This window comes from Phocoena phocoena, chromosome 8 (assembly GCF_963924675.1).
Source record: "Phocoena phocoena chromosome 8, mPhoPho1.1, whole genome shotgun sequence".
Lineage (NCBI taxonomy): Eukaryota > Metazoa > Chordata > Mammalia > Artiodactyla > Phocoenidae > Phocoena > Phocoena phocoena.
In genome coordinates, this window is record NC_089226.1 from 99,617,254 (window position 1) to 99,736,807 (window position 119,554).

At 45.5% G+C, this 119,554-nt stretch overlaps 4 protein-coding genes and 1 pseudogene across 4 annotated transcripts; 4 read left to right on the plus strand and 1 right to left on the minus strand.

The window, feature by feature from the left end:
• The first annotated feature begins 7,087 nt into the window (after positions 1–7,087).
• LOC136127028 (membrane-spanning 4-domains subfamily A member 12-like) lies at positions 7,088–20,219 on the plus strand (annotated as a pseudogene).
• A 13,168-nt stretch (positions 20,220–33,387) lies between these two features.
• Positions 33,388–74,680, plus strand: MS4A13 (membrane spanning 4-domains A13). The gene is made up of 8 exons (XM_065882450.1): positions 33,388–33,438; positions 35,362–35,502; positions 39,033–39,089; positions 40,047–40,166; positions 48,201–48,296; positions 51,646–51,772; positions 73,119–73,257; positions 74,560–74,680. The coding sequence occupies exons 2-8, from the start codon at positions 35,374–35,376 to the stop codon at positions 74,678–74,680; spliced, it is 789 nt and encodes a 262-aa protein (XP_065738522.1). The 5' UTR covers positions 33,388–33,438; positions 35,362–35,373.
• Positions 74,681–78,157: 3,477 nt separating this feature from the next.
• CCDC86 (coiled-coil domain containing 86) lies at positions 78,158–84,855 on the plus strand. Its single transcript, XM_065883119.1, has 4 exons — positions 78,158–78,921; positions 82,554–82,683; positions 84,473–84,547; positions 84,736–84,855. Exons 1-4 carry the CDS (start codon positions 78,158–78,160, stop codon positions 84,853–84,855), a joined length of 1,089 nt encoding a protein of 362 aa, XP_065739191.1.
• Positions 84,856–87,039: 2,184 nt separating this feature from the next.
• Positions 87,040–88,518, minus strand: PTGDR2 (prostaglandin D2 receptor 2). The gene has a single exon (XM_065882451.1). The coding sequence runs from the start codon at positions 88,354–88,356 to the stop codon at positions 87,040–87,042; it is 1,317 nt and encodes a 438-aa protein (XP_065738523.1). The 5' UTR covers positions 88,357–88,518.
• A 13,041-nt stretch (positions 88,519–101,559) lies between these two features.
• Positions 101,560–106,248, plus strand: ZP1 (zona pellucida glycoprotein 1). Its single transcript, XM_065882452.1, is given in 9 exon segments — positions 101,560–101,620; positions 103,606–103,793; positions 103,866–103,936; positions 105,610–105,678; positions 105,680–105,747; positions 105,827–106,007; positions 106,067–106,083; positions 106,086–106,114; positions 106,117–106,248. Coding segments are annotated over 9 exon segments (816 nt in total).
• The last annotated feature ends 13,306 nt before the right edge of the window (positions 106,249–119,554 follow it).

Here is a 119,554-nt window from a genome sequence, read left to right on the forward strand (position 1 = left end):
ATATACATACAGTTCACGCAGCTCAATATCAAAAAAACAAACAACCCAATCTAAAAAGGGGCAGAAGACCTAAATAAACATTTCTCCAAAGATATATAGATTGCCAACAAACACATGAAAGGACGCTCAACATCATTAATCATTAGAGAAATGCAAATCAAAACTACAATGAGATATCACCTCACACCAATCAGAATGGCCATCATCAAACAATCTACAAACAGGGCTTCCCTGGTGGCGCAGTGGTTGAGAATCTGCCTGCTAATGCAGGGGACACGGGTTCGAGCCCTGGTCTGGGAAGATCCCACATGCCGCACAGCAACTAGGCCCGTGAGCCACAACTACTGAGCCTGGGCGTCTGGAGTCTGTGCTCCGCAACAAGAGAGGACACGATAGTGAGAGGCCCGCGCACTGCGATGAAGAGTGGCCCCCGCTCAACGCAACTAGAGAAAGCCCTCGCACAGAAACAAAGACCCAACACAGCCAAAAATAAATTAATTTATTAAAAAAAAATCTACAAACAATAAATGCTGGAGCAGGTGTGGAGAAAAGGGAACCCTCTTGCACTGTTGGTGGGAATGTAAATTGATACAGCCACTATGGAGAACAGTATGGAGGTTCCTTAAAAAACTAAAAATAGAACTACCATACGACCCAGCAATCCCACTACTGGGCATATACCCTGAGAAAACCATTATTCAAAAAGAGTCACGTACCACAATGTTCACTGCAGCTCTATTTACAATAGCCTGGACATGGAAGCAACCTAACTGTCCATCGACAGATGAATGGATAAAGAAAATGTGGCACATATATACAATGGAATATTACTCAGCCATAAAAAGAAACAAAATTGAGTTATTTGTAGTGAGGTGGATGGACCTAGAGTCTGTCATACAGAGGGAAGTTAGTCAGAAAGAGAAAAACAAATACTGTAGGCTAACACATATATATGGAATCTAAAAAAAAAAAAAAAATTATTCTGAAGAACCAAGGGGCAGGACAGGAATAAATATGCAGACGTAGAGAATGGACTTGAGGACACGGGGAGGGGGAAGGGTAAGCTGGGACGAAGTGACAGAGTGGCATGGACATATATACACTACCAGATGTAAAACAGATAGCTAGTGGGAAGCAGCCACATAGCACAGGGAGATCAGCTCGGTGCTCTGTGACCACCTAGAGGGGTGGGATAGGGAGGGTGGGAGGGAGACGCAAGAGGGAGGGGATATGGGGATATATGTATTGGTATAGCTGATTCACTTTGCTATACAACAGAAACTAACACAACAATGTAAAGTAATTATACTCCAGTAAAGATGTTAAATTAATTAATTAATTTAATTTAATGCAAAAAACAAAAAAACCACCATTCATTTTACCGTTCTCTTTCTGCTGCCTGGATAACGTGAATCACACAAATGATGAGTCACCATGATTCTGTGGTCTTTCTAAAACAAAGCTGAGTTCGTGTTCTCTAAATTACCTTCAGCCTTTGAGCAGTATTGTTGCCTGAAATTGTCACTTTCTAAAGCTCAAAGCATTAATAAATCTTCAGTATCTTTTTTGTCCATTTTACATAAGGGAAAAAAAAACATGGAAGAGGAATCTGTATTCACCATAACTTGTTCAACATACATGTAATGAGTTTACCACGTCTGAGACACTACAGAACACAGGGTGGGGGTGGGGACAGACATCGGCCCTGCCCCAAGGATCTCTGCCCGCAAGACATTTATTTGTATCTGTGAGACAGGACTGAAAATAAATAATTGGAATGTAACAGGACACTTCCGACAAATGGAATAGCACGCCACTGTTAAAAATGTAATGTACAAAAAAAAAAAAAAAATGTAATGTACAGCACAGGGAACACAGTCAATATTTTATAATAACTTTGTATGGAGTGAAATCTATACAAATATCAAATTACTATGTACACCTGAAACCAATATACTATTGTAAGTCAACTATACTTCAATTAAAAAAAGAATTACAGTAAATATTTGTTGACATGAAAAAGGTGTTCAGAAGACGTTAAGCTAAACAACATGATCCTAATTGGGTGATTTTCAAAATCATGTGTCTCTGTGTGAAATACCTATTGACATACAAGCATTTAAAAATCTAAATAAAACTATTACCATTGAGTTGTGGCATTATGGATGCTTTTTTTTCTTACTCTTGCTTTTTTACTATCTATATTTTCCAATTTTGTTTAGTTAACATATAGGGCATTAAAAGGCAATATGATTCTGCACTAATGAATATCAAAGAGTGCAAAGAGGTTGGAGAAAATGAGCACTTAAGGGTTTGGGGGTTTCAGAAAAGACTTCCCAGTACAAAGGAGAGGGAAGTTGAAAGCACAGCATGTTCCAAAGTTTACCAATGGGCCTATGTATCCACTTAGGGTAGAAGAGTCAATGGTAAAAGGACTTTGGAATTCAATAAAGGTAGGAGACAGGTTGGTTTGAAACAAGGAAGTTAAAAAGTACTAATAATATCCAAGTAAGTATCTCAGACCACGTCAGAGCTTGGAAAACGACAGAAAGCAGAGAGGTGCCAAAGGAACGGAGTGAGTCCACTGACACATCTTTACCTATTTCTTCACTCAAATCAATGGGCATCAACGGTGGGGCTGGTCTACCTGCGTGGGTTCTCTGCAGCGTTCCGTTTTCCAGGCTGGAGAAATGGTGCCAACTCTTGACTCTCTGTTGGGCGAGTAGATAAGAAACCATAAGAGGGATGAAGCAGGAAAGAAATGCGACAAGGGACGAAAGAAAACCAGGAGAGGAATGAAAGAGAACGGCAGTTACTATAAAACAGGTAAAAGATACTTCAAGAAAAAACAATCAAAAGTTAATGCTAAAAAAGGTGACAGGAGGTTCAAATGTATGCCATTCCATGAAGATTAATCAAGGAGGAAGCCGCTGTGAGCAAGTGACGATGGTGTGCAGATCACCCAACGACAGGACCAGCAGGAAAACCGCAGCACTTCGTTCTGTAATGCATTTTAATGAAGGGGCTTTTTTTAACGGCAAAAACAAAAACAGGTGGGGAAAATCACTCATTTTGACTAGGTCGGTATCGTTATTTGCAGATACACTGGGTGATACTGTGGAAATGATCTGGTGTTATGTTTCACTATATGCTACAATGTCTTCTCACAGACAGTAGTCAACTTCACCCCGTAATGTTAAAAGTGAAATTAGTGTGGAAGGGAGGTAGAAAGAAACTAGAAACAAGTAAATTTTTCCAATTTTTATTTGAAATTATCTAATCAGAGCAACTTGCTGAGCTTCCCTCTTATCGCTAACAGTCCTGCCTTTTTATCCCATTGGACCTTCTGTTTTTTGCTGTGTTCCTTGTGCTTAAAAATAAATACATTTGCTCTAATTTTTAGGTGGAAAAAAAGGCAACCAACAGTAAATATCTAACCAAAGGTCAAGAGAAAAATTGTACTAAGCCAGTAGGTGGAATCTAAGAAAAGAGCTTATTCATTGGTTTCCCTTTTCTTCTATCATTTACGGGATTATCCTCATTTCAACTGAATAACTGCTTAGTTATTCCCCCAAGCATTCTACCCTCCCTTTGTAACAAACTATAGAGCCATTAAGGCTGTTTACACCTTAAGTCACTTTGGCATAAACTGAAAGAATTGAGACTGGCTCAGCTCTTTAATCCTTTTTATAAAACCAGAATTTGAACCAGGAAAAAAATGCATCTGAGACCAGTGTAATCTTTATAAAACTATTAATAATTTGGGTTCTATATGGAACTAATAGGCCTTGGTCTAGGAACTAAACAGCAGATATGAAGTTTAAAAATGTTGATAAATAGATGACAAGTCTAGAGTTTTCTTGTCAAATTACTCGATGAGACAAAAAAAATTACAGTGATCAATAACCAAAAGAGGAGGTAATGAGATCACATACATGTAGAAATAGTTTGGTTTTTTTATTTTTTAATTTTTGGCCACACCACGTGGCTTGTGGGATCTTAGTGGAAGCGTGGAAGCGTGGAGTCATGACCACTACACCGCCAGGGAATTCCTGAAAGAGTTTGTTTTAATACTTTTTTAAAAACTCAAGAAAATTCTTGTTCTGGTTAATTATTGTACTGTGCGTCCCCATCTCCTATCTCCACTGACCTTCTGAAGTTCAGTTTCTATGATAAACTTTCCATATGGCACATCCATTGTTTAAACAGGGATAGAAGACTTTTGGCTCTAATAATAGAATGACAGTTACCTTTTCTCAAGCTCTTGCCGACAGTGCTGGGCACTATTCCAACAGCTTCCCAGGACTTAAGGACTTAGGATTATCTGATTTTCCCGCCAGCCCCTTTGAACGGCATCATTAGTCTCACTTTACAGCTGCGTCACAGGGACTAACAGGGATCTAGTTAAGAAAGTTAAGTTCCCACAGTTAGCGAAGTAGCAGATTGGGGATTAGTGAAGTAGCAGATTAGGAGAGTTTGAACACTAAGTGGCCACAGAAACCAGATCCATGGGATATAAAAACTTCATATTCTCAAATGTCATTTCAGAGCTATAGTGAGTCACTCCAAGAATCCTAGCTGTGGAACTGATTCTTTTTCCATGTTTCAATAACCATCTGTAGATTAAAATGTTTCCACTTTGAAAAAGTAGTCCCTTTGGCATCAGATGTTTCCAAAATGTGTTTTCTGCCGTTATAGTGAGTGTTCAACCTTTTGCAATTGTATCCAGCGTCTGAGCAGCTTAGGGTAAGGGTTATGAGTGTAGGTTCTGGATTTAATTATCTCACTGTGAAACGGGGATGATGTTATTAGTACCTACCTCATGGGTGTTTGTAAGAACTTAGAGAGATAATATATCTCACCTATTTAACACAGCAATAATAATATAGCCAACCCATGCAGTTGTAACAGGTCCAATTCTAAACACTTTACATGGAATAACTCTTTAACACTCTAAAGCGACCCTATAAGGAGTATATTCTTATTATCCTCATTGTACAGACAAGGAACTAAGGCAGAGAGTGGCTAACAAACCTGCCAAAGACAGAGCTGGTGTTGGAGCCAGAATGCTAACCCCAAGTTCATGCTCATAACCATGACACGAGACAGCCCCCACTGTACTTACGGTAAGCGCTTAATGAAATGCTAGCTCTCTGGACAGCTCACCCGAGGCTCGCTGGGCAGAGGCCTTGCTAACTTAATTACTGAATCACTGAGAAGTCAGTCTGGTTTATAAAGTCCTCCCCACAGCATCAGAAACCAGTAGTTTTGTTTGCTGGGTAGTTACAGGTGCAGCGTCAATCCCCCGTCACTCGGTGGCCTGGAAGGCAAGCTCTGTAAGCCTTCTGGGTGAGCAGAGTGGCTGGAGGGGGCCCCCCACCAGCACTCAAGAGCCCATATTGTAGTCCTGACTCCGCCACACGTGGCCTGTATAACCCTGACCCATGCATTTCACCTGTCATGGCTTCAGTGTTTCCTCTGTAAACCAAGGGGAATGGGATAGGGTAATTGGAAAGGCTCTTTCCTACCCTGAAATTTCAGGATTCTATGAGGACAAGGTCTTAATAAATGTTCCTGTTAAAACACCAGTGGTGCAAAGCTCCAGTAGGCTAATCACACTTCAAACCAGGGATGAGGGCATCCACAACGCCTACCTTCTTGAGATTCATGATGTACAAGAAAATGGTTTGAGGAGGAGGTCTCAAAAAAGGAATCTAAGGACAAAGAAGACAATTTTTTTGTGTCATGATTTTTTTTTCAAGGATTAATAATGATTGCTGTCCATATCTAATTGTGCTGATTTATTTCCGATAAAATTCCCACCAAGGACTTAAGATACTCTATGCTTCCAGAAGGACAAAAATGAATAGGGAATCTCAAGGGTACTTTTCTTAAAGAATGAGAGAATTAACTTAATTGGTCATAGGTGAATTATCTACCGGAAAAGTATTAACAAATCATTTTAAATCTTGGACTGCCTTTCATATTCCAATCATATTCTTGACCTCTATATTCATTTTCTATTTATTGATATGACAAATTACCAGAAACTTAGTGGCTTAAAACAACACAACTTCATCATCTGACAGTTCTGTAGGTCAGAAATCCAACAGCAGTTTCACTGACTAAGATCAAGGTGTCAGCAGAGCTGCATTCCTTTCTGACATCTCTAGGAAAGAATCTGTTTTCCTTGTTTTCTCTAGCTTCTAGAGGCCACCATATCCCTTGCCTCATGGCTCACTTCCTCCTCTTTAAAGCCCGCAGCACAGCATCTCTCTAACTCTACCTCCATCATCACATCTCTTTCTCTGACTCTCTTCTACCTCCCTCTTCCACTTTTAAGGACCCTTGTGATGGCACTGGGCCCACCCAAATAATCCAGGAAAATCTCCCTGTTTTAAAGTCAGCTGATTATCAATCTCAATGCCATCTGCAACCTTAAATACCTCTGCCATGTAACCTAACATATTCACAATTTCCTAGATTAGAATGTGGACATCTTTGGGGAAAAGAGAAGGGTGCATTATTCTGCCTACCACCATCTCTTCCCTCTTTCTGTTGTCCTTCAGATGCAATGAACTCACAGAAGATCAATATATATAAACACTTTACAAAATCAAATAGGAAGGGCTTCCCTGGTGGCGCAGTGGTTGAAGGTCCGCCTGCCGATGCAGGGGACGTGGGCTCGTGCCCCGGTCCGGGAAGGTCCCACATGCCGCGGAGCGGTTGGGCCCGTGAGCCATGGCCGCTGAGCCTGTGCGTCCGGAGCCTGTGCTCCGCGACGGGAGAGGCCACAACAGTGAGAGGCCCGCGTACCGCAAAAAAAAAAAAAAAAAAAAAAAAAAAATCAAATGGGAATTGGAAAGTAAATGTATCCTAATCTTCCCCTCCTTCCGTTCTTTAAAACTGTAGGATGTACAGGATTCCAAAGTCAAATAAGTATCACTCATATTGGTTGTCATTGCCCATTAACTGCTCACTTGCTTTCCTTCATTTGCATAGATAATGGACATTTGACAAGATTTTCTTTAGTTTCCTTTCTGGGTAAATTTATCATTTTGCTATGTTTTGTAATACTTAGGACATAATGATGTCATCCAAGCCAACAGCCTTCCCCAGAATGTGTGAAACCAAACCTAATCCCTACCCACCAAGCTACTCTACGGCTCCTGGGTCTCAACAACCTCTGAGTTTCATCAGCCTAGGAAACCAAGCGTAGAGTGGTCAGCCTCCCTTCATTACTTCTCCAGGAACCCTCACCAACAGTCGGCAGGCTCCAGGAAATATACAAATGGTAAATTAAGCTAGAGAAGCAGCTACAAGCTTTAAAGAAGAAGCAAAGGCACTAGGGGTAAGTCTACTTACTACTAGAATTTTTATTTTGCATTTGTAAGGTTTTATTGTGCTTATAAGCTATAGGTGGAGAGAAGTTTATGATCTCATGACATACGCCCAATCATTAGAAAGGCTGGAATGCTACCCTGAAAACAGTATCCCTTTTAGGTAGAAATAATTAGTCTGCATGTAGATTCATTTTACTTCGGATTCAAGCAAAAATCTAATGGGTGACAAAGGATTCTTCATAGCAGGATGATGCAGTAACACTGACATTCTGGAAATGCCACCACTTCTAGCTTGATCTCACTTTTGCAAAGGATATTCTGGGTACCCTCCATCCTGTCTCTGGATTAGTTTCAAGCCTGGTATTTGTATAGAGGCAAGCTCATATTGAGGGCTGCCTTAAAAACAGAAGGGACTACAAATGGGCTGTCTGGGGAAACTGGGTGTGAAAGAACTAGGGGCCATTCCATCTGCTCTCCCCTCACCCAGTGCCCATGGAGATGTTATGACTTAACTGCAGGTCAATTCCATACGGGGCACTTTGACCACTCCTAATCTAGTTCATAGAGGCACTGCAAATCAAATAAGCCCTATATGTACATGAAGACTCCACTGGCATAGGTGGCATTATTCGCTCCTTTGCTGTGCTTTTGAAGAACCTCTTTCACGCCACTAACACAACTCCTCCAAGTGGTACTGTCCCTCCCTGTGTGTAGCTCTAACTTCTCTGCTAGAGGCTTCCATAAATTATATTGAGTGCCCATTACATGCCAGAACTCTTCCAGCCATCACAGGAAAGTAAAACTGAGCGTCGGCCCCCCTGCAGCAGGCAGATGTAAGCTGGGAGGTGGCCTCTCAGATCCTCCTCCTGCCAGAGAGAGGAAGTTCCCTGCTCCCATTGGGCCACTGGCACAAACTAGCACACCACACAGCTGGCCCCATACAGGCGCTGGGACTACGGCAGAGAACAAATCAGGCATAACCTCTGCCCTCATGGAGCTCAGAACCTAGTGGGAGAATCAGACTACACACATAATAAAGAATTAAGGTACACAGTGTGCTGGAAGCTGATAAAATATATGGAAAGAATAAAGAAGTGTGAAAGGGATAAACAGTTCCAGGCAGTGAGGGGGTAGCAGTTTCAAGCTGGTCAGAGCAAGCTTTCCTTAGAAGATGACATGTGAGCAAAGACATGAAGTGAGGAGTAAGCCTTGTGGATGTCAGGCAAGAGGTTCCCGGTAAAGTCAGAAGGTCTTTCGAGGAAAATGTGGCATGTTTGAAGAACAGGGAGGAGGCAGATAAAGTAGAATAGAGGGCTTCCCTGGTGGCGCAGTGGTTGAGGGTCCGCCTGCCGATGCAGGGGACACGGGTTCGTGCCCCAGTCCGGGAGGATCCCACATGCCACGGATATGGATATGGAAGAACGGTTTTTTAGGGGAGAAGACTCACAGCTTTTATCAGAGTCTCAACTTCATTATTCAAAAAATATTAATCTCTTAGCATTGTTGAGGAAGCTGTGGGGTTCTTTTCTAATCCTGATTCAATTTAATTGCATTTGGTAGCTACTTGTTAAAGAAATAAACACAGCAATCACTGTATTTTCAGTATTCCTGGACAGATAAAATGTAAACTTTGAAAGAAACAATTAACGTCCAGTCCAATCTAGCAACAGTTATCTCTCACAAATCTGTTTATCAAGGATGAAAGAAGGTATACTAAGAGGTACTAAGATGTATCCACTGTCTGAGAATACATGATGGGCCAATAAGGAAATGTTTGCATACCTGCAATTTGAAAAAGAACAATATAAATGAGTACAAAACTAAGAAATAAGGTGTGTGATTTATATCACAAGATACAACAGAATTTAAAAAAGAAAAACAAGGTAGCTTAAATTCACTGGTACAATCAAGAAGAGCTCATGGAAGGAGTGAAGCTGAGCCTGAGGGGATAGTTAAGACATGGGCTCTGGAGTCAATTTGCTGCATTAAATTCCCAGGTCTGGGGCTTCCCTGGTGGCGCAGTGGTTGAGAGCCCGCCTGCCGATGCAGGGGACACGGGTTCGTGCCCCGGTCCGGGAAGATCCCACATGCCGCGGAGCGGCTGGGCCCGTGAGCCATGGCCGCTGAGCCTGCGTGTCTGGAGCCTGTGCTCTGCAACGGGAGAGGCCACAACAGTGAGAGGCCCACGTACCACAAAAAAAAAAAAAAAAAATTCTCAGGTCTGCCCCTCAGTAATTGTGTGACCTTGGGCACTGCTATGGTCTGAATGTTTCTGTCTCCCTCCAAAATTCATAAGTTGAAGTCCTAACTCTCAAAGATGATAGTATTAGGAGGTAGGCCTTTGGGAGGTGCTTATTAGGTCATGAGAGTGGAGTTCTCGTGAATGAGATTATTGCCTTATAAAAGAGACTCCTGAGAGATCACTCACCCTTTGCACCATGTGAAGACACAGAGGCACGGGCTGTGAACAGGAAGAGGGCCCTCACCACAAGGTGACTGTGCTGGAATCTTGAACTTGGACTTCCCAGCTTCCAGAACTGTGCACAATAAAATTCTGTTGTTTATAAACCACACAGTCTGTGGTATTTTGTTACAGCAGCCTGAACAGAGTAAGACAGATACCTAATTTCTTAAAGTCTCTGGGTCTCCATCCCATTGTTTGGGAGGATTACATGTACAATAAATGTAACGTGCTTAGAAATTATCAAGCATATTGTTAATGCCTAATAAATTGTTTTTTCTTCATTGATACTTTCCCCAGAACTCGGATTACCCAAGCAGAAAACTGGTCCATTTGCAAAACACAGTCATTGAAGTCACAGTTACACAATTTTTTCTAAGGTCTTGGAGGCTCTCAGGGGATGCTAATGCATGCCTATGCAGTAGTACTTTTTGAAGAATCCTTGGGCCACATGAACAAGCCTCCCCAAATACCTCAAACAAGGCTTTACTGAAAACATCCCTAATATGGGAAAGGAAAGAGTCAATCAAGTCCAGGAAGCACAGACAGTCCCAGACAGGATAAAACCAAGGAGAAACATGCCAAGCAAGACACATACTAATCAAAGTATCAAAAATTAAATACAAAGAAAAAATATTAAAAGCAGCAAGGGAAAAACAACAAATAACATACAAGGGAATCTCCATAAGGTTAACAGCTGATCTTTCAGCAGAAACTCTGCAAGCCAGAAGGGTGTGGTAGGACAAATATAAAGTGATGAAAGGGAAAAAACTACAACCAAGGTTACTCTACACAGCAAGGATCTCATTCAGATTTGACGGAGAAATTAAAACCTTTACGGACAAGCAAAAACTAAGAGAATTCAGCACCACCAACCCAGCTTTACAACAAATGCTAAAGGAACTTCTCTAGGCAGGAAACACAAGAGAAGTAAAAGACCTACAATAACAAACCCAAAACAATTAAGAAAATGGTCATAGGAACATACATATCGATAATTACCTTAAATGTAAACGCATTAAATGCTCCAACCAAAAGACACAGACTGGCTGAATGGATACAAAAACAAGATCTGTATATATGCTGTCGACAAGAGACCCACTTCAGACCTAGGGACACATACAAACTGAAAGTGAGGGGATGGAAAAAGATATTCCATGCGAATGAAAATCAAACGAAAGCTGGAGTTAGCAATACTCATATCAGACAAAATAGACTTTAAAATAAAGATTATTACAAGAGACAAAGAAGGACACAACATAATGATCAAGGGATCAAACCAAGAAGAAGATATAACAATTGTAAATATTTATGCACCCAACATAGGAGCACCACAATACATAAGGCGAATGCTAACAGCCATATAAGGGATATTGACAGTAACACACTCATCATAGGGGACTTTAACACCCCACTTTCACCAAAGGACAGATCATCCAAAATGAAAATAAAAAAGAAAACAAAAGCTTTAAATGATACATTAAAAAACATGGACTTAATTGACAGTTATAGGACATTCCATCCAAAAACAACAGAATACATTTTCTCCTCAAGTGCTCATGGAACATTCTCCAGGATAGATCATAACTTGACTCACAAATCAAGCCTTGGTAAATTTAAAAATATTGAAATCATATCAAGTATCTTTTCCAACCACAACGCTATGAGACTAGATATCAATGACAGGAAAAAATCTGTAAAAAATACAAACATATGGAGGCTAAACAATACATTGCTAGGTAACCAAGTGATCACTGAGGAAATCAAAGAGGAAATCAAAAAATACCTAGAAACAAATGACAAAGAAAACACAACAACCCAAAACCTATGGGATGCAGCAAAAGCATTTCTAAGAGGGAAGTTTATAGCAATACAATCCTACCTCAAGAAACAAGAAACATCTCAAATAAACAACCTAACCTTACACCTAAAGCAATTAGAGAAAGAAGAAGAACAACAACAAAAAAAGTTAGCAGAAGGAAAGAAATCATAAAGATCAGATCAGAAGTAAATGAAAAAGAAATGAAGGAAACAATAGCAAAGATCAATAAAACTAAAAGCTGGTTCTTTGAGAAGATAAACAAAATTGATAAACCATTAGCCAGATTCATCAAGAAAGAGGGAGAAGACTCAAATCAACAGAATTAGAAATGAAAAAGGAGAACTAACAATTGACACTGCAGAGGATCATGCAAAGGATCATGAGAGATTACTACAAGCAACTTTATGCCAATAAAATGGACAACCTCGAAGAAATGAACAAATTCTTAGAAAAGCACAACCTCCCGAGACTGAACCAGGAAGAAATAGAAAATATAAACAGACCAATCACAAGCACTGAAATTGACACTGTGATTAAAAATCTTCCAAAAAACAAAAGCCCAGGACCAGATGGCTTTACAGGCGAATTCTATCAAAAATGTGTAGAAAAGCTAACACCTGTCCTTCTCAAACTCTTCCAAAATATAGCAGAGGGAGGAACACCCCCAAACTCATTCTATGAAGCCACCATCACCATGATACCAAAACAAGACAAAGATGCCACAAAGAAAGAATACTACAGGCCAATATCACTGATCAACATAGATGCAAAACTCCTCAACAAAATACTAGCAAACAGAATCCAACAGCACATTAAAAGGATCATACATCCTGATCAAGTGGGGCTTATCCCAGGAATGCAAGGATTCTTCAATATACGCAAATCAATCAATGTGATAAACCATATTAACAAATTGAAGGGAAAAAAACATATGATCATCTCAACAGATGCAGAAAAAACTTGCGACAAAATTCAACACCCATTTATGATAAAAACCCTCCAGAAAGTAGGCACAGAGGGAACTTAGCTCAACATAATAAAGGCCATATATGACAAACCAACAGCCAACATCGTTTTCAATGGTGAACGGTGAAAAACTGAAACCATTTCCTCTAAGATCAGGAACAAGACAAGGATGTCCACTCTCACCACTATTATTCAACATAGTTTTGGAAGCCCTAGCCACGGCAATCAGAGAAGAAAAAGAAATAAAAGGAATACAAATTGGAAAAGAAGAAGTAAAGCTGTCACTGTCTGCAGATGACACAATACTATGCATAGAGAATCCTAAAGATGCTACCAGAAAACTACTAGAGCTAATCAATGGATTTGGTAAAGTAGCAGGTTACAAAATTAATGCACAGAAATCTCTTGCATTCCTATACACTAATGATGAAAAATCTGAAAGAGAAATTAAAGAAACATTCCCATTTACCACTGCAACAAAAAGAATAAAATACCTAGGAATAAACCTACCTAGGGAGACAAAAGACCTGTATGCAGAAGACTATAAGACACAGATGAAAGAAATTAAGGATGATACAAACAGATGGAGAGATATACCATATTGATACAAACAGATGGAGAGATATACCATATTCTTGGATTGGAAGAATCAACATTGTGAAAATGACTATACTACCCAAAGCAATCTACAGATTCAATGCAATCCCTATCAAACTACCAATGGCATTTTTCACAGAACTAGAACAAAAAATTTCACAATTTGTATGGAAACACAAAGGACCCCGAAAAGCCAAAGCAATCTTGAGAAAGAAAAACAGAGCTGGAGGAATCAGGCTCCCTGACTTCAGACTATACTACAAAGCTACAGTAATCAAGACAGTATGGTACTGGCACAGAAAGAGAAATATAGATCAGTGGAACAGGATAGAAAGCCCAGAGATAAACCCATGCACATATGGTCACCTTATCTTTGATACAGGAGGCAAGAATATACAATAGAGAAAAGACAGCCTCTTCAATAAGTGGTGCTGGGAAAACTGGACAGCTACATGTAAAAGAATGAAACTAGAACACTCCCTAACACCATACACAAAAATAAACTCAAAATGGATTAAAGACCTAAATGTAAGGCCAGACACTATAAAACTCTTAGAGGAAAACATAGGCCGAACACTCTTTGACATAAATCACAGCAAGATCTTTTTTGACCCACCTCCTAGAGTAATAGAAATAAAAACAAAAATAAACAAATGAGACCTAATGAACTTAAAACCTTTTGCACAGCAAAGGAAAACATAAACAAGATGAAAAGACAACCCTCAGAATGGGAGAAAATATTTTGCAAATGAAGCAACTGACAAAGGACTAATCTCCAAAATTTACAAGCAGCTCATGCAGCTCAATATCAAAAAAACAAACAACCCAATCCAAAAAGGAGCAGAAGACATAAATACACATTTCTCCAAAGAAGACATACAGATTGCCAACAAACACATGTAAGGATGCTCAACATCACTAATCATTAGAGAAATGCAAATCAAAACTACAATGAGGTATCACCTCACACTAGTCAGAATGGCCATCATCAAAAAATCTACAAACAATAAATGCTGGAGAAGTGGGAATGTAAATTGATACAGCCACTATGGAGAACAGTATGGAGGTTCCTTAAAAAACTAAAAATAGAACTACCATACGACCCAGCAATCCCACAACTGGGCATATACCCTGAGAAAACCATTATTCAAAAAGAGTCATGTACCACAGTGTTCATTGCCGTTCTATTTACAATAGCCTGGAGATGTAAGCAACCTAAGTGGCCTTTGACAGATGAATGGATAAAGATATGTGGCACATATATACAATGGAATATTAACTAGCCATAAAAAGAAACGAAATTGAGTTATTTGTAGTGAGGTGGATGGACCTAGAGTCTGTCATACAGAGTAAAGTAATTCAGAAAGAGAAAAACAAATACCGTATGCTAACACATACATATGGAATCTAAAATAAAAAAATAAAAAAAAGTTTTTGAAGAACCAAGGGGCAGGACAGGAATAAAGACGGAGACGTAGATAATGGACTTGAGGACACGGGGAGGGGGAAGGGTAAGCTGGGACGAAGTGAGAGAGTGGCATGGACATATATACACTAACAAATGTAAAACAGATAGCTAGTGGGAAGCAGCCGCATAGCATAGGGAGATCAGCCCGGTGCTTTTTGACCACCTAGAGGGGTGGGATAGGGACGGTGGGAGGGAGGGAGACACAAGAGGGAAAAGATATGGGAACATATGTATATGTATAGCTGATTCACTTTGTTATGAAGCAGAAACTAACACACCATTGTAAAGCAATTATACTCCAATAAAGATGTGAAGAAAAGAAAGAAAAAAACAAGGCTTTACGCTGAGGCCATGGCCCTAGCGTATGTCAAAGTCATAATGGCCCACCTCCTGTAGAGGTATAGCTAAATGACAGCATGGATCTTGACAGAGTTGACAATAAATGAGGAGCAGCAGCAATGATAGTGATGTCTCAGTGGTGCCTGAAGATGAGGAAGCAATTTTTAAATGTCCGTTTTCTTTTTTCAGGCAATCCAGATCATGACTGGATTGACACACAATTGACTTCGGAATTATTTGGGGTATAATGGCCTCTATTTATAACCAAGAGTTGGGTTTTGCTTCCTTGTCTTTTATTGACGGATATCCATTCTGGGGCGACCTCTCTGTGAGTAGCCTGCTGCAACAGCTGTCCTTCTCAGCTTATCAAGTATAGCTGTCCCCAGTCTATGTACAACTCATCTTTTAATAAGCCCTGCATCTGATCAGCTGGAGAATTTAGATACTAGATATTAATATTAGATATTAATTAGATAGAGAATTAAATAAAGAAGAGCTTTTGTTCTCCATTTTAACTTGCAGCCTAAACTCACACCCTAAAGTTTACACTAATCAAGTAACCAGCAAACCAAAGTTTTATTTCCCTATTACATTTTAGATGGAAATGTATGTGCTGGGTGGACAGTGGCAAAAAGAGGTGATCGGGAACATGATTAAAAATATGCAATTGATCATGAGAAGAGACTGAGCAGTGAGGTCAGAAGTCATCCGAACAAGGAAAACTTACAAGGGAATGAGGTCTTTTTATGAGAGAAACTAAGGAGAAAAAAGAAAAGGATGTCAAAAGGACATAGAAACCTCGAGAGTTACTCCAAAAAATTGAGAAGTACAAGAGGAATTTTTAAGAGGGAAATATAAATAGGTCAACCTTTCATCATATAAAGAGAAGTATTTCCCAGGAAAAATCAAAGGACCCATCATTTCACAAATAAATTTGTTTCTTTCTACAGTTCATTATTACTGGAGCACTCTCTATTTCGGCATCCAAGCAGTTTTCCCCTTGTCTGGTAAGTTAGAATGTTTCTACTTTTCAACCCCTTTAAAGATTAACTTATTTGGGTAAGAAAACTGAGAAGGCAGATTCAGCAAATAAGAAGGGGAGCATTTTTTTCCCAGAAGTATCTGTGGGTTGCCTCCATGGTACGTATGCCCTCACATGGTCTACACAATTTACCACTCAGAAATGGCAGAGCTCAACATCCCGACTCCTTAATTCACAAGAGTGGAAATTAGTAAAGATGGGGTTGTTTACTTCCAAGGCTCCCTGGTTCACTGGGGTCACACTGCATGGGGGAAACTCCAAACAGAAACAAAGAAGCCAGGGGACACCCTCTTGCCACTTCAGTATCAAAGACTCTACTATGCATTTGCTATTTCGCAGTTCTGCCTTGCCTTGTATTGTTATTTTTTCTTTGTGCATGTCTCCTAGTCTTATCCAGATTTGACTTTTGTTTTATAGTTCTTCAGATCATCATGAAAAACACCTAGCTCAGTACCTATGAAGAGTCCATAAATCCCTGGGACAGGCCTTTCAATTCTTTCTGTCACAGCACTCCACCTTTTGCAATCTCCTGGTCCACTTTTGAAACAGGAGAAAGAAAATGGTTTGCCAAGAACTAGAGACAACTAGAACGGAAGTGGTTTCAAGATTATATTTAATCCAGCACAAGAGGGAAGAACTGGAAAACAGGAACACAGAGTCATGTTACTCAGACTTTCCCAGACTAGAGTACACTTGACTAAAAATAAAATAAAATAAATCAGTCTAATCTTGACTACTCTTGTTGTAAACCAAAAACAAAATAAAATATCCTTTCACCGCATGATTTAGAGATCCTTCCCTCTAACTACGCTTGTCCAAGCATAGAATCTGTCCATTTGGAGAAGAGAGCTAAAATTATACCTAAAGCGATTCTTCTAGGAGCCCTTTAGAGGCCTTCAGAAGACTATCTAAGGCATGCTGAAGCAGTAGTACATTCCAAAGAACTCCTAACAAGTCAGCTGAGGACTTGGTTTCACAATTATTCTGCTGAATTTCAAAGCCTTCTTGTAGAAACTGGGGAACGTTTTATACTCTGCCCATTTACCCCTACCCTCAAAAGCCTAACAAGTTCCTCATTCTGTATCTATCTAGTCCTTAGAAAGACAAGGGTTTCATGAATTCCTAAATTTATCAACACAGATTTTTTTGTGTGTATATACTTTTCCATCTATAAAATTGGATGCTATATAGTACCACCTCATATAGTGGTTGTAAGAGTTCTACGAAATAACGCCTTTACATGATTCAGTGCAGTGACTGTCACAGAAAAAATGCTCGTTATAAGTTTGTCATTTTATCGTTTTAAAAAGGGAATATAATTGTTATTTTGCATGAGGCTTAGACAAATATAATAGATGAGCTTCTGCTTTGTATTATTTACATTTTTCTACAGATCTTAGAAATACCCTACATTTAGGTGGCATATAGAATAGTTTTCATGGTAACTATCCAGAAGGGAAGAGGAAAAAAATCATTTCAATTTTTTTTTCAAGATTTCAAAGATTAAGAACCGTTAGATTTAACTGCTTCTTATTTCATTTAATTTCACTCATCTTACATATGATTTACTTTGCCTGCCATCTCCCTCAGATAAAAGGCAGCCTAGGAATGAACATTGTTAATTCTGTCTTTGCCTTCATTGGGGTGATTCTGTTGCTGGTGGATGTGAGCATTAATGGGCTGCCTAATCAAGACTACTGGGCAGTGGTAAGTATCCCATCACCTACCATGTGCCTCCTCTCTTTCCACTCACTTAGAGTGGATCTATATTTTATTTCTTATTACTGTACAGCAGCTCTAGTAGTAAATCCCTTTTTCTATTCCAGCCCTACTCCTGGTCATGTGATCTCTAGGACTAGAGAATAAAGTGGGAGAGTCACCTCTGTAGATGGACTAGGGCAGAAAGGGCACCCCTTCGTGGTCCATCTCATGGGTAGTCACATAGGGAAGACTCCTAAAGGGTATACAGAAATACTGGGAAAAAAAGCTCCTGGAAATAAAAGAGTAACTGTATTTGCACACTGAATGAGAATAACCTATACTAGGAGAAAGAGATGCAAAATAAGTGAGATACAGATACAGATACATAGGTATCAATATTGATACTGATACATATTGAAATATATGTATCCTTGTTAAGGCATAAGGTATAGAAAAGGATTCTTTGAGGTTTTAGGCAGAAAAATCAAATTACTTACAAGCAGGAAAATAAATCAGCTTGACTCAGTCTCTACTACAACAACATTCAGTGAGGGAAAATCATGGAGCAATATCTATAGAGTTTTGATGAAAAGAAAATGTGACTCAAGAATAACAAGTCCAGGGACTTCCCTGGTGGTGCAGTGGTTAAGAATCCGCCTGCCAATGCAGGGGATATGGGTTCAAGCCCTAGTCCGGGAAGATCCCACATGCCACGGAGCAACTAAGCCCCGTGTGCCACAACTACTGAGCCTGCTAGCCACAACTGCTGAGCCCGCGAGCCACAACTACTGAAGTCCACACGCCTAGAGCCTGTGCTCCACAACAAGAGAAGCCACTGCAATGAGAAGCCCATTCACTGCAACCAAGAGTAGCCCCCGCTCCCCGCAGCTAGAGAAAGACCGCACGCAGCAACAAAGACCCAATGCAGCCAAAAATAAATAAATAAATTTTTTTAAAAATTTTAAAAAGAAAAAAAGAATAACACGTCCAATAAAATCCTTGTGAAAGTATAAAAGCAACAAGAAGATACTCTCAGTAAAACAACAATAACACACATGGGCACTGCTGCTAAAAAAAAAAGAATAGTAATATTCAACCATACACGAGGTAGATTAAATCAAGAATGTAGAAACGCAAGGAGAAGCTGTGTAAGGAGATTCATGAAAAGCACAAAAACTGGAAGGTGAAGAGAGAGGTGAAGAGAGAAGATGAGAGGTAAAACAAGCATGCTAATCTCTCATTTTTCATAATAAACAATCATCTAATAACTGCCTCAAACTGAAACTTGTAGGTTTAAAATGATGTCAACTTCTTCGTGGATTTCGTAAACTTGACTTCTTTTTGTTCTTTTAAAATCGGGTAATACTTTTATTTCAAAATAGGAAGTAAAAACGATTCCATTATTAAAAAACGGTGTTTCCCTCTATTGCTCTCTCATTCCCTCCCTTGCTTGTTCTCCTTTTTTCTCTCTCTTGCTGTCTCTCCATGCAACCACTTTTCTTTTTTTTTTTCTATTTTTTTGTCTGCCCTACACGGCATGCCAGATCTTAGTTCCCCGGCCAGGAATCGAAGCTGCGCCCCCTGCAGTGGAATCCGCACAGAGTCCCAACCACTGGACCGCCAGGGAAGTCCCTGCATCCGATTTTTCTATTTGCCTTTCGCCCATACATAGAGTTCTAGAATAACAGGTCTCAGATGTTCATTTAGCTCATTTCTGGGCAGTGGCATTTGGGATGATTGGTTGTGTTCTATGTAACTTGATTTATTTTTTTATTTTAATGAGCAAGTAAATTTTTATTATAAAAAAAGGCCACTGCAAAGAAAAAAACTCTACTTCCTTTCTAATGTTTCTAAATAAAACAGTCTACCGGCAAAAAGGGAAGTCTCCTGGCATTTTAAAGAAATTCCAGAGTGAATTTACATTCCCCTGAAATAAGCATGTGATGACAGAGAAATGATCCCAGAGCTAGGTGAGTACAGGCAATAGTACATGTGATGAGTCAGAACTTTTTGAAGCCTGGGTGAAGCCCTCCTGATTCAGTCAACATTTCAGTGTGTTTATTCCTGATTTCAGCTTGCTGGGAGAGGAATTTCAGCCATGCTGACCGTCTTCTCTCTTTAGGAGTTTTGCATAACTTGTGTCACAGTCCGTTTTGCCAGCCAAGCAAGCACCAACACCAATGGGGTGAGTTGGGCCTCTTCTCTGGAAGATGATCTCAGTATGTACTGAAGGAATACAGGCTTCAGGGTCAGCTGAGTCCCACTGCGGGCTTACCACAGCGCTCTCGGCCCTCTTCCCTGATGGGACCAGGGAGGTTACTGAACAGGATTATAGTGACAATACTGTTTGCTTGTTTCATTCTTTCCAGTCTGTCCTTGGTATTCCAATTGTGTATGCAAATAGTCCCTTGACAACAGGGTGGTCCTCAGTTCCTCCCAGAAACGATGGCCACCAAGCTCATACCACCTCATACCACTAGGTATTAAAAGAAAAAGGAGGCTCAGTGCAATCTCATGGGGTAAAACTACCCACAGAAACTTCTTAAGAAGCGGCCTCGACTCTCCACGATGATTGCGGACCTTTAAAGACTGTGTTTCAGATTTGTTCTTAGTTTATCACGAATGATAACTGCATGGATCTCCCCGCCACTGTTTCTTCCTACATATGCCACTACCGCTCGCTGGCAAAGGCGAAGGGCCAGAGGACCGGCAATGACTGCAGCTCTCTTGAAGTTAGAAAATTTCCTGTTAACGTTACCCTTTCCTCAATAAAATGTTACTAGGAACATAAGCCTTTTTTGGTATTTTTTCATTCATTTGGTTTGTTATTGGTTGTTAAGTAGGAGATCTGACGAAATGTTGCAAAGCAGACAGATAAAACTTCTTTGATGATGATTTACAGGGTGTCCAGGTAGAAGTGTGATATCTACCACAGAAGGTATATGCCTACTATTAATATGATGCTATTTAAAGCCCTTACGGTAGTTTCATTCTGGAATATCTAAAAACGTATTCATTAATTCATTCATTTGCTCAAAAAAGGTATTACGTTACTACTTTGTGACCAAACGCTGTGCTATTCAATTACATAAAATTAAGATTTTACGCACTTTTTACTTGGGGTAGTATAAAATGGGATACAGTGGGCTTTATTGAAATGCCAGTGTACACATGTTTTTTTTTTCAGGTACAAGTAACAAATGCTGGGTTTAAGTACAAAGACTTCACCCCAAAAATATAACTTAAACTGTATGAGAAAAACCAAAGTGCATCCTATATTTAGTCTCTTCATTCCTCAGAAGAATACAGGTTATTATTAGACCTCTAGGGTGTCTTCCAATTCTAAGGTTAATCATTCATCATGAAATACACGGGTTCAAGAATTATCTTTCCACGCTTGTACACTGTTGGTAGGAATGTAAATTGGTGCAGCCACTGTGGAAAACAGTATAGAGGTTTCTCAAAAAACTAAAAATAGAACTACCATATGACCCAGCAATTCCACTCCTGGGTATATACCCCCAAAAAAACCCCAAAACACTAAATCGAAAAGATACATGCACCCCAATGTTCACAGCAGCATTATTTGCAATTGCCAAGACATGGAAACAACCTAAGTGTCCATCAACAGATGAATGGATAAAGAAGATGTGGTACATATATACAGTGGAATAGTATTCAGCCATAAAAAAGAACAATATTTTGCCATTTGAAGCAACATGGCTGGACTTGGAGGCTATTATGCTAAGTGAAATAAGTCAGTGAAAGATAAATACTGTATGATATCACTTATATGTGGAATCTAAAAAAAAAACAAAACTAGTAAATATAACCAAAATAAAGCAAACACAGATATAGAGAACAAACTAGTGGTTACCAGTGGGGGGAGGGGGGTGTGCAATATGGGGGTGAGGGAGTGAGAGGTATAAACGATTGGGTGTAAGATAGGATCAAGGATGTATTGTGCAACATGAAGAATATAGCCAACAATTCTGTAATAACTGTAAATGGAAAATGACCTTTAAAAATGTATAAAAATTAAAACTTTAAAAAAATAATACTTAAGCCAGAAACCAAAAAAAAAAAAAAAAGAAAAAAGAAAAGAATTCTTTCCAAAATCCATAAATGTATCTTAGATACATACATATCATTGATTCACACCAGGCCTACACAACATTTCAGGAAGCTCTTTTTCCCAGAGCGTGTTTTGCGTTTGTCACATCCCTCTAAAAATCAATCAGTCACAATTGTCCCCTTCTCCCAAGGAGCTGGCCAAACCTATCCTGAATTTGGGTGATTGGGAGGGGGTGTGCAGGGAGTCCCTAGGCATCTATGTGCAGGAGTGATTTGAATCAGGGGAAAGATCTGGAGGAAGCTGTGAGTTCAGGTATGTGAAGCTTGAGCTGAAAGACCAGGAAGTGAGGTCCAGTTCCCAGCCTGGCCTCTGTGATGGGTTTGATCCCCCTGGAGAAAGGCGTATTCTCCTCATTTGTGCACGGACTATAACCAGGTTCCTGCTCTGTAAGGAGGACCGAAGAAAATGCAAGGCTGTCTGAACACCCCCAGGGCTCGGAGCTTGAGGTGAGCTGGGAGATAGCAGCTGGGGTCAAGCGGCCTTCTCCCAGAGAAGCAGCTGCAAAGCCCGAGAAGGCTAAGATGTAGAAGGAAACTGGGTGCCCCACACACGCGGCAGAGGCTCAGCAGAGGCCTGTGCTGCTAGAAAACAATGTGAAGATTCTGGGGACTCCCAGAAATACTTCGGAAGTGGGGATGGGCAGATAGTTGAGGTGTGCCTGGGCAGGTAGGGGTGCAAGCCAGGCAAGTGTGACCATATCGCCAGTGATTCCTCATTCCCACAGGCTGAAGAGGTCTCAGACAGCAGCATTTCCCTAAAACCGGCTGTTTCTGCCTTTCTCCCTTCATTTCGTAATGAAAACAAACAAAGCCTTTCTCTCTCCAAACTATTCTCTACAATTTATCACGTAGAAATGTTGTTCCTCTCCTCAAGCCCACCTCTCCTCCACGCCTCAGTACCCTGACTTCACTCTAAAAATGGGTAGCTGTTTACTCAATTCTACCAACTCAGCAGTACTCAGCCAGCTTCACTCAATCTCTCTCTCCACATGTGGTCTTCACCCAGTTTAAGCCTCACTCACAATTTTATTTTATTTTTCACAACTCCTCTCACTCCCCCAAACATTTAGCAACACTTTAAAATATGGTACGGGTGGGCTTCCCTGGTGGCGCAGTGGTTGAGAGTCCGCCTGCTGATGCAGGGGATGTGGGTTCGTGCCCCGGTCTGGGAAGATCCCACATGCCGCGGAGCGGCTGGGCCCGTGAGCCATGGCCGCTAAGCCTGCGTGTCTGGAGCCTGTGCTCCGCAGCGGGAGAAGCCACAACAGTGAGAGGCCTGCGTACTGCAAAAAAAAATAAAATAAAATATGGTACGGGGATCGCTCAAGATGGTGGAGTAAGAGAACACGGAAGTCGCCTCCCACCATAAACGCATCAAAAATACATCTACACGGGCTTCCCGGGTGGCGCAGTGGTTAAGAAACTGCCTGCCAATGTAGGGGACACGGGTTCGAGCCCTGGCCTGGGAAGATCCCACACGGTGTGGAGCAACTAAGCCCATGCGCCACAACTACTGAGCCTGTGCTCTAGAGCCTGCAAGCCATAACTACTGAGCCCACATGCCACAACTACTGAAGCCCGTGCGCCTAGAGCCCGTGCTCCACAACAAGAGAAGCCACAACAATGAGAAGCCGGCACACCGCAACGAAGAGTAGCCCCCGCTCATTGCAACTAAAGAAAGCCCTCGCACAGCAACGAAGACCCAATGCAGCCAAAAATAAATAAATAAATTTATTTATTTAAAAAGAAATACATCTACACGTGAAAAGATGCTCAACATCACTAATCATCAGGGATATACAAATCAAACCCCCAACGAGATTTTTTTGATCTGTCAGAATGGCTATGATCAAAAAGTCTACAAATAACAAATGTGGCTGAGGATGTGAAGAAAAGGGAACCCTTGTGCACTGTTGATGGGAATGTAAATTGGTGCAGACACTGGAAAACAGTATGGAGGTTTCTCAAAAAACTAAAAATAGAACTACCATATGATCCAGCAATTCCACTCCTGGGTATATATCTAGAAAAAAACAAAAACACTAATTTGAAAAGATATATGCACCCCAATGTTCACAGCAACATTATTTACTATTGCCAAGATATGGAAACAACCGAAGTGTCCATCAACAAATGGATGGATAAAGAAGATGTTGTATGTATACATACAATGGAATACTGCTCAGCCATAAAAAAGACTGAAATTTTGCAATTTGCAGCAACATGGATAGACTTGGAGGGCATAATGTTACGTGAAATGTCAGACAAAGATAAATACTGTTATGATATCACTTATATGTAGAATCTAAAGAATATAACAAACTAGTGAATATAACAAAAAAGCAGCAGACTCTCAGATATAGAGAACAAACTAGTGGTTACCAGTAGCGTGGGGAGGAGGGGTTATATAGAGGTAGAGGAATGGGAGGTACAAACTACTGGGTGTAAGACAGGCTCAAGGATGTACTACTGTACAACACGGGGAATACAGCCAATACTTTGTAATAACTGCAAATGGAAAGTAACCTTTAAAAATTGTACAAAAATTTTTTGAAAATCTACATGTGGAACAATCCTCACTGAAAACTAACTGGAAACTGGCAGAAGGACCCCTGTACAACCAAGCCTGTAAGACAGATACAATATGTAATCAGGTAAAGGAAGAGAAGTGATCAGATCAGGATCTGTGACCCCAGGAGGCAACTCAGGGGAAAAGGGAGATTACATGGGTGGACACCCACCCTAGGGAGTGAGGGTGTGAACCACTTACTGGGCACCACAGCCCAGAGGCCTGACGTGGGGAAGATGAGCCCTTGGCTGGTTGGAGAGCTTCTGGGACTGACAGGAAGGCTGTGGGAAGCCTGGACTCTGCCTGTGAGGAGCCCCAGAGCACTGGCTTGCCCCCAAGGACTGCTCTAGTGCATGTCCAGTGTCCCGCAACTGCCCCCCACCAGGCAACCCAGCATGAGCGCAGTGAACACTCCAGCCATTCTTACTCTACGTCACAGCTCTGCACTGGACCGAGGGCTGCCACTACCAAGGAGAGAGCTTGGTCTGGGACTCGGACCCGGGGCTGCACCTGAGCAGGGCGAGGGCAACAACTGCTGGCACCTGCAGAGGTGGCACATCGGAGGCAGCTGAGACCTCTGCCTGTGGCCGACCCTCCACAGCCCATACCCTGTCACGAGCAGAGAGCCTGCGTGTCCCCCTCTTGCTTCAGCACTGCTCCACCGTGGGGCAAGGGTCCCAGTGCTGGGAGAGAGAAAGCACACACCTAAAGAGAACAGAGCCGACCCTGGGCTCAGAGCTTCTGCCCCAGCAACTTGGTATCTGACCCCCTCACAAGGCATTGTCAGCCACTGAGTAGAGGGGAACCCCACCTCACACACGGCAATGGCTCTAGCCCCTCCATCTCCAGCGTGCCAAGGCTAAATCAGGAAGAAACAGACAATTTGAACAGACCAATCACTAGGAATGAAATTGAATCTGTAATTTTAAAAACTCCCAGCAAACAAAAGTCTAGAGCCAGATGGCTTTAAAGGAGAATTCTACCAAACATATTAAAAAGTGATAATAAACTATCCTTCTTGAACTGTTCCAAAAAACTGAAGAGGGTAAAACACTCCCAAATTCATTTCACAAGGCCACCATTACCCTGATACCAAAAACAAAGACACTATAAAAAAAAAAATTACAGGTCAGTATCTTTGATGAATATAGATTCGAAAATGCTCAATAAAATATTAGCAAACTGACCCCAACAATACATAAAAAAGGATCATACACCATGTTCAAGTGGGATGTATTCCAGGGACACAAGGATTATGGTTCGATATTCGCAAATCATCCAATGCGATACACCACATTAACAAAAGGAAGGATTAAAAGCACCTGATCAAAAAAAGAAGAAAAAATACATGATCATCTCAATAGATGCAGAAAAAAGCGTTTGACAAAATTCAACACCCAGTCATGCTAACAACTCTCATCAAGGTGGATATGGAGGGAACATATCTCAACATAACAAAGGCCGTTTATGACAGACTCACAGCTAACATCATACTCAACAGTGAAAAGCTGAAAGCCTTCCCTCTAAATTCAGGAACAAGACAAAGATGCCCACCCTCGCCACTTTATTCAACATAGTATCTGAAGTCCTAGCCACCCACAGCAATCAGACAAGAAAATGGAATAAAAGGCATCCAGGTTGGAAGGGAAGAGGTAAAACTGGCACTATTTGCAGATGACATGATACTATATATAGAAAACCCTAAAGTCTCCACCCAAAAACTCTTAGAACAAATAAATGAATTCAGCAAAGTTTCAGGACACAAGATTAATATACAGAAATCTGCTGCATTTCTTTACACTAACAATTAACTATCCTAAAGAAAAAGTAAAAAAAAAAAAAAAATCTCCTTCAAAAAGAATAAAATACCTAGAAATAAACTTAACCAAGGAGGTAAAAGACCTATATTTTGAAAACTATGAAACACTGATGAAGGAAATTGAAGATGATACAAAGAAATGAAAAGGTATCCCACCGTAGGGCTTCCCTGGTGGCGCAGTGGTTGAGAGTCTGCCTGCCGATGCAGGGGACACGGGTTCGTGCCCCAGTCCGGGAGGATCCCACATGCCGCGGAGCGGCTGAGCCCGTGAGCCATGGCCACTGAGCCTGTGCGTCCAGAGCCTGTGCTCCGCAACGGGAGAGGCCACAGCAGTGAGAGGCCCGCGTACCGCAAAAAAAAAAAAAAAAAAAAAGATGTCCTGCCGTGTTCTTGATTTGGAAGAATTAATATTGTTAAGATATGCATACTACCCACAGCAATCTACAGTCTTAATGCAATCCCTGTGATATTTTTCACAGAAATAGAACAAATAATTCTAAATTTTATATGGAACCATAAAAGCCCAGTATGTGCAATGCAGTACGTGCAGACTAGAGCTGAGAACCATCCCTAGACCTTGTGATTTTGCCAACAGAATTCTTCATGCATTCTCATGACAGTCCTGGGCAGAATTCTTCCTGAAGGAGGCCTAGAGAAAGCAAGTGAGGTGCAGATTCTGGAGCTAGACTGCTGGAGTTAGAATCACAACTCTCCAATTTATAAGCTGTGAACATGAACAAGACCCTTAACCTCCCCAAGCCTCAGTATTCTCAGCTGTTAAAACAATGACTAACAGGGAGCTCCCTGGTGGCCAAGTGGTTAGGATTCAGGGCTTTCACTGCTATGGCCCAGGTTCAATCCCTGGTGGGGGAACGGAGATCCCGCAGGCCGCACGGTTCAGCCAAACAATACATACCTAAATAAATTTTTAAAAATAATAATAATGATAACAATGGTATGTACATCATAGGCATATTGGAAAGTTTAAGTAAGATAAGCCAATGTGTTAAAGTAATTAAACAAGGAGCCCATTAGACTGGGGTGGCTTTGATGCCTTGGTAGCCTACGTCAGCAAACCGAAACCTAGACCAGAGTAAACGTGCTCGAAAACGAAACTTAAGAACAGCTAATCATAAACATCCAACTAGACTTTCCCAAATAAGGCAACCATTTAAACTATAGCCAATCAAATAATTTCCTTGTTTTGCTTCTGTGTCTCCTCTATAAAAACCTTTCCCCTAGCTCCTGTCGGCAGAGTGCTTCTATCCACTTTTGGTTTGGTGCTGTCAGCTTCGAATCAATGTTTGCTCAAACAAACTCTTCAAAATTTTAATGTATTTTAGCTTATCTTTAAACACCTGTTAGCCATATAACATTGCCTGGGCATAGTAAATGTGGGGAAAAAAAGAAAACTAATTTTTAAACTACAGTTGACCCCTGAACAACACGGTCTGAACTGCATGGGTCCATTTATACACAGATTTTTTTTTCCAATACATAAATACACAATCCAGCACTATACAGTCTGTGCTTGGTTGAATCCATGGATGCCAAACCATGGAAATGGGGGACTGACTACAACGTTATAGGTGGATTTTTGACTGCGTGGGGGTCCCTCACTTTGTTCAAGGGTGGAATATATAAAAACTGAAATCTACTACATAGGTATATATGTGCGTGTATGTGTATACATACACATATATTTAATTTATATAAATATTTATACATATTGCACTTCTACAATAAACTCAATTGCTTCGGTGCCCCAGCATTACAGAGATTTATTTCCATTTTTCTTACTAGAACAGTCTGATGTTTGCAGAGAGGAAGCATCTGTTTTCTCCTGAGTATAAGTAAAATGAAATTCGTGTAGCAATTTGGACAAGATATTTTATCAGGGCTTACAGAGTCCTTGCAATGATCCCCAACAATGGTTTTAACAGCATTATATCAGGCATGGTGGTCTCACCACATTTCCTCATAATGTCTTTTGTATCCTGAGAACCAATTCAAGGGAAATTAACAACATAATCTGCATGGAGAAAAATTTAAGACAACAAAGATTAAAAGTCAAATGGGATGTCAAACCATGACTATCTCTTCATTGTTGAAGGATGCAAAATTATTGAGGACCAAAGGATAAAAATTAAAAATAAATGAATTCTGAATTTCTAAATCCAGGTTACAGGGACAGAGAAAAGTAAGGTTGGCCTACCGATCTGTGATATTATCAGAGGAATTAAGTACCAAGGAACTTGGACTGTCTCGCAGTTTGACTCGCTCATCTCTTCTCACCTATGTTCGTACTGAATACATGTGAATGAATATGTATTCATAGTCACTGAATAAATATTAATATATATTTGAACCCCCATCCAAGAAAATCATCAAATCCAAGATAATTTCCAGAGACTGTTGGCTAAACCTTAAATAAAAGGAAAAGATACTTCACTTGTCTCACAATCAATCAATCAATCATGGCAGCAAGTTACAACAGGGCACCATCTCATCAGAACTGACTCTCGTTTCTACTAAATCCATAGTCCTGAGATTGAAGACACATTCAAGGGAGCTCTTCTTTCTTTAGCACACAGAATGCTTAATATTGTCAGAACCCTCTCTGCTCTTAGGCAGGTAACCCTCAGTGATATACTGACCAATACAAAATGTAAAGGTTTTAGGAGACCCTGGCATATACTTTTCTTGTAATTGAGGAGGCTTTAGAGTCACAAGGTAAGGAAGCTAGCCATGGGGCGAAAGATAAAGTTATTGAGTTTATAACTGATTTTCAGGCTATAAAATAATCATAAAAGATTTTGCAGCTTTAAGACATACCTGTAATTGTGCTTTGGCCAAGGGTATTAGTGGCACTTAGGCAACTTCTTTATAAAAGAAAAGTCAGTTTCTCTTTCTGGATGTTTTGATCACTGGCTATCTTTCACTAAATATTTACATCCCAAACCTGACTTTTAACTTCCAAAATGCCAAGATAAATGTTCCTGGAATAAATTACATTTCACAAGGTTCAGGAGCTGCAGGAACATGTGCTCTCCAGGTACTTTAATGCCGAAGTCATAATGGTTGCGTAACAGGGTGATCTCTACTTTCAGCCAATTCAAGATTACAACGTTGGCTTGAGTTCGCTGTTTTCCCACCTTCCCAGATCTGCCTCTTATCTATCTTCTAGCTGCTGCTACCCCTACTTCTTTACACATCTCTTCATAAACACTGTTTTAACTACTGTCCACATCCAATAGAAAGCTAATGCCAGGTATAACCTGAAAGCTAAACTCACCTCAGCAGGTAGATCAAAAGGTCATTCCGGTGTCTCGCTAAATAGTCTCTTCATTAATTTCCGTCTTTGACTACTTAACGTTTAAAAAGAGTCAATGACTCAGCTACTTGCCTTTTTCAATATGTAAACCTTCTAAAGTGCATTTGTGGCCACAATTTTTCTTGAGAACGGTGAAGGACTGACTTTTCATCAGAGACCCTGGTCGCTCTGCAGCAGATATATATATAAGAAACGCACCAGAAAGGCAAATACGAGAAACCGTGGTTTGGAGCAGCCATTCCTAGGGACACCCAGCGGTAGTCTGCTCGGCTCAGAGAAAATGGCCCGCCAGACTCTAATGAGTCTGCGCACGTGCACTCCCCTCCCCCAACACCCCGCTAGCTCGCATGCGCGCAAGGATCCCACGGCGGCGCCGTGTAGTTGGAGGCCTGAGCCACCCGAGGAGCCTCAGGGCCGGCTGGGTCCTGGGTGCCTTGCGCTCTCCCTGATGACGGCTGGGCAGGGTCTCGGGACCTGGGCCTGAGGGTGCCGCCAGCAGAGATCCGCGTCCTCAGCCGGGCCTGGGCACTGGTGGGAGGACCCAGTCTGGACGAACGCTCAGGGGCAGCGCTATCGCTTTCGGTCGCAGCAAGGACCCCCCCACCACCACCACCCTTAGCCAGGACCTGGACCTCGGAGGGCGAAAGGACCTTGAACAAGTAAAATGAGGGGTAATGATATCGCTTTGCTTTCGGGGTTTGTTAAGTGTTAAAAGCCCCGGCGAGGCGTGGAGACCAAATTCAATGTCTCCCCACCCTCACCCGCCTTTTCTTGTCTCTTCCTTCCCTCCCTTTGCAGGGGCTGGACTCACCCACCCACCTGCCCGCCCAGTCTTTTTGTTTTGTTTGTTTGTTTTAATTTTACTGTAGTTGATTGACAATATTGTGTTGTTTCAGGTGTACAGTCTTATTGTTTTCCATTATAGGTTATTATAAGATATTGAATTTAGTTCCATGTGCTATAAAGTAAACCCTTGTTGTTTATCTGTTTTATGTATAGTGGTGTGTATCTGTTAATCCCATACTCTTAGTTTATCTCTCCCCCTCTCCTTTCCCCTTTGGTAACCAAGAGTTCATTTCCGATGTCTGTGAGTCTGTTTCTGTTTTGTAAATAAGTTGATTTGTATTATTTTTTTAGATTCCCCTTAGAAGTGATATCATATAATATTTGTCTTTGACTTACTTCATTTAGTATGATAATCTCTAGGTCCATCCATGTTGCTGCAAATGCATTATTTCATTCTTTTTTTATGGCTCAGTAATATTCCATAGTGCATATATGTGTGTGTGTGTGTGTGTGTGTGTGTGTGTGTATACACACACCACATCTTCTTTATCCATTCCTCTGTTGATGTACACTTAGGTTGCTTCCATGTCTTGACTATTGTAAATAGAGCTGCTAAGAACATTGGGGTGCATGCATCTTTACGAGTTAGAGTTTTCTCCAGATATATGCCCGGGAATGGGATTGCTGGATCATATGGTAATTCTATTTTTCGTTTGTGAAGGAACCTCCAGACTGTTCTCCATAGTGGTTGCACCAATTTACATTCCCACCAACAGTGTAACAGGGTTCCCTTTTCTCCACACCCTCTCCAGCATTTATTATTTGTAGATTTTTTGGTGATGGCCATTCTGACTGGTATGAGGTAATATCTCGTAGCTTATTTCATAAAGTCTGAGTCTCTTGGTTGCAGTGCAGGACTGGCCCTGGACACACAGAAATGAATTCCTAGACTTCTTGGGGCTCACACTGACTTGGAAGCCTGTCCTGAAAATCAAAAGTTAAGACTACACCCTGATAGAAAGTATGCACAGAATGTTAGGGGGTCAACGAGAGGAGTATCTAACAGACTTACGAGGCAGAGGAGGCTTCTCAAAGAAGGTTGCCGTGGCCCCTGTTAGGGCTGAAACTGAGGGAGTGGCCAGGATGAGGCCGATAAGGTGGGCAGGGAGCAGTTCATGAAGGGCTTTATGGGCCCTGCCGAAGAATTTGCACTTTTTTCTGAAGACAATGAGTTGCACCCCTGCTGAAAATGCTAAACATGGTGAAGTGGTTTCTAGACATGCGCTCTGTGTGATTCCAGAACTTCTGTGTAACGCAAGTTTAGGGGAGTGAGGATAGGGTTGAGAATAAGGGCTTTCCTGCAGCTGCTTTCTGGTTTAGTGACGGGATCACCAGAAAATAAAAACAAATAAATGATTAATTTTATTTTTATACTCTACTTTTGGTTTTTAACTGGGTAGTAGAGTAACCCAATGCAGAATTTTTTTTAACTTCTAACCATCATTTATTGCAGGAATATATTGTAGCATTTAGTAGTTTCTTCCTACTGTCAATTAAATTGACGATTTTAAACACACACACTTTTTTTCTTAGTATTTTAATGAATACTTCATTTGAAGTAGTTTTGGTGGGAGCCTGATGGAGAGTATAGTGATGCTAAATGTTCTACTTCCCAAGCACTCATGGTGCTTCCACCATAAACTATGAATGTGAAAAGACTTTTTCTATATACACAAAAGGGCTTACTATTTTTATTATTTTCCTCTTATCTGAAAAGTGACAATAGCAATCTAGATATGAATTTTCTTCATTACTCTATATATGAATTCTGTAATTCTGTGTCTTTTAAACCTGACAGAGTGGTTAATCTTGGTTGCCTATTAATCCTGGTTGCCTTTCTTTGGTATTTCTCAAAGGTGATGTTTGAATATATAAAGCTTACTAGTTGTAATTCAGTTATTAACATATTGTGTTCTCTATTTGCTTTCACCAGCTCTTGTATTCTTACCTAGCCTTTTCTGTTTCTATACTTTATAGAATTAAGAGACATTCAGGAAATCAAATTTAGAAACCAGAGACTCATTAAAATAATCAAATCATGAGATTTTAAGGGTGCAGCGAATGACAGATCATTTAGTCAAACTCCTCTTTCGTTTCTGGAAGGTCCAAGGCTCAAGTTTTGAGATCATCCTCTAGATGATCACCTGGATGGCTAAATGGTGTAACTCATGTTGTTGACCTAAGTATGCCGTGTTAGAAGATGTTAAACAGTGTAATTTCAGATCCAAAAGTGGATAAAATCCCAGAAGGGGATACGATTATGAACCAAGTTTTTAATGTTCGCGTAAGTAAGAAGGTGATTTAAACATCAGGGGAAAATGCAGGAATAGCAGGAAAAAAACAAAACAAAACAGGAAGAACCTTTAGGATTGTGGAAGCAACTTTGATAAGTGGTCTCATGGAGGAAAAAGTTCATCTTACAGAAAGAAAAACTAGGTAGCAAGTATGTGTCAGAAAAAAATCACAAGCCCATGATGAATTTAAGTCCAAGAATTTGGTTTTAAAAATGCCAACATGGCATTATGAGTTACACCGAATTGATTATGAACTGCAAATGAACTGTGAACAGCTTTACTGAAAATCCTCTAACACCATTCCTTAGGTGTTCTTTATACTTTATCATCCAGAGACACTGTTCACTACTCAGAGAAAATATCTGTAATATACCAATATTTTTTAGTCATAGAGGGAGGCTTTTCAGTTATGGAGACTTATTCAGAACAGGTGGATACAAATTGCCTCTAACAATTAAGCCGTGGAAAAGCGATTGCTTCAGAGTTTGGGGAGATGGTTGCAAAACCATAAGAAAAGAAATGAACTTAAGTACTTTCTTTTGAACAAAGCGTGTATATGTGTTTTGTACTGTTTTTTGTAGACGTTTGCTAATAAAAACATCGCCAAAGATTAGAGACATAATCATCTAGAGGCAATGCTGGTAGTATTGCTCTATGTGCGTGTTGTTCAAAAGTCTCTACAGCAGATTCTTTTGTTTTAGGGGTAAGTAAGACTTCACTTTAGCTAAATTCCGGATCGTGCACTATTTCTATTTAATAAGGAATATTCTTGAATCTGGAGAGCAGCAGATTTGGTTAAGTCAAAAGGGTAAACGTTTTTGGGTTTTTAAAAAAATATTGATAGCCTTCTACAAATGTGATCTCATTGCCCTTTATAAACAAATATGTGCTTAGATATGTGTACTGACTAAATCAATATACACAGAGTAATGGATAAATCAAAAAAGTAATAAAAGAAAAAAGATTTTTTTAAGTGTGAGAGAGATGTATCACTGATCTTTTTAATTACTATATTGATGTCTATGCAGTAGGACTATTATTATTAATTTGTCTTTTCTATTAAAGTATAGACAGAGTTTATCTACCTCTCTTAATAAACACCAAGGAATTTCAAAGATCACTTCTGAGGGGGAAAAAAATTTTTCCCACTGGATGTGAACTTCTCCTTTGAATTTGGCTACTGTGTAGACCAGTTATCTAAGTCTCCTACCTGACTTGTTCAGCAGAGATTCTTAACCTCTTTCAAGTCACAGACTTCTTTGGGCATAGGAAGAAAGCTCTGCATCTTTTCCCCAGACTCATATACATATCATAATCCTTTGCACTCATTTATGTGTGTGGAAAGGGAAGCATATGACCTCCTAGAACCCATTCATTGGCTCTAGGTTAAGAATACTTCTTAAATGGGAAAAGTCATTTTGCCCTTCTCCAGATACTAGCAGCCTTGCTTTCTTGTAAGAGCCCTTTACAAGATTTGGCTACTTAGGTATTTCTTAGTTTTATATAGAAAAGCTGCAGTCCATATAAAAGTAGACACTATTTCTCAAGCCCACTCCCTCCTTTTATAGTTAACAGAAAGTCATGTGGAATTAATGTTCTTGGTACTGACGTGCTTGTTCAAGAGGTATTTACTGGGTGCCTGCTCTATGCTGGGCACCATGTTAGAGGCTGGTGACAACAGTGGAACAACTAAATTCCAGGCTCTCAAGGATTTTGAGATCTAGTAAAGGATTTTCTCCCAGTCAGATCCAAAGAACCTTTGAAAATAATTTCATTCTTCCAAATTTGATTCAGAGGAAACCTTAAAATCTGAATCTAAATGCATAAGTTTGTTACCCAAAAAAGTGGGTTTTCTATGAAAAAAAACGTCTCTAAACCATATCTTTAATATGAGCCAATTGCATTTATGTTTCATAGATTACTTGCTTTACAAAGAACTGGATCCATTAAAATTAAAACATTAAATAGCTTCCTATTGAAGTTTATGAAAGTGAAGATAATGTATCCTCTGAAATTTTTAAAGAGTAATTAAAAATGTGATTCATAGTTGAAATACCAGTTTACATATAAATTCAGAAATTTACTGGTACATATTTACTGGGATTATAATTGTCTTTTTAGAAATTAAAGTTGAGTAATAATTCTCCCCTACCAATAGGAAGACCTTGTGCAAGTGAGTCTACTTTGGGTATTCTTTGTATCTCTGTGTTGACTCTACCTCACCTCAGCATGCTTGTGAAAAAAGATCCATACCAAATGTGCCTTGAAGGAAAAGAAGTAACCTCAGTATTCTCCTGTCACGTCATTACTTGTTAGGTGGGGAGGATAGCCAGTAGTAGAGTCAGATTGTCGACTTTTCTATGGGAGAATTCACCAGAATTACTGTTGAACCGTCTGATGCTCCAACTATGACTGATTCCTATTTGGTAAACCTCAGTAATTCCTGGTAAGGGCCCTCTTTTTGGACTAACCCATCCAGAAATTTCATAGTTAAATGCATTTCTATTTTACTTTCATCTTTTGTAAAAAACAAAATGTTGAATTTTTTTCTCATAGTCAGCACTTTTTGGAATTATGTTATCACTTACATGGTTTTGATACTAATAGCATTCTCTTCTCATCATAGGCTATCCAGATTATGATTGGCATCTTTAGTGTTTTCATGTGGCATCTCCTATTGATTTTGTATATAGGACAAATTAAAGGAGTCTTTGGGACATATGAACCTATAACTTACAAAACAGGATGTTCTTTATGGGGAATTATTGTAAGTAGAATATATCTATATTATTTAATCATTCAGTAAATAATATTCATGCCACTAGTGGAACATAGGGAACAGTTTCTAAACAAAATTTTCAGGAGAGCTAAGTAACTAAATCCCATGTTGGTAATTTATTCAAAATCAGATTTCTTTTTTCAACAAGTATTTTTGAAGCACCTTTAATTTACCAGTACTATTACAAGAGATGTAGATATAGGCGTGAACACACAATGACAACCATAGGTTGGATTGTCCTTAGATGTGTGAAAGACAGAATCTTAAGCATAATCTCCATTAGCATGGTTAATTTTCGTATTTAGGGTCTTTACCTTAGGTTCCTCACACAATGAGTCTATACTCGCAAATTTTCTAAGTTTGTCATCACCTGCACTCTTCTGTGGTTTCTTACAGCCATAAGGTAGTAGGAAAGTCTGCAGAGTACATCCTGAAAGCCAAGTGAACAAAGAAGTAGGGAAAGATCAATTATATTAAATTGTGTTATGTTGTCAAATAAGACAAGGGCTGAGAATCGACAGCCCTTGTCGATTGGGTTTAGCAATATGGAGGCCAATAGTAAGCATGACAAATAATATCATCGGAAGGTCGGGCAAAAGCCTGATTGGAATTGGTTTAAAAAATAATGAGAGGGACCCAGCGGTCCAGTGGTTAAGACTCCGCCTTCCAATGCAGGAGGCGTGGGTTCGATCCCTGTTCAGGGAACTAAGATCCCACATGCCATGGGTTAGGCCAAAAACTTAAAAAATGAAATAAAATTTAAAAATGAGAGGAGAGGAATTAGAGACAGCAAATACAGACAACTCCTTTAAGGGCTTTGGTGTAATGTGGTATAGAGGAATGAGGTAGTAGTTGAGGGAAACTTGGGTCAGGGCAGGGTTTGCTCATTTGTTTCAGTAAGTTGTTTCATGTCTTTTGCTGAAGGGACTGAACCAGAAGAGATAAAATTGATGATGTATGAGATAAATGGGGGGAGGGAGGGATTATTAGAGTCATGGACTTGGGTAGGCAAGAAATGAAGCGTTTTAATATACAAATAGCTAGGAGTATGGACAGTTGATCTCTAGCAGTGGTTCTCAACTAGAGGTGATTTTTCCCCTCAGAGGACATTTGGTGATGACATTTTTGGTTTTCACAGCTGTGGGTGTACATCCAGTAAGCAGAGGCCAAGGATACAGCTAAACATCCTCTAATGCACAAGACAGCCCCCAACAAAAAATTATCCACCTTTAATGTAAATAGTGTCCAGGCAGGTAACAGGAGGGAAGGTAGAGGGCCAGAGAGAAAGGACAAATTTTATAGGTAGATAGTTGGGTGTTGGGAGCTTGTGGAACTTTTCTTCTGATGACCTCAAATATCTCAGTAATTTAGGAAACAAGTTCATGATCTGAGAGTGTGAATGGAGAACGGATTGGGTGTTTGAGTAGAGAGAGGAGAATAGGAAATAACCATCTAGGAAAAGCGAGAGAGAGTCTGTGGATCGTGGAAAAGTAGTATGACTTTCATGCAGCTTAAGGACTCACTTAAGCTTTTAGAACGTGATTGTCTAGTGAGATGGGTCAAGATGGTTACGTACATCTTTCTCAGGCCATGTTCAGCTGATGGACGCAGGCATGTAGTAAGAAGGACAACTGCATTTAATCAAGATTCTGGTTTAACCATACAACTGTGATCCAACAAGGAAGGTGCAAAGGAGTTGAGAGTGTATAAAAATGAGCGTTTTTAATAGCTGACCATGGGATTGAAGCTGGTGAAGGAAAGAATATAACAGAAGTAAGGGGCTCAGATTATAGCTCCAGATGGGGTCAAAGGATTGTTAGAATTGCAATACTGCAGGTTGTGAGCTAGAAAGATGGGAGGTGGTGGACAGAGTGAGATCATTAAAATTGAGATTTGGAAGGTGTTGCACCTATTGACGGAAATAAGTACAAGAGAATGAACATGGGAGTGAGTGACTGAAATAAGATAGAGTCAAAGGACTAGAGGAGAGAAATTCAAAGAACTACAAACTCAGGTTATAAGAAAGATCATATAAGTAATACTCTGAAATTACCAAGGATTAAGAGGTGTGAGAGAAAAGGTTAGAAAAGAATTAAAATCACCTAGAAATAGAAGAATGACCAAGGGGTCAGTAGATGACTTCAACCAGAAGGGATACTGGGTGATAGAACTTTAACCAGAAGGGATAGTGGGTGATAGAATCTGGTGACATCTGATTCAAAGCTGGAGGAGAAAGAATGGTTGGAAGTAACAGTAAGGGGCGAGGAGACCACTTACCCGTGCTTAGAACCGGTGATGGAAGGGCAGTAGGAGATAAGATGGCCACCCTTTGAGAGGGCGATAAAGGAAGCAGTGGCCTCTAGGAGAGCCACTGCCTTTGTACATTGGCTTATAGGTGTCAAAGCATTGCCTTGTAAACTAATAGGAGAAAAATAGTAAATTTGCAGATAAAATCCAGATAAATGATTCCTGTCCTTCAATGTTTTTAATCATTCATGTTATAAAAATAGCATGGTTAGCTTCTAGAATAAGTTGTCTAAAATTTCAATTAAATATAATCCAATGCAAACCTTCTCATTTAGGTCACAAACTTTGAAAGGCATTTTGTAAAGCACGTGGTTTGGTAATCTAGTTAGCACTAGTTTAAAATTCACAAGGTATTTTTACTTTGTGTTCTGAACTAGTTCTTACCTTCACTGTGTACCTTCTTAGAAATCTCAGTTTTGCTCCAGAATGAAGTGCTGAGTGTGTAGACTTAAGTGATCCTTGAGTGATTAGTAAGCGTCAAGTGTGGGCTTCCCGTATGTGGTGTAGAGTATGAATGCTATTTTTCCACAAATTAGCCTTTAACTTAGATCTTTGTCAAAACCACTGAAACGGATAAGACAAAAGGAATATTTCACAGGGATTGTACAGCCCACATTCAAACAATATGACATAGCTTTACACTTCTGGGAAATAGACAAAGTAGCCTGGTATGAAATAATGGAACCTCTTTTTAACAAAACGAATGCAAAAACATGAATAGCAGCTCTTAGGCTAATAATGGCTACAGTCTCAGTTAAGAGATGTATTTTGTACAAACACCATCCGGAATAGATTCATGGACTACTTTTTTACATCTGGTTTCATACACAGTAATTATAATCAGTGACAGCATCTCAATAGGAAGTATAGCATTAGAAGTAAGAATCGAATGAGGTCAGAAAGCATGCGCAGATATAAGCAAACTTGGTCCCTGATTCAGGACTGCTCAAGTCGTCTTTGGCATATTCCACAACCCACTGTCTGAATTATGCCCACTGTCCCCTATATGTTTCTGTTATTAGTGACCATACTGTTATCTTCATTACTATATGATACAAACTTGTCACCACCTCTTCCACTGAAACTTCTTTATATTTTTTTACTCTTAATATTCTAAAAATAGTTGACTTAGAAGAGCGAGTTATTAAAAATACTTTTAAGTTGATGAGCATTGTCAATGAGTCTTTATAAATATATGTTTTTATATCCAGTTTATCATTTCAGGAGTCTCCATAATAAGAGTAGCAAGGCATCCATCTCCACGCCTGGTAAGTTAAAATGTTTACGGTACCCTAGAAATCGCTTGTCACAAAGCTAAGTAGGTTTTAGTGAAAAGACGGTGGGCATTAAACAGTGAAGGAATCTACCCTACCTGTAAAATAAATGAAGGAATTAATTGAAAATCTAGGAGCATATAATTTAATGTAGACAAACATGCTGTATTAGTTACAATCATATTATATAAAGGTTTCTAAGTTTAAGTGTGGAGTTTTTTTTTGGTTTGGTGTTCTACTTTCTTTTAACATTGTGTGAATTTTACCGTTAGAAAAAAATGTAATAGGACCTAATGCCTTTATATATAGACATAATTCTGCTGTAAAACTTCATTTTCCTAACTCCAGTTTGGGAACACAGTTGTACCTTGCAGCAAAATAGAAAATCTGTTCAGAATAAAGATCCATCTATAGTACAGGTGGAAAGATATTGGGAAGGAAAAAAAACTTAGACTCTTAGAGCTAAAAGATACCTTAGAAATTAATTAGTCTGCTCTCATAATTGTACAGATAAAAAACTAATATCCAAAGATATTGATGGATTTCCCTAGAGAATGAAAACCCAGGATTAAAATTCATTGAATCCTATTTGGCCTGTTTCTACAAGCAGTCATTTTTCATCTTTTTTTTCTTTTTACAGTAGAACTCCTTTTGTTCAAATCATCTATCATAAGCGTTTCTTGCAACTGACTCAGAAGATTGTAAAATATAATACTTTTGAGCCCACATGGAAGGGTGACGCGTACTGGTGTGATATTTCAATGTTTCCTCCAGATTAACTGGGTTTCTTATAAAACAGAAAAAGGTTTTACTCTGATGGCAAATATACCAACATTTCTAAAGCTTCAGAAACTAGATCAAAGTTTTAACTAGAGTTTTTTTTTTCAGCAATACAAACTGTTTAACCAAGTTGTTTATTCTGAGTGTAATAAACCTGTATCTTCTTTTCAGCTTACATGTACTATGGTCATGAACATCTTATGCATAATTGTTGCCGTTATTGCAGTGGCTCTAACGGTAATGGAGTTGTCTTCTTTTGAGTCTGTGTCGTATAGGAATTACGGACAAGCGGTAAGTGACCAATTCTATAGGAACATCTTAATTTCAAAATTATTCTTTTCAGAGATTTTGAAGCCTGAGGAGATAAAATAAGGCTTTTTTTGGCCCCCATGAAATTCTTTGATTTTGTAGTAAGCTCTTGATTGAAAGTTTTAATTCAAAAATAACTCTAACCTTTTTTTTGGTAAATATTAATAGAATGTTTGAAATCTTGACATGCCCAATTAAAATAAAGTAAAAAATTTGAAGACTTCAGTGATAAGTTATATATATAGTAGGATATATATATACATACATGTGTATGTATACGTATATGTATACACACATTAGGATGACTCTCTTAATGAAAGAGAAGTATAATCCTAGACGTTAAAACCATTCCCGCAAATCAACAAAGGAATCCTGCTGTTGATGCATCTAGTAGTTGGAATTGTATACAGCTACTCATTTCTGGTTTAACATAGATATTTTCATCTATAGCCTATTTTTGTGTCTCACATGAATTTTGCTTTAAGTCCTCAAATGCCAAACGTGTATGAATCTGCCTTGCTTCCATCCAATTAAACATCCAATCACATACTTTGTACCAGAAAAATAACTATCTTTCTTTTTAAGATAGTAACGTTCTCCAGTAAATGGGAATATCTTTACTGATATGACAGTAGATTTATTTCAGTTGTGTTGACTTTAAATTCTGAATAACAGAATATGAGTGCTGCAAAAGACTTCAGCAATAATTATAAAAATCTTCCATTTAAATGGAGAACGGATTGGAGTGGAGCGCCTCTTTGTTACTGAACAACAGAATAAAACAAATAACAATTTGAAATTTTAACTCAAAATAATTCTGAGTAGAAGGCTTATTCTAGATGAGGGATAAGCTTCCTTGTCCTCCGCTATAGACCCTCTCTCCATGCCTGCAGTATATTATAAAGGGGACCATTAGATGAAGGAATCCAAACATGGAGAACAAAAGCCTAGAAGACAATAAGATGATGAGAGAAGATGCAGTAATACCTCCAAATAGATTGTCTGTCATGAGTGATGTATCGATTTAAATAAGCATGCATCAGATTTTCCCTGTAAATTGTAAGAAAATTTTTCATTTGCCCTGGAAATCCAATCTACGTATCTTCAATTCTTATTTCAAGGGCAGAGATAGGGAGGGGTGGAATTAGTAAGTATAGAATTGTTTCAAGTTATTTTAGCTTACCACTCTTACTCATAAGCTTATTGTCTTAGTTTAAGATAATATGGGACAATTGCCAAGACTTACCTTTGCAAACAGTATTACAAACCATTTTACACTGTATTTGTCTGACGTGAACTCAGTACTAATGATCAATTTCACAATCTCCCAAACACAAGTTTCAGCTTCGTTTGCTGTGATTAGTTACACAAAATGAATTTATATACTGTCTTTTCCTAGAGGCCTTATAGAATTATATACCTACATTTTCTAAGGCAATCGATATTTTACAAGATTTTTCATATGCCATCTTTCTAACATAAAAAAGTGGCTTGGCTAAATCCACAAACTCATCAAGTTATCAGTGTTCTCAGATAGGTTCAGCTATCCCCAAAAGTTCATGCCTCTGCAAAATACTTCTCATACAATAAATCCAGAGCTAGACTGCCTTTGTTCAGATACTACCTTTCATATTCACTAACTGTGTGACCCTTTGGACAAGTGTCTTAACTTCCCCGTTCTTTAGTTTCTTTATGTGTAACGGAGAAGATGCTATCACATATCTACTAGTTAACTGCTCTGTCTCTCCCAAACTCCAAGCCTGTTGTTCTAATGTTCTAATAACTTTTCTACTTGGATATGCTTCTGTCATCATCATCTCAAACTCAATGTATATACAGTGGAAAATGTTTACCTCCTCAAAAGTACTGTACCGCAAGACTCCCTTATTTCAGTGTCCTAGGCTCAAAACCTTGATGTAATCCTCACCCTTATCTTTTCACTGTCTTCCCAATTGCCAAGTACTGTTTATCATTTACTTAAATTTTTATTAATTAGGGATCTTTTGGTTGTGACAAGAAATACAGCCCAAATTGACTTCCCAAAAAAGAACACTTACTGACTTTAGCTGGATTCAGAGGCTTAAGTTATGTGTTGAGAACTCAGTCACTCTTTCTGTTCTTTTCCTATCTGAACTTCTCTGGCACACAACTTGCCACTTTCAGGGGAAGGGTTTGTCTGAGAATATCACTAACACACATAAATTACGGAGTGTGGGCAAAATTACTTTTTACAGTCTTGCCAACTAAGAGGTCACAAGTACTTCCCACCTAAAATGCTATGATTATGTTTCTGTCAGTATAATTAAATGAGAATTCTTTACTTTGCCATTTCAAACTCCCTACAGTCTTTTCTTTATCTTCCTGTTAATATCATCATGAATGCACACTTTACCTGAATTAAACATGCTTTATCATTTTCTCAAAAAATGTTATGTTCATTCTTGCATTCAGTTTTTTGCTCACATTATCAAACTGTAGGTCATGTGATATATAATTTAGCCTTATTATTGGTTTTTTTAATGTCTCCATTTCTTAAGTATTTTGTCACACTCTTTTTACCGTTTTTTTGTTTTTTTTTTTTTGCGGTACGCGGGCCTCTCACTGTTGTGGCCTCTCCCATTGCGGAGCAACAGGCTCCGGATGCGCAGGCTCAGTGGCCATGGCTCACGGGCGCAGCCGCTCCGCGGCATGTGGGATCCTCCCGGACCGGGGCACGAACCCGTGTCCCCTGCATCGGCAGGCGGACTCTCAACCACCGCACCAGCAGGGAAGCCCCACACTCTTAATTTATGTTATTAAATTCTTTCTGAAACAAAATAGGTTACAAAGAAACAAGTAAACTAAAGCTGCCTAGAATATTGCTTTCCTCCTTCATTTTCCTTAGTCTTTATTTCACAGGTCCTACCTCTTTACAAAGCCTTCCTAGATATGAATGGCTTAAGGTGCGTCTCCTGTCCCGTATAATTGTTGATCAAGTTCTTATCCATTTGGACATCTTTAACCTTATCATATGTTACCCTATATTATCTTTCTATATTTTCTATTGAATATAAACTGAGAAATCAGGAATTTTTTGTCATTTCATTCTTACCATCTAATCTCTACCACCTGATAATTTCTTGCTTATAAAAGGCATTAAATAAACCCAACAGAAAAAGGGGGGAAGATGAAGGAATGGAAGGAGAGGGAATTATGATGTTATTCTTTCTAGGTCAGAATCTCATTCTTGTCTTTCCGCAGCCAGCACAGAAACTACATTTATTTTCAGGCTTAGTACCAAATCATCATCGTCATATGTAGTTGAAAGTACCTCTCCAACAGCAACAAAAGGGATGTGCTTTATTTATCCCAGAAATCACAATCACCTTATACTTCCGAGTGAAATGTTTCTCTTTTCGAATTTATGCATTCTTCCATCTGATACTATAGCAGTTTCTGTGTGAGCTTTTCACACACGTAAATTTAAGTAACTTTGTAATTAATAATGGCTGTTTTAGTGATGAGAATCGCTTGATAAAACCTCCTGGTAGCCGTCTTATCGTTGGAGACAGAATAGCTAAGTCCTGTTGACTGAAGAGTTTGGATAGTGAGCTGTGCCAGAGACTCTAGTGAAGAGAATGAGGATGAAGCGTTGTAAGAATTGAGACAAGACCGCTGAGTGATGAAGATCAAGAATGAAAGCTGTAGATAATGAATTGGGGGAATGAAAGCTGTAGATAATGAATTGGGGGAATGAAAGCTCGGAAAGCACGCAGAAGGCACGGGCATAGGAACGCCTGCGGAAGTCAAACGGTGAAAGAGGCTTATTTATTCTTCTGTTTCCCTTTTCCTTGACTCTCACATTAGGAACTCCTTCCATGACCATATCTGCACTTACTAAAGATAACAATGCAAGTGAGGGCAGTGTGTCCTCTGGGCTTTTCCACAATCTGGGCAGAGGGCCGATCTCCATGTGCTTCCTCTCTGCTTCTTCAGGTTTTCCTGGGTTCTTAGCTGAGAGAACCACATAAGGACTGGGCACTTTTCTGCATGAACGCTCCTCTAGGCAACATCTTGCTTTGGTCATTAGCGCCAAGGCCTGGCCCCACTGAACAGCCTGTAGGCTCCAGTGTTGGCATGGCTCAGGCCAAACAACTAACTAGGCGAGGGACACAGCCCCACCCACCTGCAGACAGGCTGCCTAAAGACATCCTGAGCCTACAGCCACATCTAGACATGCCCCTTGACACAGTCCCGCCCACCAGAGGGCCAAGACCCAGCTCCACCCCCCAGTAGGCAGGCACTGGCCCCTCCTGCCAGGAAGCCTGTACAAGCCTCTAAACCAGCTCATTAACACACTAGGTGGCAGACACCAGAAGCAAGAAAACTATGATTCTCCAGCCTGCAGAAATGACTCTACAACACAGATCAGAAACTACGCTGGGACCAGCTGGCCCCTGGCCCTTGGATGATGAGAGGGGAGTGTACTGCTGGGATACATAGGACATCCCCTACAGAGGGCCACTTCTCCAAGGTCGATAAATGTAACTAACCTACCATGTACATAAAAATACAAATAGAAATTTAAACAAAATGAGACAGCAAAGGAGTGCGCTCCAGAGGAAGAAACAAGATAAAACCCCAGAAGAACAACTAAGTGAAGTGGAGATAAGCAGTCACACACAAGAAGTAGTTCAGAATAATGATTGTGAGTGTGATCCAAGAACTCAGGGAGAGTATATACAGAGGGAAAAGTTACAAGAAGTTTTTAACAAAGAAAATATAAGGAACAACCAGAGTTGAAGAATATAATAACTGAAATGAAAAACATACTAGAAGGAATCAAAAGCAGAATAAATGAGGCAAAAGAACGGTTCAGTGAGATGGAAGACAGAGGGGTTGGTGGAAATCACTGCCATAGAAAGGAATAAAGAATGAAAAGAAATGACAGTTTAAGAGACCTCTGGGACAACATCAAATGCACCAACATTTGCATTATAAGGGTCCCAGAAGGAAAAGAGAAAGAGAAAGGGCCAGAGAAAATATTTGAAGAGATAATAGCTGAAAACTTCCCTAAAGTGGGAAGGGAAGCAGTCACCCAAGTCCAGGAAGCGAAGAGAGTCCCAAGGAGGAACATGCCAAGACACATAGTAATCAATTGACAAAAAGTAAAGATAAGAAAAAATATTAAAAGCAACAGGGGAAAAGCAGCAAATAACATACAAGGGAATTCCCATAAAGCTATCAGCTGATTTTTCAGGAGAAACTCAGCAGGACAGGAGGGAGTGGCATGATGTATTTAAAGTGATGAAAGGGAAAAACCTACAACCAGGAATACCCTACCCAGCAAGGCTCTTGTTCGGATCTGATGGATAAATCAAAAGCTTTACACACAAGCAGAAGCTTAAAGAATTCAGCACTACCAAACGTGTTTTACAACAAATGCTAAAGGAATTTGTCTAGGCAGAAAAGAAAAGGCCACAACTAGAAACAAGAAAATTACAAAATGGGAAAGCTCACTGGTAAAGGCAAGCATACAGTAAAAGTAGGAAATCATCCACACACAAGTATGATATCAAAACTAGTAATTGTGAGAGAAAGAAAGTACAAATAGAGGATATTTTAAATGCACTGGAAATTAAGAGGTGAGCAATTTAAAACAATCATGGATATATACATAGACTGCTATACCAAACATGTATAATACATATACACACAAAAAAGAAAAAGGAATCCAAACATAATGCTAAAGAAGAGAACAAAAGAGGAAACAAAACAAAAAAAGACCTACAAAAACAAATCCAAAACAATTAACAAAATGGCAATAAGAACAAACATATCAATAAGTACCTTAAATGTAAGCAGATTAAATGGTCCAACCAAAAGAAATAGACTGGCTGAATGGATACAAAAACAAGACCTGTATATATGTTGTCTACAAGAGACCCACTTCAGATCTAGAGACACATACAGACTGAAAGTGAGGGTATAGAAAAAGGGATTCCATGCAAATGGAACTCAAAAGAAAGCTGGAGTAGCAATACTTATATCAGACAAAATAGACTTATACTAAAGACAGTTACAAGGAACAAAGAAGGACACTACCTAATGATCCAGGGATCAATCCAAGAAGAAGATACAACAATTGTAAATATATAATACATGCACCCAACATAGGAGCACCTCAGTATGTATAAGGCAAATGTTAACAGACATAAAAGGAAAAATTGACAGTAGCACAATAATAGTGGGGGACTTTAACACCCCACTTACATCAATGGACAGATCACCCAGACAGAAAACCAATACGGAAACAGGCCAGACACATTAACATTAAATGACACATTAGGCCAGACAGACTTAACTGATATTTATAGAGCATTCGATCCAAAATCAGGAGAATACACATTCTTTTCAAGTGCACGTGGAACATTCTCTAGGAGAGATCACATGCTGGGCCACAAAGCAGGCCTCGGTGAACTTAAGAAAATTGAAATCATATCAACCATCTTCTCTAACCACAAGGCTATGAGATTAGAAATAAACTACAAGAGAAAAACTGCAAAAAACACAAACGTGGAGGCTAAACAATATGTTACTAAACCAACAGATCACTGAAGAAATGAGAGGAAATTAAAAAAAATCCTAGAGATGAAAACAAAAACATGACGATCCAAAAAACCTATAGGATGCAGCAAAAGCAGTCCTAAGAGGAAAGTTTATAGTGAAACAAACTTACCTCAGGAAACAAAAATCTCAAACAACTAACCTTATGCCTAAAGCAACTAGAGAAAGAAGAACAAACAAAACCCAAAGTTAGTAGAAGGAAAGAAATCATAAACATTAGAGCAGAAATAAATGAAATAGAAACTAAGAAAACAATAGAAAAGATCAATGAAATGAAAAGCTGGTTCTTTGAAAAGATAAACAAAATTGCTAAACCTTTAGCCAGACACAAGAAAAAAGACGAGAGGGCCCAAATCAATAAAATTAGAAAGAAAATTGGAGAAGTTAAAACTGATGCCACAGACATACAAAGGCCCATAAGAGACTACTACAGGCAACTAAATGCCAATAAAATGGACAACCAAGAAGAAATGGGCAAATTCTTAGAAAGGTACAATCTCCCAAGATTGAACCAAGAAGAAATGGAAAATATGAACAGACCAATTACAAATGCTGAAATTAATCTGTGATTTGAAAACTTAGATAAACAAAAGTCCAAGACCATATGGCTTCACAGGTGAATTCTACGAAACATTTGGAGAAGAGTTAACACCTAATCCTCTGGAACTATTCCAAAAAATTACCGAGGAAGGAACACTTCCAAACTCACTCTTTGAGGCCGTGATCACCCTGATACCAAAACCAGATAAAGATACCACACAAAAAAAGAAAATTACAGGCCAATATTACTGATGAACATAGACACAAAACCCCTGAACAAAATACTAGCAAACTGAATCCAACAATACATTAAAAGGATCATACACCATGATCAAGTGGGATTTATCCCAGGGATACAGGATTTTTCAATATCCACAAATCAGTCAGTGTGATACACCATATTAACAAATTAAAGAGTAAACACTATACGATCATCTCAATAGATACAAATGAGCTTATTTACAAAACAGAAATAAACTCACAGACAGAGAAAACAAACTTATGGTACCAAAGGGGAAAGGGAGGGGGTGAAGGATAAATTAGGAGTCTGGGATTGATGTATACACACTACTGAATATAAAGTAGATAACCAACAAGGACCTACTGTGTAGCATGGGTAACTGTACTCAGTATTCTGTAGTAACCTATAAGGGAAAAGAATCTGAAAAAGAATATATATATATATATACACACACACACACACACACACACACACGCATATATATACACACACACATATATGCATGTATAACTGAAGCACCGTGCTGTATACCTGAAACAAAACATTGTAAATTATACTTCAATAAAAAAATTGTTCTAATTTTTACAAAAGATGATAATGCAAGATGTCTCCCTGTTTTCTGGTTTCAGAAACTTGGGAGAGAAATTTCACATGTTTTACTGGGCTTCTACCCCTTGGAATTGTGTATTGCTTTCACATACACGATCTTCGGCTGTGTTGGTCTGGTAAGTTTTGATGTAACCCTCTGGCAAATCTAGAGATGTAGGTTTCTAGTAAGCACACTCTAGCAGGAGATGAAGGGTTCTGATACAATATGTTTGGAACTAATAAACATAGAATTTGTGATAATATTTACTTTTTAAATTTTTTCTTTTTTGTTTATAAAATTACAAAAGTCATATGTGAAACTGAATATTAAAATGTAAAAAAATTGTAGAGTAAAATGTTATTCTCCTCTTAATATAGTCCCCATCATGCTCACATATCAAAATCTATACAAAAAGGCATGCACACACATACATGCACTTTTCTTTCTTACTAATTGTGTGATCATCTTATTTTGTTACATGCTTTTTTTCTCAGCTATCATGAACATCTTTCCATTGTAAGCATATGTAAACAATGCCTTTTAATAGCATCGTAGTTTTCCTTAGTATTTATTTTAACATTCCTTTATTGCTGCTGCACATTTAACTTCTTTCCAGTTTAAGTTATAAACAATGATGCAGTGAACATCCCACTACATATATCTTTGCGTACAAGACTAGTATGTCTGTAGGTGGTTGCTTCCTAGAAGTGTAATTGCAAGTTTAATAGCATCCCAAAATGCTGTATTAATTCACAATCCCACAAAAGTTGATGAGACGTTTCCTCTCAACCTTAAAAAAACGAGATATCTAACACTCATTCATTCTTTCACAAATATTTATGGAGGGCCTATTATTTACTAGGCAATGTAATAGGCACTCAGGTTGCAGTGATCAACAAAACAACATCCCAACCATCAAGCAGCCTGCACTCCAATGGGAGAGAAAGACAATAAACAAACAAATATATAATAATTTCAGGAAGTGGAAAAGTGTTATAGAGTAAAACAAAACACAGTAAGGAGGTAAGGCAAAGATTATTTTACATAGGATGGTAAGGGAAGACCCTCTGAGCAGAGACTAACTGAAGTGCATAAGTAACTATGAGACTACACGAAAAAGGATTTTCTAAGAAAAGGGAATGGTGGGGCTTCCAGAATGGCTGGGTGAGGACATGGCAGATTTCCCTTAAAAGAAATTATAAAACTGGACAGGGCTTCCCTGGTGGCGCAGTGGTTGAGAGTCCGCCTGTCGATGCAGGGGACACGGGTTCGTGCCCCGGTCCGGGAAGATCCCACATACCGCGGAACGGCTGGGCCCGTGAGCCATGGCCGCTGAGCCTGCACGTCCGGAGCCTGTGCTCCACAACAGGAGAGGCCACAACAGTGAGAGGCCCGCGTACCGCAAAAAAAAAAAAAAAAAACTGAACAAAATTGTCAATAAACGACCTTTTAAAGATTCTGGAAATTTACCAAAGCATATAACAAATTGAGAAGTGTTTGTTTAAGAAAAGTTACTGAACCTTGGGTAAGAACAGTGGATGTCTGTGACATTTTAGCTTGGAGCGGCTCTAGTTCCTTCCAGCTTGCCCCCTCAGCCCCAGGTTCCTTTTTGCAGAAGTTTACCTGAGTGAGTCAGACTGTGAGGACCACTGCTGGAGAGGGCTTATTTTATTTGGAGCAGAACAAAGAAAGTTTTATGACCAGGGGTATTAAAACAATAGTGATCTCCATTGCAGACAATCTGTAAAAGCCAATATAACACCTAGCCTAACTAAGATTACGATATTTGTTGAGGCGAGAAATTGGCAACCAGCCAGAAACTTAACAGGGAGATTCTGAGAAAAAGATAGCCAAAGTGGGCCTTGATAGTATCCTATTTATCCCTTGTGGCCTGGAATATTACAAATTTGGGTGAGTGTGCACGCACTAAGGAGACTGGAGAGGGCCCCAGTAAGCTCTCACTCCTGGCTGAATAAGAGGCCTCGCAAACACGGGATAAAAGCTGTGACAGATTTACAAATGGCCTAAACTTTGAATACCTTCCTTAAGCTATACTGATTCGTTGACAAAGTGTGGTAGTCTGACTAGCTTAAGATGTATATTACTTTGCTGGGGCTGCCATACAAACTACCACAGACTGGATGGTTTAAACAACAGAAACTTATTTTCTCACAATTCTGGAAGCTGGAATAATTCTAAGATCAAGGTGTTGGCAAGTGTTGGTTTCTTCAGAGGCCTCTTTCCTTGCCTCTTGGATGACTTTCTTCTCTCTGTGTCATCACATGGTCTTCCCTCTGTATGTGTCTGTGTCCTAATCCCCTCTTCTTATAAGGACATCAATCATATTGGATTGTGGCCCACCCCGATGACTTCATTATGACTTCATTACTGCTTTAAAGACCCTATCTCCAAATACAGTCACATTCTGAGGCACTGGGGGTTAGGACTTTAACATGAACTTGAGGGAAAACACAGTTCAGCCCATAACAAGGTGTTTAAGCATGACCTCTAAGCAGTCATTGGCTGCCCACTTATTCTGACCCAGGGGAGAACCCTAGGAGACCAGGGTTACAAATAAAAACAATAATTAAAAACTAGGAAAAAGTAAGCAGATATATCAGAGGCCACACACTGCAGGGGACACAGACTCCACTAGAATTAGTACAGGCAGGTCACAAAGGAAAGCAATAACAACCACTCCAGAGGGAAGCTGAGGCAATCAGAATCCAGTCACTAAAATACGTTATCTAAAATATTCATTTTTCAGCAAAAACATTTGACATGCAAAGGACAGGCAATAGTGTCCCATACACTTGAAAAAAAAAGTCATCAATAGATACAGTTTTTTTGAGGGGACAGGAGAACAAATGTTGGACTTCACAAAGAAAGGCTTCAAAGAATTAAAGGAAAACATGTTTAAAGAATTAATGGATGATGCAATGACTCATCAAATAAGAGTATCAATGTCTATTACCTTGATTGTGGCAATGGTATCACTATGTTTGTATATATCAAATAGTACACATGAAATATAGGCAGTTCTTTGTATATCAATTATGCCTCAACGAAGCTGTTAATCTTTTAATAAATAAGAATATCAATAAAAGAGAGTGAAATTATTTAGAAGCACCCAATGGAAATTCTGGAATTTAAAAATACAGTTACTGAAATGAAAAACCCACTAGAGGAACTCAAGAGCAAATCTGAGTTGACAGAAAGCAAAATCAGCAAACATGATAGACCAATATAGATCATCCAGTCTGAAGAACAGAAAACAAAAATGGGCAGAGCCTCTGAGATGTGGGGGACACTGTCTAGTGCACCAACATATGCATAATGAGAACACCAGAAGGTGGGGGGACAAGAAAAAATCTTGAAGAAGTAATGGCCCAGAATTTCCCAAATTTGAAGAAAAATTCTATCCTATCCATCTAAGAAGCTCAGTGAGCTCCAGTTAGAATAAACACAAAACGACTCACTCCTAGATGCCTCAGAGCCAAATGGATAAAAGAAAATCTCGAAAGCAGCAGGAGAAAAATGACTTCACGTGCAGCGTCACCACAATAACAGCGGACTCATCAGAAACAACGGAGGCCTGGAGGCGGGAGGATGGTGAGTTCAAGTGCTGGAGGAAAAAAACAGTCAAGCACGAATTCTATATCCTTTAAAACTATCCTTCAAAAATGAAGGTGAAATAAAGGCATACACAAAGATTACAAAGGCACAGAGGAAGGGGAAGGAATACAGCTACATGGGAACAAAGTTTCTGTATTCTGCTGGAATTAAATTAGCATTCCTCTGAAGCAGATTGTGAGAAGTGAAAATGCATATTGTAATCCCTGACCAGTGACTAAGAAAATTCCCCAAATCATAGCAAAATAAAATTAACAAAGAAGTTAAGATAATACACAGAAAGTATTTAATTTTAAAAAAAAACAAGGAGGAGCATAAAAGACGTGAGACGTACAGAAAATAGCAAAGCATCAGACGTAAATCCAGCCATTTCAAAAATAACATTAAAATAAAACTACAATGAGATGTTAAGTACCTAACAGAAAGACTAAATTTCAAAGTACAGTTCTAAGTGATGGTAATGACTATGGATAAAAGAAATTTCTCACACACTCCTAATTGGCGTATAAATTACTGCAACAACTTTGAAAATCTTTGGGGCATTATTTACTGAAGGTTAAGCTGTGCATACCCGATCAGTAATTTCAGTCCTTGTTATACACCCAACAGAATTGTGTGTACACATGTAGCAAGATATACTTCTAGGGAAAAAAAATAAACATATATATCAGTGTTATTCATCATGGTCCCAAAGTGGACATGCATTCAGTGAGAGGTGAATATATTGAGAAAAAAATTCTACATAGAAATTAAAATAAGCAATAACTACACTTAACAGCATAGATCAATCTCATATATATAATGTTGAATATTGAAAGGCAAATTCAAAAGAATGCATACTTTTTTATTCCATTCATAGGAAGTGTGAAATCAGGCAAAACCAAAGCTAAACTATAATGTTTAGGGAGGGATGGAAGCTGTTGGTAAAATTAGAAAGAAAAGACAGGACTGATTACCTAAAAGTCAAAACGGCATTACTTTCAAGGGAAGGAATGGGTAATAATTGGGAATGTCATGACAAGGTGACTTTTGGGGTGCCAGCATCTGTTCATGTTGCAGAAGACCATAAATATTTTATTATAAAAGTCTGGGAGGGGGCTTCCCTGGTGGCGCAGTGGTTGAGAGTCCGCCTGCCGATGCAGGGAACACGGGTTCGTGCTCCGGTCCGGGAAGATCCCACATGCCGTGGAGTGGCTGGGCCCGTGAGCCGTGGCCGCTGAGCCTGCGCGTCTGGGGCCTGTGCTCCGCAACGGGAGAGGCCACAACACCGAGAGGCCCGCGTACCAAAAAAAAAAAAAAAAAAAGCCTGGGAGTATACCAAAAGTTACAAGTGGTTCAATAGCAAATAAGAGAGTGGGTTGAGGTAGAGATGGAACAGAAAGAGGACAGATGGCACTTTAACATTTTATTCTATAAACATCAGTATTGCTTATATTTTTAACAAACTAAGTACTTACTACCTGTATGATTTTAGGAATCATAATGTGATTTATAAGAAGTTAATTTTTTTTTCAGTGTCACAAAAATGAAGATGATCATACAACTGTTACAGAGGAAGCTGAGAGTGCTTTTTAAAAACCTTAGAGGGGCTTCCCTGGTGGCGTGGTGGTTGAGAGTCCGCCTGCCGATGCAGGGGACGCAGGTTCGTGCCCCGGTCCGGGAAGATCCCACATGCCGCGAAGCGGCTGGGCCCGTGAGCCATGGCCACTGGGCCTGCGTGTCCGGAGCCTGTGCTCAGAAACGGGAGAGGCCACAACAGTGAGAGGCCCGCGTACCGCAAAAAAAAAAAAAAAAAAAAAAAACCTTAGAAATGTGAGAATATTCCCGGTGCTCTTACGTGATGTGAGCCCTGATGATATATCTGTGTAACAAAGCTGCTACAAAGTCCACAGATTTTGTGCAAGAGAAAATACAAAACAAGTTGAATTTTTCTTTTCAGTATTTCAGAAAATTCTTCACACATATTTTTGTAGGCTCCAATTGGAAAGCTTTTCCCTAATTAAATATGATATTATTACAAGGAAGAATTTATTTTCCAGGTACTCTGAAGAGCTGTCACCTCTTCCTAACGGAGCTTTTGTAAGAGACCATAAAAAAAAGACTCGCGACTGTCTCTAGAGTACAAGCTACATAGGCTTGGAGCATGATATTGTATAATTCTCAGGAGAATTTTAAATAATTTATGCCTCTACACGTAAAGAGTACATTTCAGTCTGAGTTCTTCTACCTGAGCTAGCTACCTGAGCAAAGTAGGAATCAGAAGTCATCCAATTCAGTCCCTTCATTGACTGCTCCTCTCATTAAAGTTCCTTTCTGCCCTGAAAGTCTCTGCTGTTTTTTCTTCCCTTTCATTCCCCCTTCTTATTTCTTCTCATTGCTTGGATCACCTGTTCAATTGCTTTCCAAAGCAAACAGGCTGCTTTTGCATACTAAGGAAAACGTCCCGAGGATCTGTGTGAATTCAGATTCATCCTTTCTTCATATGTGGAAAAGAACTTCAGAAAGCCTTGCTCAGCGATATGACTCATGCCAGTGAATGTGTGTAGCTCTCTTTTAAATGTGCTGCTGTTTCTTATTTGTTCGTTTTCTGCCTTGTCTCTCAAGAGGTTTCGTCAATTGTTATCTAATAATACAAATTAAGTTTTTGTGGTTCTAAGAATGTTCAGCGTAGCTTACATACGTTCATTGAGCGTCCACAGTGTGCCAGTGAATATGTTGAACTTTGGCGTATCAGAAAGTAATAAGGTGCTTCATCACGAAAAGTTTTTATTTTAAGGGAGGAAACAAACAGGTAACAAATCAATACTGCAGCGTGATACATGTATTAACAGAAGTAGGAGAAAAGTAGCACAGAAAAGATAATGAGCCTTCTATTAGGAAATAAGAAGGAATAAAGTTTTACGAAGAATGTGACCTCTGAGCAGGGGATTAATCATAGTTTACGAAGCAGATTGCAAGGTGGGCGGACATTTGGAATAGAAAGATTAGCTCATGCAAAAACAGAAATGTGAAAAAGATCATAGTATATTCCAGTAGCTAAAATAAATATATATCATTGAAACATAATAACAGGGAGGAATAGGTTAAGAGTGAGAGTTGGAGAAGTAGGAAGAGACCAGGTGATAGAGTCAAATCATCAAAGATGATGACTAAAGTGTTGAACTGTACCTCGCAGACGGGGAAACCACTGAAGAGCTTTTTTTTTAAATAAAATTATTTATTTATTTATTTTTGGCTGTGTTGGGTCTTCGTTCCTGCGCACAGGCTTTCTCTAGTTGCAGTGAGCGGGGGCTACTCTTCGTTGCGGTGCACAGGCTTCTCATTGCGGTGGCTTCTCCTGTTGTGAGCATGGGCTCTAGGCACGTGGGCTTCAGTAGTTGTGGCTCGTGGGCTCTAGAGTGCAGGCTCAGTAGTTGTGGCGCACGGTCTTACTTGCTCCATGGCACGTGGGATCTTCCCAGACCACGGCCAGAACTCATATCCCCTGCATTGGCAGGCAGACTCTTAACCACGGCACCACCAGGGAAGTCCCCCCCGAAGAGCTTTTAAGGAGGGAAGTGATAAGCTTGGATTTATGCTTGAAAAAGTATTAAATAGACGGAAATGCATTAGAAAGGACAAATTTGATAACGAACAACTAGAGTGTGTGTGAGAGTAATGGATAACTACTGCAGTGACTCAGACAAGCAGGGAAAAAAGGGTAAGTTTTAGTTTTGTTGACTGATTAAACATATAAAGTATGAAGGGAAGAAGAAGAATCTAAAATGATCCCCCCATTTCTCAATTGGGTGACACCTGCAATGATACAAAATCTAGAAGACACAACAGGATTGAATAAAGTGATAAATTCCATTCAGAATAAGTTGAGTTTGAGATAACTATGAGATATTAAAGTAGAGATGTCAGGCTTCCCTGGTGGCGCAGTGGTTGAGAGTCCGCCTGCCGATGCAGGGGACACGGGTTCGTGCCCCAGTCCGGGAAGATCCCACATGCCGCGGAGCGGCTGGGCCAGTGAGCCATGGCCGCTGAGCCTGTGCATCCAGAGCCTGTGTGCCGCAACGGGAGAGGCCACAGCAGTGAGAGGCCCGCATACCACAAAAAATAAAATAAAATTAAGAGCCAGACTCTGAAATTGAATGAAAAAGGAAAATAGATTAATGCTACACACACACACACACACACACACACGCACACAGACGTTCTAATGTCTGATAATGGTATCTCCCTACTTACCAGACAATGAGACTCATTCAAAAATAGAGATTTAGGCAAAATGACTTCATATTGCAATGGCAACTTGACCTGTGCTAACCAAAGGAAGAAAGCATGGCATATTTGTAGGACGGCAAGTAGTTTGATGAAGATGAACCATGGTGTCTATTGGAGAGAAGGTGGGAAGTGAGGCTACACAGTAGAAAGGGGAGAATATGATATAATGTGAATGACACGCTAAGGCATTGGAATTTCAGCCTGTCCGTGGTGGCCCACTGTGGAAACACAGTAAGAAGCATCACCAGACTTCTGCTTAGCTCCTTGTAGTCGGAATGTGGAGGATCTGAGGTGGCTGTTATTCCAAACATGGGTTATCTAGGTTAGACAATAACTGCAGTTTTCTAGAGGAGAGATGATGCGTATTACAACTAGAATAGTGGGAGATGAAGACAAGGAGGAAAAGCTTGACATGTACGTGGAAGAGAAAATCAACAGGATTTGGAGATTGATTATATTTGCAAGTGACACCAGTGCTGGGGTTTGGGAGTTAGCTGGAATAGAGGGAAAAGAAAAGCTTTACAGGCAAATGATGAATTTAGATTGGATTGTTCTTTATCTGAGGTGCTTTTGGACAATCTACGTAGAAACATTTATTAGGAAGTTGGAAATATGAGACTAGGAATTTAGTAGAGAATTCTAACATGGTAATTCAGCTTTTATTTTTATTTTTCTGTTTTTTAACATCTTTATTGGGGTATAATTGCTTTACAGTGGTGTGCTAGTTTCTGCTTTATAACAAAGTGAATCAGTTATACATATACATATGATCCCATATCTCTTCCCTCTTGCAGTAATTCAGCTTTGAAGGTAGTGCACTCCATCTATACAAATGGCATTTCCAGTCAAGAAAGCTCAGATCCAGCAACCAAATGTCCACAAGCAACCAGCTATAAAATGTTACAAAGTAATGGCCAGATGGTGTCTTAGAGAACCCAGGCCCCATCTAATGGCCTTAAAATCAGAGTTAAAAAAAAACCAAATCACAATATTAGTCAAATAACAAAACCTCTTAAAGTTTGTAAACTAAATTGTTTAGTCCAAGGGTCTTTCTAATTGTGATTTCTTACAAGAGGGAAAATAGAAGGGACCCTAGGGAAGAATATCATTTAAGGCCATGGAAAGGAGTCCACAAGGAGTCCACAGAGAACTAGGAGAGAGTCAAATGTTCGAAACTAAAGGAAAAGACAGACATGGTGAAAAAGCAAGTTGTTTTAGCCATAATTACTTAAATTAGCTTTAATCATTTATTTTTAATTTCTATAATTTACAGTAACACTTAAACATAGATTCTAATACTACCCAGCCACATATGTTCTAAATTTGACTAAAACATTAAATATTCCTATGTTATCATATATATAATCAATCTTTATTGCTTGCACTCATTTAGCATCTATTTACGCATCCACCCTTGTTTTAGACCCTGGGTGTAAACAAAGACAGACAAGACCCCTACTCTAATGGAGCTGAAGGAGAAGATAAATGATACATATGTTTGTTTGTTTTTTAATGAGTTAGCAAGAGAATTTTGGAAGTGTGGCATTAGAAAATGCATTTTAGGAAATGAACAGGATGATGGGAAGAGAGGTGGGGTAGGTGGTTGGCACTATTTTGGATAGGAAATAAATGCTTTTCTAAAAAGGTGATTTTTCAAGCCGTTTTCCGAGTCAGAAGACAAGTGCTCCGAGCAGAGGAAATAGAACAAAATCCTGAGAAGGGAAAAGGATTGGCTGGTTTGAGAGGGTGGTGTGTCTAGAACTCATTGATTAAAAAGGAAGGTGAGGGCTTCCCTGGTGGCGCAGTGGTTGAGAGTCCACCTGCCGACGCAGGGGACGCGGGTTCGTGCCCCGGTCCGGGAAGATCCCACATGCCGTGGAGCGGCTGGGCCCGTGAGCCATGGCCGCTGAGCCTGCGCATCAGGAGCCTGTGCTCCGCAACGGGAGAGGCCGCAACAGTGAGGGGCCCGCGTACCGCAAAAAAAAAAAAAAAAAAAAAAAGGAAGGTGATTAAGGATGAAGCTGGAAAGATAGGCAGAACCAGCTCACATAGTGCCTTTTTGGCCTTGTTGTTAAGATTTTATGTAAATGTAGAGAAAAGGCATCAAGAAGATGAGCTGAAAGAGGGAAGAGGTTTATAGGAGAGTGAAAAGATCTAGAATAGCTCTATCCAATAGAAATATAATATGAGCTATGTGTGTAATTTAAAATTTTCTAGTAGCCACCCTAAGAAAGTAAACAAACAGGTGAAATTAACTTTAATAATACATCTCCTTAACCAGATATTTCAAAACTATTTAGATATTTCACATTCTTTTTATCATATCAAGTCTTGAAAATCTGGTGTGCATTTTACACTTAAAATACATGTCAGTTCAGACGAACTACATTTCAAAGGCCTGACTGCCACATGTGGCTGGTGGCTGCTGGTTTGGGCAGTATGGGTCTTGAAGTTCCAGCAGAATTCACAGAAAATGTGTTCATCATTCAGCTACCCGAGGACTCTTGGTTCCAGAGAGTGAGCAAGTGCTTAGAAAAGCGTTGCCCTCAAAACAAAGCAAGGTTTTTCAGGCCAAGGAGGTACAGAACGTTTCTTGTGAAGAGGTCAAAGACGTAAAGCCGACTGTGCCCAATAAAAGGCAGGTTCCAGGGGACACAGTCAAAAGACTTCCCACTGTATCCTCACTTCAGTTGGTGACATCAGTTTTTCCCTCTCTTCTGGATCACTCCCACAAGTGTGTAAAGCATGTTAATATTTCTCCTGTTGAAAACAAAACAAAAACCTCTTGACTACTTTCCCCTCTACGTGAGTCCATTTCTTTCCTTAAAAACAAAACTCAAAAAAAACTTTCCATATTGACTATGTCCAAATTATCTCCTCTCATTCTCTCTTGAATCCATTCCAAGTTAGGGTTTGGCCTCTACCTTGCCCCTAAAACTATTCTTGTCAGTGACAGCAGTGACCTCCGTATTGCAAAATCTAACGAGCAATGCTCAGTCCTCATCTTAATGGACCATCCAGGAGGCTTTTAGCATAATTTTCTTAGATTCCAGGGCTCTTCAGGTACCTTTCTGGCCACTCTTTACCTCCTACGCTGGATCCTGTTCATCTCCCTGACCTCCTAACACTAACACTCATCCCTTCCCTTCACCCTGAACCTTCCCACAAGGTACGCTCCATGAGGTGCAGAAATATTTCTTCTTCACTGCTTTTATCCCCAATATGTCAGACCAGTACCTGACACATATTGATGCTTAACAGATAATTTGTTCAATAAATTATACAATATGTAAAAGACCAAGCACCTAAAGCCTCAACAAATGCTAATTACATTCCCTTACCATAATGTTGTCTTTAGTTAGCCATCAAAGCAAATCATTTATACTCTTAAGCTGGGACTCAGTATAAACGAGGGAGTTTGAATAGAAAACATTTTGTTCATTTATTCACTTCTACTATGTGTCAGACACAGACACAGTGCCTTTACAGACTATTGAGTTGTTTTTAAAAAAAAAGTTCTCCATAGTACCCGGCATCATGGAATCATGGACATGGCTCTCAAGTTAGGATTCTAACATATTCGGTTTGGGGACCTGATTACAGCATATTTTAAACTTGTATAACCCGATTTCAGTTCTCAGAGTGTGAACTTAGTTCACACTAACTTAACTTAGTGTGAACATGGGAGATACACAGAAAATATATCATCTCATTGTACAGAAAAACAACCTAAGGAACAGGAAAGATAAATATTTTGCCCAAGCACTTATGCACCTAATAAAAAGGAGAGTTAAGGACTAGAGCCCAGGTTTGCTGAGCAGTACTCTTCCGTCTACACCTTGTGAAGATTAAAGGTAGAAAGACTGTTGCTGATACAAACCTAGCAGAAAAATGGAGAGGAGGGCATGTGTTTGATGGATGTCCCTGCAGAGGCAGCCAGGGAAATCAGGCATGGCCCAGATTGTGATGCTAATATAGGCAGCAAAGGGTTTTGTCTCTGTTAACTCCCTCCCCCAACATCTCATTCCCTATCCGTGTCCTGGGAGCCTGCAGATCCATCAGAGCTCCAAGGCCCCCACCGCGCAGGTATCCCCGCGGGGCTCCTCGCGCAGCCGCGCCCGGAAGCCGAGCTCTTGGTCACAACTGCGGCGTTGGAACCGCGCTGGGGGCGATGAGGGGCACAACCGAGGAAGCAGGACCCACTCGGCAAGTGCTACCGCCAGGACTTCCGGAACGAAAAGTCCGGAACTGAGGGCATCACCTGCGAGATCACGCCCCTCTAGCTAGCCCTGTGATGAAGTGAATGCAGGGATCCGTGGTCGGTGTAGACCGCCCTGAGGGCAGGCATTCCCAACGCAAGTTCTTCGTGAGTTTCAGTTTTGTACCAGTTTCTCTTATTTGCTCCCCAACACAATCCTACAGGGTTTTTTGGCCGCTGAGGAAACACCCTTTGAAAGAATAAATGATATGGGTAAGGACAAGATTTGAACTCAAATTTGATGACCCTTTCCACTATACCTTTCTACCTCTTCTCAGTTTCAAGCGTTGACAGGCCTGCTTAGAGAACTCAAACCTTAAGAGTTCCAGTAAATGGAAGGAAAAGTTTATTCGTGAAGAATTTAAAGACAAAGTCTTAGATTTCAGATATGGCTATAAAGAAGAGGCTGGGAAAAAATAAAAAGAGGCAGACATTGGAGATTCAGGAGAGTAGACTGTGAGAGTGGACTGCCATGTGAGAAAAGTTAGAAGACAAAGAGAATTTTTTAAAAGACATTTTGGTTGCGAGAAACAGAAGCTCTCTCTTACTAGTTTTAGCAAAATGAAGGTATATTTGTTGTAATGTATGAACAGATATGATTATATAATGTAAGGGCAAGAAGTTAGCCAGGTTTCCAAAAGCAGTTGGAACTAGAACATTGAAAGCCATCCGAAACTCAGCAAGTTCTGCTACTTCTCATCTCTTCTTTTCTCTGGGTGTCCTCTCTATTTCTCTCACTCTCCAAACTCACTTTCTCTACAACTCTGTCCATTAGGGTAGAGCATGGCAACACCACTGCTCCCAAGGTTTTACATCTTTCCATCAAGAAATTGGCCTAAACAACCTGGGAGAGAGTATATTATGATCCCACTTTGCGTCAGATGTTCACCTTTGGCCCAGCTAGCTAGGACTAAGGAAAAATTCTCATGGATATTAAATATGGAGTCTAATGATAACTGAAATGAGTTATACAGAAATCCCAGAGGTTATCCACAGCTTTAATGATAGCTGTCTGTGAGCTTTTAGTGTCTTATCTATTGAATACCTTTCCTACATTTTCATAGGTTCCCCAACTTGGGAAGCCCACCTTTACAAAGTAGAATATATAGCACTTTACTTTTTAGCCTCCTGTGCGGCTGATGTAGACATACGTGTTCTGCCAGTCAGGCGTCCCTGCACCAGACTTTAGTTGGAAGGAGACAATATGGCGTAAGAGAATAAACCATAGCAAGAAAATGTCCAAGTTTTCTGAATCTGGGTAATTTCTAGAGGGACTGACGGATGGGAGCAGCCACAATATGCTACTTACTACAGTCCAACGTAAGGTTGTCAAATGAACCAAACTACCTGAGAACTAATTATTGGATTTTTCAAGATAGTAGTATTGACGGTTTGATGAAAAACATCTCTCAGTGAAGTGAAAAATGAGCAGCTCTAGGATTAGATTTCCCTCAATTTTAAGTATCTTACCCAAGAATATAATTAATATTTATTTGTTTTCATATTTTCCTATAGAAAAGAAACATTTATCTTTTCATTTCTTTATTGTATCTTAGTGAAAAATGCCACGAAATCGTGTGTGGATAAGAGAGGAAACAAGAATGTTGGAGGTAAGAACTAAAGGCTACTTGAGTGAATAAATGACTGTAGTGTTGCAATTTCTAAATATAAAAAGGAGAAGACTTTAACCACCTCTATTATGAACTCCCCAAATTAAAGAGATGTCATTAAAGTGTCCTGAAATGGTTATGTAGTAATATCTGCATTCTCTACATGCCGCCTGAAAGTATCAACTATGTATCAGGGTAAAGTTAAATAAAGCAAAAATTATCAATCTATCAGCTACATTTAAATACCCCAAAACCACTACAACCTAGTAGTACTCCCAGCAAATATACTGAGTCTGGAAATGGGTATAAAATCCCTTTTTGGCATCTATAAATGATTGTAAGCTGAGCTGGTGATGACATGGTCCCAAATGAGGCGGTCAGATTGTGGGAATTATATTCAAGAGAAGCTGCAGACCACAGAGCTTTGTGGACGATAATCATAATGGTGCCATGTTCTTGACATCATCCCCCAGACATGGCACTGTTTTCCCAGTCAACTCCCATCAAATCTAGCAGGTTATATCCTTTTGCATTAGCCACCCATATTGTTGGATGATGGAGCCAGATTAGGAATTAAACCAGCAGGAGTAAAGCTTGGTCCAGGAATATTCCCAGCATCTCAAGTCTATTATTGCCTTCCCTTATTTAAGACCTACCTGATCCTCTACAAGAATTGTACTAAGAGCCTTATATAAAGCAAGCAGTGAACCCAAAGTTTCCTCTCCTCACTCCCAATTTTATGGTGTTAGAGACTTGGATTCCTAACCCACTTCTCCACTAATCTGATCTGGGTATGGAGAAGGCATAAAGTGTTTCTGAGAATATGTCTGTTACTGGCCACATCACTGTCCTTCTAACGATATCGACCATTATCCAAGGGTTTAGGTCTCATTTCAGTCAAGAAAACATTCTACTTTGCAATTTTGGACAAGATAAGGTAGATACATTTCTCCCTATTCCTACCACTAATTATAGCTAAAACTTTGGATAAATATAAGGAAACTGAAAGGCACAGAGGAGGCAGAAGAGCTAGGGACCTTGGCATCCAAAGAATGACCTGGTGGTGAGTTTCCTGAGGTTTTTTTGTTTGTTTATTTGTTTGTTTTTCTTCAAATATCCTGAACTGGGTGCTTAAGAAGCCTATGACCCAAAAATACTATTAAGCACAGACAAAAAAATAAAAACAAAACCAAGAAAACCCTATTTTCTCAGCCATAGATCGAGGAAAACTTTCAGACAATAACTGACCCACTCTACTCAAACACCACAGGAAAATCTATGGCCCTCACCTCCATAAACAAAGGCCATGTAGGAACCTAGACTTCCACGATTAACTGGCTATAAACATGACACCCTTCCCCTTCCCCCGGGTGGTGCCAGAGACAGCCAAGTGGGAGGCTGAGACTTTCATCATCTCTCAGCAGAAGTGAGCACCCTTCCCCAGCCTCCCCAGTTTCAGTATAGGCTACATGGGGGAGCAGTAATGTGGTGATCCTATCCCAAAGAGCCATGGGGGTGTCACCTAGTGGTGAACCCTAAGTAAGGTGCCCCTCTTCCTACCCCCACCCACCAGTGTCATTGGAGGCTGAGTGAGGAATCTACCCCACCCAGCGGTATCAAGGCTGCCCCCGTGCCCTTGCCAGCAGAGTATCAGAGAAGATTTGCTGAAAAAGAAGATTTAAGTAATACATATTTTTAATTGTACTAAAATACACATAACATAAAATTTACCATCAAAAATGATTTTTAAGTGTACAGTTCAGGGGCATTAAGTACATCCACATTCTTATGCTATCATCACCACCATCCATCCACAGAATTCTGTTCATCTTACAAGCTAAAACTCTATACCTATTAAACAATAACTCCCCCATCCCCCCGTCCCCGCAGCCCCTAGCAACCACCATTCTCTCTGTCTCTATAAATTTGACTTGCTCTAGTGCCTAGATAAATGGAATGGTGCAACACTTGCCCTTTTGTGATTAGCTCAGGGAACATGTCTTCCAGGTTCCACCATGTTGTAGTATATGCCAGAATGTCCTTCCTTTTCGAGGTTGAGAAATACTCCATTGTGTATATAACCACATTTTATTTATCCATTCATCCGTCAGTGGACACTTGGGTTGCTTCCACATTTGGCTATGGTAGATAATGCTGCTATGGACAGAGGTATACAAATATCTCTTCAGGTCCCTGCTTTCAATTCTTTTATACATATACCTAGGAATGGAACTGCTTGGTCGATTGGTAGTTCTATGTTTAACCTTGGAGAAGCTACCAAACTGTTTCCATAGCAGCAGTACCATTTTACAATCCCACCAACAGTGCATGAATGGTCCAATTTCTTCACGTCCTCTCTAACACTTGTTGTATTCTGCTTTTTTGATGGTAGTCATCCTAATAAAGTGTAAAGTAATATCTCATTGTGGTCTTGATAAACATTTCCCTAATGATTAGTTATGTTGAGCATCACTTCATGTACTTATTGGCCACTTGTATATCTTCATTAGACACATGTCAAGTCCTTTGCCCATTTCTTAATTGGGTTGTATGTTTTTGTTGTCGTTGAATGCTAGAAGTTCTTTATGTTTTCCGGATAGTTACTCCTTATCAGATACATGATTTGAAAATTTTTATACAGTTCTGTGGGTTGCCTTTTACTCTATGTCCTCTGATGCACAGAAGTTTTCAATTTTGATGTAGTTCAATTTATCGTCTTTTCTTTTGTTGCCTGTGTGTTTAACCTCATATGCAAAAAGGTCATTGCCAAATCTAGTATCATGAAACTTTTCTCCTATATCTTCTACGAAGAATGTTGTGTTGTCCCAGCCTATCGATAGTTATATTCTTAGCTGGGAATATCTGAGACAATTTCTGGGCCCAGATTTACTCATCGTGAGCCCCACAAACATTCCCCACCCCACCCCCACTGGGGCCCATGTTGTAGCTGGACCACCCCTTGCGGTTCTTATGATCACAGGGCACACTTCAGCAAGAAACCATCAGGGAACTTTTAAGAACAAGATTTATTACTCACAGGTCCTGGAGGTTACAGAGCAAGCCTTGGAGCCACACAGTGAAGTTGTGGGCGGAGACAGAGGAAGGGAGCCTGGACCTGGGGCTCTGCCTCATTAGAGCCCAAGGGTGGAATGTCTAGTGTTTCATGAGTTCACTACTACTGGTGAATCTAAAGCATAACACCGGGAATTAGGGCATGAGAAGGGAGGAGTGGTGTCTCTCACGCAGTCAGTTTTCTCGGTTACCCAAGGCTTTCTAAAAGGAGAATTTCATAGGTGGAGGTGGCCTGGTTCCTAATCTGGTTGTTTTGTTAGATGCTATGTCAATACAGTTGCAATATGTTTATTTGAGAGGGATGTCTTTGAAATGGATACCTGAGCAATCGAAAGCTTAATGTCAAACGTTTATATCATAATCAAAAAGCTTAATGTCAGGCATTTACACTACAGAGTTTTATAGTATTAGGTCCTACATTTAGGTCTTAGATCCATTTTGAGTTAATTTTAGCATATGATGTAAGATAAAGGTCTAACTTCATTGTTTGGTATGTGGATACTCAGTTTTCCCAGCATTATTTCTTGAAACGATTGTTTTTCCCCATTGAACGGTCTTGGCACCCTTGACAAAAACCATTTAGCCATATATGTGAGGGTTTATCTCTGACGTCTCATTCCATTCCATTGGCATATATGATCATCTTTATACCAGTACCACATTGGGCTTTTTGCTTGTTTCATTCTGTTTGTTTTTTTTTTATTAAGACTTTAATTTCTTAAAAGTAGTTTTAGGTGCACAGCAAAGTTGAAGGAAAGGTACAGATACTTCCCAAATACACCCTGCCCCCAAAATGAATAGCCTTACTCATTATCAACATTGCTCACCAGGGTGGTACATTTTTTATGATTGGTGAACCTTACATTGGCATATTATAATCACCCAAAGTCCATAGTTTATATTGCGATTTACTCTTGGTGTTGTACATTCTATAGGTTTTGACAAATGTATAAGGACATGTATCCATCTATATGATATCACACATGGTATTTTTCACTCTCCTAAAAGTCCTCTGAGCATCACCTAGTCATCCTCCACTACCACCACCGCCACCCAACCCCTGTCAATCACTGAAATTTTTATTGTCTCGATAATTTTGCCATTTCTAGAATGTCATATACTTGTAATCAAACAGTATGTAGATTTTTCACACTGGCTTCTTTCACTTAATAATATACATTTAAGTTTCCTCCATGTCTTTTCATGCCCTGATAGTTCATTTCTTTTTAGTGTTAAATAATATTCCATTGTCCGGATGTAACTTAGTTTATTTATCCATTCACCTACTGAAGGACACCTTGGTTGCTTCCAAGTTTGGGCAGTTATGAATAAAGCTGCTAAAAACATCTGTGTTTTTGTGTGGACATAAGGTTTCAACTCATTTGGATACATACGAAAGAATGCAATTGCTAGATCATATGGTAAGAGTGTGTTTCGTTTTATAAGAAACCACCAAACTGTCTTCCAAAGTGCCTGTACCATTCTGCATTCCCTCCAGCGATGAATGAGAGTTCCTGTTGCTCCACATCCTCATCAGCATTTGGTATTGTCAATGTTCTGGATTTTGGCCATTCTAATAGGTGTGTAGTTGTATCTCACTGTTGTGTTAATTTTTGTTTCCTTAAGACATGTGATGTGGAGCATCTTTTCATAGGCTTATATGCTTATTGACTTATCTGTTTATCTTCTTTGGTGAGATGTCTCTTCAGATCTTCTGTTCATTTTTTAATTGGGTTGTTTGTTTTCTTACTGTTGAGCTTTAAGAATTCTTTGTATACTTTGGATAACAGTCCTTTATCAGATGTGTCTTTTGCAAATGTTTACTCCTAGTCTGTGGCTTGTCTCTTCATCCTCTTGACATTGTCTTTTACAGAGCAGAAGTTTTAACTTTTAATGACGTGCCACTTATCAGTTAGTTCTTTCATGTGTCATACCTTTGGTGTTGTATCTAAAAAGTCATCACCATACCTAATTCATCTAGGTTTTTGCCTGTGTTATCTTCTAGGAGTTTTATAATTTGATGTTTTACGTGTAGGTCTGTGATCCATTTTGAGTTAATTTTTATGAAGGGTGTAAGTTCTGTGACTAGATTAGTTTTTTTGCATGTGCATGTCCAGTTGTTCCAGCACCATTTGCTGAAGAGACTGACTTTGCTCTATTGAGTTGTCTTTGCTCCTTTGTGAAAGATCTGTTGACCATATTTGTGTGGGTCTATTTCTGGGTTCTCTATTCTGTTCCATTGATTTATTTTCTATGCTTTGGCCAAAACCACACTGTCTTTATTACTATAGTTTTATACTAAGTCTTAAAGTCACGTGCTGCCAGTCCTCTGAATATTCTACTCCTTCAATATTGTGTTACGGACTCTGGGTTATTAGCCTCTCCGTGTAAACTTTAGAATCGGCTTGTTGATATCCACAAAATAACTTGCTGGGATTTTTATTGGAATTGCCTTGAATCTATAGATCAAGTTGTGGAGAACTGACATCTTGACAATATTGAATCTTCCTACCCATGAACATAGAATATCTCTCAGTTTATTTAGTTCTCATTTGATTTCATTTGTCCGAGTTCCGTAGTTTTCCTCATATAGATCTTGTTCATATTTTGTTAGATTTATACCTAAGTATTACATTTGTTTGAGTGCTAACAGAAGTAATATTGTGTTTTTCATTTCAAATTCCACTTGTTCATTGCCAGTGGAAAGAAATTGCCTTTCTCTTTTAACCTTGTGTCCTGGAATCTTGCTATAATCACTTATTAGCGTCCGTAGTTTTTCCGTCAATTCTTCTGGATTCTCTTATTGCATTAGCTAAAGCTTCCAGTATGATGTTGTAACGAAGTGGTGAGAAGGGACATCCTTGCCTTTTACCTGATTTCAGCGGGAAAACTTTGAGTTTCTCACAATTAAGTATGATATTAGCTGTGTTTTTTTTGGTAGGTACTCTTTATCAAGTTGAGGAAGTTCCCCTCTACTCCTAGTTTACTAAGAGTTTTTATCATGAATGGTAATTGGATTTTGTCAAATTCCTTTTCTGCATCTATTTATATGACCATGTGATTCTTCTTTTTTAGCCTATTTATGTGATGAATGTCATTGAATGACTTTAGAATATTGAACCAGCCTTCCATACCTGGGATAAATTCTACCTGGTTGTGGTGTATAATTCTTTTTACACATTTCTTATTCAATTTTATAATATTTTGTTGAGAATTTTTGCATCTGTGCTCATGGGAGATCTTGGTGCATAGTTTTCTTGTAATATCTTTCTCTGGCTTTGGTGTTAGGGTAATGCTGGTCTTGCAGAATGAGTTAGGAAGTATTCCCTCTGCTTCTGTACTCTGGAAAAGATAACAGTTGGTATAAGTTCTTCCTTAAATGTTTACTAGAATTCACCAGTGAACCCATTTGGGCCTGGTGCTTTCTGTTTTGGAAGATTATTAATTATTGATTAAAATTCTTTTATAGACATTACCTTTTCATATTTTCTGTTTCTTCCTGGGTGAGTTTGGCAAATTGTGTCTTTCAAGGAGGTGGTCTATTCAATATGAGTTATCAAATTTGTGGGCATAAATTTGTTCATAGTATTTCTTTATTATCTTTTTAATGTTAATAACGTTTTGATTGTATAGCTCTGAGGTAAGTTTTGAAATCAGGAGGTGTGGGACTGCCAACTCTGTTCTTTTTCAAGATCGTTTTGATGATTCAGAGTCACTTGAGATTTCACATGAATTTTAGGATTTATTTTACTGTTTCTGAAAGAAATTTTTTGAGATTTTGATAAGTGCTGCATTGACTTTGTAGATCACTTTGGGTAGTACTGACATCTTAACAGTGTTAAGTCTTCCAATTTATGAACATGGGCTACTTTTCCATTTACTGCTATCTTCTTTAATTTTTTTTCAGCACTGTTGTGTAGTTTTCAGTGTAAAAGTCTTTCACTTCCTTGGTTAAATTTATTCCCAAGTATTTTATCCTTTTTGATGCTGTTGTAAATGGAAATGGTTTATTAATTTCTTTTTCTGATTGGTAATTACTAGTGCAGAGAAACACAACTGATGATAGTTATATGTTGACTTTGTATCCTGCAACCTTGCTGAATTCATTTGTAAGTTCTAACATTTTTTGTGGAATCTTTAGGTTTTTCTACATACACAATCATATAATTCCTCACACAGTTACAAACTGCAGAGGTGACTTGCTGGGGGATCATAACAAATCCTTTTCCAATTATAGTGACCAGGTGTTTCCAGATGTTCTGTAGCTGTTATTCTCTCTGTAGTTTTCTTTTGCAACCAAACAGCGTTTTAGGAGACGTTTTAAAGGCTTGCAGATACGTTCTTGGTAAACAGCCCTTTGCTGTGCATTATTTGGTTTCAAAATCTGAGCTGCCTGGTATTGCCCACTCCAGGGGCTGTCAGCTGGCTGCTCTCAGGGCCGGAGAGGCCTGTAGGCACAGAATCTTGCAAGGTGCATCACAAAAAAGACCCTATGGAGGTGGGCTGGTGCTAGGGAGGAGAAATTTTTCTTCCTATTTAGGGGTATTATCTACTTAAGTACTTACCTAATTATCTACATAAGGGTATTAGGGTAAAAGGAACACTAATTTCCTTTGCCACCAGCTATGTGAGTATTTACGGATAGAAACCCAAGTTATAGGGAAGCTGATCTCTGGTGACCCCTTGTGAAGTTTCAGTGTTCCTCTGAGTCAGCTGGGGAAGCTGCCCACCTGGCCAATCCCCCCTGGACCTGCCTCCTCCAGGAAGTCCTCCTAGGCATTCCCTCACCCTCAGAAGCCTCAGCAGGTAAAACCCTACAGGTTTACCACTGGGCCTAGCTTGCCTTGCTGGGCTGGTGGTCTCACAGACTTCAGTCTTACCTCTCCAGCTGGACTCAACATAACTTGAGGACAGCATCCCCACCGCACACTTATTTGTGGTTCCCCTGACACTCAGCACACACCAGGCAACAAAGATCATCTGAATCGGTTCTTGTTTGATGATTGACTCTAAACCTCTTCAGAGGAGTTTTCCAGAACAAATTCCTTGAACAAACTGCTTAGAACAGACCTGAAATCCAACTGCTCATCACACATTTAATGATTCATTTTTTCCTTTATTCCAAGAAGAGGTTGGGACTCTTAACTATGAATTATTAATTCCTAACTCTTTTAACTGTTCCATATCATTCTCGCCTCTTCTCTAGTCTATTCTCTACTATGATTCACAAGAAATTCCCACTACAATGTGAGCTTGCCATTATCCAAAAAATAATTTTCTATTATGATAATAACTAGAACCTGGTAATGTTAATTCTCTTTAGAAATCATTATCAAAAAGTGTGCTCACCTGATGTTTCATCTGCATTCACTCATTCATTCAAAAATCACTTACTGAGCAACTGCTAAGTACCAAGTACTAGTCTGGGCTCTAAGAATGTAGTAACATACAGGGCTTCCCTGGTGGCGCAGTGGTTAAGAATCCGCCTGCCAATGCAGGGGACACGGGTTCGAGCCCCGGTCCGGGAAGATCCCACATGCCGTGAAGCAACAAAGTGCATGAGCCACAACTACTGAGCCTGTGTTCTAGAACCCATGAGCCACAACTACTGAAGCTCGCACACGTAGAGCCCGCGCTCCACAACAAGAGAAGCCACCGCAGTGTGACGCCCGCGCACTGCAACAAAGAGTAGCCCTCGCTCGCCACAACTACAGAGAGCCCGCGCGCAGCAATGAAGACCCAATGCAGCCAAAACTAAATAAATAAATTTATATTTTTAAAAAAAGAGAATGTAGTAACATACAAAACAAAAAAAAAATCCTGTCCATGGGGAACTAACATTCTAGTCAGTGGGAAATAAACAATAGACAAGTAAACAAGTAAAATGTATTAATATACTGAGACTGAAGAACAAGGAATCTGCTTCTGCCATCAATCTGCCTCTAATAAAGTCATGGGGCTACGACTGGGTGTCGTCCTTGCCAATCACACCTGCCCCGGGAGAAGGTGCAAAAGAGGCCACCTTGAGGTGGACTCCTGATTATGAGAAAGTATCTCCTGGTTCCAGTTACTATTGCTGTGTAAGAAACACCCCAAAACTTAATGGTGTAAAACAACCATTTCATTATGCTCACAGATTCTGTGGCACAGAACTTGGACATGGCATAGTGGAGAGAGGTTGTCTCTGCTCCATGATTTCTGGGACCTCTCCTCAGAAGACTCAAAGTTGGCAGTGACCTGACAGGTGGAAGCTAGAATCATCTGGAAGTATCTTTGCTCATGCCTGTCAGACAATGTGGGTTGTCAGCTGGGACATCAGTTGGGCTGTCAGCTGGAGCACCTTCACTGGACTCTCTGTATGGTCTCTTCACATGGGATGATTTGGGCTTCCTCACTGCATGGCAATTAAGCTCCAAGAGTGAGCACCCCATAATAGCCAGGCAGAAGCACGTGACATTCTTATGATCTAGGCTTAGAAGTCCCAGAGCAACAGTTCTGCCATACTCTTTTGGCCAAGGCAATCACAAAGGTCCTACTACTCAAGGGAAACGGTGTCAAGGTCACACTGATAGAAGAACACGTGTATGGGAGGCACCATTGCAGCCAACTTTTTTTTTTAATATTTATTTATTTGGCTGCACTGGGTCTTAGTTGTGGCTCGAGGGATCTTTGTTGCCACGTGCAGAATCTTTAATTGCGGCATGTGGGATCTGGTTCCCTGACAAGGGATCAAACCCGGGCCACCTGCGTTGGGAGCATGGAGTCTTAACTGCTGGACTACCAGGGAAGTCCCACAGCCAGCTTTTAAAATTGTAATCTCCTACAACTTCTGTGTCTGATTTCCAAGAACAAAAATGTGGGGTATCTAGATCTACCCACAGTCATCTCACAGGCAGAGAACTAAAACAACTCAAGCAGAGAGCGATAATATCTGAGTGTTGTGTAATATGTTATTTTGAAGAGAAAACAAAGGAGCAGCAGAATAACCAAGTAAGCAAAGTTATAATCAGTAAGTTTGATAATAAGTCCTGCTCTGTGTGGAAGGCATACAATTTCTTAACAACATGAAATTTCTGCCTCGGGACTTTTTAAAGAATCGAAAATTAGGCCTAGGCTAAAGAAAGGATTTCTTTTTTATTTAAGTCAAGTGCCTAAAACACAGAAGGCAGAGTGGTATAGGTGAAGGTATACTTGCTTTGGAGGCAGAGTCGTGGATTTGAATTCTCTCTCTGCCTGTCCCCAACTGCCCGTCCCTGAACACTTTCCTTCACCTCTAAAAACCAGGGCAGTAGGATTAATTTCCTCATAAGGTTGCCTGAGATTAAATGAGATAATACCTGCAAACGCCCTCCATGCTTGGTAGCCACTGTGGACGGAATCTCTATCATTTAAACTGCCAGTGGAATCGGTATATTTTTGTGTTTTTCTAATCCACAGCAATAAAATGTCTTCTCATCAAATTTGCTATAATTTTTATGTCCTTAAAATTTACCAGAAACACTATGCTTTTAAATCTGTAAGCATATGAAGGGGTCTTTAGGGTGAAATGATCTGTTCCTTTCTATAACGATCCTTCGGTAGAGCAAGCCTTAGGGTGTGGGGTCCAGAAGAATGAGCCTGGCTGATCCACTGGGCTCCAGGAGCATGAGGTTTTTTTGGTGTTTTTCCCTTTGCGGTACGCGGGCCTCCCACTGCCGTGGCCTCTTCCGCCGCGGAGCACAGGCTCCGGACGCGCAGGCTCAGCGGCCACGGCTCACGAGCCCGCCGCTCCGCGACATGTGGGATCCTCCCGGACCGGGGCAGGAACCCCGCGTCTCCTGCATCGGCAGGCGGGCGGACTCTCAACCACTGCGCCACCAGGGAGGCCCGGAGCATGAGGTTTTGGACGCAGTGTGAGAGGAATGGAGAAGCAAGACTACTGACTGAAGGGAAATCTCAGCTTACCAGCTCAGTCTGATACAGGGCTGGTTTTTGTTCACTGCTAGAGTTTGCAGAGGGGGAGAGAGAGCAGAGATTCCCTTGCCAAAGGGCCAGGAGATTCCCATCCTCAAATCAGGGGCCTCGTTGGTCTGTGCTTCAGAAAAGGGGCCTCATAATTTGCGCCTTGGTCACCAAGGCAAGGTCTCCAGGGGTTGCCATGGAGATGAGGCTGCCATATTGGATGGAGGAGACCACCCTCGCTGGAGCAGATATGGCACCGAGGAGGGGCCAGAGCTGCAGAGGAACCAGATGTTAGAGGAAATGAGAGGAGAGGGGTAAGTGAACAGCGAGGAAGGGTGGGGAAGCGAGTCACCGTGAAACTCTGCAGTTATCCTGTGTGTGTGGGTGTGTGGGGAGGTATGTCTGTCAAGCTCACCTTCCATCCATAAGAATGAAGCCCCCAGCTGTCACCCACGGACACGTGTCCAGGGTCTGTATCTCTGCCATCGAAATCCAGCCCCATGAAACTGAGATGTTTCACAGCCAGGGGATGGTGGCCAGATTTTGAGTTGAGAAGTCCTGAGTTCAGGCTCTACCACTTAACATTAATGTGGCTCTCAGCAAGGCACGTAACCTCTCTGTGATGCTATTTCCTCACCTGTGAGATAGGGATGATGATTCTTGCTCAGCTTCCTTCAAAGGGTCGTTCTGAGATTCAAGTGTTTAACACAAGTGCCCCAAGACAATGTAAGTGCCATCGAGGCAGGGACCACAACTGCCCTGCTCCCTGCTCTACTCCTAGTGCCTCTCAGAGTAAATATTCAATCAGTATTTGGTGAATGAGTAAACGGTAGGATGATGGGGAACTCAGCCCCAGCCCCGTCCACGAAGGTGAAACAGGAAATCTCTCACTCCCTCCAGCAGGACACAGCTCCCCTAAGTGTGGTCCACGTACCAACAGCAGCGTCACCGGGGAGCTTGTAGAAATGCAGAATCCCAGGCCCACCCCAGACCTACTGAATCATCATGTCTGGAGTTTGGGTCCAGAAATCTGGCTTTTAACATGTCTTCTGTGTGATTCCGATGCCCACCCAAGTTTGAGAAGCATTGCTATTGGGCACATTGGGGTGAGGGTGAGATGCGGCACGAGTTGCCATGCCTCCCTTCTCGGGGTATCTTCCTCCCACCTGGCACAGATGTTTATTCCCCAGCCCACCCCTGCGCTCCCTTCCTGGGCAGCGGACCAGACTGTGGAATCTGGCGAGGGCCCGGGGGTGTGGGAGGGCGGAGGGAGGTCTTGTCGCACCGGCAGTAGCACATCCACCCCTTCCTGTTTCAGCAAAACCTGCAGATGCTGCGAGGGGATCAGGAGATAAGCTTTGCGGGTTCACGAGAGCTTTGCAGAGGGGTCCCTTCCCAATCAAGTCAGCTTCTCTGCACCCTGGCAACGCCCGGGGGTCCCAGGTGCCACTCCTGCCTGTCCTTCCCCCTGGCCCCTCCGCTGAGGTCTCTGCCTCCTCCTCTTGAGGATCTGAAACTCCTCGCGAGCTGCTGGGAATGCGCAGAAAAGATGAACCTCCAAGATTAAGAAAGAACCCATGATAAGAACAGACATGATAACGTCGCTTTTGTTGCAGGTTCTCAGGAAAGCCTGATCCGCGGTGCCCAGAGCAGCTGTTCACACGCCCACAGGAGGAGGGGGCAGCAAAGATCGAAGGAGGAGAACTGGGTCTCCAGAGGGGTCAAAGCAAAATGTAGCATGGCCAAATGACACATTCCGCACTTGTCTAGAAAAGCCAACACTCACGTCCAGGATCCCGGGATCAGCAGCTGGAACCAGACGGTGTTTCAATTGGCAGCTCACTGTTGAGAAAAGAGGGTGGGTGCCTGGCCATACTGAGAGGGACCATGGAGCAGGGAGGTGACAAATCCACTCAGCTCTCTGTGGGACAATCAACCCTGGGTGCCTGCAGGAGCTCTGGACACCACAGTCTGAAGGCTGTAGAGAACCAGTGTCTTCCGCAGAGACTGACCGCTGTGGGAGAGACAGCTGGAGGAGCAGATGTTCATCCAGGATAAAAGACAATTCTGGGGAAGCTACAGGAAAACTGTCTTCAAATACTTGAGAACCCTGAGTGGAACAGACAGCAGCCTGGACCCACGTGACCCAGTGAAGGGCAGGCGTGGGCAGGTCAAGTGCAGTGATGCCTCCGCCTCGTCGGGGCCTCATCGGGGCCGTGCTCTCACACCAGCCACACTCAGCGATGTCCCCGGCGCCAGATCCACCCTCCCAGACCGAGGAAGTCCTTACACATCCTCAGCCCCCGTCTCCTAGTCCTGAGCACAATGCATGTGAGAGTGAGCGCTTGGGCTTAGAGTCAGGAAGCCCCGAGTTCCAGCCCTGACCTTGCACCTTGCACCCTCTCCTTGGGTCACCCTGTGCCAGATCACAGCCTGTCCCAGCCTTGGATTTCCTCGTTGGTAAACCGCAGATGTTCCTCCCTGCCCGTTCACTTATACAGCAAACACTCATCCAGCATGTGCTGCAACCACCCTCCTGCACCGACGTCCCAGGGGATTCATGAGCACCCAGGGGAGGCCCGGCACTGAGCAAGTGCTCAAGGAGTGCGTCTGGTGTCTGCCAGGACCCATTCCCCAGCCATCTCTGATCTTGGTGCTGAGCAGAGGATACAGGGATACGGGTGCCTGACATCTCAAACCTGATATGTCAAACCCTCTCAACCACAGCACCTGTGGCTGGATGGAGGCTCAATGGCTCTGAGAAGAACACCTGATCTGTATCTCCCGTCATCTGTGGGCACACAGTTTCCTTCAGTCAGCAGATCTCAGGTTACATAAACAAGCCCGGTATTGCTGATTCAGCCCACTCCGCCCCGGGCGTGCGCACACAGAGCCTCGGCAGGCCCCTGAGGCGACCTGGCACCGAGCATCTCCCAGTGCGCAGACCAAGATCAGTGTGAGGAGCGGTTGAGGGAGGCCCACGGGAGGGACAGTTGCAAGGCAACTAAGCTTGTCAGCACCGGAAATGTAGTCCTTGTTCGTCGATGTAGAGCTGTGTGACTTTAGGCAAACAGCTTAGCTTTCCTGTGCCTTGGTTTTCTTACACGGATAACAGGGAGATTTACTCTTAAGTGTTGTGGCTCTGCAGTCAGAAGCCCACATGTGGATCCCGCCTCCACCATTTCTCTGCTGTGTGACCTTTACAAGTGTCCCAGCCTCTCTGTGCCTCAGTTTTCTTTATCTGTGAAATGGGAGTAATAACAACAGCACCTGCCACACAGGGGGGTTGTGAGGATTAAGTGGGTTTGTACATATAGAGCACTTGAAAGAATTCATGGTCCAATAATTGCTTGTCCCAGTGTTTTTGGCTGGGTTCCTCCACAGCTGACTCTGAGACAAGGATTTAAATGCAAATAGTCTATTCAGAAAATGACCCCAGCAAGGGGACTTCCCTGGCTGTCCAGTGGTTAAGACTCCTCACTCCCAATGCAGGGGGCAAGGGTTCCATTGCCTGGTCGGGGAACTAAGATCCCACACGCCACACGGCGCCGCCAAAAAAGAAAGAAAGAAAATGACCCCAGCAAGCACCTATAAGGGAGTGGGAAGCTGAGACAGGAACAGGAGAGAAGCCAAAAGGAGGTGCATGAATGACCAGGTTGCCTTCGTAGAAACTGGGGCTCAATCCTGCTGGGGCCTCTGGGAGACTGTAGAAGACCCACCCCCCTCAGCATCCTCTCCCCCGAGGGCAGGAGGCTGGGATGCCTGCAGTAGACAAAGAGCATATGAGAACAGAGTTCCAATAGCAACTGTCACACCAACCTTTTCTGAAAAATTCAGGAATGTCCCCTGGGCCCCTGCACACCATTTATAATGACAATGACAAACTGAGCCTGGGTGGAAGCGATGGTTCTGGGCCGGAGATCGCTTGATGCCTCCACTGACTAGGGATCTCCTCACCTGATCTGAAGGATGTCTGTAAAGCATCCCCTGCTCTTACATCACCTGGCAGGGACCTGAGATCAGCCTCTGAAGTATTTTAAGCAGAACCAGGATACGACCCAATTGGCATTAGAGAGTGATCCCTCCAGCTGAGGACGGGTGCTCAGGAAGCCAGGAGAGCTGAGGGGACCCAGGGTAGGGCAGGGCAGTGAGGTGATGTGCCGTCTCCACAGCCCTGGTAATGCATGCCAGGTGTGGATCTGAGTGGCAGGCCATTTCGGCGTCCAGGCTGGGGCAGGGGATTTAAGGAACTGAGAATTGGGGGGTTGGAAGAGCTGGCCAAGGAGGGGTCTGAGCTGCTTCTGCAGCGGGGAGCTGCACTGCTGCGCTGGGGCACTGAGACAAAGCCTCACTGCAAGGATTTCCTTGGTCCAGGAGCAAAGGGCCCAAGGCCGCTGAGCCTGCAGGTGGAGTCTCTGAGAGCGGCCAGGAAGGCAGGGACTGACACAGGATTACAGCACAAGGGTGCAACTAATTCTGACAACCTCTAAGGTTAGTGAAGAAGCCTGCCATCGCCTTACCCTTGGGGAGGTGATTTCAACAGGCTAAACTCATCGGGGTGCATTTTGGATGCTGTGTGGCACCAGCCGAGGGGTGAGAGGTGTTAAGGAATCCTCAATCCACTTTTCCGTCCTCCAGGAACCTTGCCTGGGTTTTCCTCCTCCTCACCTCCTCTTGATCAGCAGTCAGGACACCCTGGGGCCCATCTGATACGCTGATACTCTCACTCCTGCTGCTGTGTCCTGTCCGCAGTGACTCAGCAGGTGGGGCTGTGCTCAGCGCTGAAGCTGAGTTAGCAGTAAAGAAGTGAGTTAGCAGCAAAGTTTCTATCCAGCCTTGTCTACAGGCTCCCTGGATCTTTTTCCAATCCTCTTCTCTCCCGAAATTGCGACCCCTTCTACCTTTTTCCGCCTGCACACTCTCTTTCCCCTCCGGAGACTGGGCTCGCAGGCAAGGTGAATACGGATCTCAAGCTGGAACTCATTCTTCAATCACAGGTAAATGAGCCAAAGCGCTTTGCGCATGCGCCTAGTAAACCCAACGCCCGCTCTCCCCGGACTCCTCCCTGAGCCTCTTCGCCCGTCACCAACATGGCCTCCGAGGCAACAGCCCCTCCTGCCCGGCGCAGACGTAGCGGGGTTATAACGTCATAGGACGGCGCCGGTAGTCCCAGAGACTGCACGTGGGCTCGCGTTTGGAAACTCTGCACGGGCCATGGATACGCCGCTGAGGCGCAGCCGGCGGCTGGAAGGACTAAAGCCTGAATCCCCCGAGAACCCCACCTCAGTTCTGCGGGCGAGACGGGCCCTTGTGGAGTTCGAGTCGAACCCAGAAGAAAGGAGAGACCCTTCGCCCGGGTCTCCTCGGAGTGTGCGGCCACCTGGCCTGGAGTCTCCCAGACGTCAGCCGGAGACAAGCCCTGAATCACCCAGTTTACGGGAGGAGGCAGGCTTGGGGTCCCCCCGAGAGCAGCCAGAGCCGGGCCCAGGGTCGCCCCAGCGTCAGCGAGACCCAGGCCTGGAGTCGCCCCAAAGACAGCCGGAATCGAGTCCTGAATTCTCCCGACTTCAGCCACAGCCAAGTGGGGAGTCACCAAAGTTTTCCCAGGACCGAGAAGAAGCGGATTCGGAGTCGCCCAAGAGTAAGGAGGAGCCGACCCCGGGGTCCCCCCGACATCAGTTGCAGCCGAGCCCAGGGTCACTAGAGCCTTACCCCGGTCAGCAAGCGCCGGGTCCCGAGCCCTCTCAGCCACTGCAGGAGCTGACACCCCAGTCGCCCGGCTCCCCACGGGATCAGCGTGAGCCGAGCAAGCCACCGCCGGCCGGGCAGCCGGAGAGAGACGGCCTCGGGCCAAAGAAGCGAGAAGGTTCTTCAGCCCAGGCCGCAGCGTCCAAGAAACCGAAGAAGGAGGAGGTTCCTAAAATCCCGAAGGGGAAGCCCAAGTCTGGACGGGTGTGGAAGGACCGCTCAAAGAAGAGGTGAGGTGGGGGACAGCTGGGCAGGGATGGGGTTCTGTGTGGTGCTGGAGCCTGGATGCAGCCAGGAGATAGCCCGTAGGTTGGAGAGATCTCACATCACTGGGGGAGTCACACAAAGAGGTTAGTTTCAGGTGCAAAGTGATTCAGTTATACATATACATGTATCTGTTCTTTTTCAAATTCTTTTCCCATTTAGGTTGTTACATACTATTGAGCAGAGTTCCCTGTGCTCTACAGTAGGTTCTTGTTGGTTATCTGTTTTAAATATAGCAGTGTGTATGTGTCCATCCCAAACTCCCTAACTATCCCTTCTAAAGGGTAGGCGTGAGGTCTTGTCTTTCTGTGCCGCGGGCAGTAAGTGCTCAATTAAATGCTTGTTGAGTGAAGGAACAAAGAGGCGCAACTGAAGAAGGAAATGTTTAGGCTGCCAGGAAGAAGAGGTGGGGTCCAGTTAATGTTTTAGCTACTGGGAACCACTGGGCAGACAGGAATTCGTGGCTGTGAGGGCCCATAGGGGAAGGCAGTGATTTTACGGAAGAAGCGGACATTTACTAAGGGATGACTGATGCGTCAAGCTTTGTGCTAGGCCTTTTGCAGATGTCATTTTGCTGACCCCCTAAACCCCAAGGCGGTGGGCATTATTCCCCTTCCCCAAGCCCCTCCCCCCTTAAACAGAGAAGAAACTGAAACTGAGGGAGTGATTTCCTACAAGTCACCAATCAGAGACTTTGAAGATGGAGCGACTGTTGGACTTGGAGAAGTGGGTGGTGGTGCTGCCCCTCCACCTCGGTCCCAGCAGGTCCCAGAGAATGGTGGGGCCACTGATGGCCATGTGGGACCAGTTGAAGAGGTTGGTTCCGGTGGGGAGAGGATGGTGAGCAAGTTGAGTATGGGAGCCTGGAGTCCTGGTACTCGGGAGGTGGACGGCGGGGAGAGGAGCTCACTGAGCGTGAGGAGGCTGCTCCGACACACGGGCCAGGAGAAGAGAGGGTCAGCAGAGGATACCAAGAAGCAAGAGAAAGGGTATTTTGTCCCAGCTTCCTGCCCGAGCTGAAATGCTTCCCAGCTTCCTGTTGTTTGCTTGGAGCTGCGCTCCAGACGTCTTCCTCTCCCCTGCCATCTCTGCCATCACTAAGTCTCCCACACTGACCTCCCCTCTGTGTACCCCCTGTAGGTGACGCTCCCTCCCAGCTCAGGGCCTTTGCACATGCTGTTCCTTCTGTTGAAAGGCTCCTCCCGTGGCCATTCCCTGCTCCTCTTCCAGGGCTCCACTTAAACATGCACCCCCTGGGAAAAGCCCTCTTTGTGCAACCCAACCAGGGTTAAGTCCTCAAGCTATGTGTTGTCATTGTACCTTGTATCTTTTGTAACACACCCATTTGCACAAATGCTTGTTTACTTGTGTGATTCTTGTCAGCTGCCAGCTTCCCCTCTAGACCAGAGGCTCCAGGAGAGTGAGGATTTACCTACAGTGGCTAGATTCTCCCCAGCGCCCAGCACATGGTAGGCACCTCAATGCCTACCTCAAACAAGTAGATGAATGAGAACAGAAGGTAGTTCATTCGTTCAACCAGTTTATATTTCATTGAGCTAGGATCTGGGGGTAAACATGGCTATAAACAAAACATTCTAGTTGTGAGAAATGGGTAACCAACACGTAATATATACATATATCAGTAATTAGGGCAATACAGGAAAATAACAAAGCAAGAGGTGCAGGGCGTTGCCACAGTGATTACAGATGGCTTCACTGCCACAGGGATGTGAGCAGAGGCCTGAATGAACGTACTGGGAAAGAGTACCCAGGCAAGGGGAACAGAAAGTCCAGAGGCCTCGTCACTGGGCACAAGGGGAGCGGTAGGAGGTGAGTGAGGTCAGAGTGGTCACAGGGCCAGGTCACGTGGGCCCACGTGGGCCCTTGCAGGGACCTGAGTGAGCGTGAGAGCCATGGGAGGTGTTGAGCAAAAGAGTGACGCGATCTGACCTCTGCAAGGACCGGTCTGGCCTGTGGAGAACAGACCTTTAGGAGGGCAGAGGGGAGACCAGGGAGACCAGTAAGGAAGCTGCCGCAGTAGAATGAAAGCGCCTTCAGAAGCGGCGCCAGGCCTGCGGATAAGGGCCGGAGGGGCTGTTGAATGGGTGTTTGCGACCTTTGAGGAAGCAGCTTCAGCAGTTGGTGAGTGAGCCCCGAGAAGGCAGGGGCAGCACCTGCTGCAAGAGGTGTCCCAGCAAAGTGGGGATGCGGGGGGGGGGGGGGGGGGCGGATCCGAGGCTGGGAAGCACACGCCCACCCACCCACCCACCCCTGTGCCCAGGCCTAATGCCACCTTCTGCCCAGCGCTCCCTGGGTGCACCGTCTCCCTTCTCTGAAGGGTGGATTCACTGAGCACCTACTATACGCAGAGCACTGTGCTTGCTTCTCGGCCGTGAGCCGTTAATCCTCCCACCACCCTTTGTAACGGGAATGGTTCTTGTCTCCACGTAAGGGGAGGGGGAGAAGAAGCAGTGGGGTGTGTGCTGGGGGCAGGCAGGCAGAACTGGGGAGTGGGGGCGGGGGGTAGGCAGAACCAGGCTGAGGACGGACAGGCGTGGGGTCAGGGTCCAGGCTGTATGTGCAGACTCTTGGGGAGCAAGAAAGGGGAAAGATGAACCCGAAGAGCCGTATTGACCTTCCCCAGGGGCGGGAGTGGGCTCGGCCTGGTGCCCACTGCAGCCCACTGCTGTGACCGCTTGGGGCATGGTAGAGTGGACGTGGGTAAACAGGAGCTCTTTTGGAAGTCAAGAAATTATCGAGGGAGGCGGAAAGGCCACTACGAAAGGAAGTGCTGAGGGGGAAAGAAGGCCCGTGGGACACCCGAACAGGCTTCAAATCGTTCAAGGAGAAAGCTTCCGGAAAAGGGGCGGCACGGCTGCATGAACCCCCAAGCCCTCATCACCAGTCTCGGCAGCCCTCAGCCTTTTCCTGGTCTAGTGTCCTCTTGCTCCTTGACGTTTTTCCGTCTTCCCGGAATGTTTTACAGCACGTCCTCGATTTATCGTCCACCCCTAGATCCTGGCGGTGTGCGTTCTTACAGAGGTAACCTCGCTTCTGTGACCGTGTCACTATCACTTTAGAAAATCAAGACTTCCCTGAGGTTCCCTAGCACCCACTCCATTTTCACATTTCCCCTGCTGGGACAGAGGTTCTGAATCACTGCAGGGGACCGTGACCATTTGCGCTGTTCTGAGATGACATGGGCGCCCCAGTAGGGAGTGAGCCCCCTCTCCAGAGGCGTCCACGCCCAGCCCTCTGCGCTCGGCCGGAGCAGAGGAGCTTGGCGGTGGAGGCCGTGCGGCCCGGACTCTGGTCACAGACGGCTGCTCAGGAGCAAGGTGACCTTGGGCAATTCCTTAACCTCTCTGAGGCTTTGTTTGCTCCTCTATAAACTGGAGGGAACAGGAGTTCCCACCTCAGGTACGTAACCAGGGCTTAAGAAATGGCAGTGGGCGTGATCAGGGCCCTTTCCTGCTCCAAGTTTCTACAGACCCGGAGGGTCGACTGCCGGGCAAGCAGGCAGGTAGGGAAGGAGGCCCAGAGGGAGGGCACCGGGGCATCCCGCGGACTCCAAGAGCATCCAGTGTCCCCCATGCAGGTTCTCCCAGATGGTTCAGGACAAGCCCCTGCGCACATCCTGGCGGCGGAAGATGCAGGACCGGCAGGAGAGGAAGCAGGCCAAGGACTTCGCCCGGCGCCTGCAGGAGGAGAAGGAGCGGCGCCGGCAGGTGAGGGGCCGGCCACGCCGGGGTGGGAGGGGTCGGCCAGACCGGGGTGGGAGGGGCTTGGTCAAGAGCCGTTCTCCAGGACTTCCCTGGTGGTGCAGTGGTTGAGAGTCCGCCTGCCGATGCAGGGGATACGGGTTCGTGCCCCGGTCCGGGAGGATCCCACATGCTGCGGAGTGGCTGGGCCCGTGAGCCATGGCCACCGAGCCTGCACGTCCAGAGCCTGTGCTCCGCAACGGGAGAGGCCGCAACAGTGAGAGGCCCGCGTACCGCAAAAAAGAAAAAAAAAAAAAAGAGCCGTTCTCCAGCCTCGGGGCCCCGGGGAAGGGTGGGAAGGGCATACAGATTGGAGGCCTCATTGGGGTGTTGCTGGCATTCCCCAAGACACAGCTGCTACACATCAGCGGAGTGGACGGCCTGCGCGTTCCTCCAGCTCTCCCTCACGCTCATCTCAGGGCCACAGGTGCCCTGTTAGAGGTTCACGCCCAACCTCTCTTAGCCTCCAGGAAGCCCCAGCAGGCAGACAGGGAGGTGGTGGTGTAGATCCACCAGGAGCGGACTTCTCAGTGGGACGTCACTCGCCTCGTGGTCCCCAGGCCACCGGAGGAGTCAGACACCTTGCCCCCAGCCTGCAGTCCCTGCCTGGCCATGAGGGGAGGGGGTGGGTCAGCCACTTGGTCATCTGTCCCCTGCTTTGAGTTGCCCCAGCTCAGCCTACGGCCGAGACCCTGCAGACTATGTGGCCTCCACCTTGTGCTGAGGCCTTATCTAGCTTCCTGTGTGGCCGTGGCTCCCTCTTGGGCAAGAGAGAACCTTCTTGTCACCGTCCCCTCTAGAGGTGCCCCTGCCCAGCCCCGAGTCCAGACCTTCCCCTGCGCCTCCGGGAGCTCAAGTGTCACTTCTCCTTTCTCCCTCCGGGCCCAAGCCACCCCTACCCTGTGTTGCCAAAGACGAGGGAGGCCCCTGACCATGCACAGCCTTGGGGCCACCGTCCCTGCCCTGCCCCACCAGGGACAGCAGTCAGCGTAGCCATTCCCAAGGAAGACTCCGTCTACATTCATCTTCTAAGTGTTCCCAGTGGGCCAGTACTGTTCCAAGCCCTGTATGTATGGTCATTCATTTAGTCCTCAAAACAATCTTATGTAATTATCTTCACTTTAAAGATGGGAGGTTGAGGCACAGAGCTTAAACCACTTGGCCAAGGTCACACATTTAGGAAGTAGCAGAGTCAGGATTCAAACCGGGACCAGATGCTCCGGAGCCTCTTCTCTGCAGCCTCCACCCTTCCCCGTCCTGCGCCAGGGTGAATCTAGGAGGCCAGCCCTCATCCCAGCCCTTGCATTCTAGGGGCTTGTGGGCTTCAGGGGGAGAGGGGAGACTGAGAGGACGGGAATGAGGGAAAGGGCCAGCCACCCTTTCTCCCCAGGCAGTTGATGAGGGCCGTGGTAAGAGGAACCACCGTCTACATGGGCCTGAGTTTCCAGGTGGGGTGCCACCTGTGTCTTACCCCGCCCCTCCCCCTCCAACCCCAGTGTCCTCAGCCACCTGACCAGGCGCCCCCCTTCTCAGGTGAAGTCAGGAACTGCCCACCGGAGTGGGCCTCTGGATGCTGGTCCCAGGGGCACAGGGATGGTTCCTTGCTGCCTCTCCACCCCCCAGCACCAGGAACAACCTGGAGCCGGGATAAGTGGGCCTTTTGCCCTCCTCCCTGGGAATTCTGTCAGCTTTCACTGCCTGGGAGACCAGGGCCGCCTCGGCTCCCAGACCCAATCCCCTTCCCCTGTGTGTCCAGGAGAAGAAGCAGCGCCGCGCCGAGAACCTGAAACGCCGCCTGGAGAATGAGCGGAAGGCGGAGATCGTCCAAGTGGTGAGCGTTGCCCTGCTTGCGGACGGGACGCGGCCAGGCTGAATGTCGTGTTCCAGACACCCCGGCACCCCTGCTTCACGGCCCCCGCTCGTGCCGCAGTCCCAGGCCCCCCGCGGTGGCTTCCCTTTCCCCGGGGAGCAGGGCGGGGACTCCAGCCACGCTAACGCCCTCCCTTCAACCTCCCCCAGATCCGAAACCCCGCCAAGCTCAGGCGAGCGAAGAAGCAGCAGCTGCGCTCCATTGAGAAGCGCGACACGCTGGCCCAGCTGCAGGAGCAGCCGCCACGGCGGCCAGCGGCCAAGGTCTGAGCTCAGCGTGGCCGAGGCCAAGCACCGTGTCACACATGGCGGCCACACGCCTCCGCTGACCCAGCACTCCAGCTCCATGGCTCCACCCGAGACGGGGCTCTGAGCCTTCAAAAGGGGTCACAGGCAGGTCTTTGTGGCACAGAGACCCAGAGGTAGCCTGGGACCTGGCAGAGACTGGAGGAGGGAGGAGGGTCAGCTCGCTCCTCCGCCCCTCCCCTTACCCCCCTTCCCTCTCCCCTCCCCCCTTCCCTCTCCCCTCCCCCCTTCCCCCTCCCCTCCCCCCCTTCCCCCTCCCCTCCCCCCTCCTCTCCAAGTGCCTTCAAACCACGAAGAGTAATTTCTGGTTCCTCAGGGAGCTGGTGACTGGCAGGTGACTCCCCAAAATATGTATGTTCTGTCTCAGAGTCCTGGGTCTAACCCAGGCCAGGAGGCCGGAAGTCAGGAATCCACCTCCCCCCCTGACACAGCTCCCCAAAGGCTGCTCTGGCTCCCTCTGCATCCCACTGACCCTGCCACCCAGCAGACTGAATCCAGCTCTGCCCCACTTTTCAACACTTAAGGTTAAAATGGGGAGGTTGCAGGGGGCAGGGTCTCTCTAGCTCCCCCTTTCCTGTACCAGACTCTGCAGAAGCCCCAGAGATCTGATTAACTCATGCCACCCAGTCTACAGCAGAAATATTTATTGAAGGCCTGCTGTGTACAGGCATAATTCCAGGTGCCAGGGAATACAGACAAAAGTCCCTGCCCTCAAGGATCTTTCATTCTGGTGGAGAAAACATAATAAACAAGTAAAATGTACTGTGTGTCAGTTGGCGCCAAGTGCTCGGTGAAGCAGGGGAGCGGGTAGGAGGGAGCACGGGCGAGGTCGAGATGGGATGTCCGTCGACCGCTCCATTTGCCAAGCGCTTGCTGTGGGCCGGGCCCTGCCTGGCACTGAGAGTAAACGCTGGGAGCTCAGCTGCGAGTGGTGGCACAGGGAACACTGGACCAAGATCCCAGGAGAGTTTCTCCTCTGGCTCTTCCACTGACGTTCCATCCACCAAACGTGTACCGCACCAACTCTGCACCCGGCCCTGGGATGCTGAGCTAAACAGACATGGTAGAGTGGAGATGCTATGGTAAGTTACCCCTCGCGCCTACAAATTGGGGGTCACTGCTGCAGCCCTGTGCGGTCGGGAGGGAGGTGGGTGCTGCACAGATCTAGGGATTACCAGCATTGCTCAGAGGGCGTCCCAGGGAACTGTAGGCTGGCACATGTGTCAGATGAGCTAGGAAATATCACCGGCTGTGGTCACGGAGGTTGCGGGGCTCATCCAAACACTAAAGACCTTCAGTAAGGATGTCCATTGCACTTTGATTAGCACAGGTTTCCCAAACTTTTGACTATAGCACCCCTTGCTTTTTCCACTTCGGGCAGTGCTGGGTCGGACAGGTAGAGATGGGGGCCCCCATGCAGCTGCTATCTGAAGGACCTTAGGTATGTGAGGGGTGCCCTTTCACCTACTAAATAGTAATTGAACAGGTAATGCCTAATGGTTGGTATGCAGTCCCTGCACCTTGGGCAGGTTACCTAACCTCCCTGCACCTCAGTTTGCACACGGTAAAAAGTGGGGCTAATAGAACCTGCCCCTGGAGATTGTGGGATAAAGCGTGTAGTTAAGTAAAGCGCAACTAAATGACCAAAGCGAGAAGGTTAGACTGGAAGTGCTTCCCAAACTTTTCCTCTCTTGCTTTCTACTCCAAAACTACATCACTGGTTTAATGTAAAAATCCACCCCACCCATCATCTGCTAAAAACAGCTTCAGGGAGATGCGTCCTGTGTACCTTGGGGCGTCCACTACCCTAGTTTGAGATGTCTTAGCGTTTTAACCTCGCATTACTCAGAGTGTGGTCCCATCGCCTCCTGGAAGCTTGTTAGAAATGCAGATTGTCAGCAGACCCGCCCGGCGGCCCGTTCAAGCAGACAGGATCCCTGGGTGACTACCGCATAAGAAGCACGGCTTTAGCTCACTTCGTTTCTGAAAAGGATACACTGAGTCACGTGGGGCGCTTTAACATGCAGATTCCTTAGCCTCCGACTAAACGTCCGGGCCCTGGGGAAGCTGCTGCAATCGCTCCCTGCTCTTGCCTCCCGGGGGCGGGGGGAGAATGGTCCGAGCCTGGCGATCCCCGGCCCGTGCCTCCTACGCCGAGGTGGTGCTCAGCGCCCGGTTCAGGGGGCCCCGCTCGTCCTGGGATCGGGCTCGGGCCCGGTCCCGCTGCGGGGGCGCCGCGCGGCCACCCCGCAGCCAGCCGAGCAGGCCTGCGGGCCTGAGCGGGGACAGGCGGCGGCCGCCCAGCGAGGAGGAGGAGGACGAGGTGTTGGTGGAGGAGGTGTGGCGGCGGCGGCGGCTGCTGCCGCCCCCGCCGCCCAGCTCGCTGTCGTCCACCAGCACGCTCTCCAGCACGCTCCGCAGCGAGTGCCGCAGCTTGCGCAGCACGTCGGGGCAGGTGAACACGTAGAGCAGCGGGTTGACCACGCTGTTGACGAAGGCCAGGCTGCTGACGAACGGCAGCCCGCGCCACACGAGCGGCCGCAGCGCCGGGTCCGCGTGCGCCCGCGCCTCCAGCACGCTGAACACGTGGTAGGGCCCCCAGCAGAGCGCAAAGGCCGCCACCACGGCCGCCACCAGGCGCACGAAGCGGCCGGGCCGCCGGCGGCCGCGGTGGCGCAAATGCGCGCTCACGGCCACGTGGCTCGAGGCGATGATGGCCAGCGGTACGGCGAAGGCCAGCAGGAACTTGCTGACGGCCAGAGCCGTCTGGCGCGAGTTGCACGTGGCATCGCGGTCGGGCCCGGGATTCAGGAGCAGCACGTTGTAGTAGCACATGACGCGCCCGTCCACCCGCGGGATGGTGTCCCGGAAGATGAAGTAGGGCACGGTGTTGAGGGCGGCCAGGGCCCAGAGCGCCAGGCACACCCTGTGAGCGACGGCCACCGTGCGGTGGTTCTGTGCCCACACGGGCCGCACCACCTGCAGGCAGCGGTCCAGACTGATGGCGCTGAGCAGGAAGCCGCTGGCGAACATGTTGAGGAAGAAGATGGAGGAGTGCAGCTTGCAGAAGGTGGTGCCCAGCTCCCAGGAGTGGCCCACGGCCAGGAAGTAGGTGAAGAAAGGCAGGGAGGCAGTGGCCAGCAGGTCAGACAGTGCCAGGTGCAGCACCCAGGTGGTGACCACGGTCTGGCGCATGCAGCAGCCCACCACGAAGAGGATGAGTCCGTTCTCCACCAGGCCCAGCAGCGAGGCCAGCCCATGCAGCAGCACTGACGCGTGGTCAATGTAGCGGATGCTGGAGTTGCTGTGGCTTTGGAGGCGGCTCATCTGCTCCAGGAGGGGACAGAGGGGCTTCATCGTGACGTTGGCCGACATCGTGGGCTCTGCGGCGGAGAGAAAGAGGCACTGTGGTGAGCAGTGCCAGGAAACGGGCAACCCTGGCCAGGAGTTGGGACTCTGACCCATGACAGTTATAGGTGAGGCCCCTGGGGATCAATGAAGTTGAGCAAGGGCAGTAAGGTGGGGGGGTGACATCCCAGCCCCACCACCTGCTCACTGTGCAACCTTGGGCAATACGCTTAACCTTTCTGAGCCTGTTTGCTCCTCCGTAACATGGATGGCTGTCATACAGGGCAGGGTCTAGGTCATAGGGTTGCTGGTTGTTGAATTAAATGAATTAATAATATATATAAGCATTTCAAGCAAGAGTAAGCGTGCAGGAAGCACTGCATCAATGGCGCTGCGATTATCATTAAGCAGATGGCCTAAGATCACTTGGAGAAATAGGAACCAAGGTCAGGCCACGAAGGGCTCCTTTTCCCAATCCCCAGAGCGCTGGGGTGTGAGCGAGGCCCCCCTGAAGGGCAGGAGGATTCAGCTGGGCTGGAGGATGGGAATGGAAGGCGGAGTCCGTGCATTTAAGGGATGACCCACCCACGCACCCACCCACGGCACCCCCGGACCTTGCCTCTCTGCAGATCGTCCTGTGGCCCTTCGCTCCCAGAGTGGTGGCTGGTTGGGTGTGTTGACTGCAAGCAGTGGAGCCAGCCCCTCCTTTGGTAGTTTAAGAGGAAATAAGATAAGAGCAGGGAGAGAGCTGGGCAGAAGGAACTACCAGATTTGGGCTCCGGAGGCCCAGTAGGGCCAAAAGACCTCTCCCCTGCTCAGGGGCAGCCACAGGCGCTCGGCCAGCCCCAGGAAACCCAGCCCTGTTCATACTCATTCAACAGCTATTTACTGAGCGACTACTCAGCTAAGCGCTGGAGAAGCCAGCCCCTGGCCAGATGTGCAGACCCACAGCCTCATCAAGAACCTGAGGCTGGAACTTGCCTGGTGGCGCAGTGGTTAAGAATCTGCCTGCCAATGCAGGGGACACAGGTTCAATCCCTGAAGATCCAACATGCTGTGGAGCAACTAAGCCCATGCGCCACAGCTACTGAAGCCCGCGCACCTAGAGTCTGTGCTCTGCAACAAGAGAAGCCACCGCAATGAGAAGTCCGTGAACCGCAACGGAGAGTAGCCCCGGCTCGCCGCAACTAGAGAAAGCCCGCGTGCAGCAACGAAGACCCAACGCAGCCCAAAATAAATAAATAAATTTAGTTTTTAAAAAAATAATAAATAACCTGAGACCATCTGATGTGGAGCCAGTGGAGATCAGTGAGGGCAGAGGAGGTCAGGGTGGGAGGCTGCCTGCAGGAGGTGGGGACAGACAGAGAGCAGGGGGTGGGAACTCGGATTGTCCTGGGCCCCCCATGACATGCCAGGGACTGTGGTAGATCCTTTACATAGGTACTCTCTTGCTACAGCTCTAGAAGAAAACTGTTGGTACTTCTCTCCATCCCGTTTTGCAGATGAGGAAACTGAAACTCAAGTGTTTAAATCACTTACCCAAACCTTCCCGAACAACACAGGCATGTGGAGGAACGACAGTTTAGCACTCAGCCTGTTCTCTTTCCTCTACCTCTGTTCTAAGCGCGAGATGATGGAGAAAGAAGAGAAGGAAAGGGGGGGGGGGGGGAGGTGTTCTTCAGTATTCGTCTTTCCACGGGAGGCACTGTTGGCCAGGATGAGAAAATCCACACCCTTCTCCAGGGACCACGGTCCTTCGTAGGGTGAGTGTGCCGGATATCAAACTAGAATTTCCTTGGCAGGTGAGCCGCTTGGAGCTGGGGACACGCAGGTGGGGGGAGGGGAGCTGTTGTCCCTGTGCTCCCTGAAAATGCTCGTATTTCCCAAGCTCTAGAGTCTGCAGAGTGATTACATTCACAATGACCCTGTGAGACCGCATTTTTTAGAAGAGGAAACAAAGGTTCAGAGAAGCACAGCAACTTGCCCAGTGTCCCTCAGCTGCGGTGGAAGGGAGAGAACCCCACTCCCAGCAAACACACGAGCCATCCCCACTCTGCGCTGAAACATTCCCTTTGGCCCCATCTAAGTCCCATGGGGGTGCTCAGACAGCACATCCTGCTCTCTGCTGGGGACCGAGTATGCTGCCCGCATGCCCAGCTGGGAGGTAAGCTACTTCCCCTTGCCGGCCCCCACTTGGCCGTCTGTGCCCAGAGCGACAGTGTCACCTCCCCGGCTGAGTGAGGTGTCCTCGTTCACAAAGCACCCAGTATGGGCTTCCTGGCTGACAGAGTCCGGCCTCCAGTCTCCCCGGGTTCTCAGGGAGCCCAGCAGCGAAGGTCCTGTTTTGACAGAGGGCTGGGGTCAGAGAATACCAGCTTTTGGTGTCAGAGACCTGGCTTTGAATCCCAGCTCCTCGGCTTCCTGGCTGGGTGCACTTGGGTCATTTACCTTAAGACTGCTCGTGTAACCCTCCCCCCAGATCGCTCCTGAGTCTGGAAAGAGAAGCTTTAATGGTTGACCACTGCACCTGGCATCTAGTGATTCCCTAGGAAAATGTAGTCCTTTCCTCCTCAGAGCAGCAAGTCCCCTCCAGTCTTTGGTAAACCCAACCCTCTGCCATCCTAGCTGGTAACAGCCCTCTCCTTTGATAAAACTGTGCCTTCTCTTCTGGGTCCAGAGAGGGCACTGAGGCTGCCCAGCCCTGGGGCCACCGTCTCCTTACCTGGGCACAGAGGGAGCACAGGATTCCAGCCCCAGAGGCAGTCAGCTTCTGCAGGCAGCGGGCAGGCAGAGGCAGGGGAGGGAGGCTGAGGGAGGAAATAGATGTCAGCCCCAGAGTGTGTGTGTGTGTGTGTGTGTGTGTGTATTTAGGGGTGGGGTGGGGGGAGGCGGGGACAGCTAGAGAGTGAGTTGTCACACTGGTGTTCAAGTAACATCCATCTCCATTGATGCGGACTGGATGTAACTGCTGGCAGCCCAGCTCATCCTACCTCCCTTTACGAAGGAGATTTTGCAAAAGCCCAAGGTCAAGTACAAGTGCACGTGGGGACACAGGTGTGAGCCAGAAAGTGTGAGCCCTAGTGTGCATGGGGGGTGCTTTTGAGAGCGACAGGTGTGTAGGAGAAGTGAGGAGGAGGGCGTCCTGTCCGTCTGTCCACTGCCCTGGACTGCCCACCCCTGACCCCATCACCCTCAGGAAAGAAACTGGTGCGGCTCCTCCCATGTGCCCGGGCAGCATGGGGGGACCGTCTGCGAGGGCCCCCAGGGGCTCTATGGCCAGGAAGGCAGGGCGGGGCCGTGGTAAGAACACAGGCCTGGCTGTCCATGCTGCCCGCATGCCCAGCTGGGAGGTAAGCCACTTCCCCTTGCCGGCCCCCACTTGTCCATCTGTGACCAGAGCGACAGTGTCACCTCCCAGGCTGAGTGAGGTGTCCTCATTCACAAAGCATCCAGCACATAGTAGGTACTCATAAAAATCAGGTTTCTTGGGCTTCCCTGGTGGCGCAGTGGTTGAGAATCTGCCTGCCAATGCAGGGGACACGGGTTCGAGCCCTGGTCTGGGAAGATCCCACATGCCACGGAGCGACTGGGCCCGTGAGCCACGACTACTGAGCCTGTGTGTCTGGAGCCTGTGCTCCGCAACAAGAGAGGCCACGACAGTGAGAGGCCCGTGCACGGCGATGAAGAGTGGCCCCCGCTCGCCGCAACTAGAGAAAGCCCTCGCACAGAAACGAAGACCCTACACAGCCAAAAATATAAATAAATAAATGAATTAATTTTTACAAAAAAAAAAAAAAAATCAGGTTTCTTCCCTCTTGGGGAAAAATGGGTATAGGCTGCAGGGCAAAGGCAGTACAGCTTTTATTTTAAATGGGCTGCAAATTCCCTGGAAGTCCAGTGGTTAGAGCTCCACGATCTCACTGCCAAGGGCCCAGGTTTGATCCCTGGTCAGAGAACTAAAAACCCCACAAGCCATGTGGTGCAGCCAATAATAATAAATAACGATAAAATGGGCCGGGCTCGGAGCCCATGGATGAGATGCTTGAACTGTACACGTTCGCATTGACCTGTTCCCGAAGTCTTCACTCCTGTTCGCTGACCAAGATTCCTGGGACCTTTCCTCCAACCTCAGCATCCCAGCCACCAGGATACTCAAAACATGTTAAGAACTCAGTACCCCCAGATCAGGGCCAGGGCACCCCCATAGGACTGACTCTACAAAACTCTTCCATTTTGGTACAGGCTTAATACAGGGCCTGGCACTGGATAAGTTTGCTGACACACTGCAATCCTGAGTGAAGAATGTGACGGGGAAACTATTGCTCACTGTCATCCAAGACGGAGGATCAGTAAGAGCCTTGATTAAACAAATCAGTAGCACTAGGGTAATGTCCCCTTTCCTCTTAGTGACGGAGGGTCTCCGTCTTCTGAAGACAAGTGCCTACAGCCCTCCCTAGGTGGGTGTTTCCGTTCCACTCGGGGGAAAGTACCTTCATCCCCATCCACCCCCCTCCACACCCAGCCTGCTGAGCCACAGACATCCTCTAAGGCCATGCAGGCAGTGAAGTGTGGCAGGTGACCTTGGGCAAGTAACTTCACAGCAATATGAATTTTTTTAAAGGTGCTCCTTCTGCACAGTCCCTGCCCCAAAGTGGTGCACAGACTGCTCTTTGGGCTTAGAAAGAATCCCCGCTTGGGAATTCCCTGGCAGTCCAGTGGTTAAGACTCCATGTTCCCAACGCAGGGGGCATGGGTTTGATCCCTGGTCGGGGAACAAAGATCCCGCATGCCACGTGGTGTGGCCAAAAAAGAAAAAAAAGAATCCCTCCTTTCCTCCTATAACATATCTTAGCTCTAGGGAATCAGGCTTGGGGTGGGGTCCAGCCCTCCTCCTGGCTCTCAGCCCTCCCTCACCCCCTCCACTAGGTACCCTTGAGCACTGAACACTCTGCACAAGCCCTGATGGCGGCCCTGCTCACCTGCAACGCTCACTCCTCTGCCCCTTCCCCCAACCCTCGTTTCCAATCCTGTAATCACTGTGGTGACTGTCTCCCAACCATCCCCGAGGACAATTTATGAAAAGTTACTAAGACAAAGGAAGAAAGTACTCCAGATGAGCAGTGCCCTAAGGCATTTTCTAAACAAGGAGGCAGGGATGTTGGTTCCTGTAGGGCCCTTGGCTGAACTCCCACCGTGTAAACCTGCCTCCCACACAAGTCCCTCAGGCGCCACATGGAGGTGGCCTGGGCAGGAAGGAGTTGGAGTTGGGGTAGGGGGTGGCACGGGGAGGGTGTTCCGCACCAGACACTTGAGAGAAGTCTCGTGAGCCGTGGGGACTCTGAGCTGGGGCTCCCTGGCTGAAAGCAGAGGACAGGCGCCTCCAGGAGAAGATGCGATCAGAGAACCCTGCGGAGCCCTTCGCAGTGTCTGGCCGGCACTGTAGGCAGGAGGACAGCCAGGCTGCCAGATGGGCCCGTGTGGCGCTCGGAGTCCGGAGGAGAGCGACGTGATCAGGGCCTTGGCAAATAGACCAGCCAGTCCCACTTTGAATGTGCCTCAGAACCTACTGGAGGGCTTGTGACGTCCAGACCGCTGGGTGCCCCACCCCTAGTGCGTGCGATCCAGCGGGTCTGGGGAGGCGGCCTGGGCATCTGCATTCCTAGCAAGTTCCTCAGAGCGTGCCGATGCTGCTGGTTTGGCTGGGATGGAGAACTCGGGTTCCTTGCGTCTGGTGCACTCGGAGCGGGGAGCGGCAGCTGGGTCCTGGTGGCACTGGGAGGGGGGGGGGCTGTCCAGTGACCCCCCCCCCAGGACCTGGAGAAAGATGCAGCCACCCCAGAGCACAGGCCATAGGCCCTGAAGCACAGCCTTCTCCATGGCTGGCAACTTGACGTCAGAGCCTGAAAGAGCCAAAGTCAGGTCTGTCTCCCCATCAACCACACGTACTGCCCTGGAGGAGACGAACCAGAGCGTCACAGAGCCCTGCGGGGGTTCTGCTGCCTGTGGGAACTGTCCAGGTTCTCAAAGCAGCCTTCAAGTCCTCTCGGGATCCAGCACACCGCCCGCCAGTCCCTGCCCCCTTCCTCTCGGCTCACCTCCAAGCCTTTGCACTCCCGGCTGCTGCTGCCTGGAATGCCTCTTCCCTCCCCCACTCATCTTGCAAGACCCCTTTCTTTCTTTTTTTTTTTTCTAACATCTTTATTGGAGTAGAATTGCTTTACAATGGTGTGTTAGTTTCTGCTTTATAACAGAGTGAATCAGCTATACCTATACATATATCCCCCATCTCCTCCCTCTTGCATCTCCCTCCCTATCCCACCCCTCTAGGTGGTAACAGAGCACCGAGCTGACCTCCCTGTGCTATGCGGCTGCTTCCCACTAGCTAGCTATTTTACATTTGGTAGTGTATATATGTCCATGTCACTCTCTCACTTCACCCCAGCTTACCCTTCCCCCGCCCAGTGTCCTCGAGTCCATTCTCTACGGCAAGACCCCTTTCTGTGATCATCAGTGTCTCTGGGTCCCCAAGAGAATGATCATGGCATCAGGTGTGTTTAACGAACAGTCAAGGGAATGGGCCAACTGCCCCCCAGCCATGGGGCCAAGCCCAGAAGGGCTTTCTCCCTCCGGCCCTGCCTTAGGAAGCAGGCTTTCATGTTCCTTTCTGTCCTCTTTAAAGAGTCAATAAAACAGGAAGTGAGATGCACAAGAGGAAGCAGGTGAGCCATGCCCTGGACCCTCCATTCTCCCTTACTTGGGAGGCCCTGGAGTTGGCCACACACAGCAGAGGGGCAGGACCCCACATGACACCTTGCACCGGGTGGAGCACCCTAACGCCACCGTCACCCACAGGTGGAGGCTTAGCTCCTCACATGGCCAATAAGCCCCTCAGTGATCTGGCCCTGCCTGTGCCTCCACCTTCATTTCTGCTTCTCCCTAGTCACCTCCTATCATGTCAGCATTCATCACCCTGTACATACCAGGCTGTTTCTGCCCCCTTGTGCTGTTTGCTCCCTGCTCTAGAATACCATTTCCTCCCTTGGCCTCTCTGTGAACTCCTATTCATCCTTCAAAATGCTGCTCAGAGGTTACCTCCTCCGGGAAGACTTTGCTGAGCCTTTCAGACCCTACCTCCCACACCCCTGCCTCTGCACCTCTGCCCTCCATGGTAACTTTCACACAACTGTTCCCCACCCCATCACGAGCAACTGGAGGACAGAGACAGTTCCTGTTTTATCTCCTCACCAAAGCCAAGCAGCGGGCCTGACACGTGGGAGGGCTCTCAGTGAGCGTTTGTTGCATAGCGCGAATCTCTAGTATTGGAGATTAGGCCCGAAAGGAACCCCCAGGTCCTCACGGTGGCCAGTCTGGATCCACTGTTACTCATGGCCTGATGCAATTCTCCCAGACTCTGTTTTCACCTGTGGTGGGTACAACCCTGGGGACTAGTAACTCTCTGTTATTATTAACTAATAACTTTTCTCAGACCCACATGTATGCCGGTGAATCCCCACCAAAAAATATATACAGATATAGATTTTATATGCATTACATATATATGCTGCACCCAGATAATCCAGGATGGTAGGGACTGTTATCTTACCCACGCCCAGAGAAAAAAACAGAGAGGTTGAGTGGCCCAGCCAAGGCCACTCAGCCAGTGGGCAGAAGAGCTGGAACTCAGAAGCACGTGCTCCAGGGACTTCCCTGGCGGTCCAGTGGTTAGGACTCCATGCTTCTACTGCAGGGGGCACGGGTTTGATACCTGGTCAGGGAACTAAGATCCCGCATGCCACGTGGTACAGCCTAAACAAGTAAATAAATAAGTAAAAAATAAATAAACCAGGAAAAAAAAAAAAGAAGGTGCTCCAGCACCAGAACCCAGCACTTCCCAGATGACTGGACTCTCTGAGGTTCATTGTCATCAGCTCTGCAGGATAAGTAGGGCTGACTTTCTGCTGTTAAACATGCTCCACAAGCTTCGGGAAGCATCTCCGCAGCCAACAGGATCTACAGGTGTTACCGAGTCCAAGTTCGTACTGTTTGCCACACTGTTTGCCAGTAAACTGAGAGACCAATTGTTGGGGCAAGGCCTAGCGACTTATTCAGAAAGCCAGGAGACCAAGAAGATGGTGGACTTGTGTCCCAAAGGATTATCTTGCCTGAGTTAGAACTCAGGCTTCTTTTAGACTAAAAGGTGGGGGGGGCGGGGCGGGGCGGGTAAAGTCAAACACTTCCCGGTTCCAGCCAGACTCCAGAGGGGATGTGTTAATTTCTTCTTTCCTACAGCCATTCACAGGTGGGCTTGGTCAGGATGTTTCCTGTGAGCTAAACAAAGGGATTTTAGCTTAACATTCATTACCTGGGTGGCAGGGTTCCCAGAGGTGCGCCATTATGTATAATTTGAGCTTATAGGCAAAATCCCTTTCGTGATTAACTTGTAGCAAAAGAAATAGAATACAGAGGTTAAAGTAAAAGAAACAGATCCAATATGGAGTCAGCTTTGTTCTTCCCCATGACACAGGGACCATGGCTAGGGCTTCCCCTGGGTCTGTCTGCAAGCCCCTGGGGTGAGGTGACCTGCTTCCTGCTGGGTCCCGTACATGCTTTGGTCCCTATGATTTTGTGTGGGGTTTTTTCCCCATGACACCAGCTGGGTGGCCTGCAATTCAATTCTGACACTATCTCCACGGAGATATAACATCAGATTCCACAGGGTAAGGACTCAGTCCTATAAGACTGTCCCCTCCCCCTACTCAGACACCAATCACAAGTCCAGGTGTCACCTCTTCTTCTGATCTGAACTGGCTATCAGTCTGAGTTTCCAACGACCCTCTCCTTGGGTTTGATTAATTTGTTAGAACAGCTCACAGATCTCAGAGAAACGTTTTTCAGGAACAGCCAGATGGAAGAGATGCACAGGGTAAGGTATACGGGAGGGGCGCAGAGCCTCCGTGCTCTCTGGGTGCTACTCTCCCCATATCTCCACATGTTCACCAAAGTGGAAGCTCTTAACCTCGTCCTTTGAGGGTTTTATGGTGGCTTCGCTACATAGACATGATTGATTGAATCATTGGCTGTTGGTGAGTGACCTCAATCTCCAGCCCCTCTTCCCTCCCAAGAGGTGGGGAAGGGGGGATGTGTGCTAATCCTCTAACCATGTGGTTGGTTCCCTTGGCAGCAAGCTCCCAACGCTAGGTGCCTTCCTAAAGGAACCTCAACAACATAACAAAAGACACCTTTGTTTTGCTCTCCTCCCAGGAAATTCCCAGGGTGTTTAGGAGCTCTGCCAGGATGGGGACAAAAACCAAATATATATTTCTTATCATAAATCACAGTATCCCATTCCCCGGCAGCCTTGTCTTTCCAGCCTAGAAAGGCCCCTTCCTCCACTGGTACCCTCCCTCTGTCCCTGGCTTTTATTAGCAGAACAGATTGGGTGAGAACTTCCCTGATGGTCCAGTGGTTAAGACTCCGCACTTCCACTGCAGGGGGCACGGGCTTGATCCGTGATCCCTGGTCTGGGAATTTCCACTGCCTTGTGGTGCAACCAAAAATAAACAAAAAACAAAAAAAACAGATGGGGTGGAGAACTGACATGGAATTCTCAGCGCCTCAGTGACTTTGACCTTATTTTTTTTTAATATTTATTTATTTACTTCGTTGCACTAGGTCTTAGTTGCAGCAGACGGGCTCCTTAGTTGTGGCATGTAAACACTTAGTCGCATCATGCCTGTGGGATCTATTTCCCTGACCAAGGAACAAACCTGGGCCCCCTGCATTGGGAGCGTGGAGTCTTAACCACTGTGCCACAAGGACAGACCCTTGACCTTATTTTTAATCCCACTTTACAGATTCAGAAACTCAAGTCCAATTTTCAAAAATAAAAAGGACTAAGTTTAAAAAGATGAGAAAGAGATAAACAAACTGAGGTTTAGAACGAGGCCAAGAGGGAAGCCGAGGTTCCAAGTCAAGTCACCCTGATCTGACCCTCTGTCCTCAACCATAAAAAATTACGGTGGTTTTCATCACTATCACGTTCAAATGATTACCACACGCAGATTGTTCTCAGTGCTTTACATGGGTTATTTATTTAATCCTCAGAGCAACCCTACAATTTATGTCCCCTTATTAGCCCCATTATACAGATGAGGAAATGGAGTCACCAAGCCGGTAGGTGACTTTCCCAAGGTCTCTAGTGGGTGAGCATTGGAGCTTCAGGCTTGAGGCAGGAGATAGATGGGCCCCAGGCTGAGCAGCCAGAGTCTGTTGCCTGCGGACAGATACTCCAAGATGAGGAGCAAAAGAATAGCCCTTAGCTATAGCCCTGGTGGCGCAGTGGTTGAGAGTCCGCCTGCCGATGCAGGGGACGTGGGTTCGTGCCCCGGTCCGGGAAGATCCCACGTGCCGCGGAGCGGCTGGGCCCGTGAGCCATGGCCGCTGAGCCTGCGCATCCGGAGCCTGTGCTCCGCAACGGGAGAGGCCACAGCAGTGAGAGGCCCGCGTACCGCAAAAAAAAAAAAAAAAAAAAAAAAAAAAAGAATAGCTGAGCCGTGCCCAGAAAAGAGATAAAAGACCAAATATTCCTCATTCTTGAAGTCAAGGAGTCCTTCCCAACTCTACATGTGCAGAAGGGCTCCTCAGAGGTCAAAAGGGAGGGGGCATCATCTCGTAGTAAGTGATGTCAACCTACCCATAGCTCTCTTCGCTAGAATCCATCTTGGCTAAGAGATGCGTGTGCACACATGGGAGGACTCTGAGATAAACCAAATACGGCCTCAGAACCAGGCAAAGCAAGATGATTGGCCAAAGGAAACCGGGAAGGAATGCCCCATATAAGTGATTCAAACTATCACAAGGGCATGACTCTCTCTCTCTCTCTCAGCCCGCCCGTGTGTCTATCCACACGTAACCCTTTTCCTCCTAATAAACACTTTACTTGTTTCACTACTTTCCATCTCTATATGGAAATTCATCTCTACACAGCTGATGGGCCAGGGCTTTGTAACTGGCCACTTGTCCCTTGTGGTCTAGTGACTAGGATTCAGCGCTCTCACTGCCGTGACCTGACCTCAATCCCTGGCTGGGAACTGAAACCCTGCTTCAAGCCGCTGCAGGCTGAGGCCACCCAGCATCGGGCAGATGAGCTCTGGTGCCCGTGAGTCTTTGCGAGAATGTAGAGTCATGACCAAGGTCTCAGGGCCCTCTCTCTCCAGGACAGCTCAGCACCACTTTTCTCGAAGGCATCCTTCTGCCCTTGGCCATGAGGAAGCTCCCCTGCTCTTTCTCTGCCTTTCCAGGGACTTGGGAGAGATGCCTTCCTCACGAGTAAGGTCCGTGATCCGTTAGAAAACACCTCTCTGAGTATTATCTAATTCCATGCCTATTTTACAGATGGGGAAGGTCCCTTGGCTCCTGAGAGGTGAAAGCAGGATAGAATCCAGGTCTCTCAACTCCTCTGTCTGGTGTTCTCCCTGGCACCTAAAACCCCCCATCAGGGAAAGCTCTCTGTTACAACAGAATGCGAAGCAACGTATTGACAGAAGGAATGATGGATTGGAGAACCAGCACACCAGTGGGTGAATGTTTGCTGAGAGGCGGGATAATTGAGTAGTCTCAAAATATCTCCCCATAATATACTTTCTATTTCCAAAGAGAAACACGGTAGCTGTAGAGTGGAGAAACCTGGCCAACCCCATCTCACCCAGTGATCAAAGATCTATCAGCAGTAATAGGACAAGCCGTACGATGAGCCTTGGGTTTGAATGCAACTAGAAGGACACAACATCACCTCTGGGGTGTTGCTGCCTGTTATGGGTTGAACTGTGCCTCTATTCATATATTGAAGCCCTAATCCCCAGTACCTCAGAATGTGACTGTATTTGGAGATGGGGTCTTTAAGAAGTGATGAAGTTAAAATGGGGCCTTTAGGGTGGGTCCTAATCCAATCAGACTGGTGTGCTTAGAAGGAGAAGAAATTTGGACCCATAAAGAGACATCAGGAGTGTATGCGCACATGTGAGGGCTTAGCAAGAAGGCGGACACCTGCAAGTCAAGGGGAGAGAAGCCTCAGAAGAAGCCAGACTTCTGACAGCATGATCTTGGACTTCCAACTTCCAGAACTGTGAGAAAATACATTTCTATTGTTTCCGCCACCAAGCCTATGGTATTTTGTTGTGGTGGCCCTAGCAACCCATACACCACCAAAAATGCATAAACTGTGTCTAAGCAGGGGGAAACCCGAGACAAACCCAAATGAGGGCCATGCTGCAAAATAACTGGCCTGTACTCCTCAAAAATATTCACGCTATGAAAGACACAGACAGAGGGATTGTCCCAGATTGGAAGAGGCCCAAGGAACATGGTCCTGACCTTGGACTGGACCTGGCCTGGGAAAAAATCCTTCTCCTTTGCTGTAAAAGCACGAGGACGATAGGTGAATTGAATAAGGTTCATAGATTAGACAGTTGTGTCATACCAATGTTGAATCCCTGATTTTGATCTTTTAACTGTGGTTGCTTGTTTTTTAAGAAATACACACCGCAGTGTTCAGAGTCCGTCACGTCTGCAACCAGCTCTCTCACGCTATATGGAAGAAATTATGTGTGTGTGTACGTGTGTGCGCGCGTACATACAATCAGAGAGAAGGTGAGCGCTGAAACAAATGTAAAAGGAAGTTAACAGTTAACGTTTGAGCAATCTGGGTGAAGGATATATGGAACTTCTTTTCAGTAAGAATGGAAGTATTTCAAAATAAAAAGTTGAAAACCTCCCATCGTCCCGCAGGAAGGTCACCTCACCAGCCCCTGCCCCCCTCCAGCCACATCTCCTCCCCTTCCCAGCCCAGCTTAAGTCCGATGTTTCCCCACCTCTCTATGCCCTGCCCTCCCCACCCCCCAAATCCCCTCCTCTTTGGCACAATACCGCTCCCCTCGACGGCACCCCCTGTGCCCACCGGCGCCTCTGCTTCTGCTCAGGCAGCCTTCCCTCCAGAAACTGCCCTGCCTCTGGGTTCGCAGGCTCTACCTGCTCTGCTCCCAGGGCCCTTAACGCACGGAGCTTCCCCCACCTCGGCGCTAACCACAGTAAAAGCTGATCACTACCAAGTGTTCAGTCGTTGTCACAAATGACTTATCACCCCCAGTATTTGTCTCTTTCGGTCTCCCGTCACCCTGCGAGGTAAGCAATATCAACCCCAATCCACAAACGGGGAACCGAAGCTCAGAAAAATGATGTGTCCCAGGTCACAGCCAGAAAGTGACCAGGGGGCTGGACTGGAACCAGACTCTAACTACCAGGCCACATGCTCTCCCCGCTGCTATGAATTATAACGACCTGTGGGGACTAACGCTGGCTGAGCTGGGCTCCTCCAGACCCTGCGGTAAGGCTTCCAGGAGACGAGGACTGAGGACAGGGACAGCCCCTCCCTCGGAGGACGGCCCCTGATGAGCTAATACAAGCAAGGCTTGGGACCCTGCTGGGCGCGTGGGAAGCGCCCCTGTCTGTGAGCCAGGCTGGTTGTTGTTAATAGACTTTATTTCTTAGAACTGTCCCAGATTTACAGAAAACCTGAGAAGATAGCACAGAAAGTTCCCATATACCCCACACAGCTCCCCCTGTAATTAACATCTCACATTAGGATGGTACATTTATTACAATTAATGAACCAATGTTGACACATTGTTACAACTAAAGTCCATTTCCTTAGCTTTCACCTAAGGTCCTTTTCTGTTTTAGGATCCCAGCCAGGAGGCCACATTATCTAATTGTCTGTTCTCTTGTTTGTTATCGGTAACAGCCACGGTGGTATTAATGGCCTTAATCCCCCAGGAGACCTCTAGGAGGTACTTCTTCTCCTGAGTGGGGAGTCTTCTCAGCAGAGTCCAACGGCCTCTGGCTTCCCCCTTCAGCATCCGTGACTCCTTCCCTCCATCCCCATCTCCCCTCCCCCCATTCCAGATGAATTGGGAACCCGTCTGAGGTGAACAGCTGCTCCATCTGTCATCACGGGTGACCGCCGAGCCCCAGGGGCGCACGGTCTTTTTCTGCCAATTACAAAGACTGCCATGTGCTGGAGAAGGCAGGGATCTCACTGCTCTGGGGGAGACCCCATGGCTGGGAACCAGCTTGCCCTAACACAGTGTCAGGCTAGAGAGGCCCCTCAAGGACCAGGGACACATCGGAAGCCGAGGCCGCTCAACGGGCTGGTGGGCGAGGAAGGCTAAGTCCTGGGCACTGATCCTTCCTCTGCCCGGATGCTGCTCCCCTGTCGCCCTCTCTCCTGTAGGATGGGCACTCCCGCCTGAGGGTGTTCGTGGAAGCTGTGCCGCCCAGTGGTCACTCTGATCATCCGTCCCAAACCTGATCACACCTGGACTCCGGACTCCCACCTGGCACCGCCCACCACATTCTCACTTCCTGCCCCTCATGCGCACCCCCTCCGCCCTACCCCAGAGGACAGCTTAGCCCATTTAACCCCTGCCTCACTGTCCCTGGACCCACCCACCCCACCCTAGCGCGACCCCAGCGGGGCACCTTGGAACACGGTGGGGAGCCGCTGACAAGCCAGCTTACGGAGGCACGGAGGAGTCCTCCGTGCGCGCACACTCTGTCGGGAGCCTTCCTGAGGATCCGGGGGACTGACAGCCCTTTGCTGGGCTCTACGAAGCCACTGCCCTCCATTTCCCTGGAGGTCTGCGGCCCACGTGGCTCCTTTTCATGTCCTCACCACGCTTGTCCCCAGACCTAGGTACCCTCTGACTCAGGAAGAGTGCCAGGTGGCCTCCAGGCACATCCCCCGCAGAGTGAGAAGAAGTTCAAAGGAAGCCCATCAGCTGGCTGCTGTCATGACAACACCAGAGAGGGTCCCTGTTACTATGGCAACACAGGCGCCACTTTCCAGACCAAGCAAGGCCCTTGTCCCCTGAATGCTGAAGGAATAGGAGGGCTTCCTCCCCCACCCCACCCACCAGTGATGAAACTGCTCCACGCCCCGTTCGCAGGAGAGCCTGGCCCCCAGAATGGACCGCAGAAGAGATCTTTAGATGCGGTGACCACCTGCCCCAGCCTGATAACAGTTAATCTATCTTTACATGTACCCCTCCCGTAGATCTAGAACATTCCAGCGTGGATGATAAATTAAATGGTGACCCTACTTTTAGAGTGTAGTTTGCCTGTCTGTTGCCTGCATGAGAAAGTCTGGTCTGTGAAGGCTTTGCTGGAGTTACCACTGCAAGAAAGGGCAGTGAGAGAAGCCAGGTCAGCCCTCAAATGCTGACGGTCGCCCAGGCCCTCCCCACACCGTGTTTATGATGGACCCTGAACCCCAAGGCACTGACCCTCCTCTTTGATCTGCCTTCGTCCCAGTGACTGTCCAGTGCTTCAGAAACAGTCACTTCGTCCTGGTGGTGTCCCGAGAAACAGCCTTGGTGTGCAGGACACTAATCAACGTCCAACTGGTCTGCACCGCCCCCCAGCTGCTCCGAAACCAGGAGGCGGGATCCTCCGTGGTCTCCACGGCTGGCCCTCTCACCTGCTGTGACACCACAGTCCAGGTAGAGTGGGGGCCACACTGGTGCCCATGACCACCCCCTGGAAGGGCCTCGCCCAGCTGTCTCTTCCTACAGGTGGACGGCATCCAGCAGAACCAGTTGGTGTCCAACATCGGCATCTGGATGGGGCCGCACGGTTCCATCATGTAGGACGGCGCCTTCCTCACACAGGCTGGGCCGCGGGCTTGGGTGTGAAGGGAGCACAGGTGAGCTTAGCACTGGCTTTGGAGCCATCTGGGGTCATGTCCAAGCTCTGCTATCACCTACTGTGTGACCTCAGATGAGCTACTCACCTCTTCCCAGCACCACCGGCCCCCCAGGCCGGCGCAACGCCTCTCAACCAGAGCTGATGTGAGCATTAGACCGGGCCTGCCCACGCCTGGCAGGCAGAAGCCACGGCAGGGCCTGAGAGGGCCGGAGTCCTCGAGAGCCCTCACCTTTATCCCTCCAGGAACTGAGCTGAGAAACGAAGCACCAAGGAGCTGAAAAGTCCCCTTCCAGGCCCCAGGAAGAAGCCAAGGCTGTGCCTGACCGTTGCCACCTCCTGATCTCAGAGGTTACAAAGCCCCAGATGAGGCAGAAGACAGCTGGGGCTGAAGCTCTGAGGGTGCGGGGTGGGGTGGGGGAGGAGCTGAGGGAGAACCCCTCACTGAAAGGGGCCACCGGCACCTGCTGACTCAGGTGGCAAAACGAGCCAGGAACCCAGGATGCCGGGGGTAACCCCTGAGGACATCTGAGCTTGTCACACCTGTCTCAACCCCAGCCGCCAGGCGCCAACCTCAGCCTGAACTAATATGGTAACCACGGGGTGTAGGAATTCTGTGCCTGGCACTGAGTGGGTTTCCAGATGTCTTTTTTTCCCACCCTTCCTGCCATGAGGGCTGGGGCAGGCTGCTGGCATCAGGGTTCAAATGTCTTTTCCTTTAAAATGTTATGTATTCCCAGGGGGACCGGGGGACAAATCTGTCATGCTTTGGACACCAGGATTTAAAAGCTACGGGAGCTAGCCAGAACTCATCACAGAAGGGAAGCGTAAGGCGAAACAGCTGTAGGCCATCAGGAATGAGCTGGAGGGCCCCGCAGAGGAAAGGCCTTCCGGTCGGGGTGGAATCACTCGTGAGTACTGACACCTTCTTTGTGCCAGGCCCTGGTCTCCATTGGTAGGACGTCCTCCCCAAGGGCACCGGCCCAGGCCCGAACCCAGGGCTCTGCCACAAGTACAAGTGAAGGTCGAGCGCTCAGGAGCTGGGGGAGGGTGGGTCAGCTCTTCTTGCAGAACATCTCCGGGTGCCGGCGTGCCCGTACCCCCACCGGGTGTGTGCAGTGCCACGCAGGCCAGCCAGGCGCACGGGACCCAGTGGCAGACCAGCCACAACCGCAAGGACAAGGATGACCCCAGCGCGCTATCTCGTGACCTCACTTGATCCTTAAGCACAGCCTTTGGAGGGAGGGGGTCAGCGCCATTGTGCAAATGAAGAGATTGAGGCTTAGGTTAAGCGGCCAGTGAATGCTGATAAGATTCAAACCCGGGTCTGTGAGATGACAGAGCTTTCAGGACAGGGTGGGCATCTGTCAGCCCCAGGGGGCTCCAGCCTCTCCATCTAGAAGATGGCCTGGCACAGCAGACTCGAACTGTCCCGAGAAGACAAGACGTGGTGGGCAGAGGACGGGGCAACGATGCACATCACCCAGGTGATTGCAGGTGGCGTCCATCCGCCCCGCTGGACCAAGCCTCGTATGTCGCATCCACATAGTACAGTAATCTGGATGCGCTGATTCTGTGTCTTCTCTCCTCCATCCTCTCCAACTGGGACTTCAGGCTTCACATCCACTGTGTCTTCAATGCCAGTGACTTCCTGCCCCTCCAGGCGTCCCTCTTTCCTCCCCCATCCAGCCACTGTGACCCAGTACAGCCCCCTGAGGCTTCAGCTGCAGATCGACAAGGGAAAAGGATACGGTGTCCCTGTGCTTTCTCTACCCACCCCCACTTCCCAGACATACAGTCGACCGAAGTTCATGAGCCCCTCTCCCTGCAGACAAGGCTTTTAGTTCCTACCACAGGGAGGGGGACCACCCCATTGTGGGGCTGCTTCAAGAGTCTGACCCCATGGAGGTCTGGCTCCTGCAGAGGACAGACCCCGTTCTGGTCCTGGTGCTGTACCAGCACTGGGCCGCTCCCACCGCCAACCCCTTCCAGTGGCCCATCCAGTCGGGCAAGTGGCGGTGGTGCTGGAGCTGCCCCTCCCCTCCCCCTCCTTGACTTCTCACCTCCTCAGGTGTCCTTTCGGTGACAGCTCAGGACCTGAATGATGGCCTTGGAAGGGTAGCTCTGCCCTGCCACTCTCACTACCAGTGCTTCACCGTTGCCACCTTCGCCCCCCTGGACACTGGCTCCTGGAGGGCCCGCGGGGGACCACTCAGAAGCATGTGTTCCTCCTGCCTGCTCCCCGTCTGCTAGGCAGGGATGAGCGGGTCACCAAATCCCTCCAGCCCCCTGCGAGCTAATGCGGACAAAGGTCCCCAGACGGGACTTGGTCTTCCTGAGTGCTGTGCAGGGCAGTGAGCCCCGACCTGCAAACCACTCCAGAGGGAGGAAGGAAAACGCCAGATCGCGAAGGCAATCAACCCTAACCTGCGCCGGGCATGGTGCTCCAGAGTGGCCTCACTTCTGACTCTAGAAATGATGTTCAGCATAAGTCTGCTTTGAATTTTATTTTAATTCATTAGTTTATTTTTGGCCGCGTTGGCTCTTCATTGCTGCGTGCGGGCTTCTCACTGCGGTGGCTTCTCTTGTTGCGGAGCTCGGGCTCTAGGCACGTGGGCTTCAGTAGTTGTGGCTTGCAGGCTCTAGAGCATGGGCTCAGTAGCTGTGGCGCATGGGCTTAGTTGCTCCACGGCATGTGGGATCTACCCGGACCAGGGCTCGAACCCATGTCCCCTGCACTGGCAGGCGGATTCTCAACCACTGCGCTACCAGGGAAGTCCCTCTGCTTTGAATTTTTTTTTTTTTTAATATATTTATTTATTTATTTATGGCTGCATTGAGTCTTCTTTGCTGTGCACAGGCTTTCTCTAGTTGTGGTGAATGGGGGCTACTCTTCGCTGCAGTGTGCGGGCTTCTCATTGTGGTGGCCTCTCTTGCTGCGGAGCACAGGCTGTAGGCACATGGACTTCAGTAATTGTGGCACACAGGCTCAGTAGTTGTGGCACACGGGCCTAGCTGCCCCGCAGCATGTGGGATCTTCCCGGTCCAGGGCTCGAACCCATGTCCCCTGCATTGGCAGGCGGATTCCCAACCACTGCGCCACCAGGGAAGTCCCTGCTTTGAATTTTTATAACTCAACTTCTGCAGACGGTAAATATGGATACACTTAGTGTATATTTAGGATTTTCTACATAATCTATAAATGGCACCATAGGCCACACGCTACTGTTTAACTTTCGTTCTACTGAACAATATAAATCTTTCACCTTAATATAGACAGATCTCTCTCTCTATATATATATATTTTTAAAAATATTTCCCAGTCTTTTTTTTTTTAATTTATTTTTATATTTATTTTTGACTGTGTTGGGTCTTCGTTTCTGTACGAGGGCTTTCTCTAGTTGCGGCAAGCAGGGGCCACTCTTCATTGCCGTGCGCGGGCCTCTCACTATCGCGGCCTCTCTTGTTGCGGAGCACAGGCTCCAGACGCGCAGGCTCAGTAGTTGTGGCTCACGGGCCCAGTTGCTCCGCAGCAAGTGGGATCTTCCCAGACCAGAGCTCGAACCTGTGTCGCCTGCATTGGCAGGCAGATTCTCAACCACTGCGCCACCAGGGAAGCCCTCTATATATTTTAAATAGATGCATGACATTCCATCAGATGTAGACAGATGTCACTGGTTAGCACCTGGGAGGGCAGCTGAATAACCAGCTCAGCTGTGTGCCTCTTCCTGAGCCAAGAGCCCCTCGCCTGCTGGATGAAGGGGTACCTGTTAGTTACGCTGCTGGGTGCCGGTTCAGGTCAGTTCCTCCTGCTTCTACTCCCTTTTTTTTTTTTTTTTTTAATTTATTTATTTATTTTGGTTGCACCAGGTCTTAGTTGTGGCACGCAGGATCTTCATTGCGGCATGCATGCAGGATCTATTTCCCCGACCAGGGATCAAACCCGGCCCCCCCTGCATTGGGAGCGTGGAGTCTTACCCACTGGACCACCAGGGAAGTCCCTGCTTCTACACCTTTTGGGAGCTGCCCGTGGCTTTGTGTTTCTGGAAGCCATGGTAACCCGCCCCCCCAACCCTGCCCCCCAGTCATTGGTCATTGAGGGCCAGGAAGAGAGGGCGCTAGACATCTGCTCTCCTGCTGCCCAGTTAACACCACGTCCTCGGAATCCCCTCTCCCCATCTGTCGGGTGGCAAAGGGAGCAAGTCGGCCCTCCCAGGGGGACTCTGAAGGCCGGGGCCAGGGCTCTACACGGCAGAGCGGTTCCCTCCCGCAGGGTCCACTACTGCAGACGTGAGCCATCCAGAACGAGGGAGGCACAGATTCCAAATTGGGAAGCAGCACCTATGACTCTGTAACTCGTGGGACTTGGGCTGGTCAGCATGCCCAGATCTCTTCCCTCCTGCCTGGCCGGCAGCAGTGTGGACCTGGGCTGGGTTCCAGACGCCATGTCCCTGCCTCAGTGCTTCGTGCCCAGGGCTCTAAGCCAGCCCCGTGCCTTGATCTTATCCTCATCCCGCCAGGTTTACTTCCTTTGCGGCACCTCTGCCTGCTGCCCCTCAGGGCTAAAGACTTACTCGACCACATGTAGCTCTGGGGCTGCAGGTGAGTCCAGGGTGGAGGACAAAATAGGGGGGTCCTTTGTTCTTTCATGTCTGCAGGCCTGTTCCTGGCTTCTGAGCCACGTGGGGAGCAGGACGGCAGTGAGCCTCAGGTCACCACAATGACATTGCCAGGCCCAGAGCATGGTGAGCTCTCCCAGGCCACTGGGTTTTGAGGATTCCTCCAGGTGGGAGTCTACGCTGGGGCCTGCAGGTATGAGGCTGTGGGCAGGCCCCTCAGGCCTTGGCCCTCCAGGGTGCGCTGACAAGATGGGGAAGCTCTGGCTATAGTGAGGGCAGGAGATGGTGTAACTGAATTCATTGGGGAACTAAGCTAAGCTAGCCAGGGTCCACCTCATCTGCAAAAGGGCAGCTTCAGCTCTGCCCAGTGTGATTACCAAGGGCTGGGGTTTGGGGAGAGAGTTGGAGGGGCCCTTGCCCAGCCCTGCCATCCTTCAGATCCCTTTTGTCTGGCAGGTTCCACCATGAGCTGCAACCCAAGACCTCTCCTCTGGGTAATTCTTTTGCTGTTGGCTGTTGCCCTGGTCCGAGGGGTTGGCGTCTTTGTGGACCTGAGCCAGACCAAGCCCAGAAGCTCCTGGAAGGCAACAGAAGGTAAACAGGCTGAATAGACCCTTGTTTCAAGCCTAGTGAAAGCAGGTGTGGAAAAGCTACTTGTGGTGACTAGACAGAATCATTCCCAGCTTAGACTTGCGCTTCAGAGTCCGCTCTGTCCTTCCAGAACTGCGGCCTCTATTATTGGGTAGAGTCCAGTGCCTCCCGGGACTGACTTTAGGAGACTTTGCCTCTCCGCAAGGAAAGGCAGCATTCCAGGCAGAGAAAGCAGGACGAGAAGGTAGGGGGAGGTCAACTCACGGCAGAGTCAAAGAACAGCAGTAGCTGGGAATCGGGAGCCTGGCGGGGCTAATGGCCTGTGAGGGCTTGTCACCTTCTCACAGCCACAGGAGGTCTGACTGGGCATCCTCGAAGCATGCCACTTGGTTGCCATCATGGATGAGGGAATCCAGAGCTCCCGGGGCCGAAAGAACTAACCTTGACTTGAACAAGCTCCACCCAAGGCCCCCTTGAGCCTCCCAGCCTCCCATAGCGGATGCTGGCTACTCCTCCCCTCACCAGCCCCCCTTCCCACTTACTTGGCCCCTGGGACTGGTCCACACAGGGTTGGTCGGCACAGGCTGAATGGCAGCCTGTTGGCCCTGATGCTGCCTGATGCCATAGCGGGCACAGCTGCCAGACAGGTCAGTACCAGTGCTGGCTGTGCTGCCGACCGTCTGCTCATGTATGACATGGGCCTTCACCTCTGACTTGTTGGTCTGGAAAGGTCTTTGCTGCCGTGTAGAGCTTCTAGGGTGGGAAAGGTAACCCAACCTAGGTGGAATGGGTTGGGTTCAGCCGGCCGCTGGAGAATCTGGTGGGGAAGTCAAACTTGGTTTCAGATACCTCTCTGGCCTTTGGTAGGGCATGAGTTAGAGAGGTGGCGTAAAGGGAACCACAGTGCTTGAGTCAGGCCCGTGGCCTTGACACCATGGAGGCACTCTCCAGCCCTGGCCAGCTCCATCTTTTCTGTTTTCAGGATACTGGTCGAATACAAGCCAGGCTGTTTGAGTTATAACCCTGGCTCTGCCTCTTACTAGCTGTGTGATATTGAGTTATTGAACTCTTCTGGGCCTCGGTTTCCTCATCTGTAAAATGGGAATAATACCTATCCCCATAGGGGTGTTGGATAAAATGAATTAATAGACAAGAATCCTTAGAATAGTACATAACAGCCAACATTTACTGAGTACGATTAACTACCAGAATTTCTCTTCCTCCTGCCCCAAAACTAATGCTTACCTAAATTTTTTTTTTTCTTCCCCATATGAGGACAAGCTTATAGCTCAGGATGAGGAAGGGCTAGGGGAAGCAGCTGCCTTAGGCTCTTCTAGCAGAATAGAGCACTTAGGCAGGAAGATCCAGACACTTGCTATGGAAGTTAGTTAAGGAACTCCCCTTAGCTGGGACTGTTTCCCCATCTGTGACTAGGGATGACTTGTTCTGTCCAGCCTCCTGGCTTGTACAGGGCCTACGGGATATACTTTTCAGGGTTAGTGTGAAATAAGTGAGGACTCTCAGCTTGGATGTTATTTGGAGGAGCCAGGCTGACAGGCTCTGAGGGGTCAGGGATTCAGCTCCATCCAGGGCCAACTCTTCTTACCATTGCCTTCACTGCACAAGCTCATTGTGAGCGTTTAAACAGCACGGAAGGGTGGTTTTGGGAACGGCATCGATGCTGTGTTTAAACCAAGCATGAGTCTATAGATGCCAACTGGAATCACATTACGTAACCAACTTTTCTCTTTAACTTTCTTTTTCATGCGAAGGTAGACATCTTGTGTCCTTACCTATTACTTGTAACAGCTGCATTCTCCTTCGTATCACGGTTGAACTATATATTGGATCTCCTTTTTTAAAAACAATTTTTTTTAAATTAAAAACAAGTTTTAAAAAAATTTTTGACCAGGCCACATAGCTTGCAGGATCTTAGTTCCCTGACCAGGCATTGAACCTGGGCCACGGCAGTGAAAGCAGCGAATCCTAACCACTAGACCACCAGGGAACTTCCTGACCTTCGAATACAATTATGTAAGCGTGTAATTCTTCGTCTACCATTTTCTCAGAAGAAATTCTTAGAACTGCTGGGTTGAAAGCTACATCCCTCTTGACCGTAGGGCTCTGGGAACCTACGGGTGCCTGTTCCCCACACTCTTGCCATCACAGGTCAGTAGCGTTCTACGGCTTTGCCTATCGGAGCATCATTGGGTAAACAGCATTGCTGATTTAACATGGACCTCTTTGATTAGACGCCAAGCATCTTTACAGCCGATTATATCTTATAAATCGCCTCTTTGTGTCTCTTATCTATCCTCCTGAGTTTGTTTCCTTGTCTGTAAAGAGCTTTCACAAGTCAAGGGGTGGATATCCTCATGTTTCAAGTTTCCCACTGAGTTGGCCATTGGTTTTTCTTCATGGGGTCCTTCCATCCTGCTGTTTGAAAGGATTATGTAATGATGAATATTATTTCCGTCCTATTTTTATCTTTAAATGTAGCAAAGACCTTCCCTAACCTATATACTCATAAAAGTATCCATTCACTTTTTGTAAAAAGTAAATGCAGGTGTTTTTCTCCTGCTGTTGCGTGTATACAGGCTCATGATTTTGATAGGTAACTTCGGCAAACGCTATTTCCATTGTACATAGATTTCTGTCAACAGTTCCACGTCAAAGGGTCCTGTTTACAGAAACAAATGTACAAAGTATGTGAACAATGAAGGTCCTTGCAGCGCTAAGTTCCCTGTGCTTTCCCTGGAGGGAAGCGATCTAAGTTTTGACTTTCCTGGATATCAAAATCCAGCCCAAATTTGCCCAGTTTAAAACTTCTTCCCTCACCTGAAACCACCTCCTGGTATAAGAAGGCACCTGAGCCTTGAGAACAGTTGAGTCAGACTTGATGGGGATAATTAACAAACCATTTTTGCTGACTTGCGGCAGGAAGCAGAGCTGCTCGGCGCCTGTCAGGTTTTCTCTCTTCCTGCCTTTTGGGGAGAGGGCCAGGGGCCGTGACTGCAGCTAGGGGATACCCAAGGGGGATCTCCACCCTCTCCATCTACCCCTGGCTCCCTCATCTTTACACTGAGATCATGGCGCTTTGCCTTAAATAAAAAGGAGAATACTTCACAGCCTGTTTCTTCAACTTAAGCAAAATTCAACTCTGTAAAGTGACTCCATGCCCAGACATTTCTGTAAGGGTGTTTTACATAAAAGTGCCACTCTGGGGCTTCCCTGGTGGCTCAGTGGTTAAGAATCCGCCTGCCAGTGCAGGGGACCCGGGTTCGAGCCCTGGTCCGGGAAGATCGCACATGCTGCGGAGCAACTAAGCCTGTGCGCCACAACTATGGAGCCTGCGCTCTACAGCCTGTGAGCCACAACTAGTGAGCCCATGCGCCACAACTACTGAAGCCCGTGCGCCTAGAGCCCGTGCTCTACAACAAGAGAGGCCACGGCAATGAGAAGCCCGCATACCACAATGAAGAGTAGCCCCCGCTCGCTGCAACTAGAGAAAGCCTGCACGCAGCAACGAAGACCCAACGCAGCCAAAAATAAATATAAATAAAATAAATTTTAAAAAGAAAAAGTACCACTCTGTTCCAGCAGTAGGAAGACCAGATACCCAGGTCAACTTTCAGAAGCAAACAACTAAAATCCCAGATTATTTATGTGTGTGTGTTTTTAAAAACATGTTTGAAACATTGCTGAGCTAATATTAAAAAAAAAAAAAAAAAAAAAGGCATGCACAGAGGCCAAAAATAAAGTAAAAACAAAAATTCTGGGAAGTGAGCCCAGCTGCTATTCTGGGATTTCTGCAGAAGCCTGGAGGTCTTGACATTCTGCTTTGATGAGCACAGGGAACTACAGATCAGCCCAGAGGCTGCCAGAGATGGGGAGCCTAGTGTAGGCCTCTGTCCAAGCTGGGACTCAGGGGGCTTCATCTTCAGGCCAGAGTGAAGGAGAAACAAACCACCGCATGGAAGCGGGCAGCAAGGGATCTTGCCTATCTTGACTATGGTGCTGGATGGATGAAAAAAAAAAACTACCCTGAGGATTAAGAGTATAATTCCCTCTTCTCTAGTCCAGATTCTTAGTCTAGGGCAGGGGTGAGGACTCTTGAAAGTTCAGTTTGGAGAAAACCTCAAGGGCTGAATTTAATTTAAAGTGATCCCAGGGTGAGAATTAAAGTGGTCTGGGCTCAAGCAGAAGCAAATGCAAACCCTGACTGAAAAAAGAAGACATGATTTCAGCCAAAGTCTCAAAGAATTCTCAAAGTCACAGATAAAATGAGCATTTCACAAACCCCAAATCACAAGACACCATAAAAAAGAGTGAAAAGGGGCTTCCCTGGTGGCGCAGTGGTTAAGAGTCCGCCTGCCGATGCAGGGAACACGGGTTCATGCCCCGGTCCGGGAGGATCCCACATGCCGCGGAGCGGCTGGGCCCATGAGCCATGGCCACTGAGCCTGTGCGTCCGGAGCCTGTGCTCCGCAACGGGAGAGGCCGCAACAGTGAGAGGCCCACGTACTGGGGAAAAAAAAAAAAAAAGAGCGAAAAGACAAGGCTCCGACTGGGAAGATAGTTGCAACACAATAAGGGATTACTATCCAAACTATATATGCTTTTTAAAATTGCCACAAATCAAAAGGAAAAAGACAACCCAAATAGGAACATAGGCAAAGGCACAAACAGGGCTTTCGCAAAAGATAAACTCAAATGGCCTGTAAGTGGATAAAAAGATGCTCAACCTTATTAGTAATCATGGATGTGAAAATAAACTTCAAGATACTATAATATAACCCCCAGATGAGCAAAAATTTAAAAATCAGAAAATATTAAGGGTTGGCAAGGGTATGGAGACAGGTACACTCATCCATTGCTAATCAGAGTGTAAACTGGTACAACCATGTTGAAAAATAATTTGTCATTAGAAAACAGACTTATGGTTGCCAAGAGGGAGGGAGGGTGGGGAAGGGATGGACTGGGAGTTTAGGATTAGCAGATGCAAACTATTATATACAGGATGGATAAACAACAAGGTCCTACTGTATAGCACAGAGAGCTCTATTCAATATCCTATAATAAACCATAATGGAAAAGAATATGAAAAAGAATATATATGTATAACTGAATTATTTCGCTGTACAGAAGTTAACGCATTGTAAATCAATACTTGAATAAAATACATTTTTAAAAAGTTTGTCATTACCTATAATATGATCTATATAATAAATCCTCTCCTAGGTTAATATCCTAGGAAAAACCCTTGTACCAGAATGTTCACAGAAACACTGTTTATAATCGCAAAAAAATTGGAAACCCATATATCCATTACCAACAATAGGACATATAAGTGCAGTGTGGGGTATTCCTATAATGGGATTCTACAGTGAATGAGAAGTAAGGGTTAACCTGTCCAAGTTTATCCCTTGCAGGCTGGCCTCCCAGAAAAGGAGGCCTCTTATAAGGCTCCATGGAATCCAGCCACTGCCAAGTGCCTAAGGCGCTGATCAATTACAAAGCTTGGACCCCAGCCCCTGAATTATGTCAGAGGAGGGGCTGGTGCTTCTCCAACCATGAATGCAATGCAGTGAGTCCTGCTGCCCACGAGCCACATCAAACAGCTGCAACGGCATCCTTTGGACCCTAGACCCAGGATCCCGTCAAGGGAAAGAGCTGGTACAAACACCCCGCCACCCACCCACCACAAAACATGGAGCTGGCAGGTTAGGGCCTGAAGCAAGGTTCTGCTACATCGTACTGTTACTGTCTCCCTTCCCCTGAGGACAACAAAGGAGAAGCTGTGCTTCCCAATCGGGCAGCTCAAAAGTACCTTAGCCCGAGGGTGGGAATCATTCGCCAGAGCGCCCTGCCCAGGATGAATGCACAGTGTGGGACCTGCACATCTGTACAGCTGCCCCCTGTCTCTGGTGAGTGCTGTTCCAGCAACCTAGGGGGAGTTCTGTTTGGCCATTTGCCCTTGTTGGCACGACAGTGAAGAACTACAGCTACGTGTATCAACACAGCTAAGTCTCAGGAACAATGCTGAGCAAGTGAAGTCAAAGAAAGCAAGTTGAATGATTACATTTATACAAAGTCCAAAGATAAAAAGGAAGAAAAATATACAGTGGGCTTCCCTGGTGGCGCAGCGGTTGAGAGTCCGCCTGCCGATGCAGGGGACACGGGTTCGTGCCCCGGTCTGGGAAGATCCCACATGCCGCGGAGCGGCTGGGCCCGTGAGCCATGGCCGCTGAGCCTGCGCGTCCGGAGCCTGTGCTCCGCAACGGGAGAGGCCACGACAGTGAGAGGCCCGCGTACCGCAAAAAAAAAAGAAAAATATATAGTGACAAAATTATAGAAGCAAAGGAATAATGAACCCCTATTTCAGGGTAGCAGTTTCCTCTGCGGGGGGAGAAAGAGGGATGCATTCCTGGAAGGGCACACAGAGGGCCCCCAGTGCTGTCTTTCCTAAGCTGAGTGGTGGATACAAGGGTGGTTATTATCCTTTAAACTGAAAAGATATGTTTTAGACACTTCTGAATGAATGTATCAAAATAAAAAACGAAAAAACTTCTAAAATGTTGGTTAAAGACCTGTTCCAAATTCTGAAAAACTTCAGATGAGATCTTAGACTTCACGCTGCTGGTTTGAAACCAGCCACCTCCCAACCTGCCTTACGACGACCTGCTGGGCGTTATTCCACCATTCCTGCCCTCCACCCTCCACGCTGTCCGTCTTCCCCTTCTGGCTCTCTCCTCCCTCCTCACTTCAGCAAGGCAGTGGGGCTGCCAGAGCCTCTCCTTCCACAAGCCAAGCCTACCCTAGGTCCACCTAGTGAATTTTTACTTCTCCAAAATGTGCCTATGTCGCCTCTCCCCAGATTTACCTTTCATAACAGCTGCACCCCGTCCTCTGCATTGGCACCTCTATGAGAACTCTACAGCCCCACGGTTGTATCACCTGTGTGCTCCCACCTCTCTGCCTAATCACGTTCCAGTTTGTGTTATCAGAGCCTTGTAAACGTAAGATTTATGAAGGAAGAAGGCCACATCGGCCCTCACCTTTATAACGCAGGCGTGGAGGGTCAAGGGCCACCAGGACCCCAGCAGAGTCAGTGGATGCCACTGCAGACAGGAGCAGGGAAAAAGCAGCCAGCTATGGAGTGCTTCCCATGCTCTGCACACAACATCCCTGTGCAGTAGGCACCATTAACTCAGTTTTACAGGTGCAGAAGCTGAGACACAAACACATAAGTCATAGAGAGCTGCAGCTCTGGGATTCAAACCTGGCTTCTGACTCCAGAGCCCACGCCTAACCATAGCACTACATCCTGGAACACCGTGGAATTGCCCGCTTCTGTCTCAGCTGATGATGGAGGAGTCAGCTGTCTCTGTAGCCGGACAGCTTAAAATCCCAGCTCTACTACTTATGGTTTCCAGTCTGTGGAATGGGGAAAACAGGGCCCGGCCGTGGTGCTGACAGCTCGGTCCTGGGGTCAGTGTTACTGGGGAGACTAGTGTAACTACAGTGCCCCCAGGTGGCCGCCTTGGTCAGTGCTCCAAGGCCAAGCAAGCTTCAACAGTGGACGGGACAAGGGTGGGTCTGGGGACTGGGTCCTCGGGCATGAACGATCCAGGAATGGATCGTCAAAGGGGTCAAGCTCATGTAGGATGCAGTAAGTATTAATTACAAAACTTCATGAGCCTAATAACGGACCGGAATAGGTGAGCCCTTTAGAATCTACCAACTGAGCCCTACTTCCAAAAGGTTCACCTGCAAGACAGCTGAGCTGAGATCTGGGGAGACGTGGCAGGGATGACAGCTCTCCATTCCATTCTGGCTGAAATAACGAAGTCTGTCATCCATTCCCCCACCCCCACCCCTCCCCACCCCCGCCTTTTGTTTCTGCGGAGAGACAGAGCCTGGGCGTGGTCTGAGCTCCAGGTTTGAATCTGTCTGCCCCTCAGCAGCGGTGAATTGAATGCCAGCAATGAGTACACGGTCCTGCCCTCGGGAGATTAAAACCTAGTTATGAGAGACAAATGCATAAACACCTCTAAGGTAACGTGGTTAGAACTATGCCAGAGGCATGAACCCGGGCTGAGTGAGGGCACTCGCCTGGCAGGGCAGGGACCCTGGGGAGAGCAAACAGTGTCGCGGTAGAAGTAAAAGTAGCAGCAGCAGCCGTTAAAATGTGTACGGCGTTCGTCACGTCCATCACTGCCCTAAGCACTGCTCACACACTAACCTGCTTATGCCTTTCAACGTCCCTAATAAGTGCACTACCCCCGTCTTCCAGATGAAGGCACTGAGCAGACGGGAGTTAAATCACCTGACCGAGGCCCCTCACTACTAGGCGCCAGAGCTGGGATTCAAAACCCAGAGTCTGTCCCCAGAGTCCCAGAGCCTATCTCCCACCCTGGACTGCAAAGGGACATGAAGCCCCGTGGGGGTGCAGGAAGCTGCCCAGTTGCTGGACAGCTAAAGGCAAGGTTGTTGCAAGCATGAAATGAGAAAATGTATGTAGTGTCTGGCACACAGCCCTTCTGCCCGTGAGTGGAAAGAGGGCAGGAGAGATGAAAGCACTTCAGAGCCTTACGATCCACATACCAGTCCTTCTAGGGCAGTGGTCTGGAACTGACTGGGGGTGGGGGCGGGACTATAGTCCCTCTGAGATATACTCTAAGCCCCGCCCCCCAGTGCACATCTGCATGGATACAACACACGCTTCACACAATCTGAGGGAGACCACGGTGCCCTTTCCAACCCACAGGTCCCCCAAGAACCTCTGTCCGTATGTCCCGCAGTTTCCAGTTTTTCTGGAAACGAAGGCAAACCTTAAGAATGCATCTTTAAAAAAAAAAAAAAAAAAAAAAAAAAAGAATGCATCTTAGTATCTAGTCAGAAACCATTAGATGGTTTGGTGCTGTGCTGGCCCCAGGACACCCCCAGGGTCCTCAGCCACCCCCACCTTGAATGACGCTGCTCCACCACCTGCAAACAACAGCGGACAGCTCTACAGGTCCATCTTTCACTCAGCAGTTTCCCTTCTTTTTGGTCCTGCTTCAGAACTACATGTTGGGTCTTTTCTGAAGAACCATACTCTTTTCAAATCACAAGAAATAACCCCAAATTGGCTGAGGATACATAAAATTCCTATCGTCACACACCGAGCCACACCTTCAAATTGGTACTACTTTGGTTGGCAAATGTGGGAAAACTGCCAAACGCTGCCTTACCACTCCACTCTTGGAAAGTTACCTGTAAGAACTAACCTAAGTTAGCAAAAGGCTGCATACAAGATGCTCACTGCACACTGTTTAAAAACAGCTAAAACTCTGGGATGTTTTCCAAAAGGCGAGTTCCATGGACACAGGGGTTACACACACATACACAGAGGCTCTCCTTGTCAAGTATTTATGAGGAAACTGGGTCAAAAAGTTAAATGGTTTCTTTGCTGCAGGAGTTTCAAGGGTTTTACTAGCTAAGAGGCATTCTGACCCTCCTAGAAGACACGGCACGCCCAATCCGACGTGGCCACACGGCACGGACCCAGCGAAGCACACGCAGAAGGCTCTGCTGTGTCAACATGGACTGCTATGCTTTGACCCCACCGCCACCCCAAGGGGACACCCCATTTCTTGGCTCCCCTCCCTGGCACGATTCCTTACCTACAATCACTGCCTCCCACTTTCTCACTTCTCTCGCCCCAACGCTCTACTGGGACCACTCTTCTCAAGGGTACTGATGATCTCCCGGGGCCACACCCAGTGGCGCCACACTCCGGCCACACTGGCCTCCTTCCCCTGCTCCACGCACCTTGACCATTCCATTCCAGCCTTAGGACCTCCCCTCAGTCTGCAACACTCCACCTCCCCTTTAGCTCCCGTCAATCAGGCTTCAACTTAAGTGTCATCTGCAAGAGGCCGTCCCTGACCACCCAAAGCAGCCGCACTGACCACCCTCATTTCCCTAATTAAATAGGGCATTCGCTGACCTTTTGCTTATTTATTGTTTGCTGGCTGTCTCCCCGGGACCAGTTCTATTTCAAATATTCAAACACCAGAGTTACAGAAACCTTCTGATTCAAGCTAGTCTGGGACAGATGTTCTGTCACCTCGGACTAAACAACTGAGGAATCCCTCCAGGCGTGCCGGCAGCCCCTCAGCCCTTCCCCCTCCCTTCCAGGTTCGCGTGGGAGCCAACCTCATGAGGCAAGTGACATGAGACCCTATGAACACAAAGTCAAGGCCTGCAGGGACGGGAAGAGTCATTCCGGCAAGTGGCTTGTAGGCTTCTTTTTGTTTTCTTTTTTATTTCTGTTGTGCAATTGAAAAAAAAAAAAAAGAACG

Bases quoted from the DNA above. Each gene is read 5' to 3' on its own strand.
- MS4A13 (XM_065882450.1), top strand. From the start codon at position 35,374: ATGATTGGCATCTTTAGTGTTTTCATGTGGCATCTCCTATTGATTTTG. The intron at 35,503-39,032 runs GTAAGTAGAATA...TTTTATATCCAG, and splicing joins GTTCTTTATGGGGAATTATT to TTTATCATTTCAGGAGTCTC. The intron at 39,090-40,046 runs GTAAGTTAAAAT...TCTTCTTTTCAG, and splicing joins GGCATCCATCTCCACGCCTG to CTTACATGTACTATGGTCAT.
- CCDC86 (XM_065883119.1), top strand. From the start codon at position 78,158: ATGGATACGCCGCTGAGGCGCAGCCGGCGGCTGGAAGGACTAAAGCCT. The intron at 78,922-82,553 runs GTGAGGTGGGGG...TCCCCCATGCAG, and splicing joins AAGGACCGCTCAAAGAAGAG to GTTCTCCCAGATGGTTCAGG. The intron at 84,548-84,735 runs GTGAGCGTTGCC...AACCTCCCCCAG, and splicing joins AGGCGGAGATCGTCCAAGTG to ATCCGAAACCCCGCCAAGCT.
- PTGDR2 (XM_065882451.1), bottom strand. From the start codon at position 88,356: ATGGGTCAGAGTCCCAACTCCTGGCCAGGGTTGCCCGTTTCCTGGCAC.